At 42.5% G+C, this 144179-nt stretch overlaps 4 protein-coding genes across 5 annotated transcripts; 2 read left to right on the top strand and 2 right to left on the bottom strand.

The window, feature by feature from the left end:
• Positions 1-6129: 6129 nt before the first annotated feature.
• Positions 6130-11156, bottom strand: LOC310783848 (tetraspanin-13-like). 2 transcript variants are annotated; one of them, XM_083644753.1, is made up of 6 exons: positions 11022-11156; positions 10053-10220; positions 8781-8861; positions 8031-8144; positions 7821-7937; positions 6130-7584 (listed from the first exon to the last, which is right to left on the bottom strand). In XM_083644753.1, the coding sequence occupies exons 1-6, from the start codon at positions 11082-11084 to the stop codon at positions 7510-7512; spliced, it is 618 nt and encodes a 205-aa protein (XP_083500879.1). In that variant the 5' UTR covers positions 11085-11156; the 3' UTR covers positions 6130-7509. The 2 variants fall into 2 exon arrangements, with proteins under 2 accessions (XP_083500879.1, XP_083500880.1); XM_083644754.1 differs by lacking the exon at positions 8781-8861 and having other exon boundaries at positions 10068-10220.
• Positions 11157-14082: 2926 nt separating this feature from the next.
• LOC310772295 (C-type lectin domain family 7 member A-like) lies at positions 14083-17733 on the top strand (the record flags this gene model as incomplete). The annotated part of the gene is made up of 6 exons (XM_083632060.1): positions 14083-14173; positions 15870-15959; positions 16058-16165; positions 16328-16522; positions 16703-16863; positions 17707-17733. The coding sequence occupies exons 1-6, from the start codon at positions 14113-14115 to the stop codon at positions 17731-17733; spliced, it is 642 nt and encodes a 213-aa protein (XP_083488186.1). The 5' UTR covers positions 14083-14112.
• A 15637-nt stretch (positions 17734-33370) lies between these two features.
• gpatch4 (G patch domain containing 4) lies at positions 33371-51428 on the bottom strand. The gene is made up of 8 exons (XM_083644709.1): positions 51300-51428; positions 50213-50291; positions 47836-47909; positions 47523-47615; positions 45510-45623; positions 40354-40472; positions 35039-35089; positions 33371-34830 (listed from the first exon to the last, which is right to left on the bottom strand). Exons 2-8 carry the CDS (start codon positions 50289-50291, stop codon positions 34014-34016), a joined length of 1347 nt encoding a protein of 448 aa, XP_083500835.1. The 5' UTR covers positions 51300-51428; the 3' UTR covers positions 33371-34013.
• Positions 51429-58615: 7187 nt separating this feature from the next.
• Positions 58616-139755, top strand: pear1 (platelet endothelial aggregation receptor 1). Its single transcript, XM_083644691.1, has 23 exons — positions 58616-58697; positions 95132-95242; positions 96101-96202; positions 97033-97133; positions 99249-99341; positions 110107-110353; positions 117050-117155; positions 118715-118857; positions 120785-120991; positions 121526-121700; positions 122165-122285; positions 123105-123268; positions 124303-124405; positions 125175-125327; positions 125778-125909; positions 127479-127610; positions 128141-128263; positions 128942-129160; positions 132131-132240; positions 132994-133120; positions 134441-134503; positions 135474-135671; positions 139501-139755. Exons 2-23 carry the CDS (start codon positions 95136-95138, stop codon positions 139644-139646), a joined length of 3072 nt encoding a protein of 1023 aa, XP_083500817.1. The 5' UTR covers positions 58616-58697; positions 95132-95135; the 3' UTR covers positions 139647-139755.
• The last annotated feature ends 4424 nt before the right edge of the window (positions 139756-144179 follow it).

The following is a 144179-nucleotide window of genomic DNA, read 5'->3' as shown; positions in this document are numbered from 1 at the left end:
TGCTGCGGGGCTAAACTACATGTTTGGGGGTTCTAGAGCAGAACACAAGACGTCTGCTCAGATGTGCGTTTACTGCGGTGGTTAAATCCCCGCCTGGGCTGGGCTATCAGCTAAATTCTAACTTTGCTGAATGGATAGAACGGGGGAATTTACCCCACCCTGACCCCGCCCCCAGGCTAACCCAGCGTCTATTGTGGGCGTTCCTAGAGCCTGTATGGGCGTTCCCAGACATGCGGACTGTCTCTATAGGAACCCTGCCACGGCCATTGCCAGGCCCCCTTTTGGCTAGTGGGCGTGGAAAGTTCATCAGTTGGTCCTTGGCCCTAACCTCGCATCACCAGGCTCTCTCAGAGGGGACCTTGGCCCATAACCAAATTTTCTGCAAAGTTGTGTGGCATTACGTGAATCCGTTTCGAAGCTCCATTTTGTGATTGCACACGCCCATTACCACACCCCCTCTTTTTTTGCTGTGTTTATTTTATGAAGAGAACAAACGTCAAACCGGAACTCATGAGTCAAACATATTCTTGTTTATTCAGGGCAAACAGAGAAACGTGTTTCAGCCTTGAGGCATCATTAGCATAACGAGAACAGTATGAAATCCCAATAAAGGTGAGCTTGACACACCACCCAGCAGGATGATTGCTTAAAATAAAATCCACCTGTGAATGAACTGCCAGGCGCAGCCATTCACAGACAGAAGGTGTGGTTTCAAAAACAAAGAGATAAAGCAATATCATTGACATCAAAACCCAAAAGGCAATAAATATAAAAAAAATGGAAACATGACAAACATAAGAAAACATTTTTAAGATACTGTAAAGCAGGGGTGTCAGACTCATATTAGGTAGAGGGCCGGATTTGTTCAACTGAGACCTCATGGGGGCCGGATTTTTTTTTTACTAAAATCAATTCGACTCATTTACCCATTTACTTCCCAAAAGAAATAGTGCTCTTTCCATTTCTCTTGAAACTGCCTGCATTCCGTGTCAACCTTTCTCTTTTTCGACAGCATCTTGTTCAGGGGCGGACTGGGATCATAATTCAGGCCGGGCATTAGATACCAAGCAGGCCAGGCTGATATGGGCCGACGCGCGTGCCAGCGTCCGAAAAATTTGGGCCGTTTAAAGCTCAATTTGGGCCATTTGAAGCCAGATTTGGGTCGTTTGAAGCCCAATTTGGGCCGTTTGAAGCCCAATTTGGGCCAAGTCCAATTTTACAATGAGATGCACCCACTTTAACCCTGAATAAAGTACGGTAATAAAACCACTAGTAAACCAGTAGGCGGCGCCTGGCCTGCTGTTCAGTGAGTGGCCTGACTGCGGGCACAATTTTTTTTTTTTTTGCAGGCCAGGCCACCGGGCATTTGCCCGACGTGCCCGATTATGCAGTCCGCGCCTGATCTTGTTGATTCTTTTGTTTTTTGGTAGGTAGCTGAATGCGCGATTCAATTCCAGCGTGGCATCATGGCGGCTTTGTTTACACCTGATGACCTGCTGACATACTTCCTTGTAGTGCAGGTTAATTAACTTATGAATGAACTCTTAGCTTGCTTATTAGCCACACGTAGTTCATGATAATGGGGTGCGAATTTAATAATAATTTAAAAATAAAAAAATAAAATTAATATTCCAAAACATCTCGCGGGCCGCGGGCCGGCCGTATCTCTGACATCCCTGCTGTAAAGCCTACATACATTACAATAGTAGGGAAGGCAGGGCTGTACGCTTACTTTATTAGGTGGTAGCACTGGTGCTAGTAAGCTAAAAAAAATTGTAGCACAAATACATTTTTTGTAGCACACAGGTGGCGGTTAAACACATGCTTTATTGGTCAAAATTAATTTGGTCATAGATAGCATGGGTATTAAGATTTTAACGATAGCCTACTAATAGTTACTGATACTGCTTATCCATCTGGTACTTCCTATTCTTATCAGTTATTTTTGTTAAATTAAGAATATAAATTACTTTATTTAACAAAACCGTTGCAAAATCTTTAAATTGATGTGTTCATAAATTCAATCTGACCATTTGATCTCAGATCAGAGCACTCTGGACAGAGCTTCAACAGATTTTACTCACAAAATTTAACAAATAAAATATGATGCATTATTATTAAACTATCCAGCATTAATTTTTATGTGGCAATAATAGGAAATCTATTATCTTAATATCCAGTAGCACTCATGAGAGTGGATACATATTTCTCTTAGCACAAAATAATTTGTAATAGCATATGCTAGCTAAACTTGAGCACTGTAAAGCCCTGGAAGGGCAGGGTCGATTGAAGCAGTAGGCTATGTGTCACACAAAGAGCCAAGAACTTGAAACTTGGGCAGCAGATGCTAATCACTGTTTTCCCTGCAGGAAATCAACACTCTGCCTTTTCTTTTTCCAGAGTTATGGTAAAAAAAACTTGATTTTCATGTCGGAAAGTAGAATATTGAAAACACAAGTGTTTTTCATTTTTGTCGTAGTTTATTTAATGCTGCAAACTTCTGTCAGATAGACCTGTTCAATCAGCGATTGTGCCATGGCCCATGTTGGAATTTTTCTGTTTCCTTAGCTGTTGTCAAATCACTGGAAACCGCAGTCTCTTGGGGCTTGTCCCTTTATTTGATATGGCTCAAATACAGTGTCATACAAACTGTGGCATCGACTGTACTGTATAGCATTTTCCCCCATAAGTTTCAAAGAGGACATGAATTTCAATTTGTTTGTAGAATGATCCCGATAGTCTTGTGTCTGGCTTTCAACCAGCAACTTGTTTTCATCACTATCTAAATGAAGATGGAATGTCGTATGTTATTAACCATAGGGAGAACACAAGGAAATTGTAAGAAGTTGGCAGTGTAGAGGCTATTTGAGTTCATAGATGCCTTGGTGAACAGGTCAGACTGTCTGTGGTGCCATCAGCTAGTCAGAGGAATCTAAACCCTGTGTAGTTCCTGCTTGGTATCCTGTTTGCGTTAGAGGAATGTGAGTGAGTCAAGAGTGTGCCAACAAATTACTGTACCTATTCCTGAGTGAAACACTGCTTTCTATTTCTATTCTATTTCTGTCAACGCTCGATCCGAGAGGCAAGGAATAGCTGGTTTAACAGTGATCATCTACTTACCCCCATGCTGATGGAAGGGCAAGTGACGTTCTTTAGTCCACAATTCTCCCAAACAATTGAAGTGGATGGTGACCAAGTAAAAAGAAAAAAAGGGAGCCCCGAGATGCCAAGTTGACTTGAAAAGACGTCATTTACAGCCTGGTTTTAGCTGAAATCTGCAATGTAGAAGGCTACAGTAGCAGCCCCCGATGTATAGGAGCATGTGCCTATAGTGAATAACAGCTCACTTCAAATGTTTAGGAGATTTCTGCAACAGTGTTTTGCTGTGAAACTCCACAAACGTTTTGTGGACTGAAAACTAATTCACGCCTTCATTCACGCCTTCATCTATAGTACAGTAGGTTAGACTACTGCAATAGCCTTTTCCCTGGTCTCTCCAAAAAAGAACTTAGGCAACTCCAGCTCATTCAGAATGCTGCTGCTAGAGTTCTAACAAGGACTAAGAAAGCTGATCATATTACTCCAGTTCTTAGGTCCTTACACTGGTTGCCAGTGTGTCATAGAATAGATTTTAAAATACTGTTACTAGTCTACAAATCACTTAACGGCCTAGGCCCAAAATACTTTGCTGAATTGCTCCCACGCTACGAACCGTCTAGACCTCTCAGGTCAGCAGGGTCCGGCTTACTAACTGTCCCTAGGATCAAATCAAATCATGGGAAGGTCGCATTCACCCACTATGCTTCTGCTAGCTGGAACAAACTGCCTGAAGACCTCAGATCTGCCCCAACTTTACTTACTTTTAAAAATAGACTAAAGACTTTTATGTTTACCGTCACTTTTAACTGCTGACAGTTGTTTTTTAGGAGATGTGTGTGGGCTATAAAGGTTCGAGTCCAACTATTATAAAGGTTATGGACATTTTTAACTGCTGCGCCTGTCGCTTAATGCACTTTTTATGCTCTTTCTCTGTTGTGATGCTTTTAAATGTATATTTTATCCTCTTATCCTTTTATTTCCTTGTGTCAACCATTTTATGTGAAGCACTTTGAATAGACTACTTGCACAACTCCACTACTTCCTGAAATGAGTAGGGCATCTTGGTTTCCTGTCCTACACTATTGGATGAACTGATTAATGTCAGGTGTGCCTGATCACTGTTGTTGTGACTGCAGCAGTCAGGCACACCTGACATTAATCAGTTCATCCAATAGTGTAGGACAGGAAACCAGTATGCCCTACTCATTTCAGGAAGTAGTGGAGTTGTGCAAGTAGTCTATTGCCTCTGTATGAATGTGCTATACAAATAAACTTGACTTGACGACTAAAAAAAATTCACCCATCCTGGTTGTGAGGGTGCGAGTACTGTAGATAATGAATTCATTTTCATTTTTGGGTGAACTTATCATTTAAAGCAGTGGTCACCAACCAGTAGATCTCAGGGTGATTACCAGTAGCCTACATCCCCAAATCATTTTTGGATGAGTGTAACTTTGTAGTGTCAGTGTCTTGCATTCAACCAGTCAGTCCCATGCATGTTTATTGCAAACAGACAATTTAAATATACAATACATTAAAATGTACTGTTTATTGCTCGTTGATTATTGCTTATTGAAATTATTAACAGCATTTCATTTATGGTCATGTCTACGCACACTTAAGTATGGAATACGGTTTATGTTTTGGTGTGTGTACAAACAAAGTCTAATCAGGTTTACTGTTACAGCGGGGGAGGGGGGTCATTGGACAGGTAGATCTTGTGCTATTGAAAAATGGAAAAGTAGATCTGAAGTGTAAAAACATTTGGCACCCCTGCTAGGGATAGTTCAGATTTTTGATGTGGGGTTGTATGAGGTACTTGCATACAGTCAGTGTGTACTACATGCAGTAGAATGTAGCTGGTGTGGTCCCAGTTTGGAGAAATGGAGACTGGCCGTGAGGGTCACGAGCAAAATCGGGCAAATGGGTGGGGGGGACATAAAATGCTTCTATAATGCGAACACCTGGCATAATCCAAGTCTCCACAAGCCCTGAGATGACAAGTTGACTTGAAAAGACATCATTTACACCCTGTTTTTAGCTGACATCATTTACACAGTTTTTAGCTCACAACTTTTTTACTTATTCGAGCAACATGGCTACAGTGCAGGTTTACGCTAAAAACGGTGTAAATTACATCTTTTGAAGTCAACTTGTCATCAGAGGGCTTTTGGAGACTTGCATTAATTTAATTACGCCAGGTGGGCAGTATGGAGGCATTTTATGTAATTTATTTATTACATTTTTGCTTGTGACCCTGTTCACACTCAGCAGCCAGCTCTACTTGCCTGACACAGCTGGTCTCCATTTCTCCAAACTGGGACCACGCTGTCACACGAAAAGTGTGCTGCACCACTTTCCACACAGGTTTCTGAATTTATACAAATCCACGGGCCGTGAGAATGTGCGTACTGGTACTGTACACATCTCTCACACCATGCACACTGTACGAAGTCCCACTAGTGTGATGTAGGTAGCTAAAAAGGATAATGTAAGTGTGAATTTGGGTGACATTTTATTTAGAGCTTTTTTGAGTTACACAGATTTCTACACCTAAATACACAGTTTTATACATTTGGGCCCAGGGTGTTTTGCATTAAAAATATGTATGTATATATATATATACAATGTGTCTTTTGTTTTAACTTCTCAGTTACAACAGGTGTGACCTTAAAGGAACACTCCGCCCATTTTCAACCAGCTTTGTATCATTAGAACATCAGTAGTATATCAGAAAACTGTAAACTGTTTTGAAGTCTGTCATTTAATTTGACAGTTATTGAGTGTTAAAGTGTGGACCAGTGACATCACTGGTCCACACTAACTCAAATTAATAACTCATTAACTCAAATCAACTCTCAATAACTGTCAAACTAGATGAATGACTTCAAAACCGCCATCTAGTTTGACAGTCATTGAGAGTTGATTTGAGTTAATGAGTTATTAATTTGAGTTAGTGTGGACCAGTGATGTCACTGGTCCACACTTTAACACTCAATAACTGTCAAATTAAATGACAGACTTCAAAACAGTTTACAGTTTTCTGATATACTACTGATGTTCTAATGATACAAAGCTGGTTGAAAATGGGCGGAGTGTTCCTTTAAGTGGAGTTTAACCTGCCTGAAATCCTTGTGACATCCAATACCCAAATCCACCGTCTGCAACAAAGAGGCTAATGTGTGATCACCCATGAACAGTCTGGGAATGGGCACAGTCTGAATTCAGATAGTGTGAATGAATACAAGTGTGGAAGCCATTTCTTCATTGGAATTAGTCGCCTACAGTAAGCCTTCTGAGAGGCCAGGAATATCCAGTTGTAGCTCGCCAGTGACTATTCACACACCGTGTCCCCTAGTCCTACTCTGCAGTTTCTTTGCATAAGGTGTGTATGTTTAACTTCACTCTGTGAGACAGATAACAATTTAAAGGGACAGTTCTCACATCCTACTTAGTAGTCCAGCCATTTTACCACAAAATGTGGGTCTACCTTTCTCCAATTGCAACAAAACGAAACTTAATGGATTGTGTGTTCTCAATATGTTCTAAAATGAGAGCGGGAATTAAGTAATCCTATGAGGGGAAGTTTTGAAAATCAGCTAATATGATCCTACCAAAACAGACAGTACAGGTGAATAGGGTAACATTTTTACTACAATGAAACTTCCCCAGTTGATTACATACATTAAGACCATTTTTTGTACTACAAGTTTTATAAAAGTGTATGTTTAATTGTGCAAATGAGGCACAAATATGTGCTAATTTGCATAGATTTCCAGAACAGAAATCTGAACATTGGATAAAGCCAAAATTCTTGTATAATTTTGTTGACATATTCGAGCCAATTTATCAGGGGGGTTTGTTCATATATCATTCATAGTGAATTACCGTATATAACATAATAAATAAAATACTGTTGACACTATTTATGGAGTGATAAAAGATATCCAAAATTCCCTCTGTCAAAACCTTTGGTTCTCACATGTTAACAAAATGAAACAAAATTCAGATTTCTGTTCTGGAAATGTATGCAAATTAGCACATATGCCTCATTTGCACAATTAAACATACAATTTCAGAAAGCTTGTAATAAAAAAACGTTCCCCTCAGAGGATTAAGACTTTCTCTCTCATTTATAACCTAATGAGGACACAAAATCCATTGAGTTTGGTTGTGTTGCAATGAGAGGTTGACCCACATTTTGTGGTAAAATGCCTGGACTATGTTCACAGTCAAGCCAAAAGCCTTCGTCAATACAAATAGCAAAAAATAAAAATAATAATGCATTATTTATTTGAAAATAATTCCGTTAACAATCTTACAAATGTGCAGGTAAGTGTGATTTACACAGGAAAATAAAATAAAAGATTCTTCAGCAGTGCAATCTTTGGTTTATTAAAATCTCCGTGGTTACAGAAAGGCTCCAGGATTTGAACTAGGATCCTTGAGATTTCTGTATCTATGGGCTAGCCAAACTCCCAGGATCTGAAACAAACAGACGAATAACATAAAATATATATCTAATAAAAGACCAAGGTAACTCCTCTTTGAAGTTTTTTTTAATCATAGAAGAATAGCAACTGAGCAAGTCTCAGTATACATGTCGTTTAGATGTTCAGAAAGTAGTAAAACTCTGAAATATCTCTGCCACCAGCACAGTTTCACACCAAATTCCACATTTGTAAAACATGTTAGCTTTGTTGCCATGCTATTTTACTGACCTCTGTAAAGCTGAAGAAGAGGCCGATGCCACCCACAAACTGTAGCACGCCCCCAGCATACTGCTGCATTTTGGTTGAACAAGTCTCACACTGTGGAGGCTGATGCTGAAAGCAGTTCTAGAGGATGAGGAAATACTATAAGTAGAGTGCTACTTATGGGGCAATATGCTGCTGGGGGGGGGGGGGGGGGGGGGGTAAAGATTGACTTACAGCAGCACAGGTTCCATTGTCGTTGACAGAAGAGAAGCCGCAACAGTCCAGCCTCTTCTCCACATCCTTCTGAGTCGACTCTGATTTGTTCCATCCGATCTCCAGCAGGTGGTTCTACGGATGAAGAACAAAGTGGCAAATCATTTTAAAACACCTAGTCCCTTTTCTTTTATCACTTGAAGTGGAACATTATTCATTTCAATAGGATGAGACAGCCAACCTAGTATGGTATATGGTATATGGTAAAACTTACACATCATCACTGTTAGGGTTGACACCAATCTGGGAACCCAGAGTCTATTTCTGCACGTAAATAGACTCTGGGACAGCCGTACCTTTTTGTGAGGCTTCCTGTACAGCGCGGATCTTCCGCCCGGGACTTCCACTTCAGCGAAGCGGTGCCTTCTAAAAACATACATTGCGTCGTCTTTACTTTGAATGCTAAATGTCAAAATTAGTACATATTCACGAGCGTTTGGGACCGGAACGGTTATATTCGCCGGTACAACAACAGAGCGGCACTGCGCAGAGGCGGAAGTCCCGGGCGGAAGATTTGCGCTGTACAGGAAGCCTCAAAAACAGGTACGGCTGTCCCAGAGTCTATTTACGTGCCGAAATAGACTCTGGGTTCCCAGATTAGGGTGGACACAAACAACACAAAAGCTTAAGTCATGTTACTGAAATCATATGTAATTATGATTATGTAGATCATTATGTAATTATGATTATGTAGAAGTCAAGAATACACACCTGTTGGTCTTTATTCAGAGTCAGACAAGCGCAGGCCACAGAGAATTGCACGACAAACACCAGGAACAAGATTATCATGTACTGGACCCAGATAAGGAAGTTGATTTGGGTTTAACCATCCTGAAAACATCCTGGAGCCCGACGCTGTCCCTGCTGCGCTACACGAGCCATCAGAATACAAGCTACATGTCGACTAGGGATGGGACAGTAACCGGTATTACTATATTTATTTGCGGTGAAAAACAAGTCCAAGTCACTATTGTACATACATATTTCCTTATGTTCTACAGTCTTGCATTAAAACAATGCAGAAAACAAGAAATGTCTTGCTTGCAATTTATATGATGGATTCGTTTTTAAGTAATTGAAGCATATTACAGTATTGTTTTTAAAGACCCCATGAAACTGCATCTTTACTTCCTTAAAGTTTATGTGATGCATTTCCTGTTGAAACAGGATGTTGTGGCGGGATGTGAGAGTGAGGGATCATTCAAAAGTGTAAACCAACATTGTTATAGAGAAAGAAAGAAAGAAAGAAAGAAAGAAAGAAAGAAAGAAATAATTTTATAAGGGGGAGAGGGACAGGATTGCTCATAAATCTGAGATGCTTTAAAAAGGAACAGTTGACCCAAAAATGAAAATTCTGTCATCTACTCAGTCACCCTCATGCCAGTTGAAACACAGGTAAAGTTTGTCCATAAGGATACCATTAAAGTCACCAATGACTTCCGTTGTACTGTATAGAAGTTAATGGTGACTGGTTTTCTCTCGACTTGTGCTGGCAACCTCCCTGTGTGTTATATGGACCAACTTCATCTGTATATCAAATGGCATAAGAATGAGTAGATGATGACAGAATATTCATTTTGGGTGAATTGTCCCTTAGGTGCTCCCTTTTCCAGCGAGTACAGTATACATAATCGCAGTTAAATTTCCTAATGTTGACAAGAACAATAAATGGTCCAAGTTACTGCAAGTTAGTTGAGGTGGCTGTAATTGCTTTGGATAAAAGAGGTCGGTGGTTCGATCCCCGGCTCCTCTGTGACCGCATGTTGAAGTGTCCTTGGGCAAGATACTGAACCCCAAATTGCTCCCAATGTGGTAGCCTGCCGCCATTGGTGTGTGAATGGGTGAATGTAGGCACATTGTAAAGCGTGTTGGACAAAAGTGCTATATAAATGCAGTCCATTTACCATTTATTAGGGTCAGTAGCTTTCCTCTTGATCCCGTTTGAGCAAACAATCAAAACTGACAAAAATGACAGAAGGATACGAAGAAGAGTAGGACCTGGTGGTGCCTGAGGGCGCCGCAGAGCCCCACGATGGCGACCAGGAACAGGAAGATGCCCACGCCGAGGACCCCGGCCACAACCCTGATGCTGGACACCAGGTCAAACCACTTCCCCCAGGCCGCCACTCCAATCAGCAGCAGACTCACCGTCTGAGGGCAACAACAAACCAGTCAGCCTGAGAGAGCAGTCTACTGAGGAAGGAAGCACTCTCAATGGGCCCTTTCATGCCAACAAAGTCTCTGTTCCAACGCAACCGTGGGTCATGACCAAGAGCGAGCCTGATGGTTTTCTTACCAACCTCAACACAAATGTTTACTTGTGGACCCCAGGAAGAGTACCGTAGTCACTACCTTGGTAGTGGGGCTAATGGGGATCCAAATAAATAAACAACACAATAGCACTATGGTGGTTGATTTCTGGTTGAATGTGTGCTAATCATTCCGAAATCAGCTGGCGTTTGGTTGGAATTAAAAACTGAAGAATCTGACCCTCCATGGGAATATGAAATGTGGCTTAGGCTACTTAGCGCAACAGCTTTATGGGAAACTACAGAATACATAAACAAATTGATCTTTGTTAGAAATGTAATATTCATGGGATGGATTTACAAACAAGACAAAGATGTAGAAACATAATAGGCTATATAAACATTCTAAAATGCCATGCTAGGTTACAAAATAGAGATTTTTCAGTGACAAAATTGATTTCAGAGCAGATAGGTATTGAAACTACAATTGTGTAAAATGAACTCTCTTCTGCGTAAGATAGCAACTAAACTGCTCAGAAAACAGGATAGCAGAGGGAAAGCGCCATTAATTATAACGCGAACCACTTAATAGCGCCGTTCAATAATAAAGGAGAAACACCTGTTGCCATTTTACAGCAGGTGTTAGACAAAATGCCCTCCGAGTTAACATTAACGCTACATGGAAACAGCAGCAGGTACTTACAACATAAAGTACATTGAGAGCGGAGAGGGAGTTCTTCGTGCAAACGAACCCGCCGCAAACCATTGTTGCTCGCTAAATTACTCAGTAACACACGCCAGGTATGTCAGCAGTATGTCAGTGGGAAATGTGTTGTTTGTTCCCACCAGTGTTAATGGGAGGGACTCTTTTGTCAGTGTCGCTGCTGCTGCTGCTGCGCAACAGGCAGAAGCCAACCCAGGAGGCGTGTCCTCGGGGGAGAATTGGCACTCCGATTGGTCAATTCCCTCAAAGTGTACCCTAATCATTTTCCTTCTCCATTCAAACGATTCCTTTTATTTTGAACTAAAATAAACATTCACTCGAGCAGCTAATCTGAAACAATAGGCATTATCCTACACAGAAAGCAAGGATGAAAGTACTTAACTAACATAGGCTACTGTAATTTTGTGTAGCCTACTTTTTGGAGTAGGCTAGCTTTTTTTCTTTTTTTAAGTCAGTAGTTTTACTTATTTTTTGCTGAAGTAGGCTAGTATTGTTAACCTACTTCACTATACATTTAAAATCACAAGCATTATAGAGAACAGGTTTTGTCTCCATATTGACTGCAGGCCTAATTCCCAATTTTTCCAAACAAAAGTTTTCACAGCACTTTTACTTGAGCAAAATATCACTACAGTAACAAAATGCTTCTAGGCTACCAGAGTAGCCTACATTCTAGCACTGAATGCCAAAAAGCAATATAGCCTACCTCTTAGGGTTTTTTGGTCCAAAAAACTGGGCCCAGGAGATTCCCTGCCTCCTCAACTGGTTGTGGTCACAGTTTTTCCAAACTTCGATACTGTCAGAATTACAGATTTTCAAAATTGTCTCCAGGATCAGAATAATATCAGATCTGGATCATTTTGATGCAGATACCAGAAAATTTAGACTGAATCCATATTTGCAGCTGTAAATAGACCTCTGTCTCGCCTGCACTGTAACTGATGTTACAGCATGTTGTTTGTGAGAAGAACAAAAAGTGTAAATGACAGTTCTTATGTGACTTTTATTTAACTTTTTGCACAAGTAGGCTATACAATGCATAGGACCTTACAGTAAGAGCTAAAACCAAAGTCTCATTGGAACGCAACAATTTGTTATATTATTTATATTTTTTGCCTTTTTTTCTTTTCTTTTGTTTGTGTGAGGATATATTTTGCTATCATATTGTTCGGAAAATAAAATATCCACGTGTATTATTATTTATTTATTTTTATTCATTACTTCAAGGAAAATAAATGCTCACAAGAGCATCTCTCCCTGACTGTCCAGCTGGCCCAGCAGCTGGTTTTGTTCATTAATGTAAACATTAAATAAAATGTTTAATGTATATTGTATACATTGACTCATTCCATTTTTAACAGTCACATCACAATGTTGGGAAAATTGGGATTGGATTATCAAATCTAAAACCCAGTCTGAATGATGAGAATCAATCTCATTCATCTGTTAACCATGTCCTATCACTGCAATGTGACAAACGGGGCCTAGGAAGTATCAGAAGCTGTATTATCATGTGTCAGCAGGGGGCAGAAGACAACAACTGACTGGTGTAAAAGTGAAGCCTGCAGTTTTTACTCTGGCCAATTTGCAAAGTCAAAAATGATTATGCTAGTGGTCACTTTTAAAGCTATTGTTATCCATTGTTTGCTCTCCAAACACTACTGTATTTAAGGGTTTAAGTTTTTGGATGACCATGGTCATCCAAAAACTTAAACAATGCAATAGCTACAGTAATGCATTACTGTAGCTACAGCATTGCAGCAGCTATTCTTCCTGGAATCCATAAGCCTATGTTATTAGGATGCTAGGAGTATCAACCCTAACATACATGTTTTTGATGGTGGGAGGAAACCCACATGAACATGGGGAGAACATGCAAACCCCACACACACAAAGGACCTTGGACAGACCAGGGTTCGAACCCGGGACCTTCTTGCTGTGAGGCAGCAGCACTAACCACTGAGCCACCATGCCATCCAAAGGGTGGAAATAGTCACAAGGTCTCTTAAGATAGGGATTAAGTGAAGGGTTTGGGTTTATTATGAATTTTCTTTTTAGGTCAAAAGTGACACAAATTCCAGCTTTGCAGATCATAAGGCAGGCAAGTTAACTCTATTGCTGTCAGGAGGAGTTGAGGGAGGGAAGACTTCTTAGTTGATTGTTGTTCTCTCTCACTCATTCTTTCACCCTTTACACTTACTATCTGTTTCCATGTTCCATTTCCCTTGACTTGTGTTGAATCAAACATGCATTTTCTCTCAGATTAGATACAAATACGACAGAACAGGTTAAATCTGTGTTGAGTCTTTCTAAAGTCACTGATGCTTACACAGCTACAAGAGAGTGACAAAAGCCAATACTTCATGTTATTCCCCTTTACCTTGTCACCAGGTGACCACTTTAAATAGTCGTAGCCTATACTGTTCCTATACAACACACAGGATGATACAGTAGACAGATTGTCCATCAAGTCATTTCAAGAGAATAATCAATCAATATACATGTGATGAGCTGGGGACCTGTGCAGAGTGGAAAAGGCTTCAAATAATGAATAACACAAACACCCTTCATAATACCAATTCAGGCTTTATTGGCATGAAAGAAAAACAATATTGCCAAAGATCATACTGTACTTTATGGCAGTGTATTTGCGTGTGCGTGTGTGTGTGTGTGTGTGTGTGTGTGTGTGTGTGTGTGTGTGTGTGTGTGTGTGTGTGTGTGTGTGTGTGTGTGTGTGTGTGTGTGTGCGTGCGTGCGTGCGTGCGTGTGTGTGTGTGTGTGTGTGTGTTGGATTGACACTCCATCATATAATAACTATATTAATAGTCACAACAGTTCAACAATAAATAATACATTTCAACAACCATCTGTTTGTGTTGCAATGCATTCAGAAAAGCAGAAGCACAAGTCACACAGGAAGAGAACTCACTCTTCAAGACGTCTCTGTCTCTTGCATGTGGGTTTAGCCACTAAAACCGAATCGTGAACCCAAATCAGATTTAGAGCAGCTGCTGTATAAGTTAATGTCCCTGTGTCAGCTGAGAGAAAGTGAATATTGTGAACGTGAAGAATGGATGAAGAACTAGATTACGCAATGGTGATGTTCAAGTCGAATGGTGCTTCTACTCAGAGTGAGTACTTGGTTGTTTTAGTTTACTTTATTTGACACTTGATACAAATACATGTAAGACACGCATCTTAAAAAACATCAAGGATAACACAATACAGTCACATTTGTTTCCACTGTGATCCTTGGTCTCAACAGACACTATCAAAAATACACACAGTGAACATCAAGTCTGCTAAACCAAATCTAGAGCTGCTCAGTGGCCCACAGCAGCTCACTGTGGTTGTACTGGCAGCTGACAGATACGTGTATGAAATGAATGTATACTGTACCATTCAACGGAGAAAGTAATTAATTATTACACTTACGCTGCTGTAATTGAACGGCATGACGGTGAACTTATACCTTTTTTTAAGTCAGTAATTTTACTTTTACTTAAAAGTAGTACATTTTCACTAAAGAATTGTGCTTTGCTACTTTTTAAACCACATTACAGAGTTTGTGGCTCTCCATAATAAGCAACAGAAACTGGACAATCGTAAATTGGCCAAGTGTGGATCCATTCACAGTGATGGTCAGTCAGCAAAGAGAATAGAAGAGTCATCTCACCAGAGGGAGCGCAACTAATATAATTCCATTTATGTTTAAGCTTAGCACTTTTGGACAGGTCACCTTCCTCTATTCAGCTGCAGTACTATGGAACAGTCTGCCCACCAACATAAAATGGCCACTGGACTAACCTGTTTTAAGATGTCCTTGCATAAGTCGTTCTCCACTTAGGTATCCAGACTAGCCTTTTTAATGTGTTTCTTGGTATTCTTCTTTGGTTTTATGCTATCGCCAAATTCTACTGTTTTTGCACATATGTTTTCTGCTGTTTTTGCACCTTTCCTTCTGCTTGTTGCACATCTTGATTGCCAATGGAGGACCACAATGGAAATACGTCTGCTGACTTTCTTGTCTTTTATCCTCGTCAGAATGGTTTTAATGGATGTACTGTTGCCAGTGTGGCACAGCTGTATTTTAACATCTTTCTAATAAATCAAACAAACAAATCTGGCCAAACTTTGTGCACTTGCATAAGTTGCAAATTTCCCTTTTTAAAATAATCTAGTTTGAATTCTGTGCTGTAATGCTTTGCATGAGAAAGATTACATATGTTTGCTTACATGAACCATATTGTGATATACTTTGGTATCAAGAATGATCCTTGTGATTATCGGGATATTGATTTCAACCGTATCGCCCAGCCCCAGTATACCCCATATGTTCTGCTCTCTCTCCCCCACCCCCCCCCCCTGCTGTTGGTGATTTGCCTAGAATTGTTATTGAATTGAATTGTTATTTGATGGTGTATTTTTCTTATTCCTGTGGATATCTGGCCAAATGTAGACGATGTAACATCACAGTCAAATATTTCCAGTGAGGTTACACTGGAGTTGGATAGCTTTTCAACTTTCAAGTTTTTCAACGATTCAAAATGCATCAAAAGTAATTGTCAGGTTTTGGTGTCAGTCCGTCAGAATCAGAGCGAGGGCTTCATTGTGGACTCGCCATTCTGCAATAATACAGGGAGAAAAGCAGTGTGGGGTTTACTCGGTGAAGTAATCGTTGAGTTTGAAAGTACTCGGTGAAGTAATGGTTGAGTCACCGGTATTGGTCAACAACTGTATCAACCAAACCCCTGCAGATATTATGAACATTTTGTTCTATGTGATTTATTTCTGGAATTTTATTTTCCTCCTTTCCTTTTTTTCCAGAGATACATGCAAATTATGTGGAAAGTACAATCTATGATGAGGTGAAGACTGAGCAACAGACATGTGCTGAAAGTCATCCTGTCATATCAGGTTATCTGAAGTTTCATAATGATAACTAAGACAAATTATGATTTCTATGTGCTAAAGGCTAATGTAATAGGAATTTAACTGGCTGCTAATGTTGGTAGAAAAAGGAAAGACAGCTCCACCTTCTACTGCTCTTCGGGTGGTGGCAGCAGGTTTGGGAATCCTTTGTGTCATCTTGGTGTCAGTCTTCATCGTACTCGGGATCTACTGTAAGTCTGCATGTCTGTCTATTATCTACCTACCTACCTACCTAACTATCTATCTATCTATCTATCTATCTATCTATCTATCTACCTATCTATCTATCTATGCTATGCAGTTTGACAATAATAAGTTAGTGCAAATTTGATGGTTTCTTCCCCTGACCACAGTGCATGCCGTCATCTCTGTGTACCACACAAATTATGATAATTTGAGAACACAAAACCTGCAGCTACGGGCAGAGAAGGCCAACTTGGAGAGACAGACAGATGAGCTGAGCAGAGAGAGAGACGCCCTCAACTGGACTGTTGGTGTCATTCTTGAATTTGACAACTTTCCAGTAAATGTCTTCTGCCCACAAAAAGGTGAAAACTTGAGCTCTCAAATTGTAAAGTTTGTCTTTGCAGTTACCTTTTATGTCATTTAGAGTGTATTTTTTATGATGTACATTGTTGTGTGTTTGTCATGATTAAGCTTTCCTGACTAAGTCTATACAGTATACATGACCCTGATAGTAGTATGACCGGTTGTTATTTTACACACAGTGTGTGAACCTTGCCTGGCGGGCTGGTTACTGTTTGGGTCCAGCTGTTACCTGTTCATGGGGAATCAGTGGTCTTCTTCTTGGAGGACCTGGGAAGAAAGTCGAAAGCACTGCAGAGAAATGAAGGCAGATTTGGTGATGGTTGGAAGTCAAGAGGAACAGGCAAGCCAAATAAGAACATTTCCATATTCAAATGAAGCTAAATGAAAAAAGTCTTCATGCTGTAGGTAGGAGATGCATGGTCTGTGATGTTTTTATGATGATTCAGTACTGATGAAATGTGAAATAAAAACAAGTTAGGGTTAATGCTTCTAATTTATAATTAGGCCTATCTAAAATTTAGCAACATGGACTGAAACCAGACACAAACCAAAACTAAACTGGAGAGCATCTTGGGATGGGATCATGTGACGCCTGCGACTTCAAACGAATGTGGGCCAGGGGCGTAAAGCGTGTGAGTGTGTGTGTGTGTGTGTGTGTGTGTGTGTGTGTGTGTGTGTGTGTGTGTGTGTGTGTCAGTGTGTGTGTGTGTGTGTGTGTGTGTGTGTGTGTGTGTGTGTGTGTGTGTGTGTGTGTGTGTGTGTGTGTGTGTGTGTGTGTGTGTGAGATGGGGGGGGGGGCTGGGTTTTGGGGGGGAGATCATGCCCATTTTCAAACTTGGCCTTCATTTTAATGTCAACTACACACGTAAAGTTTCGTGATTGCATCTTACATGGTTTTGATGTTGTCACGTTTGCTAAATCTGTCTACAGACAGACATAATATGTCTGGTATATAACCAGCTGGCAAAGTAGACTATTCAAAGCGATTGTAGTTCCCGCTACAATAGGTGTCACCAGCAAAAGACACACACACACACACACACACACACACACACACACGGTGCCCCCTGAGTCGGCTTGGTAACAGGCTGGGGTCCCCCTATCTGACATGATGCTATCCCCCTCCACCTACCCATATGTCACTTTTTTGAGATTGTTTTTCTATATTGCCTTTGTCTTCTAGTATTATTGTGACCGCTACGCTGCATAATTATAGCACTGCACTAAGTCAAATTCCTCGTTTGTAATCTGATTACTTACCGTGGCTATTAAAGTGAATATGAATCTGAATCAGGACCACATTTTGCCATGATGACACACACAGACTCGCCCGCGACTTAAAACGAATGTGGGCCAGGGGCGTAAATGAGGAGGCCAATGTGTGAGGGCCGGACCCCTTGCTTGTTCGGCTCACGCCCATTTTCCAACTCGGCCTTCATTTTGATGTCAACTACACACCTGAAACGTTTTGTGACTGCATCCTGCAACGTTTTTTATCCCTATCGCGTTGGCAAAATCTATCCAATCCACAGACATAAACACCTGGCAAAGTACTTCTGTGGTAGTTCTCGCTGCAATAGGTGTCATCAGGACCACATTTTTACCATGATGACACATACACGATGACACACACACACACACACACACACACACACACACACACACACACACACACAGACTCACAAGGTGAAAACAATACCAGCCAACACTGTCGCGGCTGGCAACAACGCTGTTGCAGCTGGTAGTTACCCCCAAGCACCACTGCTACAGAGGAAATGCTGCGATTAACCATTGTCAAGTACTTTAAATGTGTGTATCGGCCCGTTTACAACAAAAAGTATTTTAAATGTGTATCATTATAGGCCTGTTTACAACAAAAAGATGTTTTTCTTTATCACTAGCAGCTCTATTTTACATTTAGGAATTCATCAATAACCATACTGAACCCTATGATGATGGTGCCCATGGTTACTGGATTGGCTTGACTGACAAGGCTACAGCTGGACAGTGGCTATGGGCTGATGGAAGCATCCCCACTGTGAAGTAAGCGCCGCATCTGACACGCAGGCGCACGTGCACGCACACACATAGAATCAGCATCACTTTCAGACCCAGAATCATAGTAAAGGTGCTCCATGTATATCATTTTACTAAATTATTACCCCATTCACTTTTAGACCTAGTATTTTTAGTAGAATTACTGTAAACAAACAAGACCACTGCTGAGATGGCATCCTCTCCTGGCCTCTACACTGAATGTTAGACTGTAGGTACTACCAGGTGGTCATATTTCATGGGAAATCTGCTGGATTGCTTTACAGCACAAAACAGGAGGAGGGTGCTGTTGTTCTTCCAGTACAAACAAAGCTAAAGTTTTCATTTTTGATGGTGATGGTGAAACAAGTGAAAGGCAGATGGGAAAATCACTTTCGACATGTTTAGCAAAAGAAGGTTAAGAGGGAGAGCAAGAGAGAGTGGGAGTTTATAGAAAATGTTTTAATTAAAAAAAACACTAGTAGCAGGTTAGGATCAAATCCACCGGTGTGAGATAGAGGATACGAAAACGTCTCCACGCTCTCATTTGTTTGTTGTTTTAGCAAAGTATTACCGTTAATATGACAATGACAGTGTTAGATGCAGCACCTCAAATTGGCAAGACAGCAAATGTACAGGATTTTTTTTACACCTATTTTTGACACCTATTGACACCTTATACTGTTCTATTACAGACTAGACTACACATACACACATACAAAGTTAGGATTTGGGCATAGATGGTTTGCATGTCAGTTATGGTTACGGTATAATTTCTCCTCATCAGGAATTGGATGGCTCAAGATGTTTTGGACTGGCATCACTGTACTTTGACTCTGCCACTGAAAGATCCTCTGGCCAACTGGAGAAAAGCTAGCTGTGGCATGTCGAACCGCTGGATCTGTGAAACTAAAGCCTTGAGAAAGTCTGATTAGAAATGTAATTTATTTAAAGTTTGAGAGATGTGATGCCCACTCTGGCTAAATGCTGTCAGCTGTATCTTGGGCTCTCTACATGAGCAATCTCTTTAGTATCAGTTGAGAGGACATGATATGTTTGGATGAAGAAATGGATTTCATCTCATTTTTCATTTGATCAAATTGGACAATATTTGGGGATGAACTCCCTTCACCTTTGTCTGTTCATATATGTTGAGCTGGTTTGATTACACTTTTGTCACCTTTGTCTGTTCATATTCAGCTGGTTTGATTACACTTTTGGCAACAATCTTTAGCCGGATGCAAGAGCACATTAAATATTTTTATATAGTGTCTTTTTTAGTTTTCATTTATGGTAAGTATCCTTGTCTTAAGCTCAATTCTACAGATGTAGCAAAGTATACAGTTAGTCACACAAGCCCAAATCATCTCATTTGGTTGGGTAATGTTTGAATGTGATATGTTAAAGGAAACAAAAAGCAAATTATTAAACTATTTACAAAAGCATACATTATCTGTTCTTCTTTTATCTTCTTCCTCTTCTTCTTTTTACTGATTCTGATTCAGACGGACAAGCCCGTCTTTATTGTCACACGGTTACACATCAACACATGCACGGAGGGCCACAACACACACATGCTGACGGTGGCCAGTGAAATTTGTCCTCTGCATTTAACCCATCTTTTTGCATTTTTCAATTTTTGCATCCCATGCATTTTTCTTATCATTATTATTACTGTACTATTATAATTAGTACTCAAGTACACATACCTGAGTATATTTTTGGGGATTTGTACCTTTAAGTATTTTATGATGCTATACTTTTACTCTTACTTGAGTAATTTTTAATAATAGATACTTCTACTTGAGTACTTTTAAATGTACACTGAGTGGAACTTCCCTACAGCTGTGCCACAGTCTCTGACACGGGACAACTGTTGCCAAAAAACTCATTCTGAAGGAATGGAAGTCCCCCTCTTCACCTTCTTTTCAATTGTGGTTGACGGACATGATCTCTGTTATACGGATGGAGAGACTCAGGTTCGTGAGGACCAACTCTCTTTAAAAAAATGCAACTATCTGGGACCTGTTTCTAGCCTACCTCGATGAGATTAGGTTAGGTGCGACGGGTGACTCGCCTGACTGGTTTTCTCATGGACCCCTTGCGTGGGATCTGCACATCTCTTACAAGTACATAAGCACCTTATGCGGCTGGTACCACATTGTTTGTTTTGTTCGTGTGTTGTTCTAAGAAAAAATTTAAATAAAATATTGGGGAAAAAAAGTACACTGAGTGAATGAGTACATTTTGATTTTTGTTTTGCAGACCGCACTAGTATGAAAACAGCACAGTAGCATTGGGACTGCTCGCTAACAGGTCCAGAATCACTTCTGCATTTAGGGCGCCCAAACTGGTGGCTCGTGCCACAATCAAATTGTAATGATCCCCATAATCACATGAGTTCAGAAATATCAGTTTCATTTGACACTGTGATAGACTGCACCTTCCATTGACAAGTGGTGCTATTTTCATTATTTATTTTCATTATTTATTCATTATATTTATATATAAGGCGGTCACATGCTTCACTCTATGAAGTGAATTCATGACCCAGAATGATATGCACAGCTCTTCTTTGGAGCTTTTCAATGGACTTAGTATGCCACACAGGGTATACATACTCCAGGGTAGGTCGGATATAGGCTGTGAAAATGGAGCTCAGATCATCTGGGGGGACACTGGCATTTTTAAGGCGTCTGAGTAGGAATAGACGCTGGCTGGCTCTTTTACAAATGTAATCCACCTGTTCAGACCACTGCAGATTGGCCCGAATATGGACACCCAGGATCTTCAGGGATGAAACACTCTGAAGTTCAATGTTGTTAATTAACAGCCTTGGGGGGGGTGGGGAGAGACTTTGTTGAATGAAAATGCAACACCTTGCACTTTTTAGGGTGCAGTACCATGGAGCTCTCCGAGGACCACCTCTCCAGGTCAATTAGGTCATGCTGAATGGTGGATGCGGCAGACACTGGTCTCATCTCCAGCAGGTTAGCTTAGATCGAGTAAAAAAAAAAAGCCCGAGCTGAGCCCGTGCACGTTCTGTCTGGGCCCGGCTCGGCCCATCCCATTGGCTGCATTTATGGCTCCGAGCCCTGCCCAAACCCGAAATCTTCTTAGTAAATTGGCCGTTTATCTAAACTATATCCATGTTCTCTGTACAGCCTTATGAATAATACAGTGATTGATAAGGTTCTAAGGTTACATTGTTATAATACATAATAACATTCTGATTATCACACCAAATATTAGCCCAATTATGTAAAAGAAAAGGAAAGGGCATTATATCTGACCATAAGCCCGGCCCAGGTCTGAGGAATAGAGGGGCCGGTCTCGGGTTCGGGCAGAGAATCTAACCTAAATGCAAATGTACTTTTAAATAGACTACTTTTTTATTCTTGAGTAATTTCCTGGACTAGTACTTTAACTTGTACTTGAGTTAATTTTCAATAAAGTAACAATACTTCTACTTGAGTAGGATTTGTCAGTACTTTTTCCACCTCTGACTAGTAGTAGTAGTAGTAGTAGTAGTGGTGGTACTGTTGTGGTGGTTGAAATAGTACTATTAGTAGCCTATTAGTATAAGCTATTAGTAGCAGTATTAGTAGTACTAGCAGCAGCAACACTTGCAGTACCAGTAGTAGAAGCAGTACTACTAGTACTTTTTGTGCTGAGTAGCCTACATGTTATAATCTACTTACGGTAGATTTCTGGATTGGGAGATGTGGTGAGTACTGGATGAAGTTCTTAGCATATAACTGATATTGACTCAAACTTTTCTTGATAGATGTCCCCAATGATGCACTACACCAAAAATAGTTATTACAACTAAGGAGATTGGTCATCACTGTGAGATCCAAATGTAGTTAACCGACCAGCCGAACATGGCAGGTTAAATAGTTAAGGGCAGAGTTAGCTTCTGGGACATTTTGTATGTCATTTCTGACTAGCACAAAGCCAAGTTGGCCCTCTTGCATCACTGCCTGAGATTGTGCAGTCAAAATGTTCAACAGCATCATACAACTGTGATACAGAGTGACTTCACAGAAGAAGAGGAACCACTTGTTCTCCATAAGATTATGCTTTTGTTCAGTCTCACCTGTGGAACATACATATGTACCAGTCTAAAAAAAACATTCTGCTCATTTGCAGCATTACTAGATAGTGTGATTGATACATTTTAAGGATGGAGGAAGAACTCCATTATTCTACAATAGTTTTAAAAAACAGTGGTCCGGCTCCAAAAAGTAAGTTTTTCTTCTTTACTTTTAATTAAGCGGTTGTGGTGTCACTGGAATTCAAAATGTCTGCTCAAGGTTGATTCTGTTGATCGCTTTTTAAATCTTTTGATCAGGTCATCTTTCCAAGTAATCTGTTTGGAATGGAAACATTCCAACACAATTCACACAATATAATGAAACATTACTTTTTTTTTTACTACTTTTACATTCCACAATGTGCACCTATTAATGCCAAAACCAAATGCCAAAAGAATTATAACATTTGTATTTTCTTTAAATCAAAATCCCATGATTGCATCTACTTCCTGGGAAATCGTGTATATTCATCACAGATTTTGTGACAAACCCTCCGCTCCTCACATAATAAAACAAGTGAAATAAAATGAACTCTGATCTACGATTGGTTTACAGTTTTGAATGACCCCTCTCTGTGTTATGTCCTGCCCACACATCTCGTTTCAACGCAAAATGCATTATTATCGAGCAAGTTGGCCTATAATTCTTTTTGTTTCATTGTGACTTAAATACATTTAATAATTAATATCAGTTATCATATTTTATTTGCCTTTCACCATTCTGTGTTACCCAGAGATAAACAATGAAGAGACAGTCTATGCTGACATAAAAGCAAAAGAACATGCTGCTGATAAAAGCGCTACTGTACCAAGTAAGTCACTCTGCAGTTTGGTTAATGTACAACATTATAACTTATAATGTAATAATAATAGTGTATTAAATGAATGAATAATAATAATGAATAATAATAATAATAATAATAATAATAATAATAACAAATTAGAAGTTTGTGTGTGTGTGTGTGTGTGTGTGTGTGTGTGTGTGTATACTGTATGTGTGCATGTGTGTGTGTGCGTGTGTGTGTGTGTGTGTGTGTGTGTGTGTGTGTGTGTGTGTGTGTGTGTGTGTGTGTGTGTGTGTGTGTGTGCGTGTGCGTGCGTGCGTGCGTGCGTGCGTGTGTGTGAGTGAGTGAGTGACTAGAATTTTGTTTTGGCCACAGCCATGCCGTTGTACGTACGATCGGGCTGAAACCTTCAGGAAGTGTAAAGAGCACTCTGCGGGTGACCAGACGGGGCCAGATTTTTTAATTAGGGCAGATGAATTGCCCTAATTACGGTACCTAATGAGTGCCCTAAGGCTGAGGCTATATAAGTTCCATGATGATATCATCAGTGATGATGTCATCAGTGATGTCATCAGTCAAGTGATTAGCGAGCACGAGAGTGCAGAGCAAGGGCTCTGTTAGCTTTTGTAAGGGATACAGGGGTGTTTAGGTGTGAGGTAGTTTAGGTGTGTGTGGTTGTGAAGAAGAGGAGGAAGAAGAAGAGACCTAAGAGGACCAGAGGGGCAGGATGTGGGGAAGCAGTGGGTGGATAAATCCAGAAGGAGGAGGTGAGGTGATGTGGGGGATGCCGGCTGGCATAAAACACCAAAGACGAAGAAGAAGAGAGCAAGCTCTCAGCAGGGAAACAGTGGATAGATGGATCTAGAAGAGGGTGGTAATGCAACATTGAGGATGCCAACTGCCATAAAACACCAAAAAGAAGAAGAAGCGAGTCTGAAAAGGACAATGTGTCACGACTGAGCTCCATGGGCGACCAGAGATCTGAGGCTGAATAATTGACAGACGGCTGAGTCGACACAGGGAGTGGCAGAGAGGGCATGGGGAGAACGGCGAAGAAGAAGAAGGGGGATGAGGAAAACAACGTGCACCAGAAGATGGATGTGGTTTCCCCACGAAGTGGAGATCGAGACAAAGATACTGGGTTGGTGATCTCGGAAGTGATAGTGGACGACAAGGGAGAAGGAGAGGAAGCCGTGGTTATTTTTGAGGACGGTTCGTTTGTAACTCAGAAGGTGCTACGAGGAGTGAGAAGTAAGGAGAAGAGCCGTCCATTGACAGGGGAAGAGGAAGAAGATCTGGATGGGAGGAGGGAGGACATGATGGAAGTATGTTACTTAGCAGAGAGAATTAGGAGATCACTGGTGGAGGAGGGAGGACATGATGGAAGTATGTTACTTAGCAGAGATAATTAGATCTGGATCATGGGTGGAGGGAGGACATGATGGAAGTGTGTTACTTACCAGAGATAATTATTGGATCACTGGTGGAGGGAGGACATGATGGAAGTATGTTACTTAGCAGAGAGAATTAGTGGATCACTGGTGGAGGAGAGAGGACATGATGGAAGTATGTTACTTAGCAGAGAGAATTAGATCTGGATGGGAGGAGGGAGGACATGATCTAAATATGTGTGAGGTATATGGTGGGAGGCCAAGGAGGAATGAGAAGTAAGAAGAAGAGTTGGCGGTTGACAAGGGAAGAGGATGAATATTTGGATCGGAGGAGGGAGGATTCAAGAGGAAGTACAGGAAATGTTCACTCGATTAGGATCACTAGAGGTGGTAATGGTTGTGATTGAGTGTGTGTCCGAGAGCATAGGCGATTCTAGGCTTTCCAACCAGGGGGGTTGCACCTTCACGGTCTGAAGTTTACCCCAACTGGGGTTTTCCAGGGAAGCCTGTGCCCCCCTGGACAAAGAAATTGTGTACATTTTAAAGTAAAATGCATTAATCTGGTGCACTCTGAGAGCAAAATGAAGAGGCTAGTAGATCTATGAAGAACTACACATCACATTAATATCCTCTTCACTATGGTGTGGCTTTACAATGATGAAATAAATATGAGTGAGTTCTCTCAACTCACTCATATGTATGTGATGATATGTACTGTATATATATCAAGTACAGATGTATTTTATTCAGAAACACAATGAATCGAGAAATTGCATTGAATAATGAAATATAGATATCTACGACACATTATATAGCCTATATATATGTGCATATGTGCATCCGGTGTACCAACGTAAAAATCGCCAGTGGCCCAGAGTCAGAGGGAGAAATTCTTGAAGATTGATGAGTTTCAAGGGTGTTGTGCTGTGAGATGTTTCCCACTCCGGTCAGGAGCCAGAAAGAAAGGAGTGATATTAAGTGACGTGCCATAGATGCCCAAACATTTCTGGGGGCGGTGTGTGAGAATGATGAGGTTTCGGGAAGGGGTGAAAGAGTGTAAATCTGTGTGTTTAACTCTTGAAGGAGAATTGCCACCAAGAGTGATGCTTGATTATGTGTGTTATATAGTGAGGTCCTTTGAGAGAGCTCCTCTCAGGTATTTCTGCTGTCAGCAGTTTGGGCATGTGGCTGCTGTGTGTACTAAAAGCAAGATAGGACATGGAAGACGTTGGGTAGAGTTAGAAATGTGCAATGTAAAGAAGGAGGAAGCCAAGTGCCTACTGCCTACACTGTGAGGGGAATCATGATGCGGGGTCTACTCAGTGTCCACGAAGAAAGAAGGAGAGGGAAGTGAACAAGATCAGAGAAGAACGGGGGTTATCATATCCTGAGGCTGTTACACACACACACACACGGATCAGTTGAGATGATCATGAGTCCTCATGATTTTAATTAGATTTATCGTCACTAGCAGGTGGTGAAGCAGCTGTACACATTCGGCACTTTCATCTGTTGGCTACATGTTTGGGGATCATTTGTGTCCTTCTGGTGGCAGCCATCATTCCCACCACCATCTACTGTAAGTTCACTTCAACACTATCTATCTCTATTCTCTCTCTATCTATTCTTGACAATAAAGTACTGAAATGTTTGCCTCTCTGACCAGAGCAAATGCATCTGCTTACTCAATGATTGATTTTGATGTGCTGTTTCTCCCTCTCACCATAGTCAATATGGTAATTTCTGAACAGAAAGCAAACCTTAATAACCTCACAACACAGAACCTGCAGCTGAGGACGGAGAGGACCAGCTTAGAAAGACAGACAGAAGAGCTGAGCAGAGAGAGAGATAGCCTCAACTGGACGCTGGGGGTCATATTTGAGTTTAAAGTCTTTCCAGTGAATGAATACTGCTCACAGACAGGTGAATACTTGGATGCCTGATGTGTGTGGTTTTCAGATGGATAATCTGTGGTTTATCAGCAGCAAAATTAGAAACTGAATGAAATTAAACTCAACCCCTCAAAGTGGGTCCTGGAATTCAAATAGGGTCACCTGAAATTTCTTTAAAAAAAAATACACCACGCACAATTTAAAACTACTGAAGATGATTAGAGTCACTTGCCTTTCTTTTTTTTTTAGTTCTGAGTTTAAAGGATTTCAGTTTTGCTCTCTTGGGTGAGACCTATGGGGATGAGTGGGAATTGCAGGTGAGATCCAAACAAGCCATAGCCTCAATCACCATTGATCAGATAGTGACTTTTTTTTAGATGAAAATGTTTGAAATTACAATTTTAAATCAGGATTCTGAGAATAAAGTCAGAATTCTGAAAATAAAGTTGGAATTCTGAGTTTAATGTCAGAATTCTGAAAAAAATAAGTCAGAATTCTGACTTATTAATTATGCATCTTCAGTTTTTCTTCAAACTCAAACAACAAGACTTTTCTTAATCTATTTTTTATGCATCTTCAGTTTTTCCTGTCAAGTAAACAGTTTTGCCAGAAACTCAATTGAATGGTTTCTCTCCTGTATAACTTCTCATGTGTCTCTTCAGAGACTTGTTCAACTGAACTACTTTCCACACATTGAACTTCAACAAACAAAGACGTTTCTTAGTCTATTTTTTGAAAAAAAAAAAAAAAAAAAAAATTTTTTTTTTTTTTTTTTTTTTTGCGATATGAGATTTCATCTCAACGATACATATCGTGACGTTTTACTATCGCGAAATTTCGTGGGACGATATATTGTGACACCCCTATATTTTACTATTTGATATATTATCCAGTCTTCTGTTTCTGATCAGATTTTACTATTTGATATATTATCCAGTCTTCTGTTTCTGATCATATTTTACTATTTTATATATTATCCAGTCTTCTGTTTCTGATCATATTTTACTATTTTATATATTATCCACAGTCTTCTGTTTCTGATCATATTTTACTATTTTATATATTATCCACAGCCTTCTGTTTCTGATCATATTTTACTATTTGATATATTATCCAGTCTTCTGTTTCTGATCATATTTTACTATTTTATATATTATCATCCACAGCCTTCTGTTTCTGATCATATTTTACTATTTTATATATTATCCACAGCCTTCTGTTTCTGATCATATTTTACTATTTTATATATTATCCACAGCCTTCTGTTTCTGATCATATTTTACTATTTTATATATTATCCACAGTCTTCTGTTTCTGATCATATTTTACTATTTTATATTATCCACAGTCTTCTGTTTCTGATCATATTTTACTATTTTATATATTATCCACAGTCTTCTGTTTCTGATCATATTTTACTATTTGATATATTATCCACAGTCTTCTGTTTCTGATCAGGTTTTACTATTTTATATACTAGGGATCTTGCGCGCTCGATTCCTAGGCTCGCCCACTACGCAGGCTCGTTGGGCCCGCAGCTCGGCTGCTGTGTGGCCAATGAGACCAGCATCATCGATGATGTCAGATTCATGACATCACTGATGATGTCACAGTGGGATTTATGACATCACTGATGATGTAACAGTGGGATTTAATCAGTGGGATTTGAGGGATTTATGACATCACTGATGTCACAGTGGGATTTATGACATCACTGATGATGTTACAGTGGGGTTTATGACATCACTGATGATGTCACAGTGGGATTTTGACATCACAGTGGGACAAACAGTGGGACAGAGAAACAGAGCCCCAGCTCCCATTTATATACTGACTGATGATTATCCACAGTCTTCTGTTTCTGATCAGATTTTACTATTTTATATATTATTATCCACAGTCTTCTGTTTCTGATCATATTTTACTATTTTATATATTATTATCCACAGTCTTCTGTTTCTGATCATATTTTACTATTTTATATATTATTATCTACAGTCTTCTGTTTCTGATCATATTTTACTATTTTATATATTATTATCTACAGTCTTCTGTTTCTGATCATATTTTACTATTTTATATATTATTATCCACAGTCTTCTGTTTCTGATCATATTTTACTATTTTATATATTATTATCTACAGTCTTCTGTTTCTGATCATATTTTACTATTTTATATATTATTATCTACAGTCTTCTGTTTCTGATCATATTTTACTATTTTATATATTATTATCCACAGTCTTCTGTTTCTGATCATATTTTACTATTTTATATATTATTATCTACAGTCTTCTGTTTCTGATCATATTTTACTATTTTATATATTATCCACAGTCTTCTGTTTCTGATCATATTTTACTATTTTATATATTATCCACAGTCTTCTGTTTCTGATCAGATTTGACTATTTTATATATTATCTACAGTCTTCTGTTTCTGATCATATTTTACTATTTTATATATTATTATCTACAGTCTTCTGTTTCTGATCATATTTTACTATTTTATATATTATCCACAGCCTTCTGTTTCTGATCAGATTTTACTATTTTATATATTATCCACAGTCTTCTGTTTCTGATCATATTTTACTATTTTATATATTATCCACAGCCTTCTGTTTCTGATCAGATTTTACTATTTTATATATTATCTACAGTCTTCTGTTTCTGATCAGATTTTACTATTTTATATATTATCTAGTCTTCTGTTTCTGATCAGATTTTACTATTTTATAGTCCATAGTAGATTTATTGTGTAACCTCTGCTGCCATTTCTTGGCCAGGTCTCCCATGGATGGATGGATGGATGATGGTGTATGTAGAGGGATAGGCTATATATACAGTTACATAATACTGCTGTCCTTTTTGCTGTACGACTACCTGTTCAGTGTTCACTGTCAGTTAATTTTTAAAACTAAGTTTACTATGTGTCTCTATGCTTTCACCTTGATAAATCTAATTCTTGAACATGGAAATTAAAATAACTCTGATTCGAATCTGATCTTGTTCCATTTCTCTGCTCATTTTATGTCACAGCAGAGTGTAACTCTTGTAGGGTTGGCTGGATTATGTTCCAGCAAAGCTGCTACTTCTTTTTCCAAAGTAATGATGGTAGAGATTGGAAGACGTGGGAAAACAGCCAAAAGTTCTGCCAAGAGATGACAGCAGATTTGGTTGTTGTTGGAAGCCTGCAGGAACAAGTGAGTCCTTCAAATCTTGAAACCACCATAACTCCAAGATTTGATCAAGTCATAGAAATTTAACTTTTTGCGAGGTATGACATTTTCATGTTTGCTCGCTACCTACAACTGTAGAAGTGCACATGTCCTTCTTGACCATGCCATGCTATTTTATGATTTCCAGGAATTCATCAGTAATCGCACTGAGTACTACTTTGATAAATGGCATGGCTACTGGATCGGCTTGAGAGAAACTGACAACAACTGGCTCTGGGTTGATGGAACTCATCAAACTCTTGGGTAAGAAAGGCTGCAAAATAATAAGCAATCAATGGCTCAATAACAAAATAATTTTACTACTCACAACAGTTTGATCCTGAGGGCCTGGCAATTTTGAGCTCATGTTTTTTTAGGACCTTAAATTAGAATAGTCATACGATTCTGCAACAGTAACTACCGCCACTTCCTCCGTCTTCATTTTCATGGTTGTTGTTGTTGGAAACTTTCAGCTGCTACTGAAAAGTAGGGATGGATTCCATTTGTTTTGTAGTCGATTCAAACTCAGACTCCTTGTAATGGAATTGATTATATATAGATTCTGATTCAGAATGAAAATCAACACACAATTTGTACTTTTGTCGCACACACGACAAATGCACACACACACACACTGGGGTCAGATGACTTTGCCCAGACCAAAAACCAATTATATGAAAAGAAACTGTCATAATATACAGGTCCATAGCATCTTGGAATTGTCTACCAAGTGGTGTTTGTTCCATAAAAGGGAGGGCTTGTTTTAAACGTAACCTCAGAACCCATTTACACTCATACACGCTATCACACAGATCTTAATTTTATCACCTTGAATTTGCCATCATTTGCTTTCTATAATCTATACAGTCATTTGTTTTCTATAGTACAGAGTTGTAGCCCATTAGGGCTATTGGTCAACTAGTGGACCAGCTGACCATGCTATCCTGTCTGTCCTGATTAGTATAACTTTTTATTCTGTATTCTGTGATTTTCTTTTGTGCTATAGAATTTTTTGGTCATTTTACTATTGTCTTTTACTCTTGCTTGCACTTTACTATTGTTTGTATGTATTGTGTAATTGTTTGGACCCCAGGAAGACTAGCGGTTGTCTCTTGGCGGCAGCTAATGGGGATCCTTTTAAATAAAAAAAATAAACACTGCCATTGTGAAGTGGATCTGACCAAGTCTAACCAAACACAAATTACTTTTATATAATTTTTTAATTATTCTCTTATTTGCCTGTTTTATTCTTCTGTGACGTTTGTATTTTTTTTTTTTTATCATAATGGATTTGATTTATTTCATGGTCTGTTTTGTTTTATAGCACTTTCTATCTTATTTGACAAGGGCAGTGTCTGTTATACTAAAACTGGTTGTTTTCTGTTTCAAGGTACTGGCTGACGGAGCCTCTGGGTCAGTCTGAGGATCATTGTACGCTAACTCTCCCACAGAAGGCTCCTGTGGCCAGCTGGTATAAGACAGGTTGTGACATGAGAAACAAATGGATATGTGAGGCCAAACTCCTGTTCAAGTCTGATTAGCTAGCACCATGTTTGTTCTCTGGATTTATTTTTGCCCTATGCTTGAAATATACAGTGTTGGGCAAGTTACTTTCAAAATGTAATATACTACATATTACTAGTTACATTCATTTGAAAGTAATGTTACTTTACAATATTACTTTCTGTGTAGAGTAACTCGTTACTTATTACACTACTTTTGCATTACTTTTACCAAAACAACAGCAGCAGCAGAATGACATCGCCGCCCCGGGACCATCCCAAAAAAGAAATTAAACCGCCTTGAAGTCAGTGTAAACAATCCAAAATTGTAAATGTTATGCTTTTCCTTTGTTATTGTCATCTATAGTGGTTATTTGCATAAAACACACAGTTTGATTAGGAAATGATTGTATCTTTTTAAATATTTGCTTTGATTTAATAAAATGTAACTCAATTTGTAACTTGAGTTACTTGACAAAGTAACTGGTATAATATTACTGAAATCCTATAAGTAATAAGTTATATTACTGAGTTACTGCTAAAAGTAATATATTACATGTAATATGTTACTTTTGTAATGAGTTACCCCCAACACTGGAAATATATGTATGTCAGTGAGTAAACCTCACTCCCCAAGACCTCGAGATGCTCTAGTGACAGATGCTAGAGTCCATGGGTTTTAGCCTCCTTGCTAGAGCATCTGCCTCCCATGCCGTAGGTTCTGAATTCAATTCCCAGCTGTGGGGGCCTACACAAAGAGTATTTCCATTGTGTCAGTAACTAAACTAAGATCTGTGGAGAAGACATATGTGATAACATTAAAGGTATACTATGCAACTATATCATTAGATTTTTTTCTATCCTTATAGAAAACGTTCCCCTCAAAAACATCAACCTCCACACACTAAATACACTGTTGTCAGATGCTGCCCCCTGTCTGATTCTGGCGCTGTTTACACTCGCTTAAATTTGAACTATCTGGGACCCGTTTCTAGCCTACCTCGATGAGGTTAGGGGGCGGCGGGGTGACTTGCGCGGCTGGTTTCTTATGGACCCCCTTGCATAAAATCTCTTACAAGCACATGCACCCTATGTGGCTGGTAGCACCACGTTGGAATATTGAATGTCGATAATATATGTATTGTATGCTTTTCTTTCTTTTCCTTTCCTGTGTCGGAGAATGGTCATTTGTTTTGTTCGTGTACGTGTAAAATTTAAAGTGAAATACTGAGAGAAAAAAAGTTTCTTTTTTCGGTATGTTGGTTCTCCTAGATATCCAGATGATGTTAAATATTTATCTTCCAAGTCCTACCTTGCTTTAGTATTTTTACTTTTTATACTAGGCATTCACAGTGTCACTCGCTTATATAGTGAGTGAATTTATGACATCAGTGATGTCACAATGCCTATGTATGACATCACTGATGTCATCAGTGACATGATCACTGAACATATAGCCTTGTGTGTGAGTAATTCACCGGTCATTTATGACATCACTGTGGGCCAGAGACAGAGCCCCAGTTCCCATACTGATGATGATTTTTTCATTTACATTGAGCTTCAATAGAGGTTGTGGTTCAGTGTCTCAGTAACGTTTGAGAGCAAGATGGTTGTGTAAGATTGTTTACTCTGTTGGAATATATCCGAGATCATGAACACCATGCGGTACTTGGATTTTGTGCCCCTGTATCCACCTGTTTTGGAACAAAACAGGTTGCCCAATAAGAATCCTGCAGAATTGTGAGTCGCACTGTAAACGGAAATAGCTGTGTCAAGTCATTTAATTTGCATGTAAAGTTTACAAATTCATGTAATAGTTTAGCCAATGTATCTGTTCTTCAAGGTCTTGTGCCCTTACGACAGCAATCACCTTGCTTGCAATCACTATGGAGGCACAAATTAAAATGCCCTTGAAAAAAAGTTGCTCATGATGCAAAGGCTACAATGAATTCTTGGCATGTATGTTTATTTTTAAGTTGGATTGTAAAGTAAACATGAATTAACCACTTCTTGAAATGTATTATCACAAGAGAATGATAAAGTGTGTTTCAATGCACCTTTCATGGTTTGACGTCATTTATAATCCTAGTGCAAAACATTAAGATGTCAACATTGACTGGTAGATTTTTAGAGTCAGTTCAGAAATACTGGGTGTGGGTTGCACTGTGAGTCCAATACATTTCATGCTGTGTACAAACAACAATCTTAAAAACAATTACATCGCCACCATAGCCTCACCTGGCTGTGTCTGCATCAAATCACAAAACTTCCCTAATTTCCTCAGTCGGGAAGTTTACAACAGGTGATGATCAATACTCTCGCTTTGTATTCAATATAAAACTCTTTATTTGACACCAGACAGTAAGGTTGTTCAGTAAGTAATAGACATTCTGGATCTGGCTGCTGAGCCACACTGCTGTCATTAAACATACTCTACAACCAAAAGCAAAGCAGGCCCTGGTAGGAGCACAACCTTCAACTAGTTAATCTCTGTGGCACATGCTAGGCACAGCTGATTCAAGAGACAACTTCCTATCATGTCCACAGTGATATTTTCTGATGTACCGTACTACTCTTTGGACTTCTTCTTTTTCTTCTTTGGAGGAAGTGCCTCCTCGTTTACATTGCCTTGTGCTGTCTGTTTGTCCTTTTTACACCTTTTCCTTATCTGCTTTACTGTAGATTCCTCCTCCACAACTTCTGCTTCCTCCATAATTACCGCATCATCTTTCATTTCTGGCACACAGTCCAGGACCGGTTCTGATTGGGTAGCTTCTGTATCATTACTTTCTTCCACCTTGGCAGGAGCGGCATGCTCTCTGCGCTGTTTGGATCTCCTCTTCTTCTTCTTTGGTTTAGGGTCCGCGTCGGTCTCTGAGGAACCCTCTGCAGTCCCTTGTGGTCTCTTGCTCTCGTCAGTAGGTGTTGTGGTCTCACTTAATTCTCCATTCTCCTCTGCATTCCTTTTCCTCTTCTTATGTTTCCTCTTTGTTATTTGAGAATGATCTCCCACGTCATTTTCAATTGTGATTAATTCTTCCTCAGTGGGAACTGGAACTGTTATTTCCTCGCTACTCTCATTAGAATTGCCCTTCTTTCTCTTTTTCTTCTTTTTGGGTCTAGTGTTCATTTCAGGGCTTTTAGAGACTGCTTCAACATTTAACTCTGCGGCACATTTCTTCCGCTTTGTCTTTTTGCTGTGGGAAGCCTCGGCCGTCTCCTCCGTCCTCTCCGGGCTCTGGGCAGCTGATTGGGTGGTTGGTGTGACACAAACTGGTGAAGAACTTGCTGATTGGCTCTTCTTGCCATATTTAGCCATGAACTCCGCCTCCTGCTGCTCCAGCCTGGCTAACTTGGCACTCATGGTCAAGCCGTGCCTGGCTCCTCTGCAGAAACATAAAACAGCATCCAAAGTGAAATGACAGAGTGAAATGTCTTTTCTTTGAACATATGTCATATGGCGTCTCACCATTCTATTTTTTGTGACTTTTACATATATAAATATATAAACTAAATAAAAGTGCAAAATTAAAACTACAAGGAATAAATGCTTTCCTGTGAGAATTAACACTCAAACTTTACAAGTCCGCTTACTTGTGAGCAGTGCGTCCTCCACAAGCCTTCATTAGATCAGCATCGGAAAGCCTGATGAATGATTACATTTATTTGATTAGCACTTTTCAAAGGAATTACAAACAGGGTTCCCACAATTTTCAATTTCCATACTTTTCCAGACATACATTTCCAGACTTCTCAGTAGATTTTTCAGACCATATTTAACATCTGAGTACAAATTAGTGCTGCACGATTAATCTAATCGCAATCGCGATGTCAGCACGTGCGATTACATAACCGCAAAAGTGTGCGATTATTATCATTTTTTCACGTCTTTTTGAGTGTGTGTGTGTGTGTGTGTCTCCTCTAACGTTACACGCGACGCAGCAAACACACGTTTCTCTGCCATCACACTGTGGGCATCAACACTAGCGGGAGGCTTCTCCCATGCACTCCTGCAAATAAGTAATTTTATGCGCAGCAAAGTTACATCTTACCGAGAGGGAGAGAGAGAACATCCATGATCGCTAACAGCTAGCTATGCTAATAACTAGCTTGCCGTTCAGAAACGCATGTAAACAGCTGAGTGTTTAGTGAGAACGTCAGTAAAATAAGGAGAGAGCTGCAGGTGCTTATGCAGAACTAGTGCACGATTAAGTGCACAGTGGGTAATGACCCGCTGTGATGAAGAATATAGCGAGATTAACAAGGTTGATAGCAAAACACTGTCGGCTGCCATCAGCAGCACCTCCAGGTTTCAACTAGCCTGTCACATGACGCCTTCATGGTCCCTCGATAAAGTCTGCAGAAATATGCACGTTCCCTCACCTCTCTCTCAAGAAGCGTCAGGTGAGTGTGGCGTTTACGGCCATCTGTCGCTACAAAATAAATAAACGGGGTGTATCATTGTATTACTCGACAGACATGTAACTACCGTAACTTTGCCAGTCTGAGCCATCTTCTATGTGCTGTAACACAGTGCAGTTTCTATTTTTCTGGTGTTTCTTTTTTACATGTTTGGGACAGGCAAATGTCTCAAAATGTTTTATTTTTTTGTAAAGATAATTTTATTTCAAATTGTTTTATTTATTTAGTTTTAATATATTTTAAATTGTAACATATTTCATGTATTTTAGTCTGTGATACGTGAAACCGTGGTATTTTTGTCCAAGGTTATCATACCGTCAAAAATTCATGCCGGCACATCCCTAGATACCTCTTGTTTATTATATCGCAATCACAATCGCAATCGCAATATTGTCCACCCTAATCGCTAATCGCACCTTTCCCCCAAATCGTGCAGCACTAGTACAAATAACTAGAAACTGTTTAAAAAAAAAAAAAAAAAAAAAAAAAAAAGTTTTAAAATCCAACTGTTTAAAGTTATAATCCATAAGATTTCAGTTTTGTTCTGTTGGTTAGTGGCTGGTGATGGGGATGAGTGGTAATTGCAGGTGAGATCCAAACAGTTTGTTCGGCCATAGAATCAGAATCAACCACCCATAACGCTATCAGAGACTGGGAAAAGTAGCTTGTTATCCTACTTCACACAAGAATTCTTGGGAATCTACAGTAACCTACAGAGTGAGTCTATTCTGTTAGCTCCACCCACCCTGTGTCACCACAGACACCAAGTTCATAGATGCTGCAATACTCTGTTCTCTCCTCCCCCACATTTCCCGTTTTCTCCCCACCTCCTCCCTCCTCTCTCACATCCCCTCCGCTCTCCCTCCCCCCTCCTGCTCTCTTTTCTTTCCCCCTTCCCCTGCTCCTTCCCCACCTCCTATACTCCCCAACATTTCCCATTCCCTCCCCACCTCATCACTTTCCTGCTCTCTCCTCTCTCACATTCCCCCTGCTCTCCCTCCCTTCTCCTGCTCTCTCCTCCGCTCTCTCCTATATTTCTATATTTTCTATATTTCTCTATCAATTGTTCAATGTGTTATCATTACTACTGTAATTTGCTACTGTTGTGTCAGCTAGAATTAGCTAAGAAAATTGTAAAAAGTTTGCACACTGCAAAGGGCTCCAGTTGGTAGCTAGAATTAGCTAGATTCAATTCAGGTGACGATGGGACGATATCATATGCCAATTTAACACCATCTTAGCTACACAATTTAATGTCATCAAATAGCGATTAATACTTTTTTAAGGGCCTTAATTTTCCCTAAATTGGTTTATCAACTCTTAAAACTTTTCAAGACCCCACCGATACCCTGTCCTTGGTAGAAATGTAGTATAAATATTACAGCAACACTCAGCCACAAGGAAGGGGTTTCAAGTTTGTTACTGCATGAAGAAAAGCTGATATTCTGTCTACTGTTCCCTGGGCCATCTCGGCATCGTTCGGGAAGCTACGCTAATGATGCTAATGTTAGCGTAGGCTATTGTAGGCTCAGGTCAGTGGTGTAGTCTACGTGATTCGCAGGTATACAGCGTATACACACTGCGAAATGACTCAGATTTGCGTATGCGCACTGGGAAACACGTTATGATACATATCGTTTTAACTTTCCATTCATAAAATTCACCCTGTGCACTCTGTGTTACAAAGCGCACAAATAGGCGTCCTTTTTAGTCAATGAGGCTGTGTACACAGGGCGCCTCAACGTGAAACCTTGCGTGTACCCACGCCTCGCCTGAGCTGCGCCGATTTTATCGTTTAGGCGTGAGTTCTATTTTCAAGCCGACTAGGCGCGTGAAGGCAGACTTTTTCTGTCAAGCCATGAAGGAAAAACGCGACAATATCCGTGGGAAATGGCAAAGTCAACTGAATTTCAAAATAAAATGGTGTTACAGCGTTGGGCAGAGAGAGAGAGAGAGAGATTGACGGGTGGCTATCACGTGGGGCTTTCTCCCCATCGGTAAACAAATCTTCAGGAGAGAGAATAGCGACCGAAGAAGCAAAAGCACTTCCGGCCGAAACCACGCCCACTTCCGGTTAAGGGGGTGGGGTGGTCAGAGTCAGTATACCCTTTGAAAAAAGGTAGACTACACCACTGGCTCAGGTCTGGCTGCCTAAAGCTTAGGACATACTCCATGAAGGCAGCGCGAGGCGGAGCTCCGCAAACCGGGAGCAGACTCTGCGCTGGTGCCGAGGTATTCATGCTCAGAGCGCTGCTCAGAGCACCGCTGTTTACATAGTACAGTGAACGGCCCATGATAAAGTCAATGAAACTAAATTAAAAGTCAATGAAAGCCATTATGTTCAGTAGACTGCGGTTTCACTCTCAAACGATCGTATCGGCACATTAATAGAATCGCCAATCTTGTTTTTATTGAATGTAAATAGGACTAGATCTCTCTCACCACAGCACATTACTTGAAATGACTAAAAACGGAAATCATCAAGTTTACCACATGGGTCAAGAAAATTTGGTCAAAACATGGCTCAGTCACAGTGTACTTCATTTCTCTTCCTGTCTCTAACGGCAAAGCGCAGTGCTGCCAGGGGAGGTGCAGAGCGGCGAGCTGCCAGAAAAATCTGCCGACACGTGCTTATGGCTGCGAAGGCCTCGCCCCCACCACGGCCCTCGCATTTGAAAGCGCGCCTGGAGTATGTCCTGCCTAGGGGAAAACCGATATGAACATTTTGGCCGATACTGATATTAACATTGCTGTTATGGCCGATATTTGCCGATATGATCTGTATAAAAACGTTATATGATCAAATGTTGTACATTTCTGTACATTTTGTACATACACTGTTTACATGTGAAAAACACATGTAAACAGTGAATTTGAAAAAGTAATGCATTTCTTTATTTCCAAAACATGTGGAAAAGCCCATAAATCATAGATTCGCCGCATTGTTTCTTCTCTGTGAACATTTTGGCTGATACGATAACCGATTTTAACATTGCATTGGACTGATGCCGATATGTTAAATGAGTAACATCGGCCCATATACAGATATGATTGCTGATATATCGTGCATCCCTAGTCCCGCCCTTAACGAGAATAGAGTGCCAAAGTCACCCCGTCTCCCTCTCCGTGGGATTTCATCCATCATTTTTCCATAGACCTTGTGTAAAATGCTTATAAAAGTTTTACTTGGTCAAACTAAGTGATTCAACTATACTTAGAATCAGGGGAGACCATGTAACATTCGACTCGCTTTTTTTTTTTAAGGGGTGGGCGAACTTCGACGAAAAGTCGACTTTGTCCCAGTGAATTTCGAATAGTGTTTTGCTAGAAATGCACATCCCTCCCTAATTGAGTTAAGCCAACCTGAGTCAATTTCCTTGTATGTGCACATACAGTACTTGGCCAATAAAGCCGATAGTGATCCTTAGCCAACCAGGCTTTATATTTGGGATTGTCAAGCCCAGCCCTCATTTACCCATCATGGATGTTCAGTCCACACTCCTATGCAAAAAGTTGGGCGACATTCCACAGTCAGCTCTGTCCAAAGAGCAAGTAAACTATCCAGTGTTAACTATACTCGTATTATTTTCCCATAACATATTGAATATATATACTCTCCACCACATATTTTTTTGTCTCTTTTATATAAATAAGAACCAAAAATGAGTTGAAAAGAGTTACATCATTTAATTTTCAAGGCGTCTGTGCAGCCTTGTTTATTCACGGTGTCCATGGAAACAACGATTAATGGTTTCCTTATCCAGAAAAGATGGTACTTTTCTGATAACTACATCACTGGATAACTCCTAATAATATTCAGACAAGCTTAAAATGTGTTGGTTTTTTGTGATGCTATGCGTATATATGCAATTCAAAGATGTTGCCGCATTTTCTTTCAAACTCATTTGGTTGCGGATGTCCGGATTTGGTAGTTCTAGGCACTTGGAGCAGAGCTGTTTATGGTTTTGCGGGAGTGTGTGTTCAGCCGCACGCCATACAGTAGGACTTCTTGCCATCCTTTGTATGACATCAAGCTTGCTCTGGCCCGCGCTCTCACACAGTGGTAAACATTTTGGCTGTGCTGGCTGCATGCTCCAAATGCCATAAACAATCTGTGTGTGCTTGTATGATCAATTTATTTTTAAAAATTCTGAAATTTATATTTTAGAAAACAGAATAGGGGCAATAGTCTGGAAATGTTTTTCCATACCAGTCTTTTCTTTTTTCCACATTTATCCAGAGCTGGAAATGACTCAAATCAAATTCCATACTGCATAGAACCCTGTATAAAATGCTTTACAGACAATAAAACAATAAAGATAAGCCAATTGGATGAATACAAATATGTCAGACAATTAAAAACGGGTATGAAAATAAATTAAATTGACAAAGGTCAGAATGAGAGGAATGTTGATAGTGATTGTGATGACACTTCTGAGTAAAAAGACATGCTTCTGAAAGTAAGTGGCATGGGATGAAGGTCTTACTTGGTGGTGCTGGAGAGGTCCAGATGCTCGTCCTCATCATCATCTGAGCTGCTACTACTGTCATCTGAGTCATCACACTTTGGCTCTGGCTGCTCCTTCCCAGACAGCAGCGTGGCTGACTGAAAGGGGAACACAGCATAACTATCAGTTCACAATCATCTACATTTCCGAGTACAACAAATGTACAGGAATTTGTCTGGTCGACATTGGTTCAGACACATTGTGGTTATCATAGAGCTCAACAGTCATGTGGCATCGTGACGACACCTCTGGTTCCGGAAGAGTCTTTCCCCATTCGTTTTTCTCTATCACTTTTTGAAAAATCCTTATATAAAGAATTTTAAGTCAGGAATCAAGCCAACTGTGCTGCTAGAGAATCGTGACCATAAAACATTTGATTCAGAGTTGGGGGGGAAAATAACATTGAATAACAAAAAGTGCTGGGTACAAGACGTAAGAGTGAAGAAACTACTCATCTCATAATCCATTCTGGCATTTCTGGCCAATCAGATTAGCGGATGATTGAGGTCAGAGCATTTCAGGCAATGGGGCAGAGCACTCTGAGCGGCAGGGCCTGGACCAGCGGTCTTGAGCGGCCGCCATTAGACTATTAGCTCAATGGCTAATGCCCATGCATTAATGTGAACGAACCCGGTTAATGGATTTCAAAACGGGTGCCGGTGTTAAAAGCAGCGCGACTCGTATTAGCTTTGATAATATACCGTACTTTCACTCAGTGGCAGTTTTAGCAGCTTTACTTTGCAAGATGTAGCCTATGTCTGTAGTAGCCTACGGCATTAGCTCGGGAGGTAGAGCAGGTCGGCCAATGACTCAAGGGTTGGCGGTTCGAATCCTGCTCCCTCCCAGCTGTTGTCGTTGTGTCCTTGGGCTAGACACTTAACCCTCATTGCCTCGTATGAATGGGTATGAATGTCTATGAATGTTGGTGGTGGTCGGAGGGGCCGTAGGCGCGAAATGGCTGCCACGCTTCCTTCAGTCTTCCCCAGGGCAGCTGTGGCTACATCACCCGTAGCTTACCACCACTGGTACGAATGGTGTGAATGAATAATGATTCCTGTGAAGCGCTTTGGGTGTCTAGAAAAGCGCTATATAAATCCAATCATTATTATTATTATTATTATTATAGCCTAGCCAGAGACAGAATAGCCAGAGAGAGAAATGAGTGCAGGCCACCAATAAGAGACGACCATACAGCGAGCGCCACCAATCAAAGACGTCAATATTACATTAACAGCAATCTGGGAACCCAGAGTCTATTTTTATTGGAAAAATAGACTCTGGGACAGCCCTACCGTTTTCCCCAGCTTCCTGTACAGCGCGCCTCTCCTGCCACCGTCACTTCCTTTTCTGCGTCCGTGCTCCACTGTTTACAGTCTAATTAGCAACTTGCGCCGTGACTTTAGAGTAATTTTCCACTGTTGTTGTAAGACGAGTTGACGTCTTCTATGCAGTGTGTTTGTGCGTTAACGTTATTAGCAAATAGCTGAAATGGACGCGGAAAAGGACGTGATGCTGACTTTTCCGTCACTTCCGCTTTCCTTTTCCGCGTCCGTTTCGGCAATTCACTATTAACGTCACGCACAAACACACTGCATAGAAGACGTCAACTCGTCTTACAACAACAGTGGAAAATTACTCTAAAGTCACGGCGCAAGTTGCTATTTAGTCAGTAAACAGTGGAGCACGGACGCGGAGAATAAAAATAGACTCTGGGTTCCCAGATTGCATTAACAGTGGTTAAATGTTCATATGAAAAGATGTTTTTAGCAAAATTTTGCTAAATTCATGGCGGGCCACTTAAAAACGGGCAGCGGGCCGCAGTTGGCCCGTGGGGCATAGTTTGGCCACCCCTGCTCTAAAGCCTTCCTGATCCAACTTTGGTATCTGTTGTATTCCAATCGAATGACCGTGGCCTTTTCCCAGTCCATGATGTGATTTTCCCTTGTACAGTGATCCAAGATGGCTGATTTCAGATTCTCCTGCAGGTCTACTTTTCATATGAACATTTAACCACTATTAATCAATAATAACATTGATATGAACCTTTTTGGTCGGTATTACATTGTAGAATTGTGGGTAGTCTAGTACTTCTCCATGAAATCGAATCAAACATGTTTAAGAATAAACAAGGATGATATCATAGATTTGTGGCTTCTACAGGAACATATACCTTCTACAGGTAAGTCTACCTTGGGTGGTTACGACATTATGGCTAATAATAAAAATCTCATTGCAGAATATGAACGGGGAAATACTCTTCAGGAGCCGAGTGCACCAGCTGGGCGTAAAAAAGTAGGTCTTAACTGTTAGGCCGGTTTTAGCTACGCCCGACTTTGTGATTTGAATTTACACCGAGTGCACCAAGCTTGACTTAGCATGGTCGTAGCTGCGCCCGGTCTTTAGGCTGTGGACGTGCGCGTCCACGTGAATACGTGCTTGTTGCCAAGCAACACACTTCTCTCAGACGAGCTTGAGACAGCTGACAGACAGCTCTAACTCTGCTCAAACTTATAGAGTTGTATTCAAAGCATAGAAACGTTCTCACAGCTCAATTTAACAGCACCAACACAAACAAATGATGGTCTCGACCTAGTTTCAAGATGAAGACCAGACACGCTGCCTCACGCCACACGTAATCTAGTGACATAGCGACCTCATCATCACACGTAATCCTAGCGTGACGACAAGTGCAGTAATCCCAGCGTGACGTTCGCGTGACGCACTTGCCTAGGTGACGGCGTTAATGTCGTCAGTGCAGTAATCCCAGCGTGACGTTCGCGTGACGCACTTGCCTAGGTGACGGCGTTAATGTCGTCAGTGCCGAGGCTATGACGCGGCAGTATTTATAGCCACGCCGGGCGCCACACCGTCCTCTTGCCTTGACCTCTAGCCGCTGCACTTGAACTGATTTAATTTCTTCTCTGGAAGCCGCGTTTCACCCCACCCACCTCCCCAGTCCACCACCAATGTATTGACTCCTGAAGAATCCCCTACGGGGGGGGGGGGGGGGGTTCTCTATTCTAGCCCGAGCAGATGCCCTCCCGCCTCAAGAAGAGAGGCATCTTGCCACGGAGTCACTACGCCAAAGAATCAGTTGCCATGCTGCCACGCCATCAGAATTAATGCCATACCGCTTCAGGCCATGAATCTTATCGCCATGCCATACTTTAATAAAGCTTGCTGATTAACCTTACCCTCTGGTCTCTCATGATTGAAACAGAAACAAGATGCATGGAATTTGATCACAAGTGCAATCAATCAATGAATGAATGCGATGGCGGACTGCGGGCAGTTGACGAAGTCAGGAAGAAATGGAAAGATCTTCAGACGCATCAGCTTTTAAAAACCCGCCGACAAGCGGAGGTCCTGCGCCCAATACGTCCATTTACAGCACACATCGATCAATATTTTTGGAGAAGATTCGCCCGCATCACAGGACTGAACGTCATTGACAGCACAGAGCTGTCAGTCCCGACAGTGCAGATCAAGATGAGACAGCTGTCAGTGAGTACGCCTTGGGTGTAACTTTTACGCCTGCTCCATACCAGACGTAAAAGTTACACCCAGGCGCAATGCATACAGGGCTTAAGACTACATGGTGCAGTAGTCATACAATTATGTTAGTCGTAACTTTGAGTTCTACGTCGGATGTAACGTTACACCTAGGCGTAACGTTACACCTAGGTGTAACGTTACACCTAGGTGTAACGTTACACCTAGGTGTAACGTTACACCTAGGCGTACGCCCAGCTGGTGCACTCGGCTCCTGGAACCGTGACGTGACTGTTGAGCTCTATTTGATAACCTACTGTGTTTAATACCAACTATGTTTGGAGCAGTTTGTTCAGACTTTGGACTGGAGTGGAGTGTTTACTCTTTTGGTTAATTTGTCCAAGCGCAGTACAAATGGTACCTTCTGAACTTGGACATCATCAAGTAACATCATCAACATGCCTGAAAATAGTCGGGTTTCCATCCACCTGTTTTGATGTGAAATTTCAATTTGCGCATAAAAAACTGAGTGGAAACACTGCCTAATTCGCAAAAACCTCCAAATATTGCAAAAAAGTTTTCACGCTTGAGGGAGGCGGAAAAGTCGGGTGTATCGATAAAAGGAAAATGCAAAACGTGCGGTGGAAGCAGTTTAAGCGATATTCTGTTGTCTCTCCATTCAAAAACAACACAGTTTGCCTTGATCACTGCAAAACACATGCCGTGTGTAGCCTCCACACAATAGGGCTACACACGGTAAATAATGGTACGCGCAGCACAATACCCGCCGTGGTAAACAGAAGAAGACTGGGATATTAACTTTAAGGCGACTCACTTCTAGACTTGAATGAAATTGTATTCACTTACTATCTGCTCCGTGGATTACCTACAATTTCAGAGCCGAAATTGTAACATAGCAACATTGGTCCACAAACGTTGCTATTTTACTTTTTTTTTGGGAGATCAGTTTGGGATTATAACGTTAGTTTGCAGAGTCACACCTGGTAATCCAGAAATGGCGTTATGGTACCTTTGTCTACTTGTAGATTATCAAGAAACTTTAAATTAATAACGTTAGATGTGTTGTATCGGGTCTAGCAGCTGATCAGCAGCTCAGACAGCCTCAAACATGAGGTGATTGACAGCTCTATAATTTGCAAAATAGCAGTGGATGGAAACGCGCATTGTTTCGCATTTTATTTTGCCGACTTTCTGAAAATTGGATTAAAAGTTGTGATACATTTGGATGGAAACCCAGCTAATGTTTGAAAAGCCTAGTGTCCAAAATGAACCGAAGAAGTCAAGCCACAACCTTGTTGAGTTTTGTTTACTTGGGCAGAAAACCTAAACCAACCAAATACAAAAATGCTAAGGAAACGTTTCCACTACGGTTGAGAAACAAAGAAAACAAACTGCAGGTGTGATCACAACCTTGAAGTTTCACAGTACATTTCAACATACATGGTACAAGGACAACAAGATCTCACATTACATACCGTATCTCACATACAGTGCCCATACTCTGGAGAGTAGAATACACTTATCGCTGGATTACAGCTTTGAGTACAAGGTTGCTATGTTCTTTAGGTCAGTTATTTAGTGGGTAAGGCAAGAACTTAATTTTTCACAACAAATAAGTTTACCTTGACAAAGCATCCATACAGCTTGTCTTTAGCCAGCGTGGCTTTAGTTGGTTTTTTGTTGGAGATCATGCCCTCGTCATGTTCCTCCACAGTCTTCTTCACCTGAACACCACTCTGAACCAGACACACGGAGGAGAAAGAGGTGTTATAACTAGGTGGTCACTCTGAACCAGACACACGGAGGAGAAAGAGGTGTTATAACTAGGTGGTCACTCTGAACCAGACACACGGAGGAGAAAGAGGTGTTATAGCTAGGTGGTCACTCTGAACCAGACACACAGAGGAGAAAGAGGCGTTATAACTAGGTGGTCACTCTGAACCAGACACACGGAGGAGAAAGAGGCGTTATAACTAGGTGGTCACTCTGAACCAGACACACGGAGGAGAAAGAGGTGTTATAGCTACAGTAGGTGGTCACTCTGAACCAGACACACAGAGGAGAAAGAGGCGTTATAACTAGGTGGTCACTCTGAACCAGACACACGGAGGAGAAAGAGGCGTTATAACTAGGTGGTCACTCTGAACCAGACACACGGAGGAGAAAGAGGTGTTATAGCTACAGTAGGTGGTCACTCTGAACCAGACACATGGAGCAGAAAGAGGCGTTATAGCTACAGTAGGTGGTCACTCTGAACCAGGCACACAGAGGAGAAAGAGGTGTTATAGCTAGGTGGTCACTCTGAACCAGACACACGGAGGAGAAAGAGGTGTTATAGCTACAGTAGGTGGTCACTCTGAACCAGACACACGGAGCAGAAAGCTAGGTGGTCTGGGGCTTGCTTTCCCAGAGAGAAAGTTAGGACAAATTTGTGTTCAAAATGCTATTTCTAGTCGTTTTTACTTTCTTTCTTTCCTTTGATTGAGTTTCAGCTTGGTACTCCAGTTTTTGCAGATTATTTTTTGACAGTTTAATTATTCTCTCAACTTTTGGCAGTTTAGGGTTGAGCCCTCTGGATGGAGGTTTTGGCCACAGCGTTTTTGTTGTGTTTTAGGTTTGACTTTTTGGTAGTTTGAATTAGGGCTGGGCAATATAGCGATATTTAACCGAGATCGTGATATGAGACTAGATATCGTCTTAGACTTTGGAGATCGTAGTATTGTGATATGGTATAAGTGTTGTCTTAAGTGAAGTGATGTAATTTTCTGAGCATTGACCATTCAGTCATTATATCATATTAAAACTGCTTGTGACATCTCACATGTAGCTTTGACTTACAACTGAACCTTTAGCCCACTTCGTACGAAATTCCAAGATATGTATCACCATTCAGCCTAAAAATATACATATGATTTTTGGTCTATATCGCTTGGCCCTAATTGTACTGTTCAGTAACTTATAAAATAGTCTTTAGCCAACATGAAAAAGAATCGTGATAAGATCGTGGATCGGGATCCTGCCTGAAAGAAATTGTGATATATTTTTGCCATATTGCCCACCCCTAGTTTGAATACACTTTTTGACATTTTTCTACCTCAAACCTGTCTCAGTTATGTTATTGGCCTCGTGTGAATGAGCTTTGCATGGTGTCCATAACATAACATAACACATGTATTATAGTAGTAAGTGGATCACTTTCATGATCACCAAGTTGTTGCTTTGAGCCATCAAATCATTCCAACAAATATTCTCATGTGAACGCAAGGCAAACTTCATAAAGGGAGGGGGCCTAATTCATAGTGTGAGGCATGAAGGGAGAAAGAGACTATTCAGTACATCTTGAACATCAAACTGAATTTCCCTGGTCATGAGACAGCCAACACCATTTGTCACATTTGAGTACACAAGTTAAATCGAACAAGTATTTCCTCATTCGGAAAAAGATGCCACTCCCAGAAAAACTAAACAAATCATAAGAGTTTGCATCATGTTGTGTTATGTAGCCTACAGGTGTGTGTGTGTGTGTGTGTGTGTGTGTGTGTGTGTGTGTGTGTGTGTGTGTGTGTGTGTGTGTGTGTGTGTGTGTGTGTGTGTGTGTGTGTGTGTGTGTTATGATGTCCTAAGGTAGGACCTACCTGGTCAGATTCCACCTGAAGACTGGAAGAAGCCTTATTGAAGACATGGTCCCACCAATGGAAGGTGAACTGCTCTCCTTGTTTATGGCCGACCTGATATGGGAAAAGGCAACATCTGAGGCTCCAAACAACAACATTCGGCATAAAAAACTGAATTTTGAGCGAAACAGTAAGGGATGTGCCACTACATTTACAATTACCTCTTCACAGTTCACATCACTACTAACCTATTAAAGTTAGAGGAAACATTGACTAAAATCAAACCATAAAATCAGTGCTGTGATTTACAGACCAACTGACAGCAGACACTCACCCCTCCCTTGTCACATTTCACATTGACCTTGATAGCTTCTGATATCCCATTCTCCTCTCGCCCCAGTCCTTTACCTGAGGGCACAGTGGTTTGTGTAAGATACACATGCTGTCAGTCAGTCACAGTGGTTTGTGTAAGATACACATGCTGTCAGTCAGTCACAGTGGTTTGTGTAAGATACACATGATGTCAGTCACAGTGGTTTGTGTAAGATACACATGATGTCAGTCACAGTGGTTTGTGTAAGATACACATGATGTCAGTCACAGTGGTTTGTGTAAGATACACATGATGTCAGTCAGTGTTTTGTGTAAGATACACATGCTGTCAGTCAGTCACAGTGGTTTGTGTAACATACACATTATGTCAGTCACAGTGGTTTGTGTAACATACACATTATGTCAGTCACAGTGGTTTGTGTAAGATACACATGCTGTCAGTCAGTCACAGTGGTTTGTGTAACATACACATTATGTCAGTCACAGTGGTTTGTGTAAGATACACATGCTGTCAGTCAGTCACAGTGGTTTGTGTAACATACACATTATGTCAGTCACAGTGGTTTGTGTAAGATACACATGCTGTCAGTCAGTCACAGTGGTTTGTGTAAGATACACATGCTGTCAGTCAGTCACAGTGGTTTGTGTAACATACACATTATGTCAGTCACAGTGGTTTGTGTAAGATACACATGCTGTCAGTCAGTCACAGTGGTTTGTGTAAGATACACATGCTGTCAGTCAGTCACAGTGGTTTGTGTAACATACACATTATGTCAGTCACAGTGGTTTGTGTAAGATACACATGCTGTCAGTCAGTCACAGTGGTTTGTGTAAGATACACATGCTGTCAGTCAGTCACAGTGGTTTGTGTAAGATACACATGCTGTCAGTCAGTCACAGTGGTTTGTGTAAGATACACATGCTGTCAGTAGGCTTGCCGCGGTAGTAGGTGTTACCGGTGTTACACAGTGGTGAGGCATACACCGATTACATAACATGCCCACCGGTAACACCTTCAACTCCGCCCGCTCGTGACAGTTTCAGCATGCGCTCAGCTGCGCTGGTGTATATTACAAGCGCTCCCTCTATCCTGGCTGTCTGAGTGCATCATATCTCTGGTTAGACAGACCAGCAAGTAACATTAGTTGTACATGTTGTGAACACAATCCCCCCTCATACACATACTGTATAGGTAAGACCCTTAATCTAAGCCTGTGTGTATTCTCTTGCCACTGCCATCTCTGGAAATGTGGTTTTAACAGAGCTAAATCTCCACTAGCATTGATGGTAATAGGCTAGCTAAACCTCCGCTAACATTGATGATGGTAATAGTTAGCATTGATGACTTAGCTGTGATAAAAGCACATGCTGATGCTACTCAGCTATCGTCATTGCCTGGCTTACTGCTGCTTGCTGGTCACGTTAATCCCATGGCCAGAAAAAAAACCCAGATTTGTTGCTATTGACGTTAGTTTCTTTTCTCCAGGAGATCTGTCCCCAGTGCCTAACGTTACGTGAGGCTGACAGACAGCGCTCACAACAGCGCGCAGCAGCAGGGATGGGAGGGGCTGACTGACTGGGGGAGAAACATGGGGTAGAAAGGACCGTGTGCAGAGTAGCCTAATTTATAGACCGACAAACGTAACCGTTCCAAACTACTCTCTGTGGTTAACCTGACATCCCTGCCATTTTTGTATTGGTGACTATCTTCACGGGTGTGTCTGACTGAGAGCAGTTAAATTAAAAATCCGGACCGTGAGGACTGCTGAGGAGCTCTGGAGAGTTTTTTTATTTTTTACGGTGTCCATGGTAACACCGGTGTTGTCACGTGTTTATTACCCGGTGGGAAAATTTCCACACCGCGGCATCCCTAGCTGTCAGTCAGTCACAGTGGTTTGTGTAAGATCCACATGCTGTCAGTCAGTCACAGTGGTTTGTGTAAAATCCACATGCTGTCAGTCAGTCACAGTGGTTTATGTAAGATACACATGCTGTCAGTCAGTCACAGTGGTTTGTGTAAGATACACATGCTGTCAGTCAGTCACAGTGGTTTGTGTAAGATACACATGCTGTCAGTCAGTGTTTTGTGTAAGATACACATGATGTCAGTCAGTGGTTTGTGTAAGATACACATGCTGTCAGTCAGTCACAGTGGTTTGTGTAAGATACACATGCTGTCAGTCAGTCACAGTGGTTTGTGTAAGATACACATGCTGTCAGTCACAGTGGTTTGTGTAAGATACACATGCTGTCAGTCACAGTGGTTTGTGTAAGATACACATGCTGTCAGTCAGTGGTTTGTGTAAGATACACATGCTGTCAGTCAGTCAGTCAGTCAGTGGAGATTGCTACACCAAGCAGCTCATGTGTCTTACCGTGTTCCCAACCGTGACGCAGGAGCTGCTGCTCTGCAAATTTCAAGCCACGACTCTTCTCTTGTACAATTTCTGCCATCTGTGCAAAAAGAGTTTGCAGACATTCAGGTTGGCCAGTTTCTTAACACAGAATCATTCCTGACGACTGAAATATTTTCAGAATCAGAATCAGAAAGATTATTCTGTTTTCTATTTACTTTTTGATAAAAAGGGAGAACAGTACATCTGGTTGAAAAATTAATTGATTTTTTTTTTTTTTACAAAAACAAATACATTCCAGCTGCTGGAACAACCATGGGGTTTTTAAGAAAAAGTAAAGTAAAGAGGTTTCAGTGGTGTACTGGACACCCAAAAATACACTGCTGTACCATGTTGCCACTCATGCCACTTTGAAATCTGTGAAATTGCAAGTTTTATGGGAGGGGCAGAGGCAGAGGAATTGTTCAAAAATATGTGATTTTCCAGGAAGTTTAAGTTTGATTCTATTCTATTGTGTTTTTCACTGTTTGCCGTTGTTGTGATTACCGGTATGGCCTTACTAACTTGCACTGACCTGTAAAGGAGCACCCTTAAGAATTAGGTGTGTACTTACAAATGGTGTACTTACAAATGGAGTGAGTGTCAATAAATATCTTGAATCTTGATACAAACCATGAGGAGGGGAATGGTGAATTACGGTAAAAAATTAAATTTTTCAATTAATTGTCTTTAAACACCAATCAAGTACTGGTAAATCTGGGATTGGCAAATGTGGTAACCCAACCTGTCAGGTCTGTTGTTCAGTGACAGCGGCTGGTGAGAGTTAACATGTCACGCCAAAACTAGTATCTCTGGTAGGTTAACAACAGTGAAGTCAATGGCTGATTTCCCAATCCCTTTCAACCTATAACTAAGTTAAACAAGTGAAATGTTAATTTCCAGACGGCAAACTAGCCACGGGCCACGGCGTATATTGAGGTTGACAGGCCTGTAAACGTCATGTCAATGGTTTAACGTTACTAAAAGCAGACCGCCGGCGGTAGTCTTCTATTAGCCGAGGTTTTATGATACAACACGCTAAGACAATAGCGATAACAAAAAGCTTTACCTCTTGACGTCTTGTTGTATTAGATGTGCATTAACCCTACTAAAACCGTCCGGATTGGACAAACATGAAGTTAACCTACTGTAACGCTAGTTATATTCGGCAATAGTCTCAACAAGCCACGCGGTTTCCTACCATAGAGCGCTGACATGACATCGGACGTACGTCACTGCGGGTACTTCTTCGTTTTCTCAAACGGGCAGGCTTGATGCCGTCAGCGCCTGCTGCCGCCCTCCGGTAGTGGGGCGGCGCTGTTGACCAAAGACTTCGACGCTCACTTTTCCCGACCACTGAAAGTGAGCACCAAAGAAACTTGTATTCTACATTGTAAACAAAGGAAAACCTCAAGAACAAACAGATCGTTTAACATTAGAATAACACTGTATAAATAATGTAAATGCGCTAAAGCACTAATGCATATTCTGTATGAAATTATTTTGAAAATTAGAATGAACGAAAACTCAGCTATATATGCAGAAGAGGAGGAGGAAGGGGGCAGATAAAGATTATTTAGGCTATTAAACTTCACTCAGAGGTCAATAAACAGCTGTTGTAGACTACTGCATACTATTTGAGCTTCTGTTTTTTTCTGTTTTAAGTGACATTGTGTTTTAAAGGTATATTGTGTAAGAGTTTGAAACGCTTGAAATATATTGGAAGTCACGAGGTGGTCATTTCACAGTAAACAAGTAACAACATGTATGGGACAATTAAGTGACTCTACAATCTAGGCCTAATGAAAAATGTCCCAGCCTAGGTACAAGCAGATTATGTTACAGCACACGAGTGCCTATACATGATCCTTTTCTTCTATCTATATCTATAAGATTTTGTATGTGGGCTCTGTTTGTTTGTTTGTTTGTTTGTTTGTTTCAAGTTCTGTGTTCGGCCACAGCTATACCGTTTGTTTTACGTGCGATCGGGCTGAAACCTTCAGGGTGTGTAAGGGCACCCGTGCGGGTGACCTGATGGAGCCAGATTTTTTAATTAGGCTAATTAGCTAATGATGTGATGTCATCAGTGATGATGTCAAAAGTGATGTCATAAGGGCGCGTACGCACACACACACACACACACACACACACACACACACACACACACACACACACACCGTTTCTTTTATTTCCATCGTGCCCTTTGTTTTGGCTGAGAAGCGTGCAGATTGCTTACTCCTGTGGTCTTGACCCTAGTTGTAGGAGCTGCTATCCAAAAGGAGGCATTGTGACAAGACTGATCAGTGATGTCATAGGGGCACACATACACACACACACACACACACACACACACACACACACACACACTGATGATGTCATCAGTGATATAATGGAGCACACAGACAAGCACACACAAGCACACACAAGGAGGCATTGGGACATCATAGGGAGCAACACACACACACCCACATGCGCCAATATCACAGGCGACGCCACGCAGCAGCCGAGCTATGGGCGAGGCCACACAGCAGCCGAGACTAGCCATCGAGCGTGCGTAGCGCTGCGCGTGAGATGCCTAGTTTCTTAAAATTGGCCACATGCAAACATCAGTGTAAATTGGCAGAGGAGTTGTAGGGATTATTATGGGTCAATTACCGTAATGCTACTGAATAATTAGGCTATTCTACAAAATGGCAGCAGCTTTTAGGATTCCCCTTTATAATGATATATCAATACTTTATGCCGTATTGAGGACAGGAGAAGCTTCCTAGTGCCGACAGGAACCTTGGGAGTTTGAGTATTTCATGACATGTTTTGCTTCCCAGGTGCGCTGGATTTGCGTTGATCACTGACAGCCGCCATCTCCGTGTGACTGCATGTGTTGTTTGCTTGCCGCGTGCAAGCGGTGCACCATGATAGTGAGATCAAACACACCCTGCTGTAAATTCAGCGCAGGCTGTGCAAAGACTGCTTCTAAACGGTTGTTTCACGCAAGCTGTATCATCAGCGCCGGTTAAATTACTGGCTTCACTAGGCGGACTATCATATCTTCGGATCTGAAATAGGAGGAGAGCTTTTTTAACAGCGTTTTCCACCCATTGAGGATTCGAACGCTGTGTGACGCTGACTGCTGTACGAGAATATATCGGGAGTACAGTAGCAGCGTCACGTTATGGGGCTACTACTGTCCTACATTGCTGTTGAGTTAAACCATTGTCCTTGTATGCTTTGCTTCCAGCATTTCAATCATCTGTTTAACCTGTTACCATCTGTTACCTGTATCACCTGTTATCTGCCACTAAAAAGGAAGAATAAACACCCTTTGTAACATCTACCTCTGGTCCTCATAATCTGATCGGTATTTCCACTTGCAAAGGCTTGAAAGAGTAACCCACATTTTGCACAAAAACGTTTTCTTTTTTCTCTTTTCTAAACTTCACATCTTTCCTTCAAATGGCCCCAGAAGACTAAATTTTTATCTCTGCCACAGAGGTCATGTTTTAGGCTTAATTAGTTAGCTGTCAGCAGGTTACTGGGAATGCTATTTGTTCAATTTTAAAGGTCTTAACGCTAGCTGATGAAGACTGATGCACAGTTGCATTGCACTATTTACAAAAGGCTACTATTGTAAAAAGAACATTTTGGTTGTGAGTGGTTGATCTTAAGCAGACTCGCACCGTTTAGACAACTAGATTTTTTTTAAAGAATTATAGCTTGATAGACTTGATTCCAAACTTTTTTAAGGGCATGTTGCACGGTCAACAAATCAATTTAACTTGAAATTTGCAGGAATGATGTGTTTGGGTGTGACTGTTCAGCATGATTGGAGGTACCTTCTAGTCTAGTGCCTTCTTGAACTACCAGCTCAACTAAGTCATGCCAGGAAACAGGTATTTTTCCCTGCTCTCAGCTTCCGTTCAGGCCACTATCCATGTGCTGTTGATCTGTGTCAACACTCGGCAGGGGGGGGGAGGGGGGGGCACTGTTGTTGGGCAGGAAGCTGGATGCAAAGGCTGACTGACCGTTATCTCACTAAGAAGAATAAAGTGAGTGTGGTCTGTCATAGTTACTTTTGGGGACAAATTTCAGACTTAAAACCAGTTTTTTGATGACCAGCTGATTTGACTGACAGTTATCTCAGTAAGGACTAAGGAGAATAAAGTGTGTGTGGTCTGTCATAGGCTACTTTGGGGGACAAATTTCAGACTTAAAACCAGTTATGATGACCAGCTGATTTTTAGGGTTTGGTTTAGGCTTATAGGCATTCGGTAAGTAGTCTCCAGGGAATGAATGTAAGTCTATGATGCATCCCAAAAAGTGACCATGATCAGACTGAAAAATGAACCTGTCAAGTTACCCCAAAGCTCCAGTAAGGCTGGGATCCTCCTAGTGGCACTGGTAGGTTGTGGCATCTCAATGGCTAGTTAGTGGCAGCCTCTGGAACTCTGTCAGCAGTTGCTGTTAACTAGGATGGGCGAACTATCCTGGTTTGTTTGCACGATGGTTTTTGAGCAATCATGTCTACAGTACATTTTTGTTATTCCTTCGTTTTAATTCTGCCAAGGAGGTTGTGATTTTGCCAGTTTTTAAATAACAAAAGAAAAAACACACTTTACTCCATTTTATTATTGCAGTGAAATTGTGTAATGTAAACATAATTGCATGAACACAGTTAAACATAGAGCAAAAAAGTTTGATTTTTTTCTTTTCAGACATGCGTGCCACTTCCAGGAGGTGTCACAGGCTCCCACTGAGGTGTCACTTCCTGGCCTGCAACTAGCTTCACTGCGTGTCACTAGCTGCCACCACTGCATTCCACTAGCTGCCACTGCATGCTACTACTGTAGCTGCCGCCACATACCACTAGCTTCCACTGCATGCCGACTGTGCCACTGGCTGCCACTAGCTACCACTGCATTCCACTAGCTTCCACTGCATTCCACCAGCTGGCAGGCGTATACACAGACATTTTCAACCAGTCCCTCTCCCTCCGGCAAGTTCCCTCCTGCTTCAAATCGGCAACGATCATCCCCATCCCCAAACAGCAGAAAGTGACCAGCCTAAACGACTGGCGCCCAATAGCCCTCACGCCCATAGCCAGCAAGTGCTTTGAAAAGCTGGTCATATCACAGATCTGCCCCACACTCCCCCCGGACCACGACCCACTCCAATTTGCATACCGCCCCAACAGGAGCACGGCGGATGCAATAGCACACGTACTCCACACTGCCCTCTCACACCTGGAGGGGAAGGACACCTATGTGAGAATGCTGTTCGTGGACTACAGCTCAGCATTCAACACCATAGTACCCTCCAGGCTGGTAAGCAAGCTCAAGGTCCTGGGACTAAACACAGCAATGTGTGACTGGATCCTGGACTTTCTGACAGACCGCCGCCAGGTGGTGAGAGTGGGCAACCTCACCTCCTCCCCACTGACCATCAGCATAGGAGCGCCCCAGGGATGCGTCTCCAGCCCCTTCTGGTACGACCTCTACACCCACGACTGCGTGGCGACTCAAATCTCTAACACCATCGTGAAGTTTGCAGACGACACAGCAGTCGTGGGGCTGATCTCCAGGGGCGACGAGACGGCCTACAGAGAGGAGGTGAAGGCCCTAGAACAGTGGTGCCAGGACAACCACCTCTCTCTGAACGTCTCCAAGACCAAGGAGATCATTGTAGAGTACAGGAGGGGGGGGGGGGGGGCGCACACCCCCCAATCACCATCAACGGCACAGTGGTGGAAAGGGTGGACAGCTTCAAGTACCTGGGAGTCAACATCCACCAGGACCTGACATGGGCCGGTCACACCACCACTGTTGTCAAAAAGGCCCAACAGCGACTACACAGACTCAGGCGCCTAAAGAAATTTGGGCTAAGGCCAGAAATCCTTAGGGACTTCTACAGAGGCACCATTGAAAGCCTGCTGACTGGCTGCTTCACCACCTGGTACGGGAACTGTACCACCATGGACCGCAGGGCGCTATGAAGAGTGAGGCGCGCGGCCCAGCACGTAACAGGATGTGAGCTGCCAGAACTGCAGGAACTGTATAACCAGCGGTGCCTCAGGAAATCCCTGAAGATCATCAAAGACACAAACCATCCCCACAACAGCCTGTTCTCCCTGTTACCCTCAGGGAGGAGATACAGGGTCCCAAAAGCACGCACAAATCGCTTGAGGGACAGTTTCTTCCCGCAGGCCACGAGACTCCTTAACATACACAAATAATGTAGTAGCTGTACTGTACCGCACTGTAGATGCTACCATTATGTATGTCTAATGTTTAATTGTATGTTTAATTAGGTATATGCTATTTGCACCTGTACGTCAAATACGTTGAATTTAAAATGTTTAAGTACGTCCAAAGTATGCACATGACATGTGCACCTACTGTATGTGCAGTGAATATGCCACTGTCTCATCTTGTCTTATCACTCTACTGCCTTATTGCTTGTTGTGTCTCTTGTTGTTTTTGCACTCATATGCCCTGTTATATTTGTACTATGTTGTAAACGGAGTTCACAGCACAAGAATTTCACACGTGATACTTGTACTACAGAGTGACAATAAAAATCTTGAATCTTGAACTAGCTGTCACTGCATGGTACTAGCTTCCACTGCATTCCACTAGCTTCCACTGCATGGTACTAGCTTCCACTGCATTCCACTAGCTTCCACTGCATGGTACTAGCTTCCACTGCATGGTACTAGCTTCCACTGCAGGGTACTAGCTTCCACTGCATGCCACTAGCTTCCACTGCATGGTACTAGCTTCCACTGCATGGTACTAGCTTCCACTGCATGGTACTAGCTTCCACTGCATGGTACTAGCTTCCACTGCAGGGTACTATCTTCCACTGCATTCCACTAGCTTCCACTGCAGGGTACTAGCTTCCACTGCATGGTACTAGCTTCCACTGCATGGTACTAGCTTCCACTGCATTCCACTAGCTTCCACTGCATGGTACTAGCTTCCACTGCAGGGTACTAGCTTCCACTGCATGCCACTAGCTTCCACTGCATGGTACTAGCTTCCACTGCATGGCACTAGCTTCCACTGCAGGGTACTAGCTTCCACTGCATGCCACTAGCTTCCACTGCATGGTACTAGCTTCCACTGCATGGTACTAGCTTCCACTGCAGGGTACTAGCTTCCACTGCATGGTACTAGCTTCCACTGCATGGTACTAGCTTCCACTGCAGGGTACTAGCTTCCACTGCAGGGTACTAGCTTCCACTGCATGGTACTAGCTTCCACTGCAGGGTACTAGCTTCCACTGCAGGGTACTAGCTTCCACTGCACGGCACTAGCTTCCACTGCAGGGTACTAGCTTCCACTGCATGGTACTAGCTACCACTGCATGCCACTAGCTTCCACTGCATGGTACTAGCTTCCACTGCAGGGTACTAGCTTCCACTGCATGGTACTAGCTACCACTGCATGCCACTAGCTTTCACTGCATGGTACTAGCTTCCACTGCAGGGTACTAGCTTCCACTGCAGGGTACTAGCTTCCACTGCATGGTACTAGCTTCCACTGCAGAGTACTAGCTTCCACTGCAGGGTACTAGCTTCCACTGCATGCCACTAGCTTCCACTGCATGGTACTAGCTTCCACTGCATGGTACTAGCTTCCACTGCAGGGTACTAGCTTCCACTGCAGGGTACTAGCTTCCACTGCATGGTACTAGCTTCCACTGCAGGGTACTAGCTTCCACTGCAGGGTACTAGCTTCCACTGCATTCCACTAGCTTCCACTGCATTCCACTAGCTGTCACTGCATGGTACTAGCTTCCACTGCATTATACTAGCTTCCACTGCATGGTACTAGCTACCACTGCAGGGTAATAGCTTCCACTGCATGGTACTAGCTTCCACTGCATGGTAGCCTACTAGCTTCCACATCCCAGCGTTACAGTATTATAATCAAATGTTTTATTAAATACAACTACATTAAATTATTATTTTCTAGGGCTTTCTTATCATAGGTAGGCCTACTGATTTTCCATTATATCCTTCATACTTTTGCCACTGACAGCCCTCCACTTTAACAATGTTGCTGCCTGCTACAACCGACAGGCTCGTCAATGCTTTTCTGTCCTGGCCATATACTAGGTTTCGACCTAGCCTTGTTTGTTTTTTAAGTAGCCTAGCCTAGAAAAAAGCCCCCCACCCGCCTTCACACCCCCCCCCCCTCTCTCTCTCTCCTCCCCTCCCCTCCTGCAGTCCCATAGCTGTCAGTTTTTCCAGTTTCTTTCTTTGACTTCTATTCACTTCTGGACCCTCCCCCGTTGGATGGGACTGATCGATCTCTCTCTTTATACTAAAATGTTTACACCGCTTGAAGATCTTTTTCAAGTGTGAGCTTTTAAACAAACGCCTTTTCTCTTCGATTGTGTCCTGATGTCGGTTAATAACTGAAATTGGAAGCGACAAAATAATCTGGGGAGTTTTGGCCGCGGCAAGGTGAGTGAAATGCGTTGTTAAATTAAAATAAAACTGACTGTAAACTTTAGTCTAAACGTTTTGGAAAGCCAATTCATTATGAATGAAAAGTGTTTTTTTGCTCAACAGTGAGGCTATAACGTTAACGTACGCTACATCAGTCGGTTCATGCATTTAATAATAATCTGTTTGTGTGCTTTAAATTGAATGCGTTTGTTTTGGGAATGGGCTGCTTGTGGAAAATCGCAGTCTCCAAAACGGAGAAACGTGTTTAGTCCAGTAGCATACATCAACAGACCCTGACGAAAACTCATTGAAGTAGGCTATAGGCTATCTTATCCCCACCCCAGGACTATTGGCAGTCAATTGGTTTATTTTGTGATATAGCTAGCTGCATGGTGTCTTAACGTTTTTCTGTGACATTTGAATAATATTCTTTCAGACATGTATAAGATACTCATAGCAGTGATTGACTAGCTACTTGACTTGGTGCAGGTAGGCTACACGTTTGAAAGTGTGTGGATGAAGCCAAGAGGATTATGATATTTTCTTTCATGACTGCTGCTTTGCTTCTTTGTTCTCCTGTAGCTATATGACCCCTTATGTGAATGGGCACATCATCAATATGTGAATTAAATGGACACACAATGAAATCCGTGCATATTGCATAACCTTTTGCATCAACAGTTTATTATTGTCAGTTTACAAGGGATTGACACTTGGCACTTATAAGTGAATATAAGCCACTCGTTCCAGTTCCTGCAGTCAGTCACCACCACATTATGCACTTGCTCTGCTTTTCCTGTTTGAGTTTTTGGCATCTTGGGCTCTCCTGTGTAAACTCATTCAGTCACTATCAATGAGTGAGCGTTACTCAGAGAAGCTGTGGTCCTCTGGCAGGCCTCCACATGTAGAGGAGACTGCAGAGGAAGTCAATGGGAGTAGGTGTGTTGTTTCCTCAGCCTCCTCCTCTGGTGTGTTTGGGTTCCTTCAGGACCTGGATGGAGCCTGTGCTCCATGTCCTGCTCACAGAGGAGCCCTGCTTCATGGTAGTGAGACGTGGCTGCTGTGGCTCGTCCAACTGTGCGAGACACGCATGTGGTGGCCTGCAAAAACCCTTCACATGGGGCAAATAAATTGGAACTCTCCCCTTATATAACTTTTTGAATGACAGCTCTCTCATATCAGAAGTTATAAGTATTTTAATCTGCTATGTCTCCAACAGTAAAACATGAGAAAAATGGCTTTAAACATTCCACAACATTGCATTTTCTACAGTGGCATTCTACCAAAACCCTTGAGCAAGGCCCTTAACCCCAACTGCTCCAGTGGAGCTGGTCAGTGGCCGGCAATGTTTTTTTTTTTACAAACATAAAAACATATATGTATATATATAATGTAGTGTATATATGTATAATGCGTGGTATCCTCCACAAGGGGGGGTCTGTGGGAGACCAGCCGGGTGAATCACCCATCGCCCCTGACCTCGTCGAGGTATAGGCCTGAAAAGGGTCCCAAACAGCTAGAAATCTCCAGAGTGGTTGGTCCTTAGGAATCTGAGTCTCTCCATCCATATAACAGAGAGCATGTCCGGCTAATGTCCGTCAGCCACAGCTGAAAGGAGGGTGAAGAGGGGGACTTCCACTCCTGTAGAATGAGTTTCTTGGCAACGATCGCCCCCTGTGTCAGAGACTGTTGCACAGCAGTAGGGAAGTCCAAGGAGGACTCTGAGCAGCCGAAGATGGCGAGTTCTGCCTCTGCTTGAAGGGTTATTTTGTAGGCCTTAGAGTACCAGTCAAATACCCTGGCCCAGAATCTGGTCAGTGAGGGACAGGACCAGAAAGCATGAAACAGAGTGCTCTCCGACACACGACACCTGACACATAGTGGTGAGACAGACGGATAAATCGTGTGCAACTTATGGTTAGAATAGTGAAGACGGTGACCTTAAATTGGATCAGTTGGTGTCTACTATTAACTGAGCAGAGTTGTATTACAGACTCCTACTGTATCCCATATAATATCAGATAATTCAATGCCAAGTTCCCCCTGCCACATTTCTCTAATCCTCTCAGTAGAGGCTGTGGTGCAGTTGTCAAACAGACATACAAATCTAGAAGTGAGATGCTTGGAGTGAGGAGGGTCTAGCAATACATCGAAAAGAGTGATTACAACAAATTGGCGTGTGGACAGAGACATCTGGTAGACTCAAAACACCCCTGATTTGGTTTAGAATTCGGACAGTTTTTCACGGTAAAACTTTCTAAAAACTTTCTAAAAATGTCCTAAGGTCCCAGGGTTCTCTAACTTAGCATATAGCGATAGAGCTGGCCTCCATTTTCAGCCACAGGGATCCCCTGGAGCCAAAACATCAGAGCCCTGGTTGATTATCATTTGTGAGAGGAATACTTTTATCCAGCCCTTTTTGCCCCTGTTTTGGGTCCCGGAGGATTTTAAGAGTTTTGTTATACAAAAAGAGATATTATGCATAGGAAATAATTGATAGGACAAAATTAAATACAAACCAAGCCTATTTTTACTGTAACATAAAAGTTTCGTCAAGTTGTTGCTGGTTGACAAATAAGTTGATGTACAGTATCTTCGCCCCACAATGGCTATATATACCCTTTTGGAAACAATCTTTCCCTCAGTGGCGATGTAGTAAAACCAGTCTAAGTTCCGCAGTTTTGTACTTTGGCTTATTGTCTATAATTTATGATTGAATGCTTTTGGATTAAGGAGGCCCTGGCACCATATAACACATAAAAAACAACTGCGAGGAAGGAGATATGATTAATTTCCACGTCGGTAAATCTGCCACCTGGTCTGACCTCCATCTGCTCCAATCAACCCAAAAAACCTCCAGGAAGCCTCTCTGTCTGCAGACTGAACTTTTTCTTTCTCTTGCTCCATTTTCAAAACAACTGTCTAGATTGGGACAATCAGAACCTGTGCCAATAGAAACTAAGCTTATGAGGCAGCTGGATTCACGTGAGATCATGAGATCACGCTCACAAAACAAACTATCTGGCAGCGTCAGGTTAAATAGAAACAGAAGTTCTGTCAATACATCATCATTATTGACTGTTAACTGGTCTAATCTAGGCATGTCAGTCAGAAAATGACAGAGCTGAGACTCATCAGACCCCCCCCCCCCCCCCCCCCCCCCAAGTGGAAAATAACATATAAATCTGTCTGCCCTCCTCCAGACTGTTTGAGCTATCTGCAGAGGTATAATGGTGACCCATTGCTTTGTCTGGTCGCGCACCAAACTCTTTCTGACAGCTGGAGATCTTGCCGACTTACCATCTGTTTGTCCAGGGGAGCGCTCGGGCTCAGGCCAGCTATTGGATATGTTTTGGTTGGAGATGACACTGGCCAGAGGCACAAGAGTCGGGGTAGAAATAGAGTGAGTAGAAGTGAGGTAAGTGTAGTTACTGTAAGAGTCGTTAACGCTAATTCGACCCCCCCCAACCTAAATAAATAAATAAAAAACAAAAACAAAAACACCATCCAGAGCAGCAGGACAGTCTGCACATTGTCTTTGGAAAACCAAAGCTATTCCTAACAAGTTTATACCCGAAGGCGGCAGGCCACACACCATCCGTGTGTTATTGAAGTGAGATCACAGCTTCACCTCCTTGTTTATGTTACCCGGTGGAGCATGCTGCTTTGTGGACTGTTTATGTTACTCGGTGGAGCATGCCGCTTTGTGGACTCTATCGTATCTAATGTCTTATTCCCAAAGTGCTTGAATAAGACTATTGTGTTGTCAGTGAAAGAGTAGCACAATACACCTCTATTTCTATGAAAATGGTGCAGATTATTACTGTATAGAAAAGTCCATTAGTGAATTCAGCACAGGCTCTCATTTGTATACATTAATCATAATGTATTCCCCATGAAAGTCAATCAGATTAAAAAAGTGACCTTTGACCCGTTTCTATACTTCTATTTTTGATGCTAAAATAGTCTTAGTCCAAACACAAAAGAGCACATGCAGGGGCATTCAGAGCAAGGTGACACGGGTTGAATATTCCTACCACAGGCTTATATAAGCCTTTCAACCCCATGTGCTCTGCAGCCGTGCAAATCATTTGGAGCAGATTGGACTGCGGGGTTTGGGTCTCTTTCTCCACTCAGGAACACGTACAGTTTTCAAGAGGCTCCGTCTCAAATAACCCATCATAAAAAAAACAGAGGTTGCGGGGTTCGGGGCTGGAACAGTAGGAGGAGCCAGGGCCTGGTTGATGGAGCGACCACAGACTACTTGTACTGTGGTGAGGGTCTTTCCTGGAGTTGCTTATGCTGGTGGTTGGTGGGTGGTGTTTGGGGTGGAGGGTGGACCAGCAGTGGAGACATTGTTCATTAGGATTTCAGGGGGCTTTTGCCGGTGTCTGTGTCTATGCACGATGACTGGAACCAACTGAAACCTGAGATGTGGAATTAGAGGAAATGTAGCACCAAAATCAAGGCCCAGAGGGCTTGTTGATTTTTGTACTTCTTTACGTAATGGTTATTACCGGTATGTTGTTGTTTTTTATTGTTTTTCTTTTTAATTATTGCTCGAGTGAAATCGGTTGTACAGATGGAGTACAGGATGTTTATTTTGTCATTTATGAGACGAAATGTCATGAGTTTACCATGCATGATGTGAATTCTGCATGTGGAAAACAAATGGCCGTTATGTCATGCTTGGCACCGTGCGCACATGAACTGCTAGAACTCTATTTGATGTTTTTCTTGAGCCCAAACCCAGATCCATTCCACCAGCTGTGTTCAGCTAGGACTCTTGAGTCGTCACATCTTGCATTTTATGAGAGGGCCTCCGCTTTTTTTCCCCAAAATCGCCCCATCTTCCAAAAGCCACTATAGAAAGACAAAGCTAGGTGCAGGAAGGGCAGAGTGACAGATTATCACTATTTGCCAGCATCCCCATCATTCAAAACAACAGGTTGTGTGTGTGTGTGTGTGTGTGTGTGTGTGTGTGTGTGTGTGGGGGGGGGGGGGGGGGGGGGTATTTGCAAATGGTGCAGGAGAAGCCAAGTGGGTCTGCTGAAGGGAAATTAGGTGCAGCAGTGCCAGTGTAGATGGCATCGTTCAAGGATTTTTCCTTTTGCATGCCTAACTGTATCCCATCTCACTTGTGTTTACATGTCAGAGGAAGAGAGTCTTGGGATGCAGACCTGGCTCTACTCGCAAGATGTTTCCTATCAGCTTCCTATTGTTTGTCCCAGTTCTCATTCCCCTGGCGCTCTGCAGAGATGAGCGAGAGGGTAGAAGGGTATGTGGACCTGAAGGACGGGGGGGGGGGCACTTTTTTTTTTCTCCCTTGCACTTTTTTTCTTTTTTTTTGCCCCTTTGCAGAGAGACACCGTACAGAAAGCGAATTGTCTAAAGACTCAGTTCAGTTCTAGAGGCAGGGACGATAATGAACTAAGAGGTTATAAAAAATAATGATAACAGGAAGGGCGATCTTATTTCTAATCCTTAGTGAAGTGCTAAAAAGATATTCTGCGGTAACCTTTATGTTAATGGTGTGCTAACAACAAAATTGCTCCCTCATTAACTGCTAAATAGTTTAACTAATTCATACTTGTCATTTTCGGCCTGAAATCAATGATTTCCCTGCTACAGGAAAGTTGTAGCTCATATTCATCCAACCACTCAGTAGACCGGCTGTGTTTCCAGCTGCTGCTGCTTCCCTCTGGGCATCCAGAAAAAGAAAAGTGTTAAAAACAGTTTCCCCTTCACTTGGTTTCCTTGAGTCGTGGACATCAGACCCAAAAAGCCCACATGCCCCCAGCCCCCTCTCTCCCTCCTCCCATCTAAGGATACCAGCGGTGTTGTTTGCCCAGGATGTCCTGTGTGGTGGCTTGTATCTGGCTCTTGTCTCTTCTTGCCCCCCGTCTTCCTGTTGTGTTGGACAGACATGCAGGTGTCATGCCAAAAAGTCCCTAGAGACAAAATGTGTTGCACAATGCCATGCAAATTAGAGCTGAACAATAATAATAATAATAATAAAATATCCAAAGTGCGATTTTAACTTCTACATTTTCCAAATTGCAGAGTCTGCAATCAATTGGAGAGGAGCGTCCCAAATAGATTTCTAAACTATAGGGGAAAATCCTTCATCATACTCAAACTCAGTAAATCCAGCACAATGACATATACGCTATTTTTTTTTCTCTCTCCAAATCACTTGTCTTTTCTTTAAACAATTTTAGGGCTCTATCGTCGCAAAGGTGGTAATTTTGTGTTGGCGCCCGTTTTGCGAACTCATTCGCGGGCCGGTCGGACTTGATGAATAGCCCTGCCCTAAGTCCTAGTTCCTCATTGCGCGGCTCGTGAGACGCTGGCGGCTCGAGAAGCTTTAGTTGGCGGCTCGAGAAGCTTTAGTTGGCGGCCTAATATACTGTCAAAACCTGCTCAGACCGTCCCTCACTGCTGTGTAAAAATATATATATATATATATGGAAAACAATTAAACACAAAAAAATGGTAGGCAGATGTGCTTGGTTGGGGTGGCTTTTGGTGTTTAAAAGTGGTAAAGGTAAAAGTGGCTCTCCTATTGACTTTGTCCTGCCAGTGCGGCTCTCATCGAAAAAATAGTGAGGATCACTGCCCTAAGTGATACACACATGTTATGGGAGTGGTATATATACCCATTACGTCAATTTCCGTGTTAGTAGAATGTTTAGTTCCTTGCTCTGCTCTCCCCTAGCCGCGATACAGTAAATCTCTGTTTTCTTATTTTTTTACATCAATTTATTGGGGGGGACACATTTTATCAGGCTTAAATATTGGGGGGGATTTGTCGTTCTCAATGTATATTGCCGTTACGGCCCTGGCGCGGAGAATACTGTGTGCGCTCGGGCGTACGCCTGGCGTAGAGTTTTTTTTTGCGCTTAGACCTGCTATTTGGTGGCGTTAAAATTGAGAAAATGAAAATGCCTATTTTGGCATGGGCAACGCCCAAACCTGTGTTTACGCTCGGAACATGGCGATCATATCTTCGCCAGAGCGCAAAATGACACTTGCGGGAGGCAGATGATAGGCTAAGAGGCGCACGGACACGCCTGGGCCATGCCTACACCTGTGTCTGCGCTTAGATTCCAGCGCAAAACTGGATGGTGGAGGTAGACGATAGCTTAAGACGTAGGGAAGATAGCATAAGAGGTGCGCAAACGATAGCGACGTACTACGATAGGGCCCTTAAAGTTCTAAAAAATTTATAACAAAAAAAGTTAAATTGCAACTGCAAATAATCAGATTTTTGTCAATATCATTCAGGCTATGCAGACAACCATGTTTGTTTGTTTGTTTGTTTGTTTGTTTTTATCACAGTGCCCGCTAACGGAGCCGGGGTCATAAGGAGGCATTTTGGGGTCAGTCAGTCAGTCTGTCAGTCAGTCAGGAAGGGAACGTGAGATGTCACTTCGTGAGCGCTGTGGTCCTGTACAGGATCTGTACTTGTTAATTAACCAGAGCATGTTCTGCAGAGCCTCCATCGCCTTTCATCTTTCGTTAGCCGCCGGGACGTCCAAGCAAGTAAACGAATGGCACCACCTGTAGACCTTTAAATAGGTCAGTCCAGTGACACTGTGGTGAAAAGCACAGGGAGTCAGACAAAGTAAAGGAACATCACTGAGGGTTCACCTTCGGGGTAGAGCACACGTGGCCCAAGTTTTTTAGCAAAAAAAATAGGGCTTTAACGTCCAGATGCTCGCATGATGAGGCCCATCTGGAGAGAGGGAGAGAGAGAGAGAGAGAGAGAGAGAGAGAGAGAGAGAGAGAGAGAGAGAGAGAGACAGAGAGAGAGAGAGAGAGAGAGAGAGAGAGAGCTTTTTGGGCTCTGTGTAGAAAAAGTTGCACTAAAATGATCACTTTAATAAGTTGCAGGTTTCCACGTTGCCCTCCAGAAAGGCAGCACACCATGTGCCAGAGGTAGGCCTGTAAATCAACAGGGTTTAACTTTGCGGAATTTACTGGCCCAGACTGGACTTCCTGGAAATAGAGCGATAGAGAAAGAAAGAAAGAGATAGAGAGAATGACGGATAAGCTCTGCCACTCTGTACCTGTGTGGCTGTCCAGCTGCTGCTTGTGCTAATGTTCTGCTAATCCTGTGTTGGTTATACTGGTACCTCAATTACAGCAAGCCACATGACCACATGGCACTAGACGAGAGGCACACGTGTTTTCTGTGCAGCTCTCTCTCTCTCTTAAAGCCGTTTGCAAAATGACCAAAAACACCCTGCAGGTGTAACAAACGACTGTAAGTCCTCATGAGTCCTGAGTGGTAGCGAGTAGGTTGCTTAAACTCACTCCCCAGTATAAAGGCCTATTAACCAGCTATGCCAAGAGGCCTCTTGGTTAGCGCATGTGCTTTGGAAGCGGGAGGTCGAGGGATTGAATGCCGTTCCACCCTTGGGCAAGCCCTTAACATCGGTTGGTGCTCTCAACACAACGCAGGTTACACAGGCAGCGACGCAAAGTGTCACGTCATTATTTTTCCCTAAACAGGAAATAGTACCCAGGTCCCTCCTGCAAAAATAATAGGAAGAACAACAAAACAGCAGAAAGAAAGACACCAACCCAAGTGGATTCCAGCTAGCTGTATCTCAGCAGCTGCAAAAAAGAAGAAAAAAGAAAGAGAAAAACAGAAATTGCCATCCAGTCACATTAGAAGTGTTGTCTTAATCTAAACCAGATGTGGCCGTAGTCTGTTACTGTAAATTGCTCTCTCTTTTCGTACAACCATGACTTAAACACTCATGTTAAAGCAATAGCATGGGAGCTTTATCCACCGTATGAAATCCGTAATTCCCAAACTCTGACGCTGCTTCCCCTGATATTAGTCAGATACCACAAATATTCACGGAAATCAGGATAATCGTGTCACAGCCTATGCTCCCCGTAGCCATTCAGGCCCCCCCCCCCCAACACATTTTAGCATAACACTGAATTGCTACAACTATATTTATATGGTCGATCTCCCAGTTAGAAACATAATTATTTTTGAGCAAAAGACCATTCTTCTTAAGTGCATCTGTGGGATTGTAATAGGCCTATAATTAGTCTCTGCAGACACTGTGGCTCTGTCAGCTTCTGTGCTTGTGGAAGGTTTTGCCAAGGCAGATGGGATTTGATTTCACACGTCTCTGAGTGAGTTTGGATAGCAGCTCCTACAACTAGGGTCAAGACCACAGGAGTAAGCAATCTGCACGCTTCTCAGCCAAAACAAAGGGCACGATGGAAATAAAAGAAACTGTGTGTGTGTGTGTGTGTGTGTGTGTGTGTGTGCGAGAGAGAGAGAGAGAGAGAGAGAGAGACAGGCAAGGTCCACGTAAAGCCAGGTCTCTGTGTGCACATCTGTGTTGTAGATGTTCGATAGAGAGTGTAGTGATGACTTGGCAGTTTTGGCGGCCTGCAGTGGTTCAGCATTTCCCTTTAGTGGCTGCAGTCTGATCGTCTGCTTCCCCCAAAGTAAGAAAGTACGAGTCAAACAACCGATTGGATGACTGCACTCCAGTGATTGACTGGCTAATAGGACGATAGACTGTACAATTTTGCACAGCTGTGAAATAGATTCAGATTGTTTTTGCATCTGTCACCACAGTTGTAGTAAATCCAGATGTGCACAATGCACATGACACCCTACAGCCTTTTTATCATAAATCTCTGACCCCATGATAGCCATTATACAACCATACATGACTAGTAAGTTATTATTTTTGTTATAAGATTTATTTTCATCTATAGATATAGCTACTGCAAATTTTGCATGATGTATCTTTTTTAAACTAGCATTGCTAAACTGTTATCAGATGGTTAACAATCAGAATCTGAATTACTTCATTGATCCCCAAGGGGAAATAAGTCAGGCACAATGTCACCAGCATATTCATTTGGAACAGTGAAACAGTTGGAACTAGATCTACTTTATTAGGCCCTACAGTCTTTTATATGAATATTACAGACACACTCCAGCCAGTGTTTTCACACCAGGCCATGTTCCAAACACAGGCTGAGGGCTGTGATCCAAGCCAATTCCAACACCAGGTCTAGTTGAGAGACCAAGTCCAAAGGCTTTTGAGAGCACTTCAAGAGCAAGATGAACTCAAGTCCTACTCAAGAATAAGACCATAATAAGATATACATCATGTATATTTCTTTCAAAATGCAAAAATAATGATTATAGAGCTAATCCAGCTAATCCATATAAGTTTGAGGACCATTGCATACAGAGGTGAGATCCTTTCAAATTCTAATAAATATTGCTGGGGAGAAACTAAACATCAAATTACCTATTTCACATTATTTTTGATGGCAGAAATAAGTCAAGACAACATCCAATAGAGACCGAGACAAGACAACTCAACATAAGCATGAGAATGAGACAAATCAAAGATGTCAGAAAGGTGTTCTTGCACCAAATAGTCAAAAAGCTTTTGCTTTTTAAATATAATTGATGACTTTTGTCTCTTATCAAAGGGGCTGCTGTCGTCAGAGGCAGCGCTAACATCAACACTTTGTGGTTGTTGTAAGAGTTCAGAGGAGGCTGTTTCTGCTTTCTTAAGCTCCTCTGCTCTGAAGATATCACTGACTCTTGACTCTCTGGCCCTTTTTGTGTACTTTGGGGGAACTCTGTGCACTAATAAACATGGATGAATGAATGTTGGTTTATCATGGGAAGATCAGTTGAAGACACAGCATCTAAAGCGCTTTACGAATCTTTATTTAGCGGCATGCTTCCCACAACTTCTTGACCCCCGAAAGGAGGACAGATATGATTTGTATTTTCAGAGATATTAAGTGAAGAGAAAGGCATGCCAAGTTGCAAAGTTATGATTAAGGAAATTAGCCTGTCATGGAGGGAAATTGAGTTGGAGGAAGTCAAGCACACGTCAGAGGGGTTGATAGCATGATTATATGTTAGTAACGTGATGAAAGACAGACTGCAGTGTCAGGGAGATGTCGCGGTGCAGCTGCAGCTCTGTCCCGGGCTCCCCTCTGTGCCTAGGTGCTGTCCATGTGAGGCTCACCAGCTGCCAAAGAAGGTTGAATGTGTTTTATGACATTGAGTCCACCTTTCTCTTATGTTTGTGCTCGTTGTTGTTCACCAAGGTGACTTGTGCTTTACACAGCATGAAATGCATCGTTTGAATGTGACATTTATGATAAATTGATATTTTCCCATCCATGGTAAAGGAAAAAACACATCAGGGTAGGCTCAAGCATGTGAGTGTTAGCTTTTAAAGACAGGGCTCTAGTTTCTTACAAATGAGGATTTGGAATATAGGTCTGGGCAATATGGACAAAATCAAATATCACAATATTTTTTGACCAAATACCATGATATCGATATTGTGATGATATTGTAAGGATTATTATTGGTGCTTTCACAACATATTCAGTAGTCACACAATAAGATTTTGATAAATAATCAGGATATAATGACTAAGTGGGTAAAAGGCCAATAATAGAACAGCTAGAACAGTGTGCTAAGTTCAGAAAATACATCACCTTTTACTGTAACAGCCTTTAAAACCAGGAAAAGGCAATACTTGTGCCATATCACGATATTACGATATCCAAACTCTAAGACAATATCTAGTCTCATATCATATCGATATAATATTGATATATTGCCTAGCCATAATTTGGAATTAGAAAAGAAATCAATCTTTTTGAGAAATTGAAAAATCTGCATCTGACTGGGATCACGAGGAAAATTGGTAAAAGTGTTCCGTAGTTTATGCCAAGCCCAGACTTTGTAGCCATAAAATATCCTTTCATAAAATATCCACATTTCATGTAGTGTAAATATTTTAAAGTAAGAACACTCTGTATCATTTAAGAGATCATTCCTCCCTCTAATGATCCCTTTCCTGACAAAAAGCCTTAACTGTTTATATGAAAACATTCCTGGTTTAGATTTAGTTGGGTTTAATGGGGGCCTTTCCCCTATGTCTTATGAAAAAGACAGAACACTCAATTACTTTTTTCTCCTTTTTTTCTATTTCTAGTAAGAGAAAAACAGAATACTATTTCAGGTGGATTACAAGCAGCATGGCATTATCATAAAGTAATACAATGACTTTGCAAATTGGAGAGCATTGCATGAGTCACAGCCACATTGATAGTCAGACAGACTATACAGTAGATTAGAGTTTCCTCCATGCCAGCAGCACAGTACCACTGGAGGAGTCATTTGACAGCAAAGTACAGGAAGAGTTGAGGAGAAGGAACTGTATGTCTGAATCAACAATCCACTAATGATTCATCCTGAAACAATGGAACAATGCACATTCCGGCAAATCTATCAAGCATCACAGCCCTTAGAATATCCTGGTCATAGAGCGAATTGTGTTTTCAAATAGCTATAACATGATTTGTCACCGTTTTGAATTCTTTTGAAATGATGTGGTCAAGTGTTGACGCGTCACAAAAGGAGCACTTCAATCAGATCAGGATATTACACACAGGATTATGAGGAATCTGTGTGTGTGTTTGTACGTTCATCTGAGCCACATATTGATGCATGCTTCATAGTCGAGGCCATTCATTCATCGAATTGAGAATGCTTGGTAAATTCCAGTTTAGTTACTGGAGTTGGAATTGGAATCATGTCAACCAGCTCTAAGGAGACAGTGTTGGAATTGAATTGGAATGACAGGAAACACAATTGAATTCCATTATATTCCATTATATTGCATTATATTGTTTGTCTTGACCTAAACAATGTAAATCAAACTATGAATGAAATGAAACAGTTCAACAAATCAAATGTATTCAGTCATAAAAGTGTGTGTTACAATATCATGTTATGCATCAAATACCACCTGAAAGGACCCTTTGACGTTTTATGATATTCATTCAGTATTGATGATATATCACATGTGTAATCTCAGATATGTGGTCAACAACAAAAAACTTGGAATTTCACATTATTTCATTTAATTAAATTCAGCTTCCTGAAATTCCATTTCAAATCCAATTCTGTTTTCCAATTCCTCAGCTGAATTGGATTTGATAAATTCAGTTCATTCATGAATTGCTCCCACAACCCTGGCTGGATGTCACCAAAGGGGTGATGATGCAGGGACAAGTTTGGTACTCCTGGATGATTGAAGGAACAGTTTGACGGGGATGGACCCACTGGCTGCTTCTGCAGGGATCCGACCTAAAGCCCTCCAGTTATTATGGGGTATTCTGCTGCTAAACAAGTAGAAAGTGAACAGTGAATGAGCGAGTGCTGGTTTATTCATGCTCTATATTGTATGTTTCTGAATCTGGCACTGTAGTGGGTTAGTGTCAACTGTTTTTGTGAAGCTTATTTGTTGCTAGTAGTTTCCTGAATGGAGTTACAGTACATTGTCAGTGTCGCTCATGTCTGTCGGTGGGCGATGAAGCCGCTATAACATGATGTGTTGTTGTAATTCCCTGCTAATCCCACACGCTGTGAATGTTGACTTGTTATTGGTGCTTCTACAGCCTTGTTCTGCTCTTACTGTGAGGGTTTACAATGCAAGGCTATGTTTTTTGGTTTTTGGGCTTGTGGAAAGGCAGTTTTTTCTCTCTTTTTTTACAAGGCATCTATGTGTTTCTGCACACATTATGATCCACAGAGCATTACAGAAGGTATAATTACGGCGCTATATGGTCATGTCCTTCTGAAACCTCAGCCTGGGCCTCCATTTTGGGTTTTCCACCATTTCACACACTAAAAGTTTGGATGAAAGAGCAGGGTGGTTTAGAAAAGACCATCTGTAACCTCCATCCAAGGTGTGCATCATGTCTGTGTTTTTGTTTATTGTAGCCTACTGTGTATACAGTGAACATCATCATTTGTTTTCTCGTCACAGTGGCTTAGTGTTTGGGCATTTGACTTTGTTTGTGTGTGGACCCTTCCACTTTCTCTGACCAGTGAAGAAGCCACAGTCATCCTGCCTGTGGTTTTGGTCTGGAGTGTGGAGGACCAAGCGGTAGTTTGCACTGTGGCTCTGTGCACGAGAGAGAGCGCACGAGCCTCCAATGTGTCGGAGCGATGCAGCGGGGAGAGGAGCGGCCTCCCACTGGCCACAAGCCCAGCGCTACAAAAACATCACTGTTGTCAGATCAGATCACACAGATCTGCAAAAAGTAGGCATTTCATGAATGAAAAAACAAAACAATGCTTTGTTGTTGCTTTGTTTGCTGCTGCAAAATTGCAGTTAAGGGATTTTTCCGTGACGGCAGCAATCATTCAGCGCTAAACACTTTGGCCACGCACTAGTCACATATATCGCAAATATGGATATGTGTGGTCATAAAGATCAATGCATGACATGGCTTTGAGTATTAAAAAGTATGATTTTTCTGCCCCATCTATCTATCTTCTATATAAATTTGGCAATGTGGGCTCTGTTCTCTGTTTACATTTTTGTCCCACTGATTATGTAATCAGTGATGTCATAAGGGGGCACACACACACACACACACACACACACACACACACACACACACACACACACACACACACACACACACACACACACACACGGCATTTTCATCACTGATACATCACTGATGTCATCAGTGTCATCAGGACTTTTTTGTGTGCTGGCTTTTCTGCTGTGACTTGCCCTGCACCGAAGTTGTATATTTTTTGGAGTGTGCTCGCTGTTCACTTTTTCCCCAACACAGACGCACACACACACGCACGCGCGCGCCAATAAGGCAGGCGAGGCCACACAGCCGCCGAGCTGCAGGGCCCACGGGACACTATGCGAGCTGCAGGGCCAGCTCGGCGAGCTGCCCGCGCAGTGGGCGAGCCTAGGAAATGGAATCGAGTGCCTAGTAACAACAAATTAGCATGATATAAGGGATTGATAGGGTTATTGATAGATACCAGTGACTCAATGATTACTTCACCAGCAGCTGATATTTCTGGCTTTCAAAGCTCACTTACCGGTATACTCTGTCTTGGAACAAAATCTCAGATTGGGATTTCAAGATGCTCCCAGAGTCCCAATTAGCTCCACCCTCACTTGTTATATTTTCAACAGCTAAGCGGAAGGTGGAGCTACAAGCCAGTGAATGGCGTCACGAACACTAAAAAGCATTGTTCTCAAGCCAGAAAAGCAAATGACAAAGCAGAAAGTGCATCAATTTCCTCATCAAGTTCCTTGGTTGCTGATAGACTATGGATGGACATGATTAATCAATGATCGATAATCTATTGTTAAGAATTTTGTAAATCACATGGAATTTGATCAATCTAAGGCTGTGTGTCCATATAGTAGGGCTGGGTATTGGCAAGGACCTCACGATACGATACGTATCACGATACATGGGTCGCGATATGATTGTATCACGATACATTGCGATACAATACATATTGCGATATATTGCAATACTCTACATAATTGACTGAAAATTAAAAAAATTAGCTAAAAATACAACACGCTGTGCACCACCCAGGTAGTGTAATAATGTGTACATCACTTTATATTGATAACTTAGTGGACAAATTGAGTCAAAACTACTGAGTGTTGAGTGTCTTACTGAACGCACTGAAATAAAAAGTATTCTTGTTGTGTCACTGAACACATGGCTGTGCAAAAAAATCAATATGGCGATATATCATGATATTTTCCTGAAATATCGATACAGTATTGCGGAAAAAAGTATCGCGATATATTGCTGTATAGATTTTATTGCACAGCCCTACCATATAACTTCTTTTCCTCAGCTCCAGCGTCTTTTTTCAGTTGTTTCCAATGAGGAGCGAGCGTATGCGTGTACATACTGACGTCTAGAGAAAGTGCGCTGCAACCAGAATCTATTTTCAGTGTTCTGCCGTTTTTGTGCGCCCGGCTCCCAGTGCTTCCAGCTGAAAATATTTTAACTTTTCAGAAAGATGCTGGTGTCGGGTGCTCCTTTTCAGGCAACTAATCACATGGAGAAACTATCGCAACAGAGACAGAAAGGCTCAATTGTGTGAGCAGATTGGCTAGACATTTAATATTTCTGGTGAGTTTTGTGCTTTTATCACAGAACGTGTTTTGTTAGCTTGTTAGCTGTTAGCTATCAAGCTAGCTTCCTAATGTTATTTTCAGTCTCTTTTATTGCATATTGTGCGCTGGGATCAGCACTCCCCAGCGTACCTCCAGCGTTTAACTGTCAGAAAAATAAGCTATATGGACACACGGCCTAATGGTATCAAATAGAGTTTGAATTAATTAATTTTACTATGTGGCAGCAATGAGACATCTTACCAACTGTTAAGCAGGGGTGGAAAAGGTACAAAACATCTACTCAAGTAGAAGTACTGTTAGTTCGATGAAATTTTACTCAAGTAGAAAGAAAACTAGTTTTCAAAATCGAGAGTAAAAGAAAAAAATCACACCCAGGTGTAGAAGTAAGCAGTGCAGATTTGCAGGTTTGACCCTTCTCCTCCACCCCCCACTCCCCTCTCTCTGACACTGTGTGCGTGCGCACGCGTTTGTGTTTCATGCCGCGGAAAATCTCGTCCACACACATGTCGTGCTCACACATCCTGTGCTCACACATCCTGTGCTCATACATCCTGTGCTCATACATCTTGTGCTCTCACATCTTGTGCTCTCACATCCTGTGCTCATACATCTTGTGCTCTCACATCTTGTGCTCTCACATCCTGTGCTCATACATCCTGTGCTCATACATCCTGTGCTCTCACATCTTGTGCTCATACATCCTGTGCTCATACATCCTGTGCTCTCACATCTTGTGCTCATACATCTTGTGCTCATACATCCTGTGCTCATACATCTTGTGCTCTCACATCCTGTGCTCACACATCCTGTGCTCATACATCCTGTGCTCATACATCCTGTGCTCTCACATCTTGTGCTCATACATCCTGTGCTCATACATCCTGTGCTCTCACATCTTGTGCTCATACATCTTGTGCTCATACATCCTGTGCTCATACATCTTGTGCTCATACATCCTGTGCTCATACATCTTGTGCTCATACATCCTGTGCTCATACATCCTGTGCTCACACATCTTGTGCTCATACATCCTGTGCTCATACATCCTGTGCTCATACATCCTGTGCTCATACATCTTGTGCTCATACATCCTGTGCTCTCACATCCTGTGCTCATACATCCTGTGCTCATACATCTTGTGCTCATACATCCTGTGCTCATACATCCTGTGCTCATACATCTTGTGCTCATACATCCTGTGCTCATACATCCTGTGCTCATACATCCTGTGCTCATACATCTTGTGCTCATACATCTTGTGCTCATACATCCTGTGCTCATACATCTTGTGCTCATACATCCTGTGCTCATACATCCTGTGCTCATACATCTTGTGCTCATACATCCTGTGCTCACACATCTTGTGCTCATACATCTTGTGCTCATACATCCTGTGCTCATACATCTTGTGCTCATACATCCTGTGCTCATACATCTTGTGCTCTCACATCTTGTGCTCTCACATCCTGTGCTCATACATCTTGTGCTCTCACATCTTGTGCTCTCACATCCTGTGCTCATACATCCTGTGCTCATACATCCTGTGCTCTCACATCTTGTGCTCTCACATCCTGTGCTCATACATCCTGTGCTCATACATCCTGTGCTCTCACATCTTGTGCTCTCACATCCTGTGCTCATACATCCTGTGCTCTCACATCTTGTGCTCATACATCTTGTGCTCATACATCCTGTGCTCATACATCTTGTGCTCATACATCCTGTGCTCACACATCTTGTGCTCATACATCTTGTGCTCATACATCCTGTGCTCATACATCCTGTGCTCATACATCCTGTGCTCATACATCTTGTGCTCATACATCCTGTGCTCTCACATCCTGTGCTCATACATCCTGTGCTCATACATCTTGTGCTCATACATCCTGTGCTCATACATCCTGTGCTCATACATCTTGTGCTCATACATCCTGTGCTCATACATCCTGTGCTCATACATCCTGTGCTCATACATCTTGTGCTCATACATCCTGTGCTCATACATCTTGTGCTCATACATCCTGTGCTCATACATCTTGTGCTCATACATCCTGTGCTCACACATCTTGTGCTCATACATCTTGTGCTCATACATCCTGTGCTCATACATCTTGTGCTCATACATCCTGTGCTCATACATCTTGTGCTCATACATCCTGTGCTCTCACATCTTGTGCTCACACATCTTGTGCTCATACATCCTGTGCTCATACATCTTGTGCTCATACATCCTGTGCTCATACATCTTGTGCTCATACATCCTGTGCTCATACATCTTGTGCTCATACATCCTGTGCTCATACATCTTGTGCTCATACATCTTGTGCTCATACATCCTGTGCTCATACATCTTGTGCTCATACATCCTGTGCTCATACATCTTGTGCTCACACATCCTGTGCTCATACATCCTGTGCTCACACATCCTGTGCTCATACATCTTGTGCTCTCACATCCTGTGCTCTCACATCTTGTGCTCTCACATCCTGTGCTCATACATCCTGTGCTCATACATCCTGTGCTCACACATCCTGTGCTCATACATCCTGTGCTCATACATCCTGTGCTCTCACATCCTGTGCTCATACATCTTGTGCTCATACATCTTGTGCTCTCACATCTTGTGCTCACACATCTTGTGCTCATACATCCTGTGCTCATACATCTTGTGCTCTCACATCCTGTGCTCTCACATCTTGTGCTCTCACATCCTGTGCTCATACATCTTGTGCTCATACATCCTGTGTTCACACATCTTGTGCTCTCACATCTTGTGCTCACACATCTTGTGCTCACACATCTTGTGTTCACACATCCTGTGTTCACACATCCTGTGCTCACACATCCTGTGCTCATACATCTTGTGCTCTCACATCCTGTGCTCTCACATCTTGTGCTCTCACATCCTGTGCTCATACATCCTGTGCTCATACATCCTGTGCTCATACATCTTGTGCTCATACATCTTGTGCTCTCACATCTTGTGCTCACACATCTTGTGCTCATACATCCTGTGCTCATACATCTTGTGCTCTCACATCCTGTGCTCTCACATTTTGTGCTCTCACATCCTGTGCTCATACATCTTGTGCTCATACATCTTGTGCTCTCACATCTTGTGCTCACACATCTTGTGCTCACACATCTTGTGCTCTCACATCCTGTGCTCTCACATCTTGTGCTCTCACATCCTGTGCTCATACATCTTGTGCTCATACATCTTGTGCTCTCACATCCTGTGCTCTCACATCTTGTGCTCTCACATCCTGTGCTCATACATCTTGTGCTCATACATCTTGTGCTCTCACATCTTGTGCTCATACATCTTGTGCTCTCACATCTTGTGCTCACACATCTTGTGCTCATACATCCTGTGCTCATACATCTTGTGCTCTCACATCCTGTGCTCACACATCTCGTGCTCACATGAGATGTGTGGTTGGGCGGTTGTATCTTCTCCCCCATGCAATAAAAAAAGGACAAAAACATAAAGCTCAAACTAGGTAGTTTTTCCTCATCTTCAAGTTCATCCTCAACTTGAAACCAAATCCGATGGGGTTTCAGTTGGATCTAGGTCTGCAAAAGTGTTTTCTAACTCATCTCCTTTCTTCTCATGCCAACGTATTCTCGTTGCTGTCTGACTGACCATTATTCAGCTTTTGGTGATGAAGTGTTGAATCCCAAAGCATTTAGTACGGATGATGCCACTTTGCTCTACTTGCTTGTCATCCAGAGAGGTCTATAAATATAAAAAATTTATGATTTTTCTCCCATTTTATATAACAGTATACGAACAAGACAAACAAGCTTACCACAGGAAAACAATGAAAGAGAGAGAAAAACAAACCAGACCAAAAAAATAAAAATACATTATATTAACATTATTATAACATGGTGCTATCAGCCACTTAAGGTGCGCATGTGCTTGCAAGAGACTATGTGCAAGGGATTCCACACAAGGGGCCCATGAGACACCACCCATCTAAAAAATTAATGATTAATCGATAATTTAATTAATTGTTATTTTTGTAAGGAAATGTCTTCAAATTCCCATCCCTACTCTCCATTGTTGAACTCCTGACTGATTTGACTTTCTCATGCGCTCCAAAACAACAGCGTTACTATGGTGACCTTATCACCTGACCTCTGTTGTTCACGGGTTCTGTTCTCTGTCACTGTGGGGACAGAGGCTGTGACATCATCACCGCTCTCCTCCTCTACCCTGCCCTGACCTCACTCACTAAAACTCTCCAACAAAAACAGCCCCTCCAACTCTACAGTATAGCTCATCTGACTGCTAACCTAGCGGCTCTTTAGTGCTACAGGAAAAGGTGTGGCCACAACGCACTCTTGTATTTCTGCTTCCCCCCCTTGACGAGTTGGGAATGAGAATGTGTTGCCCTCTGATGTTAGTCGAGAAGTGCCCTCGACTATGACTGGCCGGTGAATCTGTAGAGCTAGCAGTTGTTGGTTCCCGCTGGAACCTAATCTTGGATGGCTGTGTAGCAGGGGGAGCGGGAAGGGGGTACACACATCCTGTTTTTCTCAGTAGAATAAAGGATCCCAGGCCACAGTCGGAGGTTGCCAAATGGAGACTGCCATGAGGTTGTCGAAGGGATGACATAGAGTTGACATGCGATGATTTCATTAGTTTTTCCATTGCAACTCCCCCCTAATTAAGAGAACGCTTGAATGACTCGAACCCATGGATTGGCAAACTCCATTGGGCATCTGTCATTGTATCTTAGTGCCTGTTGCTAAGAAGCGTTTGGTTGAAAAGCATCCAAAATATTCACTCCTGTGCTTTTACTGGAAGCTGCAGAGAAACTACGGGACAGATTTGCTGACAAACAGAGTAGGGATCCAATTACTGTATAATAATGTACTTATCATGTCTGCAAAAAGAGACAAAAGAAGCAGGCATTAAAAAGTGCAAAGGTGTGCTGTGTTTCCCAAAGTTTAAAGTAGGGATGGTCCGATACGATACTGAGAATCGGATCGGAGCCGATCCGGTCAAAATCACTGGATCGGATATCTGAGGGGAAAAATAAGTAGAATCCGATCCGTAGCCGTAAACTATCACATAAATGCTTCACTAAACTCTGAGCAATGCACCGTGACGGTGAAGAGATATGAGCGTTCTTCCTTTTTCTCTCTTTCTCTCGCTCTCTCTCTCCTGTCCCTAGTCCACTCTCAAGCTCTCTCTCTCCTGTCCCTAGTCCACTCTCAAGCTCTCTCTCTCCTGTCCCTAGTCCACTCTCAAGCTCTCTCTCTCCTGTCCCTAGTCCACTCTCAAGCTCTCTCTCTCCTGTCCCTAGTCCACTCTCAAGCGCTCTGTCACTCAAGCCCATGCAGACATGAGTGCACACTTTAATATAGCTCAGTGGTGCACACATCGATAGTCTAATAAAACTTTTATTTCGATTAAGGAATGAATCACGAGCGTCACGCGTGACGCGATATGCCTCCCTCGTTCACTTCATTTCTGATTTGGTCATTCATTTAGTTGCGTGACAGAGACGATTCGACAGGATGGCTGAATGTGTAACCTAAGCGATCAAAAGTGTGGCTACAAAAGTCAAAGATAAACCTGAAGCGAAATGCCATATAGCTATGTCACAAGGTGATTGCTTGTAAGAGTGGTAACACATCCTCAATGGTCAAACATCTCAGCATTTGCCATCATCAGATCAAACCAAAATGCAGTACCTTGGACTGTCTTCATCAGGGAACACCGTCAAATGCGCCTGCTGTTTCGGGTCAATCATCATCATTAACCGAAGGTATCCATCGTGCACGCAAGTCCCGTTCGTTGACAATAATCCAATTGATAATAATCCAAAAATATTCGATCCCAGTGATGAAGGTTGCTTGTTGTGCCGTGCATCCTGCTCTCTGACACATGACATGACATGACATGACATGACATGACATGACATGTAGCCTATACAGCAGGGATACTCAACTTGCTTTGCCCGGGGGCCACTTTCGTGAAATGATAGAAAGGCCAGGGGCCAGTTACTGTAAAGTAGCTACGAGCAAGATTTTCGATTGTTATTAAACAGTCTAAATTTAATATCGATGCCTCACATCTTACCTCTAATATTAGACGAGACCAACGCAGAGTAGTCTCGAAATACTTGTTTGTTGAAATTTATTGTCGTCTTGTCTTTCCACCAAATAATACAAAACTATCGATAGTGGTATCGATAAGGACCCGGTTCCTTAAGCAGACTCGAAAATGGTATCAATATCAAATAAAATTAACAATCCCCATCCCTATAAGCGAGGAAAAAAGATCGGATCGGATTGTATCGGTATCGGCAGATACTCAAGGTTGTGGGTATCGGATCGGTATCGGACATGAAAAAGTGGTATCGTGTGCCATCCCTAGTTTAAAGGTCAAAAGTTCAAGAATGCCGTGTTCGCACACATCAATCTTGCAGATAGCAGAACCCACTGAGCTCACTCAGCCAAATTCAGACCTCCAAGAGCCTCTGCGCCCCCCGTCTCCCCCTCTCCCCCCTCTCCCCCTCCTACATCATCCTTTTGTCACGCAACTCCCACGAGAACCGTCAACAGAGCACGAGCTGCCAAGAGCTTTCTTCTACTCAAAAGCTTTTCCAGTGCGGGGGTTCAGCACCACCTTTTACCGTATATGACGCCTTACTGTAAACACGCTGAAATGTGTTATGATGTCGGGGTTGTAATTCTTCCTTGGAAAGACTTGATAAATTGACAAAAATAATACGATATGCAAAGAAGTGTGTGTGTGTGTGTGTGTGTGTGTGTGTGTGTGTGTGTGTGTGTGTATGTGTATGTGTGTGTGTGTGTGTACTCTGTAGAGTATACTGAACTGGGATTGAGAAGTACAGGAATGAGGTGGTCTGAGGAGACTAGAGCTGCGTGTGGAGTAGTTATGAAATTGGTAACCATATGCGAACATGTCATGAAAAAAAGGGGGAAGGTCTCTTTTTAAGGAACTATGAACAAATAATCCAATCTGGAGATGGTTCACTTGATAAACACTGAGGTGAGTGTGTGTGTGTGCGTGTGCGTGTGTGCGTGTGTGCGCGTGTGTGCGAGTTGAATGCGTGTTCTTGCATCACATTTTGGGTGTGGCAGCTAATTGTTTCTCCAAGTCCTGCCTTTCCCCAGTGTGTTGAGGGTCTCTGCCTTTCTCTCTCTCGCTCTCTCTCTCTCGCACACACACACACACACACACGCATGCGCGCACGCACGCGCACACACAGACACACACACAGACACACACACACACACACACACACACACACACACACACACACACACACACACACACACACCACTCCCACCCACCCAACATGCTACATGTGGCATGGCGGCAACTGGGGAGTGTGTGTGCCAGCCTTGCTGTGGTCGAGGAGCCCAACCCCTCCTGTAAGCCACGACGAGAACCCAGATGCAAAGGATTATGCGTTTTATATCCCGTTTACAGTAACTCCGGTTTAATGCGGGGGTGGGATGGGGAGAGGGGGAAAGCGGGGAGGGGAGAGGGGAGAGGGGACCATGGTTGCGGTCGGTGTGTCACATCGGAGAGGGTTCTGGGTAATTCATTCCAACTGGCAGTTTCTGGCAGTTTTCTGCCCTGGAGCAGTTTTATAGATTTGTTTTTCTAAGAGCTTGAACTGTAAATTTGCGACACAAACCTTAGCTTAATGACGACTACATTCTCCTCGGAGGCTTTTTTGATATGAGTAACGATCACAATCAGAGGCTGATCATTTAACTCCACTCCAGGCAGCGCTACACACCGCAGCTCTGAGGCTAACTCTGAAATGTAATGGTGTACAGTAAAGCTTTCATCATGTACAGTACCACCACCTTGTTGCCAGAGAAGAACATTTGAATAGATTTGTCCCTTGGTCTTCCTCTTTTGTCTGCTGTCTGCTGGGGTTTGGATCATTTGCAGTGTAGTGTAGGTTCCCATTCCTTTTCATGTCAAGGACCTCTAAATAGATATGCATCAAACCACACACTCATTTGTGGTAAGATTCTGTCCCAGCGCGCCCAATTTGAGGAGATTTTCCAGTACAGAATTGCCTGTAGGTGGGCACAACAGGGGGAGTTCATCTGAAATAAGAATATTCACTTTCTGTTCGCTTATGGGGATAATGAAATTATAATAAAATCGAACTATTCCTTATTGCCCACTTTGGGAACCACTGGTCCATTATAGCACCATGCTTGATGTTGATTGTTTTCCATTACAGTTACTACTTTATCAAAATTACCCAAACTCAATAATGGATTCTTCTGATTACTTTGTTAGTCTCATGTTACTTTGCCATATTTGAGGTATAAGGGTACCGATAAGAACATGTGAAAATTATGAAATTCAAGACATTTATTTCAGGTCTGGATATAAACAACAATTTCTTCTGTGTCACAGACGTAGAACAGCTGCTACTATTTAGTTTCTGGCATCCTCACAGCTATAGTCTATGTCCTCACAGCTATTAACCTATCTGTAATCAGAAGTATTCCCTGATGTAATCCTCACAGCTATCCACCTTATTTTTGAATTCCCCACTGTAAAAATAATTATGGATACAAGGTCCGGTTTAACTAGCCTGGGTAAACCCAGCCTCCACGTGACCTGCTCTCAGACCTGCTCTCAGTCAGTGACTGAAAGCAGGGTAAGCCTGAGAGCAGGTCACGTGGGGGATGGGTTTACCCAGGCTACGGTTTAACGTGACTTATTGTTGCAGCTTGCCATTTCCTCTTTCTCTTTGGCTGCAGACCCGAATTATAAACCGGAAACCGGAGTACGTTATAAAAGTTATAAATATAGTCACGTTATAAACAACTAACCAACGCTGGGGGTCCGTATGGACACAGTGTTACTCGAAATGGTTAAAAGTTAAATCAATTTGATCATTCAGTGGCGTTTTACTGCCATGTAAAGTAACTAACGCTAGCCGCTAGCATTAGCCACAGTAGCCGACTACCCATAATGCATTACGTTATCCCAGCACCCGAACGACATTTAGGGGCACTTTACACGAGGAGAGGGGAATTATTTTATCGTTTGTGCCTCCCGTTAAGACGGCGACGGCAAATTCGCGCTTAGGAAACGACACATTTTGAAACCACCCTCTAGAGTGGAATTGTTGGTGACGCTTCCCGCTGAGCGCTCCATGTAATCGGTTAGAAACGATAGTCTTCCCAGAAACTCTGACGTGCCTGCACACGCAACACACGCTTGGCAACATTGCTACACTGCGGCCGACTTCAGTTACATGTTCATAGCGTTACTGCTGCTGCGAGGAGCCGATGGCTGTACCCGGTCGGCATTTAACGTTAGGCAAGCACATCGACAGTGTTTTCTCACTGCAGCCTACACAGTAGACAGTGTCAGCACAGCCAGCGCTCCCGATCCTCGCTGCTCGTTAAAGATTTCCAAATAGGCTTATTCTGATAAACTGGTCACATCTATGTAACGTTCTCACCCGAAGAATATTACAACTTTAAAACAGTTTGTTTTTTTTAGCTTGAAAACAGCTTTTTGGCAAGTCTAAAAATTACTACGGTAGCCGTAATCTACTTCCGTGTCTAAAACCCAGAAAGAAGATTACGAAATGACGTCATGCAGAAGCGTCCGTGGAGTGACGAGCAACGCCCCGTTGACCATCACAATGCCACCTAGCGACCTGGCATGTACATTACGGCGTTTTAAAAATTCAACAGCGCTCATGTAAACGGGGAGAAGGTGTGAAGGAAAAGGTGTGAAGGAAACGCTATTGTGTCGTTTCTTCCAGAGACTGTCCTCGTGTAAAGGGCCCCTTAATGCATAAAATAAAGCTGAAAACGAAAACCAGATTTCTAAATAGGCGTTATTTAATAAACTGAGCACACAAGAGTAATCTAAATAGTTACTTTGACAGTCTACATTTTTTCTAAAATTATAAAAGTGACATATTAACCCTTACGGCTGTAGAGCAGAATGGCTCTGCTGTAAAACCCTCATAGACGTTTTTTTTTGTCAAGTTAAAACTGTCTATTACACCGGAAGAAGCACCCATAGGCATCATGGCAGCTAGAAATAAGGTGGATAGCCTATCTGTAATCAGAAGTATTCCCTGATGTAATCCTCACAGCTATAACCTGTCTGTAATCAGAATCACAATCAGCTGTATTGGCCAAGTATGTACACATACAAGGAATTGGGCTCCGGTTTGCTTTGCTCTCAAAGTACACACATACAGGAAAGAAAGAAAGAAACAAACAAACAAACAAACAAACAAACAAACAAACAAACAAACAAAAGGTATGCACAAGTCAAAAACAAAACAGACAAGGCAAAAAGGGTACATTTAGATATTAGCCAAATTTACACTAGCTACTATATACAATACGTGTGGTGCAGTGTCTATTTGAAATACATGAAGGAATGTACAGTAAATGTGTGTAAATGTACAATAAACGTGTGAATATGCCACATAGGATTGTAAACAAAGGCTTATAATATATCTTTACAGATATTGCACAATTATGCCGTTCAACATGAAAAAAGTAGACATTACAGAGGTTTAAATACATATGTTTCAGATATTGCACAGTTATATGCCGTTCAATGTGAACGAGGCTTTGAGTCAGGTATTGCACAGTTATTTCCCAGAAAAACTTACATCAAATAGTGAGTGTGTGCACAGTAATTTATCAAGTTGTCATGTTTTGTTTACGTCAAACATTAAACGTGCTGGTGATTTGGTGCTGACATTAGCATTACGTTTTACCAGGATCGCATGAAACCAAACATGAGCTGCAGCTTTGATACAGGTGTGCCAAACAAAGCTGAAACCAAACATGAGCTGCAGCCGTTTGATACAGCTGTGCCAAACAAAGATGAAACCAAACATGAGCTGCAGCTTTGATACAGGTGTGCCAAACAAAGATGAAACCAAACATGAGCTGCAGCTTTGATACAGCTGTGTGTCAAACAAAGATGAAACCAAACATGAGTTGCAGCTTTGATACAGGTGTGTCAAACAAAGATGAAACCAAACATGAGTTGCAGCTTTGATACAGGTGTGTCAAACAAAGATGAAACCAAACATGAGCTGCAGCTTTGATACAGGTGTGTCAAACAAAGATGAAACCAAACATGAGCTGCAGCTTTGATACAGGTGTGTCAAACAAAGATGAAACCAAACATGAGTTGCAGCTTTGATACAGGTGTGTCAAACAAAGCTGAAACCAAACATGAGTTGCAGCTTTGATACAGGTGTGTCAAACAAAGATGAAACCAAACATGAGCTGCAGCTTTGATACAGGTGTGTCAAACAAAGATGAAACCAAACATGAGTTGCAGCTTTTGATACAGCTGTGCCAAACAAAGCTGAAACCAAACATGAGCTGCAGCTTTGATACAGGTGTGCCAAACAAAGCTGAAACCAAACATGAGCTGCAGCTTTGATACAGGTGTGTCAAACAAAGATGAAACCAAACATGAGTTGCAGCTTTGATACAGGTGTGTCAAACAAAGATGAAACCAAACATGAGCTGCAGCTTTGATACAGGTGTGTCAAACAAAGATGAAACCAAACATGAGTTGCAGCTTTTGATACAGCTGTGCCAAACAAAGCTGAAACCAAACATGAGCTGCAGCTTTGATACAGGTGTGCCAAACAAAGCTGAAACCAAACATGAGCTGCAGCTTTGATACAGGTGTGCCAAACAAAGCTGAAACCAAACATGAGCTGCAGCTTTGATACAGCTGTGCCAAACAAAGCTGAAACCAAACATGAGCTGCAGCTTTGATACAGGTGTGCCAAACAAAGCTGAAACCAAACATGAGCTGCAGCTTTGATACAGGTGTGCCAAACAAAGCTGAAACCAAACATGAGTTGCAGCTTTGATACAGGTGTGCCAAACAAAGCTGAAACCAAACATGAGTTGCAGCTTTGATACAGGTGTGCCAAACAAAGCTGAAACCAAACATGAGCTGCAGCTTTGATACAGGTGTGCCAAACAAAGCTGAAACCAAACATGAGCTGCAGCTTTGATACAGGTGTGCCAAACAAAGCTGAAACCAAACATGAGCTGCAGCTTTGATACAGCTGTGCCAAACAAAGCTGAAACCAAACATGAGCTGCAGCTTTGATACAGGTGTGCCAAACAAAGCTGAAACCAAACATGAGCTGCAGCTTTGATACAGCTGTGCCAAACAAAGCTGAAACCAAACATGAGCTGCAGCTTTGATACAGCTGTGCCAAACAAAGCTGAAACCAAACATGAGCTGCAGCTTTGATACAGCTGTGCCAAACAAAGCTGAAACCAAACATGAGCTGCAGCTTTGATACAGCTGTGCCAAACAAAGCTGCGTTGCACCTGCAGGATCCTGTGCTTGTGTCATAGATCTCTAGAGCTTCTCTAATGCACAAAGTCTGCAATTAAATGTATTTAACTGTATTATGTTTCTCTAGTGGCCTTCAGTAACCAGGTTGGAGTTTTAAAATATTGCAAAGAATAAAGGCTGGTAAAGTTGTTAGGTGTGCTATTGATCCTGGATGAATACGCTCGATTCTGCAAGGCCAAGAGAAAGAAGCGGCTTTGAGAAATATAGACTGGGAAATGGAGACGTCGATTTCTGTACCCTCTTTGTCTGCCTTTGACATCAGAGCACCTCGACATGAAAACTCAGTTGTATTTGGCATCTCTCTCTCTCTCTCTCTCTCTCTGTCTCTCTCTCTCTCTCTCTCTCTCTCTCTCTCTCTCTCTGTGTCTCTGTCTCTCCAGCGCACAGCCAATATGTTATTCCGTCTATTTTATTTTCCTTTCCCCCACGACTTCCCTTCCCTTCCAGAGAATGACTAATATTTTCTACCTCAATAAGCATTGCAACTCCACAGAAACAGAGTCAGAAAAATAGAATGGAAAAGCAGGAGAGAGAGAGAGAGAGAGAGAGAGAGAGAGAGAGAGAGAGAGAGAGAGAGAGAGAGAGAGAGAGAGAGAGAGAGAGAGAGAGAGAGAGAGAGGGGGAGAGAGAGAGAGAGGGGGAGAGAGAGAGAGGGGGAGAGTGGGGATCTGGGAGGTAAATGGGAGGGAAACAGGGCAGTTTAATCAATGCCATGTGCTTTGTGTAGAATTTCACGAGAAGGGAAAAATAGAAGTCCGTTATGCAATTTAACCAATCCTTACTCAAGCCAAGAAGAGTACGAATGTTCAATAAATGTGGATTATTTGGCTTTTATTCGACTTTTAGTGGCTGAACAGATAAACATTCAATTCAGTTAGTGCTCAGTAACTGGTCAGCTCTGTCGCAACTCTTTGATCACTGTTTCTAGTTAAAGGGCCACGTTGCCCATTTTCAACCAGCTTTGTATCATTACAAAATATATCATACTACTACTATTATGCAAATGAACAATGTTGAACTTCCCTCCATCTTGCCTGGACCGATTTGGAGCAGTTTTGCCATGGTGTCACTATTACTATCACTATTATTATTGCTCTCTCTACCTTCGGTCACAGAACTTCCTGGACCAAATGACATCATTATGACATCATTTGGACCAGGAAGTTCTGCAAGTGAATGGGGAGCTCTTGGTCCAGGCAAGATGGAGGTAAGTTAAACATTGTTCATTTGCATATACTACTGATTTAATTTGTAATGATACAAAGCTGGTTGAAAATAGTAAAGTGGGCCTTTAATGCTCTTGCAGAATTTGAACCTTGCATTTAAGCCATATTACCTGGCACTAGTGTCCTCTAGAGAGAGATTGGCATCAGGACCAAAATGCGAGACTCATTAGCCAATGAAAAGCCAGGAATGGGTCTCGCACTACTTTTGCATGCTAAAATAAAGCTGATAATGTACAATTTGATTCAAGAAAAAAAGAACGTTCAAAGTACAACACAAACTGTCCATTTTGCTGCCACTCGACAGTGCTGCTTAATCCAAAACCTTACTTCCTGGAACTCTTGAGAGTAAAAAACTGGTCCATTGGAGTGAATGGAGATGTCTGAACTCTTCTATACATGGCTCTGCCTGGCACATAATCAAAGGCTTGAAATTGTATGCAAACTGGGAATCGTGACTTGTTTACAATTATTAAATCCTTTCATGTTGTCATTTCATGTGTTTCTACTGTCATAGCTAGCTAGCCTAATTGAAAGAGAGTTTAAAATCTTGAAAATCTTGAAAGAGAGAGCTGCTCAAATTGTGCTGTCACTTCATGTGTGTGATGATCTTGAACTGACCCGACTGCTTAAGTCATAGAAACAGCCAGTGCAGTGGAATTGCTCATCTGTCAAGAAAAAGGCTCTCGTGCATGAAATCAAGTCAAAAATATTCTTTTAGTTGTCAGCGGTTATGTGTCCTGTAGGGACCATGATTGAAACTAAATATTGTAATAACATGGGTACGAGTGTGTAGCGAGATTAACATAAAACCAGTGCATCTGTTTTCATTCGGTCTTGTTTTCACCGAAGCTCCGGTGGTTCTGGAAAGAGTGTTGCAGAGACCTTTTAAACAGCTCACGGCATTCCTCAGTTGGTATGATCCATGTACGCGTGGGCCGCTGGTTTGAGCCCAGCATTATGAGTCAAGAGGAGCCCAGCAAATTAGCAAAACGTCCTCAGATACTATAAATAGTTTCCCTCTGTACTCGTTTCAATGCATGGGACTCATTTTGTGTGTGTCAGTGTGTGTAACGTCTCAAGAACATGAAAACAAATCATCAGTCCATGAAAGAATTAGACAGTGTGTGTGTGTGTGTGTGTGTGTGTGTGTGTGTGTGTGTGTGTGTGTGTGTGTGTGTGTGTGTGTGTGTGTGTGTGTGTGTGTGTGTGTGTGTGTGTGTGTGTGTGTATGCGCGTGGGTGTGCGTGTGTGTGTGTGGTATTCTTTCAATGTTTTATTGGTTTATGAGGCCACATGAAAGATTTGCTGAGCTGGATGAGATTGTCTGTTTTTTTCATCCCAAACAAGCTGAAAGTGTGTTGGAACACCCGTAGCCATAGTGGTTTTTGCTGGACGTGGTCCAGACTTTACCTCTGTGAGCTGTGGCCCTGAACTGTGGAGGTGTGCATACGTTACTGCCAGTCGGCATGTTGTAAAGCTATCCAAACTGAGTGGAAAACCAGTTGCAATACAATATACTTTTTCTTTTGCAACATAGCCAAAGTTGTCTTAGTGAAAAAGTTCAGATTAGAATGGCAGCCTGGAAAAAGATGTCTTAAAAAAGCGCATGGGAAATATAATGATAACTTAGGGCTGGATTTAATGAAGTGGAAGGCTATTATGTGAAACAGAGGCAAGCGCAGGAATCAATAATCAGTCCACAGTTGGGGTGGAGCTCCATATAAAAGTCCTTCTCCATCTTTAGAATAGTGATTCTCAAGCTTTTTCATATCAAGGACTCATAATTTAATCCATATTAGGCCCACTGGCCCCCATTTAATGACATTTAGTCTTTTGGATTGATTTGTCTGGGTCCAGACCTCCACACAGTGGGTTTTGGCTGCTTCTCCACTTCCATTGTAACGAGTTGACAATTCAGTCTGATATCAAACTATTGTTTGATATGATTTTGTTTGATATGATTTTGTCCAGAATTCCATGACCTGTAGTATTGTAAGTAGAGAGATAACAGAGAAACTATGATCAAAATAGTCTTTCTTCTACATTCATACAATCGTGTTAACTTTTATAAATGGAATAATGGTGAAGTTTAACAATTCACCAATTTGCTGGGGACCCCCTGGAACCCCCTCAAGGACCCCTGGTGGTCCCCGGACCCCATGTTGAGAAACGGAGGACCTGCCCTCCTTTACCCCGCGCTAAGAGGGAGGGCTTGCCTCCTAGATGATCTCCCTTGCCAGACGATGATACCACCACCTGTAGCGCCAGACGTCTACCTGCCCCCCCCCCCATCTGAAGGCAACCCCAACATGTAATGCGAACTGCAGCCGAGCTCCACTTCAAAACAACTCCGTCTCTCCTCGCGCTCGTTAAAGTATGCCGGCCTTCTCCCTCTTTCTCAGCATTTAAGAATTCCCATGCGGTCTGAAGCCTTTCTCTAATGAAGCACAATTAAAATGAAAAGAAGGTAATGAAAAATATTTACCCCCAGTCCAATGAAGTGGCTGGTGGAGTTGATTGCTCCTCTTAATAAAAGCCATACGCTTGTTCCTATAAAAGTCTGTTTTTGTGGTACGGCTCTCTTTGCCGCTAGCATTCGTGCCAGCAAGTGAATGAAGTCCTGACAGTGGCTAGGAGGGTGGTGAGCAGTGTTGCGGGTAACTCATTACAAAAGTAACATATTACAGTAACTCAGTAATATAACTTATTACTTATAGGATTTCAGTAATATTATACCAGTTACTTTGTCAAGTAACTCAAGTTACAAATTGAGTTACATTTTTTTAAATCAAAGCACATATTTACATCATTTCCTAATCAAATTGTTTGTTTTTATGCAAATAACCATGGTAGATGACAATAACAAAGTAAAAGTAACAAGCATAACAGGATTTACAATTTTTTGTTTACACTGACTTCAAGATGGTTGAAATTATTTTTCGGGATGGTTCCGGGGCGGCGATGCCATTCTGCTACTGCTGTTATTACAGTGAAAGTAATGCAAAAGTAGTGTAATAAGTAACAAGTTACTCTACACAGACAGTAATATTGTAAAGTAACTTATCACTTTCAAATTAAAGTAACTAGTAATATGTAGTATATTACATTTGGAAAGTAACTTGCCCAACACTGGTGGTGAGAGGGAGTCAGTATATCAAAAGCAGCGGGTCGGTTCATGGACACTGATTTGTTGCAGACCTCAGGCCAAAGCTCTGGCAGTGAGAACTAGACACTTTTCACATACTCTAGATCTGTTAAATGAACTTGCGATTGATTTGGTTGATGTGGAGATGGTCAGTCTTTGCAAACCCATCAAATATGCTGTTTTCTGGAGTGCATTCTTCTCCAAAGCACCTCAGACTACACAAACATTTTATATACTGTAGTGTGCGTATTCAGACATGGGAATTGAACCCTTAACCCTGGCAGTTTTAGAGGCATGTGTCTCCACGGGGAAAACAAGTGAGTGAAATGAGCACAATGTCTTTTCTCCACGTACAAAACCTGAGAGGAATTTGTTTCCTCACCACAAAAACACGACTAGAAATACACTGTAGTTTGACATCGCAATAGTGCAGAGGAACCAAACTGCTGCCAGCGACTCCTTCCAAGAAGAAGTATTCTACTGAAAAAGTTTTGTACTGTTAGAGAAGCGTTGAAGTTAGTTTTATACCTAAGATTTCGGAAGCAATTAACATGTATTAAGTGTTTTTATTGCCAATGATGCAATGAATGAATGCCCTGTAACGTAGCCTAACTTTAAAAAACGAGACCATCCACGTCTCTCTCTGTCCAGCTGTTCCTATACTGTGCTGATTTCTGTGCACCCCAGCCTGTAAACCAGAGAAGAAGAACATCCGGCTGCAACACTAGCTAACGTTAGCTTAGAAATGGAGTCTGCTAACATCAACAAACGACCCACCACAACACAGTCACACAGTCAGAGTAGGTGTGCCAGGCTGAGTGCAGTTCACAGGGCCTTTACACATTAGCTAACCTCTTCACATGACCAACACGTGTCTCCAATATGTTCTATTGTCACATATGTGTGTGGTAGAAACAACACATACAGTACAGTAGGCTCATCTTGTTTTCGCTGTTGGTGTACCTTTGAGATCATGTGTGCAAAACTCTCATGTGGCACATGAATGTGACATGTGTGGTCATCATGAGATGCTTCTGCATGACCCAAGACAAAACGCTTAATCTGCAGTGTCATTGTCCCAACATATCTGAAACCTGCAGTGTCATTGTCCCAACATATCTGAAACCTGCAGTGTCATTGTCCCAACATATCTGAAACCTGCAGTGTGATTGTCCCAACATACTGTATCTGAATTAATTTGCAGTGTCATTGTCCCAACATATCTGAAACCTGCAGTGTCATTGTCCCAACATATCTGAATTCCCCCAAGGCTGTGTAGAGACGACATGAGAAGCTGTGGCACAGTAATTCTGTCAGAGGGGGATTTGTTAAGAAAACAGACGGGAACGGGCTCGACCGATCCTGTGTCAACACAACTCGCCCCCTTTTCTCCAAATGTCGTCGTATTCCCACGATGGGGCCCATGGCCTTTTTCAGAGGGATCGGGCCACTGGGCTGCTGAACTCGTGTCCATCTCCATGGGACATTTTAAGGGGGGAAAGGGAACAGAAATGTGCCTCCCTGTTGCTCCCTGAGAGCCTAAACGGGTCCCCGTGCCGAGGCGCTCTCTTGGTGCTCTGATCAGATCCAGATGTTGCTGGAGCGTGGAAGGGGACAGCAGAGGAGTGTGGAGGCTTCACTTCAGACCTGATTGATAGTGGCCAGGATGAAGTTAGGAGTCACATTGCCTCACTCTCCGTCTCAGTCTCTTGCTCTCTCTCTCTCTCGCTCTCTCTCTCTCTCTCTCTCTCTCTCTCCCTCTCTACCCCATCTATCCCTCTTACTGTCTGCTTGTCTTCCCTGCTGGTGTTTTATGTACCGTGCTGAGACAGTGTGGAGCACTGTGGAGAGCAGACAGGGTTAACGGTTTAAGTTTGGCTCCTCGCCTCACCTCACCTCCACTGAGTGTTTAATGAACTCTTTTACAGGGGCAAAATCTTTACCGCAATTTATACCTAGCGAGGATATCATTACAGCCAGCAGAAAATAAAAGTTTTGAATGGATCAAATGGATAAATGGATAAATAAGGTTCCAATTACAGCTAATAAGAAAGAATAACCATTAATGCATATAAATCCAACGCTGAGTTAGTGGCACTTTGGCTTAGATTTTGAAGTTGTGTGTGTGCATGCAACATTTTCCAATGCACTACAGCCTCATAGGCTACAGCAGTGGTTCTCAACCTGTGGTACGGGTACCATTATTGGTGGTACGCATGGTTCCCTCCCTCTCATACAGTACTTTCATATGGTGGTCATTTCCGTGGTGGTACTTGGTGTAAAAAGGTTGACTGGGCTACAGTGTATTTTGTTTTATTTCAAGACTGCTCAAATTCGTATTAAAGCAATTTAGGCATTTAGCAGACACTCTTATCCAGGACCATTTACAATTAGGGCAACAGTCAAATTAATGAACATTCTTCAAGCAAATTAGTCAACTCATCAGCAAAGAAAAAACAAACAGTTTACCAACCAAACTCTCCAACAACTAAAACACAAGCAGTTTACCAACCAAATTTATGTTAGAAAGTGTCTATCTACCCCAGTTTCCAAGTGGATTACATTTGGGTGCTGGCCTTTACTTTACTTTGCCTGTTTAACTCATTGAGTGCCAGCCACTTTTGGAGAACGGACGCTCCCAGGGCCAGAGTTTCAGAGCGTTTTCAGTGATTTCTCGAGGCCCACAGAATATTGTGTGATATTACTATGTAAACACCGAACACGCACAAAGAACGATGAGACTCTCTTCTATCATCTGCAAAAAAAAGTTTATTGATCCCATTTTCCGTTCTTTAGTTATGAGCCGGAGAAGATAGGCTGTTTTGAGCAAAAAGACACTTTTCAAATTAGAAGCTGAGTTATTCCGCCTTTTGTGAAATGCAGCATTTCAAGCACATTCACTGAGTCTGAAGATAATATTTTCTGATGTAGTGACGTGGTGTAGTTGTGTGGTGCCTGCGTGCCCCACCCCCCTCCCCCCCCTCAGCTGCAAACTCCTCCCCACACTAACACACAGCCTAACACACACCCAGTCTATTTTCGGAGCGCTCCGTTTTTTTGCGCCGGCTCCCAGCGCGACACGGAAATGCCAAACCGGACTGCAGGGAAAGGTTTGGCCCTTCGGCGTCGGGTGCTGCCTTTCTGGCGGCTAATCGTGTGAAGAAACTATGCAGACATACAGACAGAGGCAGAGGGGCTCAGTTGTGTGCGCGGATTGACTGCTGTTCGCAGCCAACATCAGCTGCAGTCAGAGCCATCTATATGGCTCTGGCTGCAGCATGAGCGGTTTCTCTTTGATCACGGGGGTTTTTCCTGCTGTTTTTCGGACCTTTCTGTAATCTGGAGAGCACTGTCGCCACCTAATGGGTCGGTAAAATAGGTTATACACATTCAACATGCCCCAAAATTTTACAGGAGATATATTAGGCTTTGATCCACGTCCCACCGTCAAAAAACGCAATTGACGAACATACTCGTCCTTGGCACTCTACGTTACTAAACCAATTGACGAACATACTCGTCCTTGGCACTCAATGAGTTAATTTGTTTTTGTTTTTGTTTTTGTTTTTGTTTTTGTTTTTGTTTTTGTTTTTGTTTTTGTTTTTGTTTTTGTTTTTGTTGTTTTTATCCTAGTAGAAATGCCTGTTCCTTTCCTTCCTCAGGACCATGCCGACTCTGCAGAACTCTGCTGGCCTGCTGGTTCTTAGCGTCCTGATTGGTCTGTCCTGCTGTCTGAACCCAAGAGACGCCAACGTCTGCAGCCTATGGGAGAGGTGAGAGCAGTCAAATAAATGTCTCACTTGTTGGATGACAACCACACATCTGCAAACAAGAGAAGAAAAAAAGTGTCAAAAAGAAAGGTTTCTTGGACATGAAGAAAGAATAAGCATTTTCTCATACAGTAATGTTAGACGACCATATTTGTGGAAAGCACCCAGTGGGGTTTTAACAGGTTTAAGGGCCGATGGGTCAAGAAACTTTCAACACATGAATGATATACTCATACTGTATGTTCACTACTTTGAGGCAGCAAAGTGGCTAGTTCAGTCCAAAATTCAACAGCCACTTTTGCTATTTTACCAGCCAAATTGCTTCTGAGGATAGAAATGGACTGGTTGTTTACTGGACAAAGTGCAAAAAACATTAACGTATAGCTGTAAGCTGTCACATCACTAATCCTGAATCCTAGAATAACAAAGTGAAAAGACATGGCTTTTGCTGCCAGACACTGCAGCACCATTTCTGATTAGCTGTGTGTTTTTATCTGATCTATTTTAAGTTTTTGTTTTATTTTGAAGGCCAAGAAAGAATTCCTAACAGATGACATTTAAAAATCAGAGGACATGATCAAATATTCAGTTAAAAAAAGCAATACCAAGCCACTGTAATAATGATCAATAATTTGACTGATACATTTAGAAAACTATTATAATTTAAAGGCAAAGGATGATATTAAGGTATTGTGTTTTTCACTCATGTTTATCATTTCCACACCACTTCTCAATGTAGCTTGCCTTTGTTAAGTGTCTTCTGTTAAAAAGCTAAACACATTAGTGTTTTGCTTCAAGTAAAGCAAGAATTTGCCATTCCTTCTGACTGGATATATTTGTGTACATTGTTCTGCTCTTCAGCTTCACAACTTCGGTGAAGGAGTCCTACTCCCATCCCTATGACCAGGTGATGGAGGAGCCATGCTCTGATCCTCGGACCTCCTACCGATGCAGTCGCCACAGGTAGCCACAATCTGATGACTCACTTCCTTTTGGGCAGCCTTCCTCTTCCTGCCACTGGAGGGTCAAAGTGTCGGCAAAGACGATGACATTTCAAGCAAGACACCCCAACTTCAACTCACTTCTGGTCATTCATGTCACGTGGGTTTTGCCCATGGTTTTCCACGGACACGCCCACTTGGGAGTCTTTCAGCAGGTCATGTCTATTGGAGTCAATGGGAGAAGTGAACGTGATCTCAGATTATGACAGATTATTTTGCCCCAATAGTCATCAAACTAAATATTCTACCCATTTTCCGAAGCCACATATCTTCTGAACATTCTGACACTAAAATGGCATTTTTCAAACAGACAGATCAGGAGAAAATTAAAATAGTTCAAGACCTGTCTCTATCTCAGCAACACACTCTTGCGAGATTTGGCAACAGGAACTCACGTTGGCAGGGAGCGATTAGCTAAAGCTACATGTGAAGTTCGTTGATATAGTAGCTAAATCTGTGGTTGGAAAAATGATTTTTTTAATCTAATATCTTAGTTACAACTATATTGAGCTAACAAGGGGCAGCTTTGTGTTTATATAGTATGTGTGGTTTGTGTGGAGTTTGGGAACTCACAATCTCTAGTTCAAGTTAGCTTGATACAGTAGGTCAGCACTTACCCTGCGTCACCAGGCACAGTCCTCCTCTCACAACACTTCAGGGGAGAGGTGTCCACGTGACCATTTAGGAGACTTGCTAGTACCATTTGTTAAAATTGGTGGGAGCCTGCGGTGACGCATCTCTATAATGGACCGTCTCTGGTGTCGGTTTGATTGTATGTATTCTTTCTTTTAGGATCACCTACAAGACGGCCTACAGGCAGGCAGTGAAGACCGACTACCGCAGGAGATACCAGTGCTGCCCGGGCTATTACGAGAGCCGAGAGAAGTGTGTCCGTAAGTCAAGTCTCTGACTGTGGAAACTTCTGGGGCTAGTTAGTACTTTGTCTTTATTGAGATGGACAGTAGGAAAGCTGAGGGGGGAAACAGTGAAGAGAAGTTTTGGCAGGATTCACTCCTTGGCCAGCAGGGATCCACCATCACCAGAACAAGCTTCAAACCATCTCCGTCCACACACTCACCTGTTTTCATTTCAGTCTGTCATCTGTCATGGAAACTTCTAGTGTCATGGAAACTTCTTCTCTGAACTTAAAAGGTTAGGCAAACTCACAACTCCAAGGTTAGGGGTTTGATTCCCAGTAGAGCTTCCCATGCTGAAAATGTTTATACTGGCTGGCATTTTGGTCGATGAAAATATCTACCAAACAATATATCCCTGTTGTCATGTGAAAAACTTAAAACTCCAATTTTGGTGACTTTTGTATTTTCACTTAAATAAAGGATTGCTTCTATGGATTGAGAACATCTACCATCTTTGGGTTTATAAAACCCTTACAAACCTAGTTGGATAAACTCAAAAATGCCTGGTGGTAAAGCTCCAAGTAAGCCTGCATTTATTTGCTTCTGAGAAGCTAACACACTGAGAAGTTTTCACACAACAATATGATTATTCCCCTTTTTGTTATTTTTGACCCATCTAGTGTTCTCTAACCATATGACATTGAGAGCCATGCATAGCCAAACATTGCAGCTGCTGATTCCTTGGATTAGCACTAGACTCATGACTGTTTTGAACATTTTAATTGGAATATCTCAGCTTTCAAAATGTCCCCTGTGACTTTTCCTGGACTGACTTTCTACACAAAAAGGAAATAGTAGATATGTTTACATTTTGTTTAAGGACTTGTTAGCCTTTTCTTTAGACTTGCAAAGTCCACTTGCCTTTCTGCTGTCAATGTATGTGTTGTGTAGCTGGGGATCGTCTGCAAACAAGAGAAGTTGCAGCTCTTTATCAGTTTTTATAAAATGTATTTTTATGTATTTTCAAAATACGTATTTGTATTTCAAATACATTTTTCAGAGCAGTATTTTGTATATGTATTGTGATACTTTTTTTGAGCAAGTATTTGTAATTTGTATCAAAATACTTTATGATGTATTTTCACCCATCTCTGGCTACAGTTACATCAACACTCCACACCAACCAGAGAGGAGAAATTAATCAGTGAAATCAGCTGCTGCAGTGTTTGGTTGGAAAGAAAACCTGGATACTTATCTGGTGAATCTGAACTGAAGAAGTCTGTGGCAGAATTACAATCCTTCAGCCAAAAATGCATGTCTGAATGATCCTGATCAATATAGGAGCCTTTATCAAGCTGATGAGCACAGACTGGCTCTGAGAGGAAGCACTTTGACACGTGTCTGACATTGGTGTCATGTCTGAAATGACGTGGATGAGCCCAGCTGTCTGCCAGCTTCACTGTTCATATAATTCAACAGTGTGCTGTTGATCAGGCACATGGGCTTTCATAATAATAGTAATAAACTTTATTTCTAAATTGCTTTTTCTTACACAAAGTACAAAGTGCTCACAATGACAAAAGAATACAAACAAACATACAAATACAAACTGTATATAGACAAAAGACAAGAAGCAGTAAACATCGATCAATTACATCCAAGTAATTTGAAAGGAAAACAACAACAATAAATGAATACATAATCATCAAAAACACATAAAACAAATTAGAGTACTGCAGGGATGACGTCTTTTTGTAGACCAACCCAGAAGTCAGTGCACTTCCGGTTCGTCTCAAAGTGAATGCGATTTGTGCATGGGGATTTCAGTTAAATGACTGAAATAACTTCTGTGGTTAACAAAAGTTTATGAAATGGCAAATTTTGTGTTCAGCCAGATAATCTTCACAAATGAGGACCACTTTTGTAATTTTTTAAGCGCTTTCTGAAAATTGCGATTTTTAGAAATCACATTTACGCTTCAAACATCTTAAATGACACCTGTAACTAGTGCCTCTGGGATCCTCAGCCCCTATCTACACTGTACATTGTGTCACCTTGTTGTAGGCGACATTATCCCATGCATATTGAATATTTACAGATGTTGGCCAGTCTCCGAAAGAAAGTGTGTTTCAATGTGTTTCTCATCCACAGCTCGCTGCACCAAAGAGTGTGTCCACGGCCGCTGCGTGGCTCCTGACCGTTGCCAGTGTGAGGGAGGCTGGAGAGGAGACGACTGCTCCAGTGGTAGCTAACATCTGTTGTCTCTCTTTTGCTTTCTCTGGTTTACTTTCTCTCTCTCTTTCCTTCTTCTCATTCGTTCTGATCCTCTCTTTATCCATTTTGATCTTTCCCTCCTGTTCATCTTGTTCTCTTTTGTCAAATAATGCGTGGATAATAGACAAACAATTGACCTTTCCCAAGTCCCGCCCCTTTTTGCTCTGTGCTCCAATAACAGTTGGGCAAGCTTGGTACTATGGGAGGACTGTTCAAACCATGCCCTCTTTGAACTCTAACTAGTCCTTAATACTTTAAGCTAGAAACTCCAAACTTTAAACGGGTCACCACTTATAGTACTTTATTACTCTCGTTCAGCTTTTTGATAACTTTTGTACTTTTTGAGAAATCACAGTTTACGTTTTATGCTTTTTTCAACCTTTATAATGGCAGCCTATGAAGCCAGCCTAGAGTGCATGATGTCACTCTAGCTGACTGACGAGGGTGACAAGAAGAAAAGGGGCGGGAGTATTTAAAGGTCAATTCTAAGGTTTCTGCACATATCAACAACAACATTATGCATTGTAGCATATTAAAGCAATTCAGTACATTCAATATAATCAAGTCAATGTATAACATCAAAATAAGACATTGGGAGTGCATTTCCTACAAGACAAAACATACAAAATCATTCTCAATATTTACATATTACTTTTCTCCCAAAAACACCTTGAGATTTTCTTTTTCAATCACTAAATGAAATGTTGGGGTGTCTTGTCTTTCACTCTCATTTTCTCTTTTTGCCTCTCCACACACGCACGCGCACATACACGCACGCGCACGCACACGCACACACACACACACACACACACACACACACACACACACACACACACACACACACACACACACACACACACACACACAAACTTCACAACAGGAAATGACACATGGCCATTAGTGAAGTGGCTGATCTTCTCATACAGCACGCCACAGCACAGGAGGCCTTTCCAGTGGAAACAGCCAGGCAGCGTTACAGAACGCACAGCCATGCGTACGGCAACCATTTTAGGGCATCCTCCTCCCTCAGAGTATTGGCTATCATTCCTCAGTCTAAGCGTTGTCAGTTCTTGTGTCTCATAGTAAACCGCATCGGGTGTGCTCTGAAACGCCTTCAGTCCTCACACGAAAACGCTGTCATTCTTCCTGCAATACTGTTTCACTCCTCACGTGCCAGTCATCGCACAATACGGCATCACTCGTCAGTCCTCGTTACAAACTTCATCAGTTATCATAGCTCACACAAAACCTCTGTCAATCATCAGTGCTCGTTCCTCAGTTATCATAGCTCACACAAAACCTCTGTCAGTCATCAGTCCTCATTCCTCAGTTATCATAGCTCACACAAAACCTCTGTCAGTCATCAGTCCTCGTTCCTCAGTTATCATAGCTCATACAAAACCTCTGTCAGTCATCAGTCCTCGTTCCTCAGTTATCATAGCTCATACAAAACCTCTGTCAGTCATCAGTCCTCGTTCCTCAGTTATCATAGCTCATACAAAACCTCTGTCAGCCTTTACAATCTAAAGGCTTGTACTTGTGCTTGAAATTACCGTAATTTCCGCACTATAAGCCGCACCGGAGTATAAGCCGCAGCAGCAAAATTGCCTGTTTGTTACATATATAAGCCGCACCGGACTATAAGCCGCAGGTGTTTTAATGTTTTTTTTTTTTTTTTTTTTTTTTTTTTTTTAATTGTGTTTTAATGTTTAATTACCATATGTAAGGGTTCATGCACAGAGGGGATTGTCGGGAAAGAGATGGCTGTTTGAGGAAGCTCCCATTTATTAACATTTCAACAAAACAACATAACACAACACCACCTGTGTTTTTTTTTACAGTGCACACAGTGTCCGCGGTGTGGTGAAAAGAGGGCAAGAGAGGAAATTAAAACAGAAGTGGATTTATAGTTAGAAAGAGTGCTAAAAAAGAGAGAATTCCGTTTTTTTTTTTTTTTTTTTTTTTTTCGAAAAAATCCATAGATAAGCCGCACCGTTATATAAGCCGCAGGGCCAAAAAACGGGGAAAAAGCCGCGGCTTATAGTCCGAAATTTACGGTAGTTCCTTAGACAAATATAAATAGTGACGTTGATGCCTACCTATATGTTTAAATTTCTTTCCAAAGCTTTTGCCTTTCCATCAAGGCATAGAGCAGCTACTTTAAAGATTCTAAAATAAGACTTTTGCTTTAACACTTTTTTGGTCGCTGCATAATTCTATTTGTGTTATTTCATAGTTTGATGTCTTTACTATTATTCTAAAATGTGAAAAATAGTAAGAAAGAAAAAAAGGAGAGTAAAATGTGTCTCCAAAGTGTTGACTGGTATTGTATCATGAAAGAAGATGTAAACAATTGAATTGTGTCTTAAAAGAAGGTAGAGGCTGCTTGCAGAAACAGAGTAGTCAGTTGCAACTCAACACAGCAACTTGAACTGTGAGTGTCACTCTCTCTTGTGTAAAATCACTTTAAATACAGTCACTCCAACAATGTGGAGTGTGAAACTAGAACCAGATCTCACAGGCCTGCCTGTTCCGTCACCGACATTAACTTTTCCACTACTTTCAGCCCGTTTGGTCGCACTCAGCTGGGTCAATAGTACACACACAGCCCTCCTCCATCTCCCCTGCTCCTCTAAAGCGAGAGAGAGAGAGAGAGAGAGAGAGAGTGAGAGAGGGAGGGAGGGAGAGAGAGAGTGAGAGGGGGGAGAGGGGAGAGAGAGGGGGAGAGGGAGAGGGCGAGGGGGGAGAGAGAGAGGGGAGAGAGAGAGTGAGAGAGAGTGAGAGGGAGAGAGAGGGGGAGAGGGCGAGGGGGGAGAGAGAGCGAGAGAGAGGGAGAGAGAGAGGGACTTGGCTTAAACGGGTAGTGGTTGAGTCCTGACAGGGGGATGATGGGGAAGGGGAAATGGAAAATGTTACCCCACTCTCTCGCATGCCCCAGTTCCCCCCTCTCTCCTACCTCTCTCTCTCGCTCTCGCTCTCCTACTTCTCTCTCCTTTCCTACTCTATTTTGTCTGTTTCTCCCCCTCTCTCTCTCCCCCTCTCCTACCTCTCTCATCTCTCCTTTTCTTTCCTACTCTGTTCTCTCTGTTCCTCCCTCCCTCCGACCTCTCTCTCTCACTCCTACATCTCTCTCCCCTCTCTCTTCTTTCCTACTCTGTTTATCTCTCTCTCCTCTCCTCTCTCTTTAGCCTTGGCTCCACGTATTGACCTATAATAGAGCCTTTCTGGCAGAAACGACCCAGCACTTCCTGGATGCCTGTGTGTTGAGCTATCTAGCTGTGGGAAAGGGGAGAGGGGCTGAGGTTTTCATACTGAACCCTCTTCTTAGCACAGTTTGCAAAAGAATGGCAGAGGATAAAATAAAGAAAACAGGAGAGGAGAGAGAAGTAATGTAATGCTCAACCCTCTGAGGCCCTGCACGCAAGAGAGGGAGGAGCACCGAGGGGGAGAGCGGGGTCAAGAGATGGGAGAGAATGAGAAATCCAGTGAGGAAGAGGGAGACAGTGGTAGTGACGATGACTGAGGTAAGAGAGAAATGTGGCTCTCAGGGAGCCACAACATGTATTTGCTGTACCGTTGGTTGAAAGGGCTTAAATTTATATATTTTGAGCAAGAATAGAAATTGAAGTTCTTGTTGTTGTTTTCTTCTTTTGACTTTTCAACATGTAACACAGCACAGTTGAGAAGCATTCACACATTCAAACCTCTCTCTCTCTTCAATTGTTGTCTGTGAGCTTCTGTAAAGCCTGCTAGTTCTCATTCTAAAAATTCTGTGTTGTGACAGTCATTAACGGTGTCTCAAACTATGCTGTGTTGTGTCCTTGAAATTGAGGGAATTGGGCTTGGGAAGTGCTTGAAAACTGCTTGAATTTGATGTTTAAGAAGGTGTGGGAACCCTGAGAGTTTTTCATAGAAACGCCAACAGAACTCAAATCAGAGCCCAGAGTCCGGTTAGATGGCTGGGAGATGATGTGGAGTTTGGACGCAGGCAAAGACCCTAAACCAGGACAATACACTGGGGAAAGGGAGGAATTTTTCCCACCATATCTCATGTGCGTTCCTCATAAAGCGCAGTGAAGAGCTGCCAATTCCGATGTGCACATCAATCGGTGGGTTTACACGCACAGTATTCCTGATACTGGTTTGTGTCCCTGTAAAGGTCATGCCATGTCAGGATAAGCTGTTTAAACTTTAGATGCATCTTCATATCCCCATCACACGCATAAAAAAAAACGAAGATTCTGAGTATCTGCATGGTAACAGAACTTACATGGACCACAGACGTAGCAGAAATTGGAAAAAGGTGTTTGTACTGTATGCCTCAGTATCCCGGCTACATTCAAATTTCTCATCAAGGTCATTGTCAGTGGTGCATGACGTTCGCATGTGCTGACTCAAAGCATTAATACCTGAGTGGATAATAACCTCAGTGGCATCAGTTCACTAAACAGGCATCGAATACTGTTTGCCAACAACAACAACAACAACAACAACAACAACAACAACAACAACAACAACAACAACAACAACAACAACAAAACTCTTAATAAAGGCTAAATTCCTGGGGACAAGTGGCACAGAGTTACTGAAGACTGAGCACATTTTATTACTGGGTCAATGTGAGGTCAATGTGATAAATAATTCACATTATCCCATTGATCACATACCTATCTTGCACAATAGTACACAGTTGGAGGGGAGATCGGCCCTTTCTCTCCGGATTTAATTTTTTTGTTAGATACGGGCGGCTTCCAAATACGTTTCTGGCACTTTTGGTTTGATCTCTCCTCTCCAGCGTATAATGATAAAGCTACAAAATCAAATTTGGACTCACTTCGGCTAAGGTATGACAAGTCCCTTAAGCCCCTTTTAGACTGGCCAAAAATCCCACTAATATCCACAAACTAGTGGCATTTTCTTCAGTCTAAAAGTTTCCAAGCCGGGCCGTTTAGCCGATAGAGCAACCCTGCAAGTGAGGTGGGTTTTTACGCGGCGGCTCTGCTCCGGCTGGCGATATAAATCTTGGCGGTGGTCCAACCCATGATTTTCCGACCCTGCTTCTCCTCCGCCTGAGTTGCCGCCCCTTTTCCAGCATTAGTCAGTGAGATTCAGTGATTCCCACAGCCTGAAATTCGACTTTCTTAACGGTTAATTATTTTACATTGAAGGAATATGCAGAGAAAAAAAGCATCTCTCATGCACGAGTGCACCCCACAGCCCAGGCGCAGGCAGCGTTAAGTCAGTCAGAATGTAAGTAGGTCATCCGCTTTAGCTCTCTCAAAAATAAAACCCTCGTTGTAACGTTAAACATTTTGAGTCATGCTTTACAGCCATTTTATGTAATCTTAGCATCACAATGAGTATTTCTGATACGTTTGCTGCTTCGTTTGTTGAAACACCTTTTTCTCCTCCAACCTGCATCAGTCAGGCTATTTACTTGTTTAAATGACATTAGTTTGACATTTTTACCCGGAAGTTTCCATTTTGTTTTGGGTGGCCTGACAGCGCCGTGAGAGAAGAAGGGAAAAGGGAGGGGGAAGAGACAGCCCGCAGCGGTGGAGAAACGCGGGTTGAGAGAGTGCGATATAAAAGTTTAAAAGGCGATGCTGCTGCTGCTACAACACGTGTGCTAGTGGGACTTTTGATGTAAAAAAGGTATATGATCGCCATATATATGTATATCCAATTGATGCAGGTAAACACAGTCAGCTAGCCTGGTAAAAAAAAAAAAACACGTCCTGATAACGTGACCTCAGATTCTGTTTCGCTCAACGTATCTGGACTTCCAGCCGCCCTCAGCAATTTCAGTGGGCGGGAGTACTTGCCTTGACAGACAACTCGTTCAGCCAATCAGCATCAACCAAATCCAATCAAAATCCACTTGGCAGAACGGCGAAAACATCTTTTCCGCCGAGAAACCGTTGGTGCATACTCTTGTTCTGGTTTAATTGTTGTTATTTACCGTAGTCTATTTCTGCAATAACTGCGCTCAGGACCCGACATTAACTTTTTGACTCACCGGCCAGGTGGTGGTATATTTTTTAGCGGGCAAAATAATATATTGCATTTTTGTCACATATACACATACTGTATATCCCTAGGGCTGTCCCGAATACCGTATTTAGAGTGTCGCCACTTCGGGGAGATAAAATCGATCATAATCAAAGCTTCTACGGTCCGGGGAGGGTGTTACAGACAGAGGAACAAACAAACATCAACGCTAGTTGTAGGCTACTCACTTTGAGTTGAAAGACGCTCTCAGCTCACCACCGTCCGCTCTGCGGCTCATAGCAAACTTTCTTGCAGGCTTATAAACTCGTGACAAAAAGCTCCTCATCTGTCCTCCTGATGGTCGATTTTCATCCAACTTTTCTCAGTCCGACTTGCAAATATTATTTGCTACGAAATGTGAATTATAGGTGGGCTCACCATAACGTTAGCAGACTTGCCTGCATGCTCACTGAGCTGTGTAACAGCTGCTACTTCATAACGTTATAAACAAAGTAAATGACTTGAATTCACTTGAACACTTGTAAAGTTACTGGGTTGAAAATTAGGGATTAGGGATTGAAAAAGTATTTCTGTCTAGGAGAGGAGGAGATCTAGAACGTAACCTGTTACGAAGAGAAGCATACTGGATGTATGAACTAAATACACGTTCTCCTAATGGTTTAAATATTGATTATGACCTGAGGCCGTTCCTTTGAATTATTATTGAATTGCTGTGTAAATTGAGACAATTAGGCCAACTTTGTTGCCTAAATAGATGCCTTGTTTGGCATCACATTTAAAAAAATATTAATGATTGTATATTGTAATTGTAAAATGCTTTTTCCTAAAACAGATCATTGGATTGTTGGAAATGAAAAACTGTACCTTACTGTACCTTATTGTATTTATATATGTTTTAACCCTTTTTGTAATTGTCTCACCTGCAACTGATTGGAGAAGGTGTGCCCTATAAAAAGGGTCACACCTCCTTATGTTGTACTGCACCCTGATGAAGGCACTTTCGCCGAAACATGTTGGTGTAACCATTAAAACACAGCAGAGGAGATTTTGAGTGTGCGACTTCTTTTCTTTATGTGGGTTGAAAATTAGGAAAGAAGTGTACAAAGTTTCATGTTTATAAGACGGCCTCTTTCTCGTCCGCAACTCACGTCTGTCACTGCTGCCCACTGGTGCTGCCTGGCTGCTGGGTGCGTTTGATTGTGCTCACAGCGCGTGCCGGTGAGAGATGATCCCCGTGTTAAACAGTGTTAGCCGGAAGGACCCCGCCCTGCCAGAACACTAGAGAGACTGTCTCACGAAGCACTCATGTTAGCCGGCTGCGCACCAAAACCACGTGACCCTTAGTGTCACCCGTCAAATGTAAAATCTGGTCGGCAATGGCAATTGGCGGGTGTTAATTTTGGGCCCTGACTGCGCTTATGGGTGTGTTTACTAATGTTAACGTTGCGGCTTGTTGCTTTGGGAGACACCATTACTGTTTGCCAGCAGCGGCCCTGATTGGCCCAGTTACATCATCAACTACGACACAGTCCCTGATTGGCCTGGTTGTAACTTCAGGAAATCGGTGCGGGCCGCTGCAATTCCAGACTGATGCGTAGAGCGAAACAGAATGTGAGGTCATGTGATCAGGATGGGTTTTCTCAGGCTAACACTCAGCAATGCATCAGAGAAAGTGTTGCACTTGATGACTTCTCATATGCAAATAAACAAACAGATCTGGGAAGAGTCATGGTTTGGGTGGGTGGAGGGCTTGGGCTCGACCAGCTGGTCTGAGTACAGTACTGTATCTCAACAATCACAATCGGCTCATTTTCACCCTTTCACTCATCCACCATGTCTGGCTCTATCATCCCTCGGCTCTTATATTGACGACCCCTTGGACCCTTCATTTAGTTCCCCTGCTGTCCTGGAAAATGTCTGTGTAAACATGATCGGCGCTCCAGCTGAGTTTCTCATTAGTCAACGTGACACACTCCTCTCAACACAAAGCCTCTGCAGTGCCCACACAGGGGACAAGTGGATTTATGATTAATTTAAACAAAAGAGCCAAAGGTCCTGCTCTGAGTTAGAGCAATAAACAGAGCCCTCCATGGCAGCACTTGTGCTCCAAGCCAAATTTGGCTGTACTTTACCCTCAGTGTAATTGTCAAAGCAGCCCTTGTACTTTTCAAAGCTGTGGCAGAGCATATGTTTGGCAGAGGCAAAGGTGGGTGGGGGACCAGGGGCACGGACAAAGGGAGGTGTAGCTCAAGCCTTGGTGCAGAGTTTGTGCATGCATTTCTTTTTCTTTTCTTTTCCATTTTCTCCCCAATCGTACGTGGCCAATTCCGCCTGCTGTCCCGGTCGCTGCTCCACCCCCTCTGCCGATCTGTGGAGAGCCGTAACTTCTTTTTCACTGGCAGGATCAAGCTATTCCCTCCAGACACCCCCGCATGCACCCCCCAAACCAACCAGAGGAGGCACTAATGCAGCGACCAGGACACATACCCATACCCATATCTGGCTTCCCGCCCGCAAACACGGCCAATTGTGCCTGTATGGACACCAGACCGAGCTGGAGGCAACATGGGGCGCAAACCTGCAAACCTTGTGTTGCTAGGCAGGAATCTACCGCTGCACTACCTGGCATGGGCACCCCTTGTGCATGCATTTCTATTGTCCAGCAAAAATACTGTAAAAATGATGATTCAAACCTCAACATCTCGGACAAAAAAGAGAGTACAGCATGGATTTGTTTGCATTTGTCACATCAGTCATATTGAATATCACTCTCCCAACATGTCCAAGACAGAGTCGGAGTTATTGATGAGAAATTTGAGGAATGCACCCATGACCAATCTGGGTTCTCATAAAGGCATCTATTGGACTGAGATCTCTTCATCCTGAAATCCAAACCTTGTGCGAATCGCCGCTGCAGGCGAACCCCCTGAGCTGATCCTTAGGCTTCTGTAAAATTAACCATGTAAACGTTGTCCATCTTGTCGGCTCCGTGCAAATCTCCCTGCCAATTGTAAATCATTTGTTGGTAATATAACACTGCTGCACTAAGGGGCAGACGTGGACGAGGTAGCGACGTCAGTGGAGCCACCGTAATGTGTGGAAGATATGTCGCCCCTGGAGAGCGATTGCTTGCACTCTTCTTCTCTTGCTCCTGCTCTATTGTTGTTCCTGTTCTCTTGCTTGATATGAAAGTCCCCATGCTGTGGGTCAAATTGAATTGAATAGCATTTGTTTCTGCTTAGATTTCTTAAAATGACATCATATTACCATAAGCCTGCCTCAGGATTTATGAAAAGAAAATTTAATGATGAAAAACGAATGACCAAATGAAATTAGCATTGTTTGCATTGTCTGATATAATCTCTCTTTGCTCAACCCTGAGTTTTATTGTATTTCTGGCATTTCAAAGTCGGTTTTACCTACCTCAAGTTTAGAGAAGGTTGTTGGAAAATCCCTGGCAAATCTGAGCAGGGAAAGTCAATAAGTACTGTAATGCTCTGCCCTCCCTCAAAAACGAACTGTCATTGTGCCCTCAAGCAGGGCAGTTAACCCCCAGATGTTCTTGTGGGGCTGCTCAGTGACCAACAGTAGAAAATTATGTTGGATTGGCCAGCTCTTTGGAGTGATGCATGTAGCTGTTTAACTGTGAAGCAGTGTGGTGCTGAAAAAGAGTATCTGTGCTCAGCAAACCTCTGGATAAATAGTTAAGTTACAAAAGGTGACAGTGATGTGTGAAACTGAGTGTGGATGTGGGCACTTGCAACTGGGTCCTCCATTTCCTAACAATGAGGCAGCAGTCAGTCAGGGTCGGAAATCACACACCTAAACCCACCTTCATGAGTACAGGCTCACCACAGGGCTGTGTCCTGAGCGCCCTGCTGTTCACCCTGCTCATGCACGACTGCACTGCCATCTTAAACTCAAACCTCATCAAATTCGCAGATGATAGTACGGTGGTGGCTTCATCAGCAATGGAGATGAAACAGCATACAGGATGGAGGTAGAGCAGCTGATAACATGGTGCAGAGACCACAAACTCATCCTCAATGCTGATAAAACCAATGAGATGGTAATTGATATCAGGAGGGCCCCCTTACAACCTCAACCTCCACTTACCATCGACGGCAGCACTGTGGAGAGGGTCACCAGCACAACATTTCTAGGGGTGGTCGACCTGACAATGCTGACATTATCAAACAACACCACGGCCATTATAAAGAAGGCCCAACAGGGCTCGATCCACTCCGGAGACTAAAATGAGCAAGTCTCCCCATCTCAGCCCTCATCACCTTCTACAGGGGCACTATCGAAAGTGTCTTAACCTACTGCATCACCTCCTGGTCTGGTAACTGTAAAAAGTGTCCAAACAACATCAACTGAACAGGATAGTGAAGACAGCGGGGGAGATAATCAGCTCCTCTCTCTGCTAGAGGCCTTTCATCTATACTAGACAGTTGCTTGGAATTAGCTGCAGTGCACTCATAAAAAAGCATACATCCATAACACAAGATAACGCAACAAAACAGACTAAGCAAGCCAGCCAGCCAGCAAACAAACAAACAAACAAATAACAAACATCAACAAAACAAGACACACTAAAGGGTATAATAATGAATAATATAATAGAATTCTTAATAAATCTTGGCTAAACAACATAGACAGTGTGGAGAGGAAGACACTTCTTCATAATCAAGGAATAACAGATTATGCCTTTATCTTTCAGCCTGTGATGACAAACACTGGGGTCCGAGCTGCAGTCAGCAGTGTAAGTGTGAGAACGGTGCTCTCTGCGATCCTGTCAAGGGAACCTGCCAGTGTCCATCAGGATACATCGGGCGCTACTGCGAGGACCCGTGTCCAGCAGGCAACTTCGGCAAGGGCTGTCTGCAGAGGTGCCAGTGTGGCACTGGAGGGTCCTGTGATAAAGCAACGGGAGAGTGCTTATGTCGAGAGGGATTCACTGGGACACTGTAAGTGCTCTATTGAACAACTTTGCCTCATTCGTAAACAGCAGCATATGCACAGTTTCATTTCAAAATGCTATATTTTGTTAAAGAAACACACACACGCAGTAAGCACACATTTAATATCTCTGAAATGTAGATGATCCAGCCTGTAAAAATGTTATCATTTTGTCAACCATTGTACGTTATCTACAGTAAAACAATGTGATTTCACTTTTTGTTTTGAAACATCTTGAGTAAATGTTTTTGAAATAGCAGAATATCTCTGTTAGTGTGTTACGCTCTGTGTTTTAGATGTACTGCTCTACTGTAGTGCATGAGACATTGAGTTAGTCTATTATGCTCTGTGTTTTAGATGTACTGCTCTACTGTAGTGCATGAGACATTGAGTTAGTCTGTTACACCCTGTGTTTTAGATGTACTGCTGTACTGTAGTGTGTGAGACATTGAGTTAGTGTGTTACGCCCTGTGTCTTAGATGTACTACTGTACTGTAGTGCGTGAGACATTGAGTTAGTGTGTTACACCCTGTGTCTTAGATGTACTGCTGTACTGTAGTGTGTGAGACATTGAGTTAGTGTGTTACACCCTGTGTCTTAGATGTACTACTGTACTGTAGTGTGTGAGACATTGAGTTAGTCTGTTACACCCTGTGTCTTAGATGTACTGCTGTACTGTAGTGTGTGAGACATTGAGTTAGTCTGTTACACCCTGTGTCTTAGATGTACTGCTGTACTGTAGTGTGTGAGACATTGAGTTAGTCTGTTACACCCTGTGTCTTAGATGTACTGCTGTACTGTAGTGTGTGAGACATTGAGTTAGTGTGTTACGCTCTGTGTTTTAGATGTACTACTGTACTGTAGTGTGTGAGACATTGAGTTAGTGTGTTACGCTCTGTGTTTTAGATGTACTACTGTACTGTAGTGTGTGAGACATTGAGTTAGTCTGTTACACCCTGTGTCTTAGATGTACTACTGTACTGTAGTGTGTGAGACATTGAGTTAGTGTGTTACGCTCTGTGTCTTAGATGTACTACTGTACTGTAGTGTGTGAGACATTGAGTTAGTGTGTTACACCCTGTGTCTTAGATGTACTGCTGTACTGTAGTGTGTGAGACATTGAGTTAGTCTGTTACACCCTGTGTCTTAGATGTACTACTGTACTGTAGTGTGTGAGACATTGAGTTAGTGTGTTACACCCTGTGTCTTAGATGTACTGCTGTACTGTAGTGTGTGAGACATTGAGTTAGTCTGTTACACCCTGTGTCTTAGATGTACTGCTGTACTGTAGTGTGTGAGACATTGAGTTAGTCTGTTACACCCTGTGTCTTAGATGTACTACTGTACTGTAGTGTGTGAGACATTGAGTTAGTGTGTTACGCCCTGTGTCTTAGATGTACTACTGTACTGTAGTGTGTGAGACATTGAGTTAGTCTGTTACACCCTGTGTCTTAGATGTACTGCTGTACTGTAGTGTGTGAGACATTGAGTTAGTCTGTTACACCCTGTGTCTTAGATGTACTGCTGTACTGTAGTGTGTGAGACATTGAGTTAGTCTGTTACACCCTGTGTCTTAGATGTACTGCTGTACTGTAGTGTGTGAGACATTGAGTTAGTCTGTTACACCCTGTGTCTTAGATGTACTACTGTACTGTAGTGTGTGAGACATTGAGTTAGTGTGTTACGCCCTGTGTCTTAGATGTACTACTGTACTGTAGTGTGTGAGACATTGAGTTAGTCTGTTACACCCTGTGTCTTAGATGTACTGCTGTACTGTAGTGTGTGAGACATTGAGTTAGTGTGTTACACCCTGTGTTTTAGATGTACTGCTGTACTGTAGTGCGTGAGACATTGAGTTAGTGTGTTACGCCCTGTGTCTTAGATGTACTACTGTACTGTAGTGTGTGAGACATTGAGTTAGTCTGTTACACCCTGTGTCTTAGATGTACTACTGTACTGTAGTGTGTGAGACATTGAGTTAGTGTGTTACGCTCTGTGTTTTAGATGTACTACTGTACTGTAGTGTGTGAGACATTGAGTTAGTCTGTTACGCCCTGTGTCTTAGATGTACTACTGTACTGTAGTGTGTGAGACATTGAGTTAGTCTGTTACACCCTGTGTCTTAGATGTACTGCTGTACTGTAGTGTGTGAGACATTGAGTTAGTCTGTTACACCCTGTGTTTTAGATGTACTGCTGTACTGTAGTGTGTGAGACATTGAGTTAGTGTGTTACGCTCTGTGTTTTAGATGTACTACTGTACTGTAGTGTGTGAGACATTGAGTTAGTCTGTTACACCCTGTGTCTTAGATGTACTGCTGTACTGTAGTGTGTGAGACATTGAGTTAGTCTGTTACACCCTGTGTTTTAGATGTACTACTGTACTGTAGTGTGTGAGACATTGAGTTAGTGTGTTACACCCTGTGTCTTAGATGTACTGCTGTACTGTAGTGTGTGAGACATTGAGTTAGTCTGTTACACCCTGTGTCTTAGATGTACTGCTGTACTGTAGTGTGTGAGACATTGAGTTAGTGTGTTACGCCCTGTGTCTTAGATGTACTGCTGTACTGTAGTGTGTGAGACATTGAGTTAGTCTGTTACACCCTGTGTCTTAGATGTACTGCTGTACTGTAGTGTGTGAGACATTGAGTTAGTCTGTTACACCCTGTGTTTTAGATGTACTACTGTACTGTAGTGTGTGAGACATTGAGTTAGTGTGTTACACCCTGTGTCTTAGATGTACTGCTGTACTGTAGTGTGTGAGACATTGAGTTAGTCTGTTACACCCTGTGTCTTAGATGTACTGCTGTACTGTAGTGTGTGAGACATTGAGTTAGTGTGTTACACCCTGTGTCTTAGATGTACTGCTGTACTGTAGTGTGTGAGACATTGAGTTAGTGTGTTACACCCTGTGTCTTAGATGTACTGCTGTACTGTAGTGTGTGAGACATTGAGTTAGTGTGTTACGCTCTGTGTCTTAGATGTACTGCTGTACTGTAGTGTGTGAGACATTGAGTTAGTGTGTTACGCTCTGTGTCTTAGATGTACTGCTGTACTGTAGTGTGTGAGACATTGAGTTAGTCTGTTACACCCTGTGTTTTAGATGTACTACTGTACTGTAGTGTGTGAGACATTGAGTTAGTGTGTTACGCTCTGTGTCTTAGATGTACTGCTGTACTGTAGTGTGTGAGACATTGAGTTAGTCTGTTACACCCTGTGTCTTAGATGTACTGCTGTACTGTAGTGTGTGAGACATTGAGTTAGTGTGTTACGCCCTGTGTCTTAGATGTACTGCTGTACTGTAGTGTGTGAGACATTGAGTTAGTGTGTTACGCCCTGTGTCTTAGATGTACTGCTGTACTGTAGTGTGTGAGACATTGAGTTAGTCTGTTACACCCTGTGTCTTAGATGTACTGCTGTACTGTAGTGTGTGAGACATTGAGTTAGTGTGTTACGCCCTGTGTCTTAGATGTACTGCTGTACTGTAGTGTGTGAGACATTGAGTTAGTGTGTTACGCCCTGTGTCTTAGATGTACTGCTGTACTGTAGTGTGTGAGACATTGAGTTAGTGTGTTACGCCCTGTGTCTTAGATGTACTGCTGTACTGTAGTGTGTGAGACATTGAGTTAGTGTGTTACGCCCTGTGTCTTAGATGTACTGCTGTACTGTAGTGTGTGAGACATTGAGTTAGTGTGTTACGCCCTGTGTCTTAGATGTACTGCTGTACTGTAGTGTGTGAGACATTGAGTTAGTGTGTTACGCCCTGTGTCTTAGATGTACTGCTGTACTGTAGTGTGTGAGACATTGAGTTAGTGTGTTACGCCCTGTGTCTTAGATGTACTGCTGTACTGTAGTGTGTGAGACATTGAGTTAGTCTGTTACACCCTGTGTTTTAGATGTACTGCTGTACTGTAGTGTGTGAGACATTGAGTTAGTGTGTTACGCTCTGTGTTTTAGATGTACTGCTGTACTGTAGTGTGTGAGACATTGAGTTAGTCTGTTACACCCTGTGTCTTAGATGTACTGCTGTACTGTAGTGTGTGAGACATTGAGTTAGTCTGTTACACCCTGTGTCTTAGATGTACTGCTGTACTGTAGTGTGTGAGACATTGAGTTAGTCTGTTACACCCTGTGTCTTAGATGTACTGCTGTACTGTAGTGTGTGAGACATTGAGTTAGTCTGTTACACCCTGTGTCTTAGATGTACTGCTGTACTGTAGTGTGTGAGACATTGAGTTAGTCTGTTACACCCTGTGTCTTAGATGTACTGCTGTACTGTAGTGTGTGAGACATTGAGTTAGTCTGTTACACCCTGTGTCTTAGATGTACTGCTGTACTGTAGTGTGTGAGACATTGAGTTAGTCTGTTACACCCTGTGTCTTAGATGTACTGCTGTACTGTAGTGTGTGAGACATTGAGTTAGTCTGTTACACCCTGTGTTTTAGATGTACTGCTGTACTGTAGTGTGTGAGACATTGAGTTAGTGTGTTACACCCTGTGTCTTAGATGTACTGCTCTACTGTAGTGTGTGAGACATTGAGTTAGTCTGTTACGCTCTGTGTCTTAGATGTACTACTGTACTGTAGTGTGTGAGACATTGAGTTAGTGTGTTACACCCTGTGTTTTAGATGTACTACTGTACTGTAGTGCGTGAGACATTGAGTTAGTCTGTTACGCTCTGTGTCTTAGATGTACTACTGTACTGTAGTGCGTGAGACATTGGGCCCTATCTTGGTACAGGCGATATCCCCTATTTGTGCTTGCACACCTGTTTGCGTGCCTTAACGATAGCAGACCGCCTTGCGCACTTGTCCAGGTGTTATGCCGAATTTTGCACCCCCGCCCGGCAGCAGCAAAACGCTTCCCCACCTCACGGGAGCATATTGTAATGATTTATACAAAAACATAACTGTTTAAAAATGATATAATTGTTTGGGTAGACGTGACCTCCCTGTTTTTAAGTTAAAACAGCCCCAAAATATGGGTGGGGATGCAATTACTCGCAGGGGAGCAACTCATCACAACGGGCGCAAGCGCAAATTAGAGGCGTGCCAAATCATTTATGCACGGCACAAATGGCATTTGGGCGGTGTTAACCACCAGAATTATTCACAGGTGTGGCCTGGCGATGCCTGGGCGTTACATCAATCAGATTCCCGTCTTGCAGTCCCTGTAATACAGTTTGCGTGAGGCATGCTGTAATTCTCCCCATGCGTAATTTGGATAGGTGTAGGGCAGGCCTATTGACTGTATATATTATTCCTATCTCATAACGACACCATCACATCATATACCTGTTAAAAACATCTGTGTTTTGATGCAATTCGTGTTATTTTGTTGACTGGGGTGGGACAATAGAAATGTGTTTGCAGCGGGTAAACAAACATTGGAGGATTTACAGTGAACTCAATTAAAACTTGTGAAACATTGAGCTGCCGACTCATGCCAAGGACAGAGAGAGATGGAGAGAGCTTAATGACAGATCCGCTGTATGCCAACGACCCTCCGGGTTATGGGATAGGAGGTGAAGGTGAATAGCCTATTGCAAGTAGGCTACAATGTACAAGTTTTCTCAATTAATTTACCATAACCCCTCCTTGCAATGTGATAAAAGTTTCTCAATTAATTGATTAACTGATTGCCTCACCGAATAATCTGCTGGTTACCCCATTTTAGCAGCAGAATTTGATGTCCTGGCGTGGCACGTCCGTGCGTAATGACGTTTCTTATTTTATTTTAGCGCCTAAGAGGTGCTTTTCAAAGCTCTTAGCGCAAAGTAATTGCGCGCTGCTGATGATAGGATAATGCCATCTATCCCCACATTTTTGTGCTGAAACGCCTGTTTTGCATGTGGCATGCCTATGTCCAGTACAATTATAACAGGCATGCGCTTAAGCACGCCCCCAATTTGCATTGCGTGCAGCGTTAATCGCTAAATTACCGCTTTTACAAAGATAGGGCCCATTGAGTTAGTCTGTTACGCCCGGTGTTTTAGATGCCCCTGAGGATGAGTAAAGAATGACAATTATTCCCCACTAGATATTAGTGGAAACTCAGTGGAAACTTAAGCTGCCAATGTGAAAATGCAATACTGCCATTTTGAGCGTTATAAAAAAGGGGTTTGGCAAACACAAATAAGGGATAAAGCTCGTTGGTGAATGGTGTATATTTGAAGTCCATCCATGTTACTTTGCCTTGCTTTCCTCCAGGGTGCATCAGAAAATATAATATCCCACCAGATACTACAGGTAGTTTCAGCAAAGCAATCTGGTCAAAGACACACTCCAACCATGCCAATAATTAATGTAAAGCACACGTAGCTGCTAATGTAATGCAATGCCATGTCTTGCAGTAATCAGAAATCTGCTGTAGTATTTTTTTTCCTTGCTCTGGGCAGGTTTCCTCCTAAAAACTTTTCAGATGCTACATATGAATCAGTAACTCTCATCTAAAAGCCGTAACACCAACAAGGCTGTTTTTTTATCCAATATTCAAACTTGAAGCATTTCCCTATTGCGTTGTTTTTGAGCCGCAGGAGGTGTGATTTGGTAAGAAAATTGTTATTTTGTGTAACTTGTGGAACAAAACATTTACTTCAGCCCTCAGGAATGTCACAGGACACATGTTTTGTTGTAGCGGAGTGTTTTCTGACTAAAGTGGGTCCATTAAGCCGTTATTAAGCATCGTCTCCATCCTGTTCCCCAGCTGTGAGAAGGCGTGTCCCAAGAACCGATGCCCTGTGCGGTGCCCCTGCCAGAACGGTGGGATTTGTCAGGGCAAAGGGGTCTGCGCTTGCCCCCCTGGATGGACGGTACGTTCCCAACTTTCACACAGCTTACACTGGATCCGCCCTTCATACTTCATGATATTGGTGCAGGTTGCCAGATTTCAATTCAATTTTAGCTCCTAGTGCTCGTATATTCCAGATGGCCCCGATATTTGGACGAGCAGTGTAACAATGTTTCCCAATCCATGAATGAGTTGGCTCTTTTTCCTCACGCAAGGAAAGTCAACACGTCTCACACATATTTCTGACAACATTTTGGACACACCCTGTCATCTCTGGAGACAGGCCTGGGTATTTTGTTATGCTGACATCATCACATTTTCATCCCTCATAGTTTCTTGTTTGTGAAATAACTGGCAGAGAAAGCTGCAAAGTTGGTAGAAGGATGACGAAGATGTCGCCAGCTGTTAGGGGCAGGGTTCTTATGCAGGTCTGGAAAAGTATTAGAAATTAATTTGATAATTTCCAGGTCTTGAATAGTTTTGGAATTGTCTGGGAAAATGTCTGGAAAAGTATGGAAAATGTGGTTCAGATCCAATACACATAATTCTAGCTTTTATGTGGTTGTAGAGCAACTTTGAGTCCACAGTTTGTGTTGATGTGAAGAATAATGTTCAGATAGATGGATGCTCTTATTACCCAGCCGCTGTTAGCATGCATTATATAAAATACTGTACGACCAAAATCACATCCAGTCAAGAACATAGAGTGTGCACCAAAATCACATCCAGTCAAGAACATAGGGTCTGCACCAAAATCACATCCAGTCAAGAACATAGGGTCTGCACCAAAATCACATCCAGTCAAGAACATAGGGTCTGCACCAAAATCACATCCAGTCAAGAACATAGAGTCTGCACCAAAATCACATCCAGTCAAGAACATAGGGTCTGCACCAAAATCACATCCAGTCAAGAACATAGGGGCCTGCACCAAAATCACATCCAGTCAAGAAGATAGGGGTCTGCACCAAAATCACATCCAGTCAAGAACATAGGGTCTGCACCAAAATCACATCCAGTCAAGAACATAGAGTCTGCACCAAAATCACATCCAGTCAAGAACATAGGGTCTGCACCAAAATCACATCCAGTCAAGAACATAGGGGTCTGCACCAAAATCACATCCAGTCAAGAACATAGGGTCTGCACCAAAATCACATCCAGTCAAGAAGATAGGGGTCTGCACCAAAATCACATCCAGTCGAGAACATAGAGTCTGCACCAAAATCACATCCAGTCAAGAACATAGGGGTCTGCACCAAAATCACATCCAGTCAAGAACATAGGGTCTGCACCAAAATCACATCCAGTCAAGAACATAGGGTCTGCACCAAAATCACATCCAGTCAAGAACATAGGGTCTGCACCAAAATCACAATATCAATCACCGAGGATAATCATCTGCAGTATACAGTGATATGACGTAGTTAGCAGGGGCAAAATATCTATCTGCGTAAATCATATTGAACACTAAACAAAATCTTCAAAACAAATCAAAGTATGGATTTTTTTTAATGTGTATTTCACTAAGTGATGCATCCACTTTCATTGAGCAAATGCTCCTCATGTGTCTCTGTTCAGGGAGCTGTGTGTACGGAGCGCTGTTCAGTGGGAAGGTTTGGATCCAACTGTGCCCAGGAGTGTGTCTGCCACAACAGGGGCCACTGTGACCCCGAAACTGGACAGTGCCAGTGTGCTGAGGGCTTCACTGGGAACAGGTGTGTGTGTGTGTGTGTGTGCGTGCGTGCGCGCGTGCGTGCGTTAAAGCTCAGGTAGGCAGAATGTTTAATATATAAACAAACAGCTGCCTTCATCAGCCTAATTCACAAAGTGGGTCTGCAATAGAAAGTTCTGTCTCATTGCCTTTACGTGAGACACTGAAATGACATGTTGCTGGCGGGTGTGGTCCCTGGCAGAGTAGGGCTTTCTTTGCCTTGTTCCAGATCTTCAATTCTGCCCACTCCACCAAGTTGGCTGCTTCTGGTCTGGCATCACGACATGCAACAGTGATTTCCTTGGCTGAAAAAAACATTTGGTCCAATCAGTGCCGAGGGGGACGAACGATTAGCCAATCAGCGTCAATAAACAGCGCAAACAGCGCGACTACCGAGGTTGTCAAGCTGTTGTCAAGTGTGCCGGCCCGGACCTAATAACAATGGCAACCACTATAGGCGAGATAGATGGGGAGCTGCTATCCAGGCTGTTCTAAATCCATTAAAAGTACCTCTTACTTTGACATTCCAACAGCACTCTGCTTTGAAGGCATTTATTCAAAGTTTTTTCCCCGTTCTCCCCACTGGATTATATTCCGGCGGATACGTTGTTGGTCTCAGTGATTGGTTAGGATACGTTGTTGGTCTCAGTGATTGGTTAGGATACGTTGTTGATCTCAGTGATTGGTTAGGGAAAATGGGGGATTTCCCCCATGGAAATCAGTTGCAGTGGAGGCAACGTCAGACTGAAGTGTACAAGTTGACAATTCAGTCTGATATCAGACTAGGGATTTCTGGCACAACCTCACCTACTTTCAAGGTGCATGGGGGGAAAGAGGTCAAAACTCCAGCAAAACTTACACTACACTAATATAAAAAATATATATACATATTCTTCGACCAACGTGTCATCAGAGTCATCAGACAGGAAAACTTCACAGGAAGCAAGGAACCAAAATGTCTCCTAATCAGGACTTGTTACTGTAGTATCTTCTGTCTCTCTTGTCCCTTTGGTTTTCTCTGCTATAAAATGATTACACACCGGCTGCGTTGGTAAACAGGAACATGCTGTGCTCGGTTTACTGACATCACGTTGCATCATTTCATGATATTGATGTCAAGCACTTTTCAAACCAGTAGGAGCTGTTATTACAAAGATGCTGAGTGCAGCGTAATGCCTGTTTCTATTACAAAGTGATTCATTCTTACTATTTGACAGTTTGCTTACAGCAGAGGCAGACAGAATGTAATAGTAACATCATGACAGGCTAACAATGAGGCCATTTACACCTGGCACTAACATGCGTTTTCTGTGATCAGATTGCAATCGAACAGTGCTTGACCACATTAACCTGATTACGTTTACACCTGGTATTAATATGTGAGTAACAGCTTGTGCTCGTCGGCCCTCAGGTGCAGTGAGGAATGTGCTGTGTGTGTATGTGTGTAACAGTTTGTGCTCGTCGGCCCTCAGGTGCAGTGAGGAATGTGTGTATGTGTGTAACAGTTTGTGCTCGTCGGCCCTCAGGTGCAGTGAGGAATGTGCTGTGTGTGTATGTGTGTAACAGTTTGTGCTCGTCGGCCCTCAGGTGCAGTGAGGAATGTGCTGTGTGTGTATGTGTGTAACAGGTGCAGTGAGGAATGTGCTGTGTGTGTATGTGTGTAACAGGTGCAGTGAGGAATGTGCTGTGTGTGTATGTGTGTAACAGTTTGTGCTCGTCGGCCCTCAGGTGCAGTGAGGAATGTGTGTATGTGTGTATGTGTGTAACAGGTGCAGTGAGGAATGTGCTGTGTGTGTATGTGTGTAACAGGTGCAGTGAGGAATGTGCTGTGTGTGTGTATGTGTGTAACAGGTGCAGTGAGGAATGTGCTGTGTGTGTATGTGTGTAACAGGTGCAGTGAGGAATGTGCTGTGTGTGTATGTGTGTAACAGGTGCAGTGAGGAATGTGCTGTGGGGACGTACGGTCTGGACTGTAAAGGTGTGTGTGACTGTGCTAACGGGGCGCGCTGCTACAACATCGATGGAGGCTGTCTGTGCGAGCCGGGCTTCAGAGGCCCGCACTGCAGAGACAGGATGTGCCCTCACGGCACCTACGGCCTGCACTGCGAACGCACCTGCCTCTGCCAAGACAAGCACACACTCAGGTGGGTGCTGCTGGGAGACAGCTGCAAGGCTTCACTCAACCAATGTGATTATTTCTGTTTCTAGAACAGCTCTGCCCCTGAGAAATGGCTGTACTGTAAAACCCCAACCTGAGTGGAAAGAGTGAACCCATGTAATAATGATGAGGCTAAACATAAAATACACACATGTATGCTGGCGCACACGCACACGCACACACACACACACACACACACACACACACACACACACACACACACACACACACACACACACACACACACACACACACACACACACACACACACACAATTAACAACACACAACTCTGTTCCCATATCCGCCACATGTGGATGGGTAAACATTGACAACATTTTCAAAGTTTGACAAATTCAATTTAAGACAGTTTATCATAATAGAGAATAGAGATGGGTTTATGGTTTTCCTTTTTCTTTTTCTTTTTTGCAAATTTACCATTTTATCCCTCTCACTTTTTCCTCTATTCATTGTGCTTTCTCAGCAATTTAATCATGTTTACATTTGTTGTCGTTGGCCAGCTGCCACCCGATGAAAGGCGAGTGCACGTGCCAGCCGGGGTGGGCAGGACTGTCCTGCAACGAGACCTGCGCTCATGGTTTCTATGGTCATGGTTGCCTGGAGCCCTGTCTGTGTGTGAACGGAGGCGTGTGTGACGGTGCCAACGGCCGGTGCCAGTGTGCCCCCGGGTTTACGGTGAGCGCTGAAGTTTGGCCTGGAAATCAATACATTGACTCAGTGGATTATGAACTGATTCGATTGCTTTCACTTTCTGTGTAGATATAGCTCTCAACTCTACTGACATAACCTGTTCAATCTGTATCTTTACATCAGGAGATAATAGTGTAAAATATACAGTTACCGGTATATGCATTGTCCATTATAGATCATTACCAATGCACTAAATGTTTTTTTATATTAAATATAACAAGTATAATATGTAATAGTAATACCCTAAGATTAAGCTCTTCCAGAAACGCTTCATGTCTTCCTCTCTTTACCTCCTCACCCTCTCTAAACATCCCCTCTCTCATGTTTTTCCTCCTCTATTTTCATGTAAAATGGCATCAGACTCCTACACAAGAGCTTCGCCTACAGTGCATGCCTTAAATCTAATGATATCGTGTAAGTTTAATGTTGTCTTACCTTTTTACCTCCAGGGGGCTCACTGTGAGAGTTCCTGTAAGAGTGGCACTTATGGTAAGAACTGCTCCCTGGAATGCTCCTGCACCAACTTTGTCGACTGCTCACCCATGGATGGGACCTGCTTCTGTAAAGAGGGTGAGTTTAGATTATAGACTGTCAAAAAGATGGTCTGTAAAGAGGGTGAGTTTAGATTATAGACTGTCAAAACGATGGTCTGTAAAGAGGGTGAGTTTAGACTATAGACTGTAAAAAAGGTGGTCTGTAAAGAGGGTGAGTTTGGACTATAGACTGTAAAAAAGATGGACATAGTGAGTGTGGCATCACCCATTGGTTTGGGGAATCCTGTTTTGAAGCCTCGGGGTTGGCATTGTGGCCGCTGCCATCTTGGTTTTTTGGAAGCAGAGGTGACGTATTTGTAGCCATATTTGGATGAGAGGGGGCTTCCCAGAGCAGCAGCACCGCCTGCTATTGCTCTGTGATGGGCGCACTGCACGAGCACTGGACAGGCAAACTGACAATCACGCCCAAAACATGTATCATCTACTCTAAACAGGTGAGTTATATAAAAATGCACCCCCCGTACAGGTGTCATGAAAAGTGAAATTAGCTATATAGAGACCAAAACCGTTTTTTGAACCAAGCTGTAAACATGTTTATTTCTGCTGTAAAGTCGAGCATATTAACATGGGGGAGAATGCGGAATGACACCCTTTTGGAGCCAGCCTCAAGTGGCCATTGGTACTTCCGCAATGCAACCAACCAAAACTGGCCCTCTTGGTTTAAATAGCAAATAAAGAAGAAATTATGGATTGCCTGAAAGTCATGCACATTGACTTGTTGACAGATTGGCAATTGCGTCACTTACACTAAGCAGTAGACCCTGTCCTTATAGAATAAGAACTTAGTACTTTCCAACAGCCAACCAACCAATTAATGTCCCTTGTGTGCATACAGGCTGGCGAGGGCGGGACTGCTCCGCCCCCTGCTCTGAGGGAACCTGGGGCCCGGGATGCAATGCCACCTGCCACTGTGCCAACGGGGCAAAATGTAACCCCGCAGATGGATCCTGCACCTGTACCGCGGGCTGGCAGGGGGCGCTGTGCGACCAACCATGTCCAGTGAGTGTCTGAAATGAGTTTTTCACAGGCTGAAAGGAAGGCTTGTCAATAAGGTAACACTAGGTCAACATACAGTATAATAATGAAATAGTGCAGGAGGGGCCCAGTTGCACAAAGCACCTTAAGTTAAGAGTTAAGTCAGAGTTAAGGTGCCCCTAAAATAGAATCGGCTGCACAAAACAACCTTAAATCTTGTGCTTATGTTTTCCTTCAAATGTTTAACCTTATGGAGAAGATTTAAGGGTGTTTTGTGCAGCCGATTCTATTTTATGGACACCTTAACTCTGACTCTAAAGGAAATCTTAACCTAAGGTGCTTTGTGCAACTGGGCCCTGTTAAGCTTTATGTACTTTATTTGTCTCCAGGCATGTAGTGGTTGGGTAAACTCATCATGAGGCAAATTAAAAGGTCCAGTCAGCGATAATTATAAGACAAACAACAACCAATTATAACATACTGCACATTTAAATTCTATCATCAATCATATGTTTAGAAAAGTATTAACTAAATGCTTTTTAAATTTAAGTGCGTTAATCCTCCACTACTTTTCTGATTGTCTCCCAAAGCAAAAAAAAACAAATAAATAAATCCTGGACTCAAGCCAACGCTTTGCACAAAAACACATCACACTTCATATAAAAATACATTAATTTGCATAAGATAAGGAAATTGCAAAGCATATTTATCCTACTGTATGTCAAGTGGAGCAGAAAAATGCAGCATTATCATTGATAGCACTAACACACAGTCGGCTGTAACCACATTTCCTGGCAGTTCCTGATTGGACTGAGTGTATCAGCAGTGTTGCCCAGCTCTTCATCCCTTACCCCACCCTGTGTATGCTTTAATCTCTGTTTTTGGATGTGTACCCCCCCAACCCCCCCGTCTTTGCCATGCCAACCAGCTACGCCGTCTATACAACAACAACACATTGCCAGTGTAGTATTTTGCTAGACTCTGAATGAGTTGGCCCAGTGCTGCAGAGAATTCCCCTGATGATGCTTTTGCCCGCTGGCATTTGTTCACATGTACAGATGGGCACGTTTGGGCCAGGCTGCCTGAAGAGGTGTGATTGTGTTGAAGCAGACGGCTGCCAGGCTGCCAGCGGGGAGTGCCGCTGTCTGCCAGGCTGGTGGGGTAAGTGCCCACGCCGGGCCAGGTGCCTCTGCCAGTTTGGCTCTGGTGCCACAGATAAGTCTGCTCCAATAGTGCTGAGAGAGCCACAGGTTTCTGACTGTTCTCCCGTTCTAACTTTCATTCCGGTGGCAGTGATCTGTGGCTTTAGAGCACTTTTACCCTTTTCTCAACTAAAGCCAGAAAACAGCAGGTGGCATTCACCAGCACACAGGATATGATGTAATGAGCTGATGTGCTATCAAAGTAGGGGTGAGCACCTAAGGCTCTGATTTTAGAAGAAGTGAGAGAAGGGTTTATCAAGTAATTATACTGTTACTTATTTACGTTTTTATTGTAAGTGTTGCACTCGGCTGCATTTTAAATCACATCCATTATAGAGTACACATTTTGTGCATCAGAAAGTGGATAAGTGGATCATCAACTTTATTTGTCCACTTTATTTTGTAATTTCCAAATTTTCCAAATAAAATAATCTAGTCCTCTCGTCCTTTTAGGATTACATGGGAAAGATCTGAATGTTCTCTTTTCTAAAAAGTAACAGTAACTTTAAAATGAGCTACTTTTTATTTTTACTTCAGTAGATTTGTACACCACAAATTTTACTTCTGCTTTAGTAAAATATCAGAAAGGAACAGTACTTCTGCTCGAGTAGGACATTGTAGTTCTCATTCCACCACTGCTTAACCTCACCTACATTACAGTTAAACTACACTGACACACTGGGTCCCCACTCCTCCATCCATCCACCTCTCCGTAATGTTTTCCCCAGGTGCCCGCTGTAGCGAGCAGTGTCCAGACGGTCAGTGGGGGCGCCACTGTAACCAGAGCTGCTTCAAGCGTTGTCCCAACAGTGACACCTGTGTGAGAGAAACTGGAGCCTGCGTGTGTCGCCCGGGCTTCTGGGGAATCACCTGCCAGAACAGTGAGTGTTGTTAGGCCGGCTGAAATGCTGCGATAAAGTCTGATCAAATTAAATGAAACCCTGAGATGTGCTCGATTTGAGTGTGTAAGCCCGTATATAAATATTGATGTAGCTTCCGGGACGTCACCCAATTTGGTTTGTGGACTCTCACTTTGAAGCCTCGAGGTTGACATTTTCACCGTCGCCATCTTAGTTATTTAGAGCCAGAAGTGACGTGACCAGAAGAGCCGCAGCGTCGCCTGTTATCGGGGAGCTGCGCAATCATTGGACAGGTGACCTGTCAATCACGCCCCCAAAGCATAGTCTGCTTTGTCTATTTTACTCTAAATGGGACCATAATTTAGAAAATTAACATCATGCTGTATTGAAGAAGACTTGAAACTCTCTCTCTCTCTCTCTCTCTCTCTCTCTCTCTCTCTTTCTCTCTCTCTCTCTCTCTCTCTCTCTCAGAGTGCAGACCTGGGATGTATGGTGACCAGTGCAGCATGTCCTGCCCGTCCTGTGGCCAGTCGTACCGCTGTCACCATATGACGGGCGAATGTGACTGCCTTCCTGGATACACGGGACCCCACTGTGATCAAGGTCAGCATTAAAGGAGAACTCCACCAAAAAACAATGCTGATTTATTTTGCACATAATCTCACTCATATCCGGTGGAGTGTCCCTTTAACACCATACATCCAAACGCAAATGTTCAAAACAAATGTTCTAGTGGGGCTCAAAACAGCACCTATAGGTCGCTTCCGGAAAGAAGCGCCAAAATTGGCACAAATACTCCTTGTGGACTGTTATTTTGATAAAAGTAACTGGCCACGCAGAAATTTTATTTTTTTCCAAGATGGCCGCCATTTCCAGCCTGAAAACACTATTTTGGGGCAACTTTGGGTAGAATTTTCCAATATGAATGATCTTGTTATCAAACCATACATTTATGACCACAGAGAAGCCAGATTTATTCCATGAAAATTTAAAAATGGCTGCCATTTTAAAGATGGCTGCCATTTCTGCCATTTTTACCATAGGATTTCACTGTCCAGGGCGATTTTGATGATTCTGGTGTCAAATGACAGGTTTTTAACTATGGAAATTTCAAAATTATACATCAGAAATTATTTGTATATCTCCTTTTGCCATTTACTCTGCATATATTTTCAAAGTAATGTGAAAATATGCATAAACAACAGTATTTTAGAGATTTAGTATTTTAGAGTAAATGGTAAAAGGAGATATACAAATGATTTCTGATTTCTGGCTTCTCTGTGGTCATAAATGTATGGTTTGATAACAAGATCATTCATATTGGACAATTCTACCCAAAGTTGCCCCCAAAATAGTGTTTTCAGGCTGGAAATGGTGGCCATCTTGGAAAAAAATAAAATTTCTGCATGGCCAATTACTTTTATCAAAATAACAGTCCACAAGGAGTATTTGTGCCAATTTTGGCGCTTCTTTCCGGAAGCGACCTAAAGGTGCTGTTTTGAGCCCCACTAATGGTAAAAATAGCTGAAATGGCAGCCATCTTTGAAATAGCAGCCATTTAGAAATTTACATGGAACAAATCTGGCTTCTCTGTGGTCATAAATGTATGGTTTGATAACAAGATCATTCGTATTGGACAATTCTACCCAAAGTTGCCCCCAAAATAGTGTTTTTGGGGCGGGAAATGGCGGCCATCTTGGAAAGATCGAGATTTCTGCGTGGCCAGTTACTTTTATCAAAATAACAATCCAGTATTTGTGCAAATTTTGGCGTTTCTTTCCGGAAGCTACCTATTTTACATTGAAAGTGCATTTTTTGAGCCCCACTATTCATCTTTTTACTGTACTGGTATGCGGGATCTAATATAACAATGCCTTGTTCTATCAAACTACGGTGAACACCTGCCAAGAAAATGGAAAATGGACAAGTGTGGGGGAAACAGGGCTATTAAGTCTGTCGTTTGGGTTATACTGTGCTGAATACAAGAAAATTGCTTAATTTTTATCAGAAATTTGAAAGTAAATATATAATCAATTCACAGACTTCCACCTTTTTTTTTAACACAATCCCACTCTCCCTTAATTCCCCTCTCTCTCAAACCCACATTGTGTGCACCCTAAAAGAGAAGAAGAAGAAAAAGCTTCTTTATGATATTCTGTAATCTATTTCCAGTTTGTCCAGCCGGCCTCCACGGCAGGCAGTGTTCTGAGGTTTGCATCAATTGTGCCAACAACTCGACATGTGACCACCGGGACGGCCACTGTGAATGTCTGCCTGGCTGGACTGCAACTGACTGCTCCATACGTAAGTGGTACACGTTACATATAGGAATAATACTCAGAAGGGCACTTTGGGGTTATCACTTAGTGTTGTTATGGCTACAACAGCTGTTGCAACACATGCCTGGACATTCAGGCTTTGGTTGATATTGGTTCAATGTTTCTTCAAAACATCATCAGAAATTAATTCATGAGGTCACATTGCAAACTAGTGCCCTGTTATAACAGCAGTTAGCATTGCAGCCAATTCCATTTCTCTCAAAAACGAGTAGCTGTGCTTCATGGGAATTGTTGCCACAGTTGAAACTAAACGTGTCTTTGACCAATTAGATTGTTTGACCAAAACTACACATCTTGTAACAAATAATTACAAAGTATCTTTGTTACAAGAGCTTTAAAAATACATACATACATACATGTACATTACACAAATCTGGTGTATGACAGATACAGAAAAGTTAGGTTATTGTCCCTGCACAGTAGTTAGATGCTTGTTGCACATGTCTGCCTGGTTCTCAAATGCATGGATCTCATTGCCATGTTTGTGTTCTGCAGCCTGCAGTCCAGGAAGGTTTGGTCCGTTCTGCACCCAGACCTGCTCCTGTCCACCAAACTCCATCTGTGATCGCTACACTGGAGACTGTGTGTGTGATACTGTAGGAGATGACTGTAAACAAGGTACACAAATTAATTGCACCCGCTTTACATTTCATAATATAATAATAATTGTAATTGATTGCATTTAAATAGCGCTTTTCTAAGTACTCAACATGCTTCTCATATTGGGGGGGAATGGAAAGGGCAGGTGATCCTACAGTTTAACAGTGGTTCTCAACGTGGGGTCCGAGGACCACCAGGGGTCTTTGAGGGGGTCCCAAGGGGTCGCCAGCAAGTTGATGAATTGTTAAACTTCATCATTATTTCATTTACAAGACATTAACACACACAAAAATAGAAGAATGGCTGTTTTGATCATAGTTTTGCTGTTATCTCTCTACCTACAGAGCTAGTCATGAATGGGCAAAATCACATCAATAAATATATCATAAAAAATAAACATATTCTCAGATTTGGGTTTGAGAGACAAAATGTCATCAAATGGGGGTCTGTGGCTCTAATGTGGAATAACCTAGCACTCCTTGATGTGAAAAAGGTTGAGAATCGCTGGTTTAACAGAGTAAAACTGCAGCCATTACCTCAATGTTCCATTTGAAAAAAAGAAAGAAAAAAAACATGGCCCAAAACTTGCCCTGTTTCCTCTGACAACAGTGTGCTTGTCCCATTTCAGCGATGGAAAGTAATGAAAACTGCTCTAGCCGCTGTACGTGAGCTCTCTCCCCTCCTCCTGTTTGGCAGAGTCCCCAGAGCTGTCGGGAAGCGTGATGGTGCCTCTCCCTCCCGGGGAGAGGGAGTCGTGGGGGGCCATCGGCGGCATCGTGGTGTTGGTGCTCCTGGTGGTGCTGTTGCTGGCTCTGCTGCTGCTGTACCGCCGCAGGCAGAAAGACAAGCAGAACAACACCCCCACCGTCTCCTTCTCCACCACACGCACCGTCAACTCCGAGTACGCCATCCCAGGTACACAAGGCTGCTTGTAACACTCAACACAGCGTTCGAGCGTCCAGGGTCGTTAACGCGACATCTCAGGCAGCCTTGATGAAATTTCTTCAAATTTCTTCTTCAAACATCCACTTGGACTCTAGGACGAACTGATTAGATTTTGGTGGTCAAAGGTCAAAGTTCAAGGTCACTGTGACCTCACGTCCCTCCGTTCCATCAAGGAAGCGGGCGGGGCTAGGTAAAAGGGCCATAGTTAGGAATAGGAAGGTCATAGAGAGCCCCAGGAACGAGTCCGGAAAACATCGATGCTAACACTTCCTGGTTCTTCACTGTTTTCACCTATGGGATTTTTGAATGGGTTTTTGGCACGATGCTTCTAATAAAAAACACGATTAAACGATTTCAGACGGACAAGCCCGTCTTTTATTGTCACACGATCACACATCAACACATGCATGGCCACAAAATCACTCATGCTGACGGTGGCCGGTGAAATTTGTCCTCTGCATTTGACCCATCCTGGCTTGTCCTTTCCTCCGGGGGGCAGGCCAGGAGCAGTGGTCGCTTTCTCGTACAGCGCCCGAGGACCAACTTCGGATGTTGTCGTCACTGGTCGGATGACGATGACGATCTGATCTTCTGCATGTTTTTAATGGGGGGGTTATGTACGGAGGAACCCCCTGGGGGGAGCACGGGGAGAACATGCAAACTCCACACAGACAGAAAGGCCCTTACGACGAGATACCCCACCTGGGCAGTGGGCACTGAAGATATGGTCTCTGGGCAACGCAAGCTTAATCAAACGCGAACCAGTGTTCAGTAGGATAATCTTCACACATGAGGACCACTTTTATGAGTTTTTAAGCTTTTACGTGCCGTTAAAAGGGCAGCTAGCAAACCGCTAAATGAGACTCCACTGTTGAGTCGACGGAGATATTATACGTCAATAACATCATCACTTCAAAGGACGAACACGGAAATTCTCTTCCCTCACCTGGTTCAGCCCGGGGTAATCAGTGCACAGCAGCGCACACATCAACAACAGTCCAGGTTGAGTGGTGACGTGATGGGGAAGCCTATGCGACACTGTGTGTAGTTCTGGATTAGCTTAGCACGAGCTTTTTACTTCTAGGGCTCACATTTATGCTTCAAAACTCATGAAAGTGGTCCTCATGTGTGAGGATTATCCGGCTGAACACTGGTTCGTGTTTGATTAAGCTTGCGTTGCCCAGAGACCTTATTTGAAGCATTGCGGCAAAAACCCATTAAAAAATCCCATAGGCAGAAACAGTGAAGAACCAGGAAGTCCGGGACTTCCGCGTTCCGACTACAAAAACACGTCATCCCTGGGGCTCTCTATTGACTCAGGATTCGAGGGGGGGGGGAGTGGCTAGCGGGTGTAGGTGGTGGGAGGGGCCGTGGTGAGTGAAGGGGGTGGGGCTAGGGGAAAGGGACCGTAACTAGGGATAGGAAGGTTGTAGAGAGTCAGGGTTTGAGGGATGGGTAGGAGAGTGACTAGAGGTATGTGGGTGGTGGGAGGGTAGGGGGTAGGACCATTTTTCATATTTAAAATGATTAGCCGTGTTGCTGAGGTACGCAAAAACTTTGCCCAAAGTGTCCTAAGGCTGAATAGCTACACCACTGACTGCGCTGTGGGCTTCAGTGTATTTGTGCTTGTATGAGTCTGGACAGATGTAGACTCAAATATTACATTGAATCGCTGCACTCTGCATACTACATAAATTAGTCTGTGCCACTTCGCAGCCCCCATTGCTGTTTTGAGGGGGGGAAATTGAATGACTGACAGGTCGTAGCACCAATGAGAGAGTGGTTAATTTTCAAAAGTCAACAGTCAGGTTGGGTGGGCGCACCTGATCACTCAAGTCGTTACTGATTGGTGGTCCCAGGATTCCGGTGCAACCAATTACTGGACAGGATTCCAAAACCAGTTTGGAGCGAGCAGTGTCCCAGACCCAGAGAGAGATCTGCAGCATGCAGTAACATAGTGTATCAGCATAAGAACTCTGATGGGTCTGGCATTGAGACTAGGACAGCCATGGATGTAGACTGCGACTTTTTGGCGGAGCCATACAACCGCGAGGCGGTTATTTCTAGTGTGGATTACCCCTTAGACTTGTATCTCTATTTTATTTTAGATTGTGTAATTGTTTTATTTATTGTTATTTATTGTATTTATTATTGTTTCTGTAGGGAACAGCTTGTATTTTCTGGGCATCCATGTGGTTAGAAGCACACACTTTTTTAGTTGTACAGTATGTACTGTTTTTAGTTGTATCTGTTTTCTAGTTGTATCTGTGTATCTATTGTATTAAATTTTATTCCTATTTTTATTTTTATTTATTAAATTTTATTTTATTGTGGTACTTGTACATTGCTGTCTCTTTGGGTTTTATTTTATGTAAAGTACTTTGTAAACATTGCTTTTAGAAAAGTGCTATACAGTACAAATAAAGTTATTATTATTATAAATCTGACCAGGTGGCATACAATGTACATTACATTACATTACATTACGTCATTTGGCAGACGCTTTTATCCAAAGCGACTTACAATAACACATTTTTTGTCAGCAATAGAGCAATCAGCTATGGAGCACAGTCTATGACAACTACAACTTCTGAAGGAACAGTGGTACAAGTTTAGGTTAGTGTTTTTTTTTTTTTTTTTTTTTTTTTTAAGAAAGAGAGAGAACGAAGTTAGATCAAGAAGGGCCCAGATGGCCCCTACAATGCAATATAGGGGGCAATTTCTTTGCCATGGTCTGTTTATTGTTGAAGGTAATTGTACTAATCTTTCAACATTAATATGGAAATGATTTATTGATGTTAAAATGCTACATAGAGTACATTTAAATGTTAAGATACCCTCTGGCTCTTACTTGCAAAACAGGAAAAGGTCAGAAAGCATAATCATTTTTAAACTATTGAGCACTGAATTCTGACTGCATGTGTGGGCTTTGGTCATCAGATGTTCCTCACAGTTACCATCACTACTACTCCAACCCCAGCTACCACACGCTGAGCCAGAACCGGCCTCCACTGCCACACCTACCCAACAACCACGACCGCGCCATCAAGGTGAGTGCCAACTCTGTCACACTGCTTCAGTTCTGTCTGTGACACACCAGGCAAACCACTCTGTCACACTGCTTCAGTTCTGTCTGTGACACACCAGAGTGCCACTCTGTCACACTGCTTCAGTTCTGTCTGTGACACACCAGGCAAACCACTCTGTCACACTGCTTCAGTTCTGTCTGTGACTCTGTCACACTGCTTCAGTTCTGTCTGTGACTCTGTCACACTGCTTCAGTTCTGTCTGTGACACACCAGAGTGCCAGCTCTGTCACACTGTTTCAGTTCTGTCTGTGACACACCAGAGTGCCACTCTGTCACACTGTTTCAGTTCTGTCTGTGACACACCAGGCAAACCACTCTGTCACACTGCTTCAGTTCTGTCTGTGACACACCAGGCAAACCACTCTGTCACACTGCTTCAGTTCTGTCTGTGACACACCAGAGTGCCAGCTCTGTCACACTGTTTCAGTTCTGTCTGTGACACACCAGAGTGCCAGCTCTGTCACACTGTTTCAGTTCTGTCTGTGACACACCAGAGTGCCACTCTGTCACACTGCTTCAGTTCTGTCTGTGACACACCAGGCAAACCACTCTGTCACACTGCTTCAGTTCTGTCTGTGACTCTGTCACACTGCATCCATGCGATGTTTTTTTCTTTATTACATTCCATTGTCACTAGTCCATTCCAGCAGAATGTTGCACTGGGTATATTTTCTCCACAGATTCATTCAGATTGTGTCTATCTTTTTTGAACAGAACACCAACAAGCAGCTGTTGTGCAGTGTGAAGAACATGGAGAGGGAGAGGCGGGGCCTGTTTGGGGTGGAGAGCAATGCAACTCTGCCTGCAGACTGGAAACATCACGAGCCGCGCAAAGACGCAGGTCAGCCTGACTCACTCACTAACAGTGCTTTACATTTGAGGCAAGAAGAAGTTACAGGATTCACATTACAAGCAAACAAAAGTTTTCCTCATATATTGGCCTTTTATTAAATATTTAAAATTGCCAATGTTGTCCACCTCTGTGATCATGGAGGTTCCTTCCTTCACAGCTGTAAAAACCCAGCAAACATTGTTCAGACGGTGACGTCAAAAGTTATGAGGCGGATGGCCAGATGGTGTCATTGTCTCCACATCTAATAATAGTTCAGTCAGACTCCCTTCCAAAACAAGAAATATTGATTATATTACTGCTCTGAAAACAGCAAAAACACTGAAAACAGTGTATTTGTCTTGTTGTTGAATAAAACGACATTTGATTGACACTGTGACATGCACAAAGACTACTATTACTGACATTTTTTTAAATATAAAAAACACGTTTATGCCATGTTGATGATTGCTAAGGCAGAGAGCACTGCGACATGGGAGATGCGTATTATGATGTATAACGCTGCTGAATACACTCTGCACATAAACCATAAACCTGCAAAGAAATAATAGTCTTTGCACATTTTTATTATTCATTTAAATAAATGTTCAGTGAAGTCTTTAATAAATTAATTTTAAGTCAGTAATGTATGCCAGAGTTTCCCTACATTGAATACCGGTAGGTGAAATTCTGGAGGGGAAAAAATGTGATACGTCTTTTTGGCATGAAAAATGTCTAAATTAAAGATATTGAACATTTGCACAAAATAGAATAGAATAGAATAGAATAGAATGGAATAGAATTGAATAAACTTTATTGTCCTGCCGAGGCAGGAAAATTGTAATTTCCAAAATTGTCAAAATGTCGGCTATCGGAGACTTCAGTATTGATACTTCAGTATTGATATTTGCCTTTAAAAACCCACATCAGTTGAAACCTAAGGAGTGAAAGGGTCAAAGCCACACCACCTTGATAATAGATGTAAAAAAATAAAAAATAAATAAAACTTTTTGCCCAAGAAGGATCATAAGCGACAGATAAATGTTAGGTGAGGAAATACAATAAGAGCTGAGGAGAAAATAGAAATTCAGAGAACTTTATCATCCATCACATTTCCAGTGGGAAGAAAAATAATTTTCATCAAACACAAAACAGAGGTAATACATGTATGAGACAATCAAAACAATAAAAAGAGTGCATGGCCAGCATTCACTGACTGCCATGCCTTCACCTGCTATTGATTTTGTGTGTTTCCAAGACAAGCCGTCTGCTTTTTATTACTTTGCCATAAATGAAAATGAAGATGCCAGATTTGTCTTTTATTGTTTACAGGAGCTTTTGGAATTGATCGGAGTTACAGCTACAGTGCCAGCCTGGGAAAATATTACAACAAAGGTACTTTATCATCCTATTTACCTATTAACTGTCCTATTACCTCTAGACACATAAGAATACTAAACACAGGCAGTCTGTCCTTATAATGCCAGAGCTGCAGTTACATAAACAATACATTAGCTGCATAAATGTTACACAAGTGTGATCTTGAGCTTTTGATATATCTTTCTTTGTGGTATACCCAAAACACATATTGTACCAATTCTTTAATATTACCATTTAGTTACAACCCTCATTGCCTTGCAAATATCCCATACTGTATTTCCAATTGTGACATTTGTTTTCCACCACAAGCTGGCAGCTGAAATGGTTTCACATGTTGATGGACCATGAGAACAAGCCAAACTATTGATAATGCATAGAAAAATGTCACAAATACATGGAGTTCATGAAGATTATTCATATTTCATAATATTGAACTGTCGGGGCGTCTGGGTAGTGTAAAGGTAAAAACACCCGCCCACCACCGTGGAGACCCGGGTTAAATTCCCGGCAGCGGTACTTCGGCTTGGTCCGACACAATTGGCCATGTCTGCGGGTGGGAATCTAGTGGGGTATGTGTCCTGGTCGCTGCACTAGTGCCTCCTCTGGTCGGTCGGGACACCTGTTTGGGGGGAGGGGAACTGGGGGAAATAGCGTGATCCTCCACACACTATGTCCTGCTGTTGAAACTCTTCGCTGTCAGGTGAAAAGAAGCAGCTGGTGAATGCACATGTATCAGAGGAAGCATGTGCTAGTCTACGGCCCACAGATCAGGAGAGTAGAGTGAAGCAACGACTGGGACAGCAGGGGGAATTGGCCAGCTACAATTGGGGAGAAAATGAGAGAAAATAAATCTTAAAAATAACCATAAACAATTGCTGGTTAGTGCAAAGGAAAATGTAGCCTGTGCGCTCAGCTGGCTCCAACCCTTCCCAACACTTCCTAGTGCTTGCGGTGTGTTTGACCTTGTCTTCCTGTGTGGTGGCAGAGCTGAAGGATGCAGCGGTGGCAGCCAGCAGCAGCTCTCTGAACAGTGAGAATCCTTACGCCACCATCAAGGACCTGCCAGGCCCCCCCTTCTGCACCCCCGAGAGCAGCTACATGGAGATGAAGTCAGCCATGCCTAGGGAGAGGGCGTACACCGAGATCAGCCCGCCCCCCTTCAACACCGCCACCTTACGCAGAGGTGAGCCCGGCTTTATAGACGGGTTTCTGTGCAACGTCATCACATAGATGTGCGCGCATCACCGGGGTAGAAAGCCGCTCCACACCATAGACTGTATGCTCCACACACTCGTTTGAGTTGACTGCCGCCTCGCCTGGAAAGCAGACGAGAGCAGCCGAGCGCAGTCAGGCGAGGCGTCAACAAGTCGAACACCTCCACTGCTGCTTTTCTTCTTCTACAGTTTTGTTTAACAGCGGTTTGTAAACAAATTAAAACAGGCATTAGCGCCACCCACACTCACTGCTCAAATGACCCAGCCCTTCAGATTACTTATTTTATTGTTAATGTAGGCATTACAGGTGGTATCTATGTAAAATGTAGAGTGACAGCTGGGAATAGATATCAAATTAAAGTTTCTACACTTCACTGTGGGTTTGTGATGCACCTGTGTTGAACCAATGGGCGCTCAGCTTGATGCGTGCAGTGTTTCTCGTCATCCTCTGTCATCCGCAGTCGGGCGCAGTTGGTGGGGAGCAACTGCGGCGCCTCGCTCCAAATCTGCGCCCGCCTCGCTCTCATGAGAGTCCAGTGGCTCACGCAGTCGGGCAGGCGGAGCAAGTCGGACAACTTTTCTAACCATCATGCAATGGGGCAAGCAAGGCGCTGGTCGAATCTGCGCAGAACTTGCTCATCTCAAACGAGCAGACATCACGTCAGACAGACCGAGACAGACATGAGTCTACAATTGCTTTTACCCTTGTGATGCGCGCGCACCCACTAATGTTTGTATACAAGAAATCCGTCTATACGTGTTATGTTTTACTTTTTGATGTCCAAAAAGTCATTCAAATAAATCAATCAATCAATCAATCAATCAATCAATCGATCAATTTTATATTTATATAGTGCCAGATCATACAAGAGTTATCTCAAGGCACTTTACAGCAGGTACTGTAGAAGACCAGGCTCTAAGTAAATATTCTGCCCATTCTCCGAAGCCACTAAAATGGCATTTTTCAGACAGACAGATCAGGAGAAAAATGTACTTGTTCAAGACCTGTCTCTATCTCAGCAACACACTCTCGCGAGATTTTTTTTATGGAACATCTTAGTTTCAACTGTATTGAGCTAACAACGGGCAGCTTTATGTTTATATGTGTGGTTTGTGTGGAGTTTGGGAACTCACAATCTCTATTTCAAGTTAGCTTGCTAGGTCAGCACTAACCCTGCATCACCAGGCCACAGTCCTCTCACAACACTTCAGGGGAGAGGCCAGGTGACCACGTGACCATTTGGGAGAGTTGCAGCTACCATTTGTTAGAATTGGCGGAGCCTGAGGTGAATCATCTAGATAGTAATGGAAGATCTATGTTAAGAGTCCTGATCAGTCAGACATGAGCAGGCGAGCTGTTTCTTTAAGAGTCCTGATCAGTCAGACATGAGCAGGCGAGCTGTTTCTTTAAGAGTCCTGATCAGTCAGACATGAGCAGAGGGCTCCTGCTCGCCGGCCAGCAGCGTGACAGATGGGCAGGCTTCCTGAAGCCCGGACGGGCTGAATGAATGAATGAACAACTGTTTACATGGAAGTGAGGAAAGGTCACTGTGAAGGAAGAGGAAGAGAGAGAAATAGAGAGAGAGAGAGGGGAAGAGCAGGGTGGCACACATTGTCCCTTGGTTTTCTTTTCTATTTTATTACATTTTCATTTCCCCTGTTAAACATTTTTTCTACCCCCCCTCCTCATAATAGGGCCATTCATTCAATTGCCTTTACAGTTTGTTGTTCAGTCTCATGTGACAAAAATGGCTTCTATGAAATTATCCTGAGTAACAAAGATTGAAGGCTAAGCATGACCGTGCTTTTCTAATAACATTAGTGATGTCCATATCTTAAAGTCCCTGGAAACCAGATTTTTTTATTTTTTTTATTTAGCATTTTGAGTTCATCACATCACAGCAACCTATGTTAATAAGCCACCAGCCAAATTTGAACGATGATGAATGTCGCAAAGTATATAAATTTAGGTTTGACAGTCATGACAAAAGTCATGAGAATCAATTATATTTTAGACTGTCTTTTCTCCCGCTGACTGTGTGGGCGTGTCCCATGTGTGTGCGTGCAGGACTGCAGGTCTCCTCCAAGAGAGAGAGAGGGGGGGAGGGAAATGGAGAGAGAGAGAGGGAGGGAAACGGAGAGAGAGAGAGAAGGAGAGAGAGAGAAGGAAAGAGAGATGGAGTGTGTGTGTGTGTGTGTTCGCTCGTTGTTCGGCGCATACTGACAGAGAGTAAGAGAGACTCTGCCGCTGCGAGTGCACAGCGCTACTGTGTGTGTGTGTGTGTGTGCGCGCGTGCGCGTGTGCGTGCGTGCATGCGTGTGTGTGATTCGATTAAATCTTATGACGTGATAAGATCATTCATTTTAGCACCGCGCGCACCGCTCTCTTCAATGAGGAAGTGGAAATCCGGACCTTGTAGAAAAGTGGCGATTTTGGGGGTTTGGGTTGAAACTAATATCTCCTACTTTCTGAGGCACACAATTACTCATATAAGACCCTAAATTTAATAGTTAGAAGGTTTTTGTGGATTTTGGTTTCCAGGGACTTTAACATCTTCAATTATGACAAGCAGACTGTTAATTGCTTAGAACAGTGAAAAGGACAAAACTCAAGGCAAACAAGAGACTCTCTGCTACGATAGCATCCCCCTCCAACGGGGGATGCTAACTACTGTAGAACGAATAAAAAGGCTAGGCTTTCCATTATGAAAGATGCTTTAACCTTCGGATGTCAGATAAAATGTCACTTCACTTCAGATACTACATGACAAACAGCTGAGGACAGTTTAATTGGATCTTATTAAACATGTATTTATTTGGGTTAGTTAAGAAGACCAAGGGCTTCTTTTACAAGGGAGACAAGGCAGCAGCACATAATACAGTAATAAACTACGTTTCCCTCTATGCTTTGTTTGCTTGTTGGCTGGGCTGGCTGGCACTCTTCTCTCCCTCATCCCACTACATGTAGCTCTAATGGAAGCTGTAGAGCCTGCATGCTCAGGCAGCTTTGCTACACATGGTACATGGTCAAGAGTTTGAGTTATAATTAACTCAGTGTTGTTGACCTTGTTTGCACAGTCAGGCAGACAAACTATTTAAACTTGGATTTTAGAGTTTTCTTGCTTATTTGTATTTGAAGCATTAACCTCCTCAAGTTGAGCTGATGGTTCAGTTCCCTTTGCTCTGATTGCTTCTTCTTAGTGGATTGGCTTTAGGTTGGAAAGGTCACCGTTCTGAGACCAGGCCCAGTTGAGTTTGAGTCAAGACCAGATCCAGAGCTGGTAGAGATCAACTCAAGACAGACCAAAGCAAATCGAGTCCTACTGTTATACATGTTTTTTCCAAATTTAAAAGGCGTTTCTTAAGGATGATTAGAGATGTAGATCTTTCTACAGATACTCTGTACCAAACCCTTCAACATTAACCAATTAATGCTAATGATTTTTAGAATCAGCACATACTATAAACATTTGCAATCTTTTAAATTGTTCGTACAGTAGTGCTGAGGAGGACACAATAAAAGTGAGAACCTTTTGAAAAAGTCAAGTCAACATATAATGGCCGAGTCAAAGTTTGACTCGAAGGAGAGAGACCGAAACCAAGTCCAAGACGACATAAGATGATCTGGGCACCGGACTCGGAATGCACAGCACTGGCTTTCTATCTCATAAATATTGTGGAGTTGGAAGTAGGATATGTGCTTTTAGATATATTTAAATACACAGGGGTATGACCAGCACCTCTCATTTTAACCTCCCATTTATCACATTGTCCTTCTCTGTCCTGCCCCTCTCTCAGAGCGCCAGAGTTCCCTCGGTCACGCTCCAGATCAGGACGTCCAGAACCACTACGACCTGCCAGTAAACAGCCACATCCCGGGACACTACGACCTGCCCCCGGTCCGCCGCCCCCCCTCCCCGTTCCGCAGGAGGATGCCTCAGTGACAGACAGCCACAACAGCGGGGCGAGTTGACACTTTTTCCCCTCATCACCAAACAAGAGCCACACTTTAAGCTCTTGTCTGACACCCACGGCCCCACCCAGTAAAGACCACCCACGGCCCCACCCAGTAAAGACCACCCACGGGACAGCCGGGAGGGGAGGGGAGGGGGGTCTGTCCCACTGAGGCATGATTGTATAATGAGAATGCCCACATTGAAGTCAATGTGTTGTGAGGAAACACTGCCCCCCTGTGGACCAGAGTGGTACTTGCCTCACCATGATGGACTTGTGATCCAGACTGGGGAGCCAGCAGGGTGAGGTGCAGAAGGCTGGAGTGGGGCGACGCCAGTGGGACTCCTGCTGCATTCATGTCCCATAGGAAAAACCATCAAATGATGAAACCAACAAACAAAAACTAAAATTTGAAACTCATTTGAAGCCAGGAAAACGCAATAATGGTTTTCTCTAGACCACACATGGGCAAAATGCGGCCCCTGGACCATCTCAATCCGGCCCCCAAGGTCCTCAAAGAAAAACAAAACAACCTCCAAAAACTCAATAAAAGGCTTTATTATGTGAATAAATCTCATCTGCTACAGCCATTGGATTTGTATCACAATTATATCGGGAGATTAACGAGAAATTACCAATCACAACGGGAGAGAGGGTTAAAAATAGGGAGACTGCCGTGAAAATCTGGTGTTGGCAGGTATGATCTCCAATGTGTGGCCCTTCACGTATTTGATGTATGTCAGTATGGCCCTCTGGAAAACATATTTTGCCCACCCCTGCTCTAGACTCTGGTTCCTACTAATCAGCTGTTTCACACCTTTAAGGAGGCTCTATTATCGGAATTAAAAATGTCTTCTGTTCATAATATACTGTATGATCAAAGATGGTTAAAGTACATTGTTAAAATGACATTGAGTTTGAGCAGTTAAAGTTAAAAGTATTGCATTTTCAAACATCCATCCTTTTTTACAGGCTGTTTTGGCTGCACCAGTCAATGCACCACAACTAGACAGTGTTGATTGGCTCCCCTCGCTTAACTGATAAAATCCTGCGAACTGACCCCACCTCATCTTCCAGCAAAATCCAGCAAGTAGTGAAAGCTGAGGTGAACACTATAAGACGCACCGGTGTATAAGCCGCGGGACCAAAATTGACTATTTTTTTCTTCTATAAGCCGCACCGGACTATAAGCCGCGGGTGTTTTGATGTTTAATTACCATATGAAAGGGTTCGTGCACAGAGAGGAATGTCGGGAAAGCGATGGCTGTTTGGGGAAGCTCCCATTTATTAACATTTCAACAAAACAAAACAAAAGTCAGGTCACTAATCCCCAGACAAAATCACACAACAATAGGCTATATGTGCAGCAAACCTGTAACCAGAGAAGTCAAGTCACTAATGCTCGTCTTCCTCTTCTTCCTGCGTACTGAAACCACCAAAGTCCTTATCTTCAGTGTCGGAAACGAACAGGTTCAGGGTGGCTTCGTCAACCACTCTCCTCTCTCCTTCATTGTCACTCAAAACCAACGAACTCCTCTTCATCTATAGCTGTGTTTCCATTACAGTTTTTCGCAAAAGAATTGCGATATTTCTACAACTTCGACAATGTACAATTGCGACTTGTAGGCGTTTCCATTGAAGTTGCGTTTGAGTGATTCCCCGTTGCAGCAGCTGCCACAGTGATTACGCACGGGGATCTGCCCCATATCCCGTCCCCTGCATGCTCAAATCCAACCAATGGTCAATGGAAATCCCAACATGAAGTTACAATGCATATAAACGAGCCTGATTATCAATTCAAAAGAAAATGAGTCGCAAAATGTTGCTGGCTGCGTGAATGCAGTCAGCGCGACAGGCAGAGGAAAAAAGGTAGCCTAATAGCCTACAACTGGTCCGATTTAGAGATGGAGGGGGGAAAAGGCTGATTTGGTTCTATAATTGCACCTGAAACGTGTGCAATGTATTAGCCTACTCACAGTCACTGTATTCACTTCAGACAGCACCACCGCACGCACCAGTGTGTGCTTTTCATCCTCTCATCTCGCCGCTGTGCCAAATGCGCGCACACAGGCAGCCTGCTGTCTGTCAAGCAAAGCTTTTTTTTGGTGAAATAATCCTCCAGGGCGCTTCTTGTTAACAGTCCGAGTGAGTGGCAGGTCGAACGTCAAAGGCACTTCATCCATATTTATGATCTGCTCCGGTTCGATGGAATATTCCTTGATCTTCCTTTGTGTGAATTCGCCGAAGTTTGTGATTTTCTCCTGGTAGTCGGGGGAGGGAGTTGATGGGCTTGTGGCCGTTTGCTTACCGTAATTACCATATGTAAGTGGTCACGCACAGAGGGGATTGTTGGGAAAGAGATGGCTGTTTGAGGAAGCTCCCATTTACCGTATTACCGTAACATTTCAACAAAACAACATAACACAACACCACCGTTGTTTATTTTTACAGTGCACACAGTGTCCGCGGTGTGGTGAAAAGAGGGCAAGAGAGGAAATTAAAACAGAAGTGGATTTATAGTTAGAAAGAGTGCTAAAAAAGAGTTTTTTTTTTTTTTTTTTTTTTTTTTTCTGAAAAAATCCATAGATAAGACGCACCGTTATATAAGCCGCAGGGGCCAAAAAACGGGAAAAAAGCCGCGGCTTATAGTCCGGAATTTACGGTAGGCTATTAAAGCTCATATCTAGTCTTTCCCATATGACATGAATGCAGCATGGACACAAGGATGCCCACGTCTGTTGTGTTTAACCAAATGTGGCTTACTTACTGCGGTCAGATGAAAACCTTGTATCTTAAAAAAACAAAGCAAAAACAGCTTAACAGGAATGTAGATCGCTCAGGCTTTTCCAGATTCAAATTGTATTACAGGGTCGGAATTGGTTTATGGGACCAAGGCTCAGAAAGTCGCTCAAACTATAAAGGACCACGTTTGCATGTACTGTATGTTTTAAAATGTAAAGCTTCGTCAAAATAGGAAATAGCAAGCCAAAAGAAAGCAGCAACATGTACGTTTCTGCAGTGTCATGCACACGTGAAGGCTCTCTTGGGTTTCGGATTTGCACAGAATTTAACTGGCACATTAGTCATTTTGCCAAAGGGGGGGTCATTACATGAAATTGATCATTTTCTAAAATGTAGATCTGTCATTTTGTCAACCAAGGTCCTAAATTACCTACACATCACGTAAAAAAATGTCTTGTCTTTCAGTTTTGTGCCTCATATTTTTTTGTTTTCAGTGTGCTTTAAATGAGTTTTGTACAGTAGTGCTCCTGTTTGATACATAATGTTCATCTATTTCTGAATGTAACCAGGAAACTTGTATATAATGTAAATAAAAATGGCTGCACTTTTTTTCTTTATTTTTTTTAATGACAAAGGAAATTAGACCTCAATCACAGAGTGAAGAATTTGACTTGGCATTATTTTAGAAAAGAGAGGCAAACAAAGACATTAATTACATTGACTGATTGAATGATTTTCCCATATTGGTAATAGCATTGTTATGACACATTCAACACAAATCCCTCTTCAAATTATAACCTTGGCATTAATGGCTTGCAGCTTGAAATCCTTTTCAGTGACATTTTAAAGCATCAAGTCCTTCACATGATTCATAAATTCTTAAAAGGGCGAGGGCAGGATTTGATAAAGGCCTCTCAACTCTGTTTTTGTGGCATCAGTCACCTGATAGCATTTGCTAACAATAGTGGAAGACAAAGGGGAGCGAAACCATTGCTCTGCAAGTCTTTCTAAATGTCCAATATTGAAATATTGATTATTTCTCTTACTATGACATGTCCAAGTAAACACACAGGTGGACTGCTGAGATTTTTGAGAGAAAGGTCTTGTTTCTTCATGAACTTGAACTAACATTGCAGACAAATGCCAACAGAGGCCTGCTGTCAATTTCTTGAAAAACAAAATACAATCCTTACAAATTGTTGTTAATCAAGAAGACAGGCCCTTGAAAATTCTGACATCCCCCCCTTTCAGTTATGTTTAAGTAGGATGGACTGACTGGTAATCATCGGTCCATATACAGTAATCATCTTATAAATGTACCGTAAATGTAGATAACCATGCAAATCTGGAATTATATATTCTGTAATTATAAATGTGTCAGAAGACAAATACTAAACACCTTTGGAACTACCTATCACTCAGCGTGATTTTGCTAACTATATTATGAGCATCAGAATCTGGACTAAGGCACAATGTCAAGATCAGAATCTAATTTGGCAGTAATATGTTGCATTAAGTACAAAACAGAAATGTAACAAAAGCCATCAAGTACTCTCCATAAATGCTTGGATATGGTTTTCTCTGGAGTATAAACAATTCAAGCTGCCACACTACAATACAAGTCTACATGCTGTGCATTAACTGACGAGGCCCTCAATACATGCAGCGCATAAAGCCAAGCCAAATACACAAAGTCAAAGTAAAAACACCCCGCAACCCTGCTCATATCCCCAAAGCAAGCCTGAGGATTTGCAAAGCCAGTAAGCTTAGAAAAAAACAGC

Source organism: Poromitra crassiceps, assembly GCF_964638095.1.
Source record: "Poromitra crassiceps genome assembly, chromosome: 1".
Classification (NCBI taxonomy): domain Eukaryota; kingdom Metazoa; phylum Chordata; class Actinopteri; order Beryciformes; family Melamphaidae; genus Poromitra; species Poromitra crassiceps.
The sequence above is the reverse complement of the archived record's forward strand: the minus strand, read 5'-3'. Positions and strand labels throughout refer to the sequence as shown.

Bases quoted from the DNA above. Each gene is read 5' to 3' on its own strand.
- LOC310783848 (XM_083644753.1), bottom strand. From the start codon at position 11,084: ATGGTTTGCGGCGGGTTCGTTTGCACGAAGAACTCCCTCTCCGCTCTC. The intron at 10,221-11,021 runs GTAAGTACCTGC...TGTTGCCCTCAG, and splicing joins CTCTCAATGTACTTTATGTT to ACGGTGAGTCTGCTGCTGAT. The intron at 7,585-7,820 runs GTCAGTAAAATA...TGTTTGTTTCAG, and splicing joins TCTTCTTCAGCTTTACAGAG to ATCCTGGGAGTTTGGCTAGC.
- gpatch4 (XM_083644709.1), bottom strand. From the start codon at position 50,291: ATGGCAGAAATTGTACAAGAGAAGAGTCGTGGCTTGAAATTTGCAGAG. The intron at 40,473-45,509 runs GTAAACTTATTT...TTCCCCTTTCAG, and splicing joins TGTATGGATGCTTTGTCAAG to TCAGCCACGCTGCTGTCTGG. The intron at 35,090-40,353 runs GTAAGACCTTCA...ATCATTCATCAG, and splicing joins GACCTCTCCAGCACCACCAA to GCTTTCCGATGCTGATCTAA.
- pear1 (XM_083644691.1), top strand. From the start codon at position 95,136: ATGCCGACTCTGCAGAACTCTGCTGGCCTGCTGGTTCTTAGCGTCCTG. The intron at 97,134-99,248 runs GTAAGTCAAGTC...TCTCATCCACAG, and splicing joins GAGCCGAGAGAAGTGTGTCC to CTCGCTGCACCAAAGAGTGT. The intron at 122,286-123,104 runs GTGAGTTTAGAT...GTGTGCATACAG, and splicing joins GACCTGCTTCTGTAAAGAGG to GCTGGCGAGGGCGGGACTGC.